Source organism: Podarcis pityusensis, assembly GCF_964106645.2.
Source record: "Podarcis pityusensis genome assembly, chromosome: 9".
NCBI classification, from domain to species: Eukaryota; Metazoa; Chordata; class Lepidosauria; order Squamata; family Lacertidae; genus Podarcis; species Podarcis pityusensis.
In genome coordinates this window covers 16,241,799-16,377,779 of record NC_138034.1, presented here as the reverse complement: position 1 = coordinate 16,377,779, position 135,981 = coordinate 16,241,799, and the positions used below count along the sequence as shown (strand labels likewise).

Genomic DNA, 135,981 nt, shown 5'->3' with positions numbered 1-135,981 from the left:
CAGTTCCTATTAGATATAAACTGGTTTGTTTTTCTAAAGGGTAAATAAGATCCATTGAAGGAGGTTTAGATAAATTAAGAAAAATGAAATGTGGATCTAATTAAGGAAGTCATTTTGTTTTGATTATAGGTATTAAAAAACTATTGATGTAAAGAAACAATAGTATGCTATATTATAGTAGATCCAATGTTATGTTAAATAGAAGATTATTAATATATTGCATTTTAAGGAACTGTAATATGAATCTTGAAACACTATTCAAATGGGGGGAGCCTAATTTATATTTATACTTTAATCAATATTACTTTTGGAATATAGCTTGGTATGGGGGGGGGGAATCCATTCCTGTGTGAGACAACTAAATTGACTGATTCGAACCCGTCATTTAGAAAGGCAGGCAACAGGGTCTCATATCTGTGAAATGAAGTGCAGAGGTTCCTCTGAGTTCATCTAGGATGAGAAAATGGAGCTGTCTTATACTTTTGAGTATAATTTATAATATGTATGCTTCTGGACTTGGACAGTATATAAAGACAAAGCAGCTGGTGATTTAGTATGTCTTTAGTCCTATAAACGTCTGGTCTTATTTTCATCTGAATTGGTAAATTACTCTAATAAAAGTCTCTGGTGTGAGAATTCGGCTACAATTCTTTAAAAGGTTTCTTCTTCCATTATCCCACCGTAGAAGCAGTAAAACATGGAATTGAGTGTAGGGCTTCCAGTTCTGGTGACAATAAATGCAATTTCTCCATGCTCTTAAGTTGGGAGCCCATTCTACCACAATCCTATGTCCAGCACAGCTCCCACCACTGATTCTACTATCTGAAAGTAAAAATAAGTGCCAGAGAAATGCTGTGTAATAAATAGTGGTTGGTTTTCTGAAAAGACAATGACAGGACTGAGGATTGCCTGGAGGTTGCACTCTCTGGTCGGCAAGTCATGTGCCCTAATCTGGGGATATGTTGACATGGATCATTTTCACACAAGCAATCACCCTTCCAACCTAGTGTCGTCACTTCCGGACACCTGCATTTTCTCTTGGGCATTCCACACACATATACTCATCACTCAGTTGTTGCAATATCAAATGATGATTACCACATTTTTTGCTCCATAAGACGCACCTGACCATAAGATGCACCTAGTTTTTAGAGGAGGTAAACAAGAAAAAAAATATTCTGAACGAAACAGTGGAGGTATGATTTTTGTGGTTCATGCTGTGGCCACAGACATGATATGTGATTTGACGGTGAGTTTGGGATGACCCAATGCAAAAATCCTGAGGATCCATGTGGATCCGTGCTTTGTAACCACGTTTTTGTGCCATTGTGGCCCCACAAAACAGTGGATGTGTGATTTTTTTGGTGCAGGTTGTAGCCATGGACATGCTATGTGATTTGATGGTGAATCTGGGGTGACCCAATGCAAAAATCCTGAGGATCCATGTGCTTTTACCTCCCCGCTCCCAGGCAGCCTCCTTTATCTCTAGAGTCCGTTATGTTCCTCCCGATCCCTGGCCGATCAGCTGCTCAGCGGCTTTGTTTCAACACTCCATTCCCTCTTGTTTGCCTTAGTGTCTTTTCCTTAGCTGGAGCACTATTTTGCTCCTCCTTTTCTTCTAATTTCTCTCCTCATTGCTTTAATCTTCCTGTCTCCTCTCCTTGCAAGTTCTCCGTCTTTACCTCCCCCCTCCCAGGCAGCCTCCTTTATCGCTAGAGTCCCTTATTTCCCCTCCTGATCGCTTGCTGATCAGCTGCTCAGCAGCTTTGTTTCAACACCCCCTTCCTAAAAAAAAAAAAAGCACGATCTGCTTTTTGCCCCAGGCAATTCGGCTCCAGGGACCACACATTCGTTCCATAAGACGCGTAGACATTTCCCTTTACTTTTTAGGAGTAAAAAAGTGTGTCTTATGGAGCGAAAAATATGGTACATCATGTGTTATAGCCATCACAGAGCAACCGCTTGGTATCATCTCAAAAACACAATTCTGTTTGACTGAAGTAGTTCACACGATCGGCTGTAAATTGCCTTTTAAACTTATAAGACATTGGCTTGATGCACATGTCTGGCTGAACGTTTTGATTTCTCTCCTGCCCAGGAAATCAAAAGAAAATGGTGCTCTACTCCAGTCCGCTCCCAAAGTCACGCCCACCCGGACTGGCAGGATTGGCCAGTTTCAAACTCATGATGGTGGAAAAAGCTGCCAATCCAATGGGATTTCTCAATGGCTAGCCATCTAGTCCAGCGTTGCTTCCCCAGATCCAGTGCCTGCCATGACAGGCTGCAACCGCCACCCTCCCCAGGACTGGGTAAGTGACCAGTTTCAGACAAATAGCAGAAATATTTTCTCCAGTCCCAGAGTTAAGTACCTTTTCACTGCAGCTTATCATGCCAGCCTAAGCAGGCACACTAAAGTTCAGGTCCTTCGATGACACTGCTTTGATCATTAAAATATACAGATTAAACCTGTGTGTCACCATGTATCCAAAGCACATTGCATCTGCCTTCCAGCCAAGGCAGCGAGGATAATTAACTTGAAAATATGTTTCAGGAGCAGTTAAACGAGAAGAAAATACAAATCAATATTGTTCCGGGGCAGTAGGACTGATCAATAAGCTAATCTTTGAGTCTGTAAAACCTTCTGTACCCCTGAAACGCTTGAGTGCAAAGCCTTGCACTCCCTCTCCCCTAGAATATTGTAAGCTGGTCTGCATTTTGGTATCTTACTGACAACTATTTTTGACAGGAGATGAGCTCCCGGGAGGCACACAAGACTGTGTAGGGGCTCCTAACAATCTCACTAATGAGACTTATTTTGAAATGCATATTTGCTGGTGTAATGTATACAGCAATAAAATCCAACAGACTGTTAGCTGTAGGGCACTGATGATTCTATTGCATTAATTATAGTACTTTTTATCGGGCTAAGACATTTTAATGCCCAAGGGGGCCCAAATGCCTTGGTGGATAGAGTCAGATTGCAGTCAAGCACGAGGAAGAATTATAGAATTGGAAGGGGTCTCGGCAGTCATCTAGACCAACCTCCTGCTCAGTGCAGGATCTGCAAAGCAGGATGCAAGCTTCTTTTCAGCAAAAAACCCCCACCCCACTGCTTCCCATAGCAGAAAGTTCCACTGCCGAACAGATTTTACTGTCCTACTTTAAAAAAAATTAAAATCTGATTCCCCACAATTGCCACCCGTTGCTTCCAGTTCTGCTTTCTGGAGCAAGAGAGAACAAGTCTGCTCCATCTTCTGCATGACAACCCCCTGAGATATCTGAAAATCAAACTTTCCCAGAGTGAAAGTAGGCAACAGATCTGGAAGCTGTATATAAGACACCCACACCAGACTGGCCCTCTGGTGTCACCCGGCTACTTCTTTGACTATCGCAGGTTCTTAAAAATATCCCTAAAAGCATTCATTTTTATTAGTAAGAGTGGGCCTGAACTGAACCGTTATATTAATGTGGGAACAATCCTAATTGGTAATGGAGGAAATCCTTCTCCATTAACTGAAGGCATAATACACCATTCTACAGATTGATCACCTGTAAAAAGCCGAGAAGGAAATGGATATTCCACAGGGCAGACAGAGGAGAACAAACACAAGCCCAAAGTTGACGAAAGCTTCAGTGGTTGCCAGTTAAATTTAAAGGCTCGATTCAAGATATAAACAGCCTACATAAGCAAAACTGAAAAGAAATTTTGTTCCATACGAACCCTTCTGTACTCTGAGATCTCCTGTGGAAGTCTTGTTCCAGAAGCGCTGTTTCACATACTTTCTGAATCTTAAGGTAAAGGGACCCCTGACCATTAGGTCCAGTCGTGACCGACTCTGGGGTTGCGGCGCTCATCTCGCTTTACTGGCTGAGGGAGCCGGCGTACAGCTTCCGGGTCATGTGGCCAGCATGACTAAGCCGCTTCTGGAGAACCAGAGCAGCACACAGAAACACCGTTTACCTTCCCGCCGGTGTGGTACCTATTTATCTACTTGCACTTTGACGTGCTTTCGAACTGCTAGGTTGGCAGGAGTAGGGACCAAGTAACGGGAGCTCACCCCATCGCGGGGATTCGAACCGCTGACCTTCTGATCGGCAAGTCCTAGGCTCTGTGGCTTAACCCACAGCGCCACCTACGTCCCTTTCTGAATCTTACCTACAAAGAAAATGACTATTTCACTGGTGTTATCCTCCATGTGGACATGGGTGTCCACAGGAGGGTGCAGCCTCCTCCAGCACCAAAATGAAGCATAATCTAGAGATCTGAAGCTTCCATTAAAATAAAAAAAGTTTCTAGAATTTCTATAATCCGAGATAGGAGGCAAAATGTGCTGGCCCTCATTTTTTGGGGTGATAAATTATCTTGAAGCCCCGTTGCAGTGTTTTACTTTGCCTGCCCCCCTGGAAAAATTCCTGAAGTTGCTAACACTCATGGAGCTCCTGTACTCTGAAGCAGGAGGGGGAAATGTCCTGTGTAATCTTTGGATCCAGACCACAAGGGTAGAGGCTCCCTCCCTGGACCCAAGTTGTTCAGGCCCTATATATGAAATTGTTTTATATATGTTTTTATTGTTGATGTCTTTTTTGTTAATTTACTTCCAATATATTTTATAGGAAACGATTCATAAACAAACAAACCTTAGGCTGGCTGAATCTGAACAGCTATGGCAATTCTCTACTTCTTCTTATGAAATGCTACTACAGTCGTACCTTGGATCCGAATGCCTTGCGAGTCGAACGTTTTGGCTCCCGAATGACGCAAACCCGGAAGTGAGTGTTCCGCTTTGCGAACGTTCTTTGGAATCCCAACATCCGACGGGGCTTCCGATTGGCTGCAGGAGCTTCCTGCAGCCAATCGGAAGTTGCGCCTTGGTTTCCGAACATTTTGGAAGTTGAATGGACTTCCAGAACGGATTCCGTTTGACTTCTGAGGTACCACTGTATTTCTTTTATCACTTTTGCATCCTGCCGCTTCTTCGGTCCTTACTGAGGTTACTTGGAAGTAAATCTCATTAAACTCAGTGAGGCTTGTTTCCTAGTGAACATACATAGGTATGGGCTGAAAGTCCATCCTCTGCCCTGCCTCACCCAAACATCCCACCCTGGCTTTGCAGGATATTCTCTGCAACAACATATTCCAGTTCAGGGAAGTCAGAGTGCAGAGGTTCCTGCAGTGACCTGTATTACAGTGTAATTAAATTTAGTAGGTATCAGTGATAAGGACGTAGAAATATGCTTTTGAAGTGGGAGTGATATTTGAGGTGGAAATATAAAATGCCAGACTCTGGGGAAGATTAGGAATGCGCTGCATGTTATATATAGTCGTAGCTGCATGCGGTGAAGCATTGCTTTTACAAGCAATGCAAAATTGGATGTGTCAGTCAGTAGGTTTTGCCACATTACTCTCTCCAGCCTCAACCCCTTACAGTGCCCTTAAGCCTCCATCCATAACAGGCTTGGCACAGATTCAGGTTTGCATATGGTCCCATCGACCATAATAACAATGATGTCGTGGGAAAAACCAGTTGCACAGCTATTTTCTTAATGTCAGACTAGAAAAGTTACGTTGCGCCTTGTCAGCTTGATGCTGGATATAATTATGAATGGAGGTCATAAATGCGTTACGTATTTAGACCTTCATTTGGCTTTTAAAGTCATAGATTGCCAAATGCCCTTCCGAATGTTTGATAACCACTGTCAGCATTTGTTTGAAGGAGGCAAAATAATTTATGGTGACCTTTCTTTGGGCAGCTTGAAATAAGCAGCCAAATTGGTGCAAGAAGACAGATTTGCACATGGGTTTTGGTAGGCCGCTGTGTCCAGATTATGCATTCCTTTATTTTATGTGGTAACTTATAGCCTGTCCTTCCCTGGATACTCCCAGGGCAGGTTACATAAAATATCACAGTATACCATTCATTAAGAAGATTAAACCTATCCATTCTTAAGGAAATCAGCCCTGAGTGCTCACTGGAAGGACAGATCCTGAAGCTGAGGCTCCAATACTTTGGCAACCTCATGAGAAGAGAAGACTCCCTGGAAAAGACCCTGATGTTGGGAAAGATGGAGGGCACAAGGAGAAGGGGACGACAGAGGACGAGATGGTTGGACAATGTTCTCGAAGCTACCAGCATGAGTTTGACCAAACTGTGGGAGGCAGTGGAAGACAGGAGTGCCTGGCGTGCTCTGGTCCATGGGGTCACAAAGAGTCGGACACGACTAAATGACTAAACAACAACAACAATACCATTCATTCAGGGGAAACCACAAAGCTAAACAAAGTCACAAGAGCAGCAAAATAGGATTGCACTAATGTAGCACAAGAGAAAACATCCACTCATCCAAAAGAGCTGTGTCTTGGTGCGGTGCTGAAAACTGTACAATGCTGGTACAAGATGCATCTCAGAGGGAAGACATTCCACAACCTGGGAGGGCCACCACAAAGAAGGCCGCCTCATGTGCAGTCAGTCACCCCTCTGAAAGAAGGCGTGGTAGTTTCTGCCAAACTCCTACAGGCAGGGCAGCGCCTGCCATCTTAAAGGCTCAGTCCTTAAGTGAAGGCCAACTGAACATCAGGGGCGTGGAATTCAAGGATCTCCATTAAAGGGTCTCCATGATCGAACTGGAGTATAAGAGATCAGATGGTCCCAAGTTGTTTAGGGCTTTGTGAATTAACACAAGAACCTTGAGCCTGGCCCGGTAGAGAATCAGCTCTACCAGCAATGGAGTAACACACGGCCAGTAATCTGCTCTGGTGCTCAGTACATTCTGTACTAGTTGCAACTCCCAGACCAGGTGCAAGGGCAGCCCCACACAAAGTGTGTTACAGTAATCAAGCCTTGAGATTAGCAATGCAGAGACCACAAAAACAACACTGGTTTCTTGATGGCACAACACCCAGGTGTTGGTAAGCCAACTGACACATGACATGTGCTAAAAATCCTTTGTCTTAGTTCGGTTCACAAGCAATAGTGTTGCAACTCTTCACAGAATTGTAGATTTGGAAGGGACCACAAGGGTCATCTAGTCCAACTCGCTGCAATGCAGGAATCTTTTTGCCCAACATGGGGCTCGAACCCATGTCCTTGAGATTAAGAATCTCATGCTCTACCGACTGAGCTATTCCTGATTGCAACTTCAAGATAGCTGGTTGTACAAAGGAAATAAACCCAGAGTAAAGGGCTGGATGTACCAGTGGTATAATTTCATGAGAAGTGGCCCCAATCCTGAGAATGTTAGGCTGTGTACACATTCAAAGCACAAAGAATCCTGGGAACTGCAGTTTGCTAAGGGTGCTGGGAATTGCGGCTCTGCGAGATGAAAACTACAGTTCCCAGCATTCTTTGCGGAAAGGTGCTTTAAATGTATGGTGTGTAGATAGCCATAGTTGCAGCTAACCTGCACCATTGATTTCTATGGGATTTCACTGGATTAAGGGCTTTGCCTAGTCTTCCTTGCTATCATAATTCTTCATTTCCCTTACCTCTTTAGCTATGCTCCCAATTTGTTAAAGTGGTTGGTTCTCTAGCAGGAAGCCAGGATTCAGTTCCTCTTCAGACTATGAATCTTTTTTGTGCTCCTTTCCCAATACTGGCTGAATGCGGTCCAGTTTAGATGCTATTGATAAGGTAAAGAACCAGCAATTTAGAACGAGAAATTATCATGTTGCTTTCAGCCAGCAGTGCTCTCAAAGGGTGTGGCAGGAGAGGATGGCAAACGGTGGGAAGATTCAAGAGCAATCAAAGAAACATTTAAACATTTCAGTGTAGTATGGATATACAACCAGAAACAGCACCCATGCTTCTCTTCAAGAGCATTGGCTATTCTTCTACAGTATATGCTCTACAAACATTGTTATGTACTAAGCTTGGATCCTAGAATAGGCAGGTAGGATCCTAGAATGTAACAACCTGATTGGCCTGCAGGAGCAGCCCAATAAGGCCCGAGGAGGAAGTTAATCAGCCTATTAGACAGGTAGGATCCTAGTATGCAAGAACTGATTGGCCTGCAGGAGCAGCCCAATCAGGCTCCAGGAGGGAAGCAGAATCAGCCAATCAGATGGGACCCATTGTGTAAATAATGTATATAAAGCCAGAGGGAAAATTCATTCACTGTTTTAAGAGCTGCAATAAAGAGCATGAAATCACAACGCAACTCTGAGTATATTTCAGACATGTTGTGAAGACGGATCTTCAACTCTGACAAATATGAAAGATCAGAAAAGAGAAAGGCTTCTTTGTATTGATGAGGAGATGAGTTTGATTGGCTCAGATTAGACCTAATATAAACGAGATTACCCAGCAAAAGCAAGCTCATACCTCTCATTGAGTTTATATACGTACATAAGCTACTCTTTTACAATTATATTTTGGGAATGATTCATGTTCTTATGTATCCACATTATAACTTCTGGATGTCCCATGATCATATTATAAAGTACAGTGGAACCTCAGGTTACGTTACCCTTGGGTAAGGTAAACTTTGGGTTGCGAAAGTGGCAAACCAAGAAGTATTTCACTGCTTGCGCATGTGCAGAAGCAGTCTCTCCAGTTGCGAAAACTTTGGGATACGTCCGGACCTCCAGAACGGATTCCGTTCGCAACCGGAGGTACCACTGTAGTTGCGTTGTATGTTATAAATCAAGCACTGCTAGGAGTTGTTTCTTTCTTCTTCTTTTTAAAGGAGTGGCGTGAGGAAAGTTTTATTCTGAAAGTGTGGCCCAGAGGGAAAATGTTTGTGACCCACTGCTTTAAGCATAGGTTCTTGGGGTTTCATTCATCAGTTCCTGATAATTGATTTGGTAGCTGTCTCATTGACAAATGCTCTCACTTTAAGTTTCTATACATGTCTAGTCATCCTGAAGGCAGAGGGATAATATAGATTCTGTTCTGCATCCTCACTTGGCAATATAAATCATCTGCCCTTTATTTTTAACAATAAAAAGGAATGTTTAGTGCATCCAGATACAAAAAACACGAGAACTGAAGAAAACATAGGAGCCAACTCCTAGAGGCCGTGGGGGCTTCGGCCCCCCACAATAAAATATTTGAGGGGACTGGGCCCCCACAAAGTTGATGGGCATTCCATTCACATAGTGTGTGTGTGTACTGCATCATGTGATTGATTATGTGGGATGGGGCTTACCTGGGCCCCCACAATATTTTATTCAAGTTGGCACCCCTGGAAGAAAACATAGAAGAGCCTAATATAATAGGAAATCACATTTAATTTTTCCTCCCAATTTTATTTGTGATCATATTTTTTTTCCTTTCGAAAAGAATTTCTGAAACATATTATAGGGGGAAAGTCCTCCAGAACTCAACAGCACTCCCACCTCCATTCTATTAGACAATGGATTCTCTGGTGGATCATAAGCAGGCAGGCAGTTTCAAAGTGTATGTGCGGATCTGGAGACCAGAGGGACAGTGTTTCCATTTTGAGTTTTTGCACGCAGGTCATTAAAGGGTTACAGTAAAATGCAAAACTAAACCTAACTTGCTCTTAAATGAGGGCATCTTTTTCCTCCAAAAAAACCCTCATTTGAGGCACCGAATGGATTTGGTAACGCCTGATAAATTGCAATCCTATTTTTGCGCAAGCACAAGCCATTAGTATTCAGATTCATTATCTCTACGGCAACTTTTCCTTACTTCCCATTCATTACTGCCCCTGAGAACATAATGGAGCTGTTTGGGCAGAGCTGGGTCCCAAATTCATTCTGTGCTGACACATTATTTGTGGGTACAGTTTCACCATAAATTACCAACAGCAGACAGAAATTGCCGAGCCAGGGCTTCAGACTCCCTAGTGCTAAATCCATCAGGATGAACAGATTGTAAACTGCCCATTGCAAATATGATATGCAGCAATTTAACATCCTGTTAATACTTCATAACGCCAATCCCTTCCATTTATATGGCTTTTCCCTCCAGAAGATTTGGAAATTGCTTCTCTCATTGCTATATGCCATGCCTAGCAGTTCAGATTTAATAAGAAGAGCGGCAAATACATATTTTAAAGAATGCTTAAGTCTGAAATGGACATGGTCATTAAAATAAATCTACACAGGCAAGTTTGAAATGGTTGCTTCTGCATTTTCATTTTTCTTACAAAAACACTGGGGGAAATCACTGATCACCCATATCCATATTTGGTTCTTCACATGTGGCTTCATGTGATTCTTTACCCACTTACCTGGAAGTAAGCACAACTGAACTCAATAGGATTTGCTTTCGAGTAGACATGCTTGGAAGGGGCTTCATCATAGCTGTCAACTTTCAGATATGAAAATAAGGGATCAGCAACCTCAAAAATAAGGGATCAGCAGCCTCACCTGTCCTGGGGACAGTCTACGGGATATCTAACAATCCGGGATAGCAGCGGGAAACGGCGCTGGAATAAGGGAATTTCCCGCAAAAAAAGGTAAGGTTGACAGCTATGGGCTGCATACATTTTGGTATAGGCCACATTTTTGGACATTATTTCATATGTACCATCTAAGGGCCTCAAGTACAGATGATTTTTGATGAGCGTTTATCTTAGAACAGCAGACTAGCAAGGCAGGAATGTGTCTGTGAACTCTGATCATGCTTCTCATTTGCCTGGATGAAGCACAAAGCAGGGTGTGTCTCTCTGCATAACTAGCATACTGCAGATTAAATAAATAAATAAATAAATAAATAAATAAATAATGTTTTATTTGTACGCTGCCCTCCCCGGCCGGAGCTGGGCTCAGCGCGGCTAACATAAAACTAACACAGTATACAAAGAACATAAAAACAGGCAATCAATTAATTAAAATACATCTTAAAATATAGATATAGATGCTATAGATATATCTGCAGTATGCTAGTTACACAGACAGACATTATATATATATATATATATATATACATTTGTTGTTCCGTCTACTTTTGCCTGCCCACCAGGTTGTAAAAGGTTCACTATCCTGTTTTTTTTAGTGTGTACAATAGAACTAGGTTCTGCTTAAGACTGTACAATGGTTATTAAACGGCATATTTTGATAGCTCAGAAGAGCTGTTTTCTTTCAAATTCTCAGCAGTAAAAAAAAAAAGCAACAACCCTTCCCTGTCCCTACCTCTGTGCTCCACTACCTGCTTATTTCATCTAAGTAAGATTAGATTGCTGCAGTTAGAGTCTAGCAACTTCAAAGCAGCCTGAATTTTTGACAGTGTCCTATTAAGACGTGCTGAGAGATTATTCTTTTTAGAAAGCTCTCGAGTCCTTTTCTAGCTTTGATATTCCTTTTGAGACCGATAGAGCAGACAGCAGCTCTTATCTGAATTAAATTGGAATGTTTGGTAGGTAATCCTTCTAGCAAGTCACGGTGTGTGAAAACAACAGCAGGAGTACCCACAGCAAACCCTAACACAAAAACGGTTTTTAAGCACCAAGAAAGGTCTTAGACAGGGTTAATCAAAGCGATGCCCTCCAGTTGCTGTTGGGATGCCATGGGGAGTGCCAACTGTTTGGGGCTTGAGAGGTAATTTAGAATTTTGAGAAAGCACCATGGGTGTCAGTCACAAGATGGCTGCCGTTGGTGACTGGCATAGAACAAAACAGCTGCCCCACCTAAGGAAGCAGAAAAAAGGGACAGGACCACAAAATGGTGAATTCATGGTATGTTATCAACAACAAAGGGCATCAACTTGAATAAAGCTGAAACTCTCTTCTCCCTCACCTTATCACACACATACCCCAAATCTGCTGCCCTGGCCTCCTTAATCTATTTTTTAACTATTGCATTTATAGACTCCCTTTCCTGCAAGGGAAATAGGAACACACACAAATGGTACAAAATATTATCTGATGGAACCTGGGCTGGTCTTTTTTGCCAACCTTTGGCGTGGATGGGTATGTGGCTGTCCCAACATTTCTCAGGTTGTTGGTGTTCCACCGAAGAGCTCATGGTTCTGTGCTCCTTAGCCTGGACTCCTTGACTTCTCTGATTTCACTTCCATTTCTCATTTCTAGTAATGGAGGCAGAGCTAGAAAGTGTGTGTGTGTGTGTGTGTGTGTGTGTGTGTGTAACCACAAACTCCTCTCAGCCTTCCCTTCCACTCTACAAATTCACAGCTCTATTGCTGCTGTCAACCCTTGCAGCAAGAACCTCTTGGCTGCTCCAAGCAGAGAGCAACAAGAGGTTCTTGGCTTGTGGGGTATCCATTAACTTGGGGGGAGGGCTCTGCTGGTTCAAATATTTTATTCTAGGGGCTGAAAGGTTCTCAGCCCCTGGAAGATGGCACCTATGGTCATCAACAGCCACTCCCATGCAGTGCTATTTTTCTAGAAAAAGAGGGGCTGGAACTCCCTTGTTCTCTTGTAATGGCAGTGGTGCCCACGTGAGAGGTGCCAGAACTGAGTTCCAGTGAGTTCTGGCTGAAAAAAAGCCCTGCTCCCACACATGGAAAGGAAAAACATCTACATCAGCCACTGCTACCCTCACTTCCAGAGAGAAATTCTTTACACTTTTCTTCTGTTCAGAGCTGATGGGAGAGTAGATATCCAGTCCTGGCATCCAATGAATATTTTGTGAATTACCTGAGATCATATTCTGTGAATCACCTAGAGATATTACAATTAAGGGCAGTATATGCATTTTATTATTATTATTATTATTAATGATGATGATGAAATGTGGCCATGTTCAGAGTAGGATAGGCTGAGCCAGTATAAACAGGGAAAGAACATGAGAAGGAAGTGGTGGAATTTTGAGGAGATATTTACCAAGAAATATACTCTGGCCCATAGCTGTCAACTTTCAGATTTGAAAATAAGGGATCAGCAGCTTCACCTGTCCCGGGGACAGTCTATGGGATATCTAACAATCTGGGATAGCAGTGGGAAACAGCGCTGGAATAAGGGAATTGCCCGCAAAAAAAGGGAAGGTTGACAGCTATGCTCTGGCCTCATCCAATGGCTCAAAGACTTGAGCTGTTGGGTTATTTTTGTATGGATAGAGTTGTATTTTTGCAATCTGTTGTAAAATACCTTGACGATATTTTGATCAAGTCAGAGTATGAATCTTCAAAACAGCTGGATGGATGAATAATCGTCAGCAATCAGGACATGAGCACAACAGCACTCTTGTGCTCATGAACCAAGCAACTGGTATTCAAGGCAGAGCTTTCTTCCCCAGCTGGAAATCGCTGGAACTCAGTTGCGGCACCTCTCAGGTGGGCACTATTGCCATTGTAAGAGAACAAGGGAGATGTTCATGGTGAGGTCCGGCACCTCTTTTTCTAGAAAAATAGCACTAATTCAGAACATACTGCCTCTGATACTGGATGAAACATAATCATCATTACTACTTGCCATTATCCTCTATGTATAGTCTGCCACATGTTTGTTTCTGTAGCCCCTGGGAGGCAGAAAAAGCTAATTTGAATTAAAGATGAAAAACCGCAGACAGGACAGTTGCCAATATCATTCATTACAATTGGAAAAGGAAATGTTAGGTTTCACAGTTGAGTTAAAAAACAGCTTGCCCGTTTCATTGGGTGACTCCAGTATACGTAATAAGAACTTCCTTTTCAACACTGTCCATAAATTGTGGGGGTTAGAGCGTGGTGCTGATAACGACAAGGTTGCAGGTTTGATCGCCATAAAGGACAGCTGCAAATTCCTGCATTGCAGGGGGCTGGACTAGATGATCCTCAGGGAACCCTTCCAACTCTATGATTCTATAGCGTGGCTGGCACAAAAGAGAGTTTTACTATACAAATCAAGAAAGAGAGGAAAGCTAAGGAACAGTGCAATCCCTCTACATATCTTCTCAGAAGTACGCTCCATTGGGTTCCTTACAAAATTTGTGCTACACATATGCTGAACCTAAGTATGGCTTATCAAATAGCTTTCTGAAACCATCAGTTTCCTAGGAGGAGTAACAAGAATCCGGATGCACTAGTCAATGCCCTCCTGAGTTTCTTTCACCCTGTGGCTTATTTTTCTGCATTTTGCCATGCACAGGTCTGTATGGATCTCTTTCACCCCCTGCCTCAGCTGGCATCTTCCACTTGCTCCATCCATGGCCTCTCCACATTTTTCGACAGAGATGGTGGGGGGGTTGTAGTCCAACAATATCTGAAGGGGTACCATGTTGGCTGCCTTTCTTCTAGCTTTAAGCTCTCAATTTTTCTACAGTCCCTGCCGGACAGTCTTTTCCACTTCAGGGATTCCATTTGCATGATCTCATTTTCATATACTAATATAGCTTTATTAAAATTTAAAATAATAAGCTACATTATCATCATTTCTATCATGCCAGTCTCTTCATGAAAATTGCCCCAGGAGCTGGTATTTGCTGTGGAACAAAACCACAGAGCCTAGGACTTGCCGATCAGAAGGTCGGCGGTGCGAATCCCCGCGACGGGGTGAGCTCCCGTTGCTTGGTCAAAGTGCAAGTAGATAAATCGGTACCGCTCTGGTGGGAAGGTAAGCGGCGTTTCGCTGTGCTGCTCTGGTTCGCCAGAAGCGGCTTAGTCATGCTGGCCACATGACCTGGAAGCTGTACGCCGGCTCCCTCGGCTAATAAAGCGAGATGAGCGCCGCAACCCCAGAGTCGGCCACAACTGGACCTAATGGTCAGGCGTCCCTTTACCTTTACCTTTAAGCTTCTATCCGTAGGCAGGACCTTGTCAGGAAGTATGCAATAATAGTCTGGATGCAAAGAACTCTTTCCTGGCAGCTAGGCAGGCTCCCCAGGTGAACACCTTCTGTGATTTGCTGCCTTAGACAACCACTTTAAGATCATCAGGTTTAATGACAGTCCCAGAATTCCTGCATATTTGCGAATGTTTTAAAATGTTTCCCCCGCTTGAAATTCAAGCCAAATGACATGTTAAATACAGCAAAAGGTTGAAACTATAAACCACTGGGACACTCTCCTGCAGAATCCCCTTTAAAATGAGTGGGAGATGAACACGACCCATACAGCTATCATTAATTTTCAACAGTGTTTCCATGAGATGTGGTCCCAATGGGCTGGAGTCCTAAACTAGTAACGAAAGCAATTCTGAATCTTCTAAACAGCAACAAGCAAAAATCTGATTTTAGTAGAAAACAAGGGTTAAGCTTGTTTAAGAAAGCAAGATATTCTACATGAAACATTTAGAGTGAAGTCACTTTACAACTGCACCAGAAATCAGCAGAAATTGTATTTCAGTACCACTTTAGTGGATTAGGCAACTTCAATACTGTATTAATTTAACAGATGCAACAAGCAGAAGAGAAAACTGGGTTCAGTAAGAGAGCAGGAGAAGAATTCTTAGAGAAAAAGTGAACTTTGAGTCCTAATTAAAATGAATTCTCAAACGGATTTTAGGAGAGTCCTTGTTTTAAGCCAGGTTGGCAAATGGTCACACAGACTGTTGGTTCTTTATATCTGGCTTCCATTAATGCGTCATTCGAAAAATAAAAGTCACAAGATGTGGAAGGAAGTATTCTGAAGTTGGCAAATCCTGTGTTATTTAATGATTAATTCATTTACAACACAATCCTATGCATGTCTACTCAGAAGTAAGTCCCATGAAGTCAAATGGGACTTAACTCTCAACCCAAGAGTGTATAGAATTTCAGCCTAAAACATTTAATACACCACTGCTGTTGTATCAGGAACTTTATTTTGTACACAACTATGCACTGAGAAAACTACATTTAAATGAACTAATTGATTTTAGGTGCATAAAGGCTGCCTAGCATAAGTAGCTGCACAAAGAGTAATCGGAGATGTATTTTAAAGAATCAGATGGGGACAGCTTGCCCTGTATTTCATTCAGTAGTGTATTACTCATTTTCCCGATGGAGAAAGCAGTAGCCCATTACATGCATAATTTAAGCCTTTTCGGAAAAACCTACAGGAAGCCCCATTTCAAATAAGCTATCTACCGTTTTAAACGATTCTCCTACCATCTCTTTAAAATGTCCCCCAAGGCTTACAACATATTCCTGCACAACCTTTAGTTAAAAGTTCACCTCTATTAAAGCAATCTATTTCTGTCGCTTCTCTTGGTTGTTCTCTCCCTGGATTAACTCAACTCAAAGAGTATTCCACGCCGAATGAGCTCATAGAAACCAAAGAGGATTCTTTCCCAGCATATCACGAACATGCCTAATATTGTAGCAAAACCCTACTTGTGCACTATCAGGGCCTTTTAAAGTGGAGGCACTAGCGGTAATTGCCCCAGATTCACACATGGAGCGGACACATTAATATTACTACTGCTGCACTGTTGTTGACTTTTTAGATGCAGCAGATAGCATAGAACTGACATCTCACCAGCTGGGTTCATCCCCTCCACACCCTAGGAGAGGCCGTCGCTTCCATCTGCCCTGTAAGAGTTGCAGAATCATCTGTGCTGGCCATGATGGTATCAACAGGGCCTCCATGACACTACATGCTGTGATGGGAATGGCCAGAAGCCAGCAAGTTCCAACAAGGCTCCTGAAGGCAAATGCTCCACCTTGCAAAGTCAACCACTTTTGGCTGCAATGGCCACTTCCAGGAAGGCTGGCTCCCCAGATACTACCAGGGCCTGTTTTTGAACTGCAAGCAGCCCATATCCACCCAAATTGCATCATTATTAGAACCTTGCAACATTAAGAATTTGGCACCTGAGTTAGCTTGCTTTCCTCTTCCCTCCTTGCACCTTATGTTGTTTGTGCCATGGCCTTTAAGACTGTAAGCAGGTGGGCAGATATTGTATTATTTTTGCTAATTTGAAAGCTGTACTGAGAGCAACTCTAACTGAGAAATGGGTTGTAAACAAACTTTCTCTCTCCTGACTCTTGAATCCCACTAAGGAGCTCTATAAATCTAGTGGGGGTGGGTGGAGATTATAAAACAGCTTCAGCGTAAGCGAGTGTGTCCTTTTACTCTATGAGCAAATCATAGAGTTGGAGGGACCCTTAGGGTCATCTAGTCCAACCCCCTTCAATGCAGGAATCTCAATTAAAGCATCCCTGACAGATGGTCATCCAAGCTCAGCTTAAAAACCTCCAAGGAAGCGGAGTCCACAACTTCTTGAATGATTGTTGCAGCTGCAGACAATGCTAATAACAGCAGTCTATCCAACCATAGTCAAGCCTACTCACAGATGGAAAACACCTCAAGCCAATATTAATCAATGGTAAAAAAATACTACTACTACTACACCAAGGATCATCTTGAAAAGCTGGTCACAAACCATATGGTCCTGCAGAAAAGATATCACACAAACGTTATATTCTATTATTACATAACATCATTGATTATTCCAAAGAGGATGTGGCGGTTAAGTTAGAAGCAAACTCTTTGGTTAAGACAACGCATATTTCAAATTTCTTTTATGGCAGCGCTCTGGCAAAAAATCCTTCACAGATTTGTCTGTGCTATGTCGGGGGGAAAATGCTTTCCCTTCCTTCATCACCTTTCAAGAAACTGAAGACGTAAAAGAAATGAGTATTGAAGCCACATATTCGGATGAAAGTTCAATAGCTTGGTGACACAAATTAGTTTCCCAGATGGAAAAAGTTACTAGAAGTTAATGACAAAGGCAAACTCAGTTTGGAAACATATGATAGTATATGGGCAGATAGAACTGGAGAAGTGCTTTTGTGCTTACACCGAAGTGGTGAATTTATTTGGATTCCTGGCAAGGCTGGCCCTTTCTTCCCCCCCAAAATCACTGTATAGCAGAAAAGTATGCAGAAGCTTTTGTGAGTCCTTCCATTTGTCTACTAAGCTAAACTAAATTATCTCACTTCTTAAATACTGCTGAGGAATGTGAAGGATCTGAAGCTGCTGGCTTGAAGATAATTTACAGTAAGGATCTGGAAGCTTTCTGCCTTTATCTAACTAGCCCTGCCCATTTCAAATTGTGAGGAAGAAAGAGGATTCTCCAAGTTGTCTTTAATTACAGTCAACAATGCTGTATCTGTTCTCTGTACAGAACGCTATCTTACAAGAGAAATGTCTTTTGATAATCTCTTATCAGAATTTGCCGGCAAGAAAAGTAGAGAAGAAAGCAGATACAACTTTTACAATATTCTGAATGTAGTTAGTTACTGGATGCAAACATTGTCTTTAGCTTTATTGATGTTTATATTAGCTGATAAAACATGAAAGGAGAATCCCATATGCAGGATGCAATAAGCGCTACACATCACAAGAGATTTTTTTTTTTTTAATTGTCTGTGAATTTTAGCAACATAAAATCTTAACATAATGCTTCTAATGTAAAATATCAATTTTTAGAAATGATTATATGCACATACTTTTTAGGGGAGAAAATGACATTTGTCAATAAGTTGGGTAGGTGAGGACTCAAGCAAACAATCTGCTCTTGGACCTTTTGTTTTTTAAAAAAGGTTGTGTTTAGCAAAATGATAGCTCATTATTCAATAGGATTAATGGAAGGCACCATACTTGCTAGTAAGTTTAGTTTTCTGAATAGCCTCGTCTAAACTAGAGACTGGACTTCTACCATAAATAATGCACTGGTTTGGCATATGATAGCAGCACTCCACTTTGAGGCAGCAAACACTATCGCTGTGTCTACAGTAGTGATAAATCACAATTTTCCACAAAGACCCTGAAGTCAATAGTAATGGCAGAGTAGCATGTGGAAATTGGTGGACTTCACTGCTTGGCAGCCACAAACACTTAGTGCCGTTGCGAATTGTCAGTGTGCTTATTTTGCACACATTCATGCCTTAATTGAATTTTCAGACGCATATTTTGCATTTCATTGTTTGAGACCACTGTCAACCTTTTCTGTCATCTAAACGCCATCACATATCTGATGAAGTAGTATATAGTCCATTAAAGCTTATGCTATAATAAATTTGTCAATCTTTACAGTGCCGCTGTCATTTCTGCAGCAACAAACTAGCACGGCTACCCTTCTAAAAAGCACTTACACATTGGAGATTGCCACTGGGGAGAAGCAGCAGTAGAAAGCTTGGACCAGACCAGGAAGTGCAGACAATCTCATGATGCATTCTGCACAATGGCTGTCATACAAGCATGAATGGATGCTATCATTGATTCATGCTGGCCTCTGAATGAATCAGCAATCTAAACGACGAGGTTGTGACTTTGCATCTATGAAAGAAGCACTGCCATTAGTTCATGATTCCGTTAAGGCAAGAAAACTTATGTTACATTTAAGCTACATGAAACTGTTGGTATGGGAAAAGCGCCGTTGAACTTCAATAAGGAGATGCTGCCTCACCTTCGTGCATGCAGAGAACTGCTACCCTACTATGTGCTGAATCCCCAGACTACTTAGTTTGGAGCGTAACAAACTGTGCCTCAGTTCTTTACACTGATTTTGGATCAGGAGACTTCATTCTGGCACCCTGGGCAAATAGGCCAGTGCAAATGTTTCAAAATGGGATGCAAGTTAGTACAGCAATATCCCAAAATGAAGTTCAACCAATAAAACAGAAATAAACACGTTTTACCTTAAATTAATACAAAGAATATGACAGTTTCCACCCCTATTATGAAACTGTATGTTTAAATAGGTTTACCTAAATACAAGAGTATTACTCATTCTGCATGTGCAAAATTGCATTTAGTGTCTTTTAAAGGCATCAGACATATTTTTGAACTGTAAACACAACCAAGAGATTATTAGGCTGATGGTTCTTTTAAATGCAAAGTGGTCATTGTAGTGTTTTTGAACAGTCATTCTGGAGATGAGAGATCTGGAGAACTGGAAGCAATAACTGGAAAGCATCTTGGATATAAGTGGTGCTGTTACAACCCTAAGGAGGAAAGAAAATGTATGTTAATATTGCAGTGTATTTCATATTTCAGTGCCTTTCAACCCCACTTATCTTGAAATCAGTGCAGCCTGCTTTCAGCTTGGGGGGGGGGAGATACATGCATTATGCACTGCCGCAGGAAGCACATAATATGATGATGCCATAAACATGTCCACATGGGAAATCTAAAAATCTAATCTGGATGACGCTCCAAAGCACATGCACACCGTTATTTGAACATGTGTACATGTGTATGTGACATTACGTATTTGCTTAAAGAACACTGGAATTTGCTGCAAAATAATTGGGTTGGTTTTCTTCTTCAGAAAACAGTGTGAGGGAAATGGTATGGATGAAGACTGTGGTTTGTGGCTCGGGAAATTCCAACCATTTCTCCGCAATGTCACAGTCCGAATCCAAATTCCTTTCCCAGAGCAAGTACCGTATTTTTCGCTCTATAACACGCACCCGACCATAACACGCTCATAGTTTTTAGAGGAGGAAAACAAGAAAAAAAATAGTCTAAACGAAACAGTGGATGTATGATTTTTGTGGTTCATGCTGTGGCCACAGACATGTGATCTGACGGTGAGTTTGGGGTAGCCCAATGCAAAAATCCTGAGGATCCATGTGGATCCGTGCTTTGTAACCACGTTTTAAGTGGGGAGGGAAGGAAAAGCACTCAAGGGACAAGGAACACGCGTGGGGTGGGTGGAGAAGGATGCTGTTAATAATGCAGAAGAGGGGTATAAGAGGAGAAGACTCCTCTCCTCTCCCGCTTTGCTCCTTTAAAGCAAGCAGGCTCTCTGTCCCTCTCCTCCCTCCCCCCCAGCGGCTCTTCTCCCGCTTTGCTGTTTCAAAGTGAGCCATGGAGGAGGGAAGGAAGGGGAACCATGGATCCTCTGCTCACAACTGCAGCAGATCCCCCCGCCATCTGTAGGCATTCACTCCATAACACGCACAGACATTTCTCCTTACTTTCTAGGAGGAAAATAGTGAGTGTTATGGTCCAAAAAATACGGTAATATCTGTGGAGGAGAACACTTGTGGGCACGACTCCTCACTCTCGTGCCCATTTTCCCGAAATGACAGAGGTCAATCTGGTTAATCCTTCCTCCCCCTGTGCCACAGCTCTGATACAAATCCCTACCCCACACCAGCAGGGGCATTTTGAAGAAGAAAAGTATGCTGAGAGTGCTGTTCAACTAACTGTTATTCAGACTTGATCAACTGAAATTAATGAACACGATAACCTAAGTTTCAATAATTTCAGTGTGGCTACTTATCGAGTAACACTTAGTTGAATAAAGGTAAAGGTAAAGGAACCCCTGACCATTAGGTCCAGTCATGGCCGACTCTGGGGTTGTGGCGTTCATCTTGCTTTATTGGCTGAGGGAGCTGGCGTACAGTTTCCGGGTCATGTGGCCAGCATGACTAAGCCACTTCTGGTGAACTAGAGCAGCGCATGGAAACGCCGTTTACCTTTCCACTGGAGCAGTACCTATTTATTTACTTGCACTTTGCTGTGCTTTTGAACTGCTAGGTTGGCAGGAGCAGGGACTGAGCAACAGGAGCTCACCCAATCGAACTGCCGACCTTCTGATTGGCAAGTCCTAGGCTCTGTGGTTTAACCCACAGCACCAACCGCGTCCCCACTTAGTTGAATACCACCCTTTAATTACTAGGAATGCTGCCCATCTGAATAATAAACTCCTGAGTCACAGACAGACAAAAAAACAAAGCCTTCAAAACAGAGCACAGAAAGTAGGTACGAAGGATTGTCTTGCTTTCTATATATATATATTTATAAAAGCTTTAAGAAAACTAGCCAATCCTACCCAAGAATTTGCAGATACATGTCCTACATTGTAGACACTCCTGCAGTTGACACAGGAGCCGGCTGATGGCCATTTCCTAGCAACAACCAATAGTGAATTACAGCCAGGGGAATACAATTTATATATATATATAATGGAAACTTTAGTTTGGCTCTGTTTGGATCTTCTGGCAATGGAAATGCCAGTTATCTGCTGTCTGAATTCTGAGAGTACCAACATTTGTAGGGACCATAGATTTCTAGAGGCAAAATAATGCAAAAGGCCCATACAATGCAATCATTGTTTCACATGGAATTTCAGATTCCTTTGCATACCACCCTGAAATTTATTTCTAGATGAATATTGATATATAAATTTTAACATGAATAAATAGGCACAGCCTACTGAGAACCTTGTCTATGCAAGCTCCATTGAACTGAATGGCACGTCCTCCAGCATTCATCTTAGTTCAGAGATTATATTTAGTGATTTATGAGCAGCAGAAACTTTATTAAGGTTCAGAGTCTATTCCTAGGCATTTTTTTTTTGGAATGGAAAGCAAAGCTACCTTACTGAACTAACTGTAAATTGTCCAGTAAGTTCTTTCCAATGCATTATGGTAAGAGGTAGGAAGAAGCGTTTCACCCGTGTCTTACAAATGTTCCTGGAAAACGCAGCACGGCTGTTATGGCTAAGCTCTCACAGATGAGTGATTAAAGCACAATGATACTGTTTATGAAATGGCACGGAATTACAGTGATAACCATTACTTTTTATGGTTCTTCATAGGGACATAAATGTATGCTAGCTTTATTTGAAAAAGACAGCAAAGTGGTTCCTTATGTAAAATAGCGGCACACTTACCTCTAATAGTACGCTGTTGACCATTGGGTTAAGGACTTCGGCTTTTTTGTCACTCTGCTCAGATGAAAACACAGGCAAGGTTTAATGCTAGGGACACATCGAGAAAGTGGTAATAAAACATTTCTTTGCTTTAGTAATACATTTGTTTTGAAGAGTGAGATTCTGAAGGTGCTGGCTTACTGTATAAACAAAATATGCACATGTTCAGTGTCAAATACAAAATACCATTTTCATTGATGCAAAACTACAGAAAGGGTGTTTTTTTTTAAAGATTAGACAAAAATATGCTAGAGGCTTTGTGAAGACAGTGGAACAAGTCCAAGGAATTCAGCCTTGCTTAAATCCTGGTGATATTCAGCAATCTCAACTGGTCTTCAACACAACCAACTTTCTTTGGATCCCAGAAAGCGAGCTGTGTTTATTTTTCCAATGGTGAGGTTGTGGATAGAAATTGCTTCATCAGTCTCTTCCCCACTCTTCCTCTTTGGCCCACTGCTGGTAGTCTCCCTCCTTTAAATCCAGCAGTGGGGCAATGGTGTTCACCTGACCTCCTGATAGCCGACTGGCTACTGCTTACCAGGAAGGAGAGAGGCAAAGCAGCAGGGAGGCTGATGAAAATGCACCAAAAGGAGCGTAGGATTAGCTCTGGTAGTACCGCTTCAATTTCCCTTCATCCGTACCCCATGCTACCCCAAACCACCACCCACCACTGTTTGAATCTCCACAATGGTTTCTTGTCCACTCCCAGATCCAGCACAAGTTCCTTGTCATTACTTTCAAAAGATGTGGCCTCATCCATTGCTACCTCTTGTGCTGGGCACTGCCTTCCAGAACCCCTACCTGGTGACATCTGCCTCCCTTCAAATTTACCTTGTCCATGATGGAACACCCTGTGGAATGCCATCCCATCAGATGTCAAGGAGATAAAGAACTACCCAACTCTTTGAAGACATCTTAAGGCAGTCCTGATTCAGGAAGTTTTTAATGTTTGATGTTATATTAAGTTTTTATATGTGTTGAAAGCCACCCAGAGTGGCTGGGGCAACCCAGCCAGATGGGCAGGGTATAAATAATAAAATTATTATTAAAATATTATTATAAAGTCTTATTTTTCATCCCGTACTGAAACTAAGGCTAAATATGTGTGAATGGAACACATATTCTTTTCATTTACATTCCCACTAGTTCTTTCCCCCTTTATTTATTGTTTTCCCTAGTCAAATTTTAAGCACCTCAGGGTTAAAATATATATTTTTACCATTATTCTATAAAGCACTATGCACAGCAAGTGTTAAGCAAATATTATTATTACTACTACTGCTGCTGTTGTGATGATTATTACTAAAAATAATGCCAGCCCCAAAGAGATTGTAAAAAGAGATGGGGGGGGGAGCCCTGAAATAATAAAAACAACAATACTGTTTCAAAGTCAGTAATTAAAAAACCCCAATATCCATCCCCTTGTTTATTTCAGCATATACAAGCCACTGAAACATAAAGAAATGATTGCCTGTTAAAACAATGTTGATTGATATAATCAATAGTTAGTGCAAACACTGTGAAGGAGATCTATAGCGATAAAGAATAAAAATATTTATTGTTTCTCAATAACTGCTTTCTTGAAGTGAGAAGGGCAGAGTTACAATGTGGTTATTAAATGACAGCATTGTTTAGCAGTTGTGTGGAGATGCTATTAATCTGGGGAGCCTCATCTGCTCTAAATCTACATAATGACTGGTTTATATGGTCCTCTTGCAGTTATTCCTTGGCCTTGCTATCTGACTTAAAATTAGTTCAGTAAGAGCAATCACATCTGTAAACAACCACCGCCGACAGTTTTGGCCTCAGTTGTATACAGGGCCTTCCCTACCACTGGGCAGTGTGAGGTGGCCACTTCAAGTAGCAAATGCTGGGGATCAGGGAGCGGTGGTGAGATGTTGAAGGACAGAGGAGTGTTTGCCACGTGAACTGCCCACCACTTTCTAAGCCAGCCTTCTGCTCTCAGATGCAGTAAATGCTGCTGCCCCATTGCCAGTGTTGAAGTACTATAGCTGCAACTCTGGTTGCTATATACAGGTGAAACTCAAAAAATTAGAATATCGTGGAAAAGTTCATTTATTTCAGTAACTCAACTTAAAAGGTGAAGCTAATATGAGATAGACTCATGACATGCAAAGCAAGATATGTCAAGCCTTTATTTGTTATCATTGTGATGGTCATGGTGTACAGCTGATGAAAACCCCAAATTAATCATCTCAGAAAATTAGAATATTAAATGAAATCAGCAAAACAAGGACTGCAAATAGAGCAATATTGGACCTCTGAGAAGTAGAAGCATGCATATGTACTCAGTACTTGGTTTGGGTCCCTTTTGCATCAATTACTGCCTCAATGCGGCGTGGCATGGATGCTATCAGCCTGTGGCACTGCTGAGGTGTTATGGAAGACTAGGAAGCTTCAATAGCAGCCTTCAGCTCTTCTGCATTGCTCGGTCTCATGTCTCTCATCTTTCTCTTGGCAATGCCCCATAGATTCTCTATGGGGTTCAGATCAGGTGAGTTTGCTGGCCAATCAAGCACAGTAATCCCAAAGTACCAGGTTTTGGTACTTTTGGCAGTGTGGGCAGGTGCCAAAGTCCTGCTGGAAAATGAAGTCAGCATCCCCATAAAGCTCATCTGCGGAAGGAAGCATGAAGTGCTCCAAAATCTCCTGGGAGACGGCTGCGTTGACCCTGGACTTAATGAAGCACAGTAGACCAACACCAGCTGATGACCTGGCTCCCCAAATCAACACAGACTATGGAAACTTCACACTGGACTTCAAGTATCTGGCATTGTGTGCCTCCCCATTCTTCCTCCAGACTCTGGGTTCTTGGTTTCCAAATGAGATGCAAAAGCTGCTCTCATCAGAAAAGAGATTTGGGGAACCATGTCATCAGCTGGTGTTGGTTCAGTGTGCTTGGACAATGAGGCAGCAGCATTTACTGCTTTTCCACGATATTCTAATTTTTCGAGTTTCACCTGTATGGAATAGGAGAGATGCCATCCTGTCCTTTGCAGTCCCAGCTGTATGTCTGGTTATGAATGTGGTAACGGCATTAATTTCAACGTGACCAAGGTGGATCTCTACTCACTTTACATTAAAATTCAAATACTGGTATCTCAGTACAAAATATATGTACACCTGTAAAATGTGCATCACTTGGTGTCTTTCAGAGGGCTAGTAAACATACGCTCTTACTAGAGAGGAAATTTCACATTAAAAGGCACATTCACATCAGAAAGAAGTTGCCCAACTTCCAGGGCTAAAGCTTTTGCTGCTCAGCACCAACTTCTGGTAGCATAGCTATATATGGACTTGTTTGCTATGAACACATAGCAAGTCAGAGCTGAATCTCTTTTAAATTATGTGATTAAATCAAGCAAAACTGTTGAAGTGCAGAGGAACCAAGGTCAAAACTAAAAGTCATGTAAGATGCCTAGTTCTGAAGTTGGATCAGATTAATATTTCACGCTGGATTTTTGGGTTTGATATAAATATTTATCAAGACTGCCTCGGAGAAATATGATAAAACACGGGGAGAAAATGCAGAAATAGACAAATTCCTGTAACTTGCCACCAGCATAAATTATTCAGAGTGAAAGCAATATGATTAAATTATGTTATTTTAAAAGAAACTCTGAAAAGATGCTTGCTGATGCAAGGGAGATGAAAATGGCTCACAGGAGTCTTGTTTAAAATTCCACCATCAAACAAAAATGAAGCATGTTGAAATTCTGCACTGGAATTACTATTTTTTAAATAAAAGTTTCCCTGCTTTGCTTTTCATCTTTTTGAAAGATGGTCCCTTTCAAAAACTACTATGTTCGAAATCGTGTTGATAGTCCAGACATGATCTATCTTTAGTTGCAGTCTTGGATGTTTGCATTTCTCAGGGTTCCCCCACCCCCCATTCCAGAAGAACCTGTTCTTTTTTTAATCCATTCCCTGGGCTCACCTTCTTGTCTTGTCCCATAATATCTATCACAATCTAGGGCTCATTCACACTTTGCTTGCCCAGCACCTAGAGACCACAGAAAATGAAGACCTAAAACTTGGGCAAACATAGTAGAGGACATAGTTAAAATAGATCCCCAAGTATTTTTATGCTTATGGCTCTGTGGTGAAATTCAATAATCAATGGAAATAGGATTTCTGTGTACCTACTTTCACTCAACTAAGGAATAAGACTTCAAGACATTAAAAAGTGACTTGTAAATGAATAAAAATGCATAATAACTTACCCCAACTGAAGTTAAGAAATCAGCAAAATTTTTCGACAGGGAAGAAACTTCATTACACATTGTACTTGTTAAACTGTTAAAGAAACAAAGGAAATATCACTAATATATTTATTTCACTACAGCACAGATGAATTAACTGCTACTGCTGTAATCAATATATGCACCATGTTACATCTTTATAAGAGTATTGTACTGTCAAGGGCATACCAACATAAACATGTTTATTGCTACAGAAACAATAGCAGTAATAGCAACATCATTTATGCAGTAGGAGAAATGTTATATTGAGTCTAAAAGGCTTAAAATTTCTGCAATGGTACACACGAGTTGCTTGCAGAAACTTCCAGATGCATTCCCTGCAATCTCCAGACAGGACTGGGAAACACCCCTGTCTGAAACTCTGGTGATCCATTGCCAGTCACTCTAGACCAGGGTTTTCCAAACTTGGGTCTCCAGCTGTTTTTGGACTACAACTCCCATCATCCTTAGCTAGCAAGGCCAGTGGTTATGGGTGATGGGAACTGTAGTCCAAAAACAGCTGGAGACCCAAGTTTGGAAAACACTGCTGTAGACAACACTTAGCTAAAAAAACACACACACACCAATGGTCTAACTTGGTACAAGGCCGTTTCCTTTGTTCTTAGATTTGAAATTAATGGCAGCTTACGTAAGAAGGCATTCTAGGGGCATTCTCATACTGCTAAGACAATGCAAGTACGTAGATAAATAGACACTACTGCGACGGGAAGGTAAACAGAGTTTTTGTGTGCTCTGGATTCCATCATCCCATAGTCACCTTTGACTGGACTTAACCATCTAGTACACTGAAAAGCGAAACTCTTTGAAGGAGGTTAGAAAAGCCTCTTAACAGAATTTTGAGCATCTAAGCAATTTCAGTTCCTAGGATTCTATTAGGTTTCCTGGTCAATCTAAAGATACTGTTTTGAGTATCTTCCTTGATGAGACTAATAAATCTATTACCAAACGGGTGGCAAAAACAGCTGACTGTTGCCACATCTCTGTCCTGATATGATTGTTAGTTTCTAGATTGTCAGTGTTAATAATTAACAATTGATTCATTTCATGATGTGATTTGGTATTTTATAGTTTTTGTATTTTCTATTAGTTATTACTTTCTAACAAACACTTGATTGACTAAATTCCTAGGACTGTTTGCATTTCCTGACATCTGGTAGATCCAAGGACTTGGGTACGTAATTCAGAGATGTGCTGCACCAGCAGAAATGTGTTTAAAATAGGATTTGCCACCTGCAGCACCTGCAAAACTCCTCCACCGATGAAGCAGTAGTGGAAGTATTCTTGCAGCAGAAAGACAAAACAATACTGAATGTCATCTTCTGCAAGGAGCAGCATTCAATAAGCACTGCACACACATTGAAAGAATGAGAATGTCAATATATTCACTTTGTTAGAACTTTTGCTTGATCCAAGGCAGGCTTCTCAACTTCTTGTCCGTGAAGGATTAATTCTGCTAATTTGTGGAGCTGTTCAATACAACGGGCTGTTACCTCGGCAAGGCTTTCAATAGACAACATGTAAATTTCCTGGAAGGAAAAACAAAAGGCTCAGTATGATGAACTGCATTGTTCAACGAAGAAGAGGAGGAGAAGGTAGTGGTGGGAAGTACCATAGGAAAAGGGAAGTCAGGTCCTACCTTGGTTTGCAGGATTTCCATGTGTATGCATTTTAGAAAGGTCCAACTACCACTGTTTGGTGCAGCCTTCCCTAACCTGGTGCCCTCCAGAAGTTTTGGACTACTACTTCATTGACCCCAGTCAGCACAGCTCGTTGGAGTTGTAGTCCAAAACATCTGGAAGGGACATTTCAAACGGATCTGCATGTGCCTTGCAATGTGAATGTGCACAGGACGCACACCTAACTCTTATCTGTATGTGCATTAAGTCTGCTGTGTCCATGAATCTTCCTTGCTGATTTGTGGAAAATGTATTTTAATCCCACTTACTTAAGTCCATAATAGGCACAGTATTTCAAGCTAAATGTGATGGATGTGACCCAGCTGATTTGAAATCATATTCAGATGGGACAGAGAAAGGTTTTCATTCCTGGAAATAGTCAAACTATATATCACACAGATACAACTTAATCAGCTCAAGTCAGTACTATGGTTAAATAAAAGGTAGAGGGACCCTTGACCATTAGGTCCAGTCGTGGCCGACTCTGGGGTTGTGGCACTCATCTCGCTTTATTGGCCGAGGGAGCCGGCGTACAGTTTCCAGGTCATGTGGCCAGCACTACTAAGCTGCTTCTGGCGAAGCAGAGCAGCACACGGAAACGCCGTTTACCTTCCCGCCGGAGCGGTACCTATTTATCTACTTGCACTTTGACGTGCTTTCGAACTGCTAGGTTGGCAGGAGCAGGGACCGAGGAATGGGAGCTCACCCCGTCGAGGGGATTCTAACCGCCAACCTTCTGATCGGCAAGTCCTAGGCTCTGTGGTTTAACCCACAGTGCCACCTGCGTCCCTTAGTACTATGGTTACTTACGTGTAATAACAAAATATGAAAGGCAGACAAACTGAAATCTGCTGATCTCTCACCTCTACAGTTTTGTTCTTTGTTTCTTCTGTGTCTCCAGATTCCCCTGTTTGAAGCTTTTCTTCACCTTCTTGGTTTGCTTCATCTACTTTCGTTTTCTCTTCTCTGTTCTCTTCCATTTTTTCTGTAGATTCGGGGAGTCTAGCTTCTTCCAGGTAATCATAAGCTTTCTTTCTAGCCTGCAAAAGAATCAGAACAAAAGAGAATCTAGCATGAAGCATGACTTGCTCTTTCAATATGCATTAGAATGACATATTTTGAATACTGTATGAAAGAGGCTGCCTGATTTTTTTCACTGGCCAAAACTGTCTCATGGAAGCATGAAACTACGGCATCCACTGTTTAAGCAGTGCATGAATATTTCTGTAAGTGTTTGTACAAGCATTCACAGAACAATGCTAGTGGCTATTTTCCTTCCTTCATTGTTTTGAACGTCTTTCACATCCCCAAACGTCTCACCATTCTTTCCCGATTTCACCCCTTGTTATGACCTGCATAATTTTGAATAAAGAATTTGGGTTTTCTTGACTTAGACTTTTGGGGCCTCAAACATTAGCAGCTTTATGTCACATTCTGAAGAAACAGTCTATAAGGATTCACAAACTTGAAATGTGCAATTAATATCTCTTTTTCCAAGAAATCCTATTTTCTGGATGTGAACAATATGTGGACATATTAATTACAGTGCAGGCAGATAACCTCTTTTTCCAATTATGTTCGGTTTAACTCATAATTCTTCATTACAACTCTCTGCTTACAGCCACCACTTTACCAAAGCTGCAATTGCACTACTGCTCTGCCTCCTGGTGTGCTACACTAGCTATTTAAAACTAGTATGCTCCCTGTGTTGGTGAAGAAGGGCAGAATCCTTTTTCCCCAAAGGCAAACAAAGTCACCCACCTTGTTAAGTTTGTCAGGAGTGGCAGCAACATGTAATTCAAAGAGCAATTCTGTAAGCATGGTCACAAACTCATCTCCCGCATCTGCTGCAAAAGTAAAAAGGAAACAAGAAAAAACGACCCTTGAAATATTTTGATAGTTATAGTCTGTTCCCAAAAAACATGAATCCTATTTTTTTATTAAGGCATTTCTTCTTGCTCTCTTCCTTAAATCTTAGCAAATAAGTACGTTTCCTCATCACATTATTCTACCTTCTAAGCCATTCTTCAATAGATGTAGTTTCCACTTTCCACTTGGAAGCAATTTCAGTTCTTGTCGTAAGTAATAGATTGGTTACCAGTTTTCTATTTTCCTGTCTTACAACATTTCTGATATAGCTTTATATAGAGAGAGTGGCACCAACCCAGCTATAAGCATGAGACATTGGCTTCTTAACTGTCAGGTGCTGCTCGCACTGGGGAATAAATGGCTGCCCCAAGGCCCCCAAGATGATGTGAAAGCCCTTGGGATGACTTCTCAGTAGCAAATGAGGGGAGCACTTGCCAGTTAAGAAGCACTGCTTCGCGCCTGACAAGGGGGATGGGCAACATCAGAATGTGCCTAGATCTAACCCATCAGTGAGTTGCTGCTGATCTGATCTATAATTCCTAGTTTTGCTATTCCTAACCCTAGAGACTGCTAACAGCGGGTACACTCTTCTACTAAGGTATGTATGCATGTGTAAGTCTCTTTGATTTTGTGCCGCATATATTCTTTATGATAATGTTTTACCCTTTTGGAGTGGCTTTTTTTAAACAATCAGGTGGTATATGATTTTATGAAACAAACAAATAAATATTGACTTGGACACCAGTATCTTCAGTGGGAAAGTTTTTCAGAAACATCACTTTGAGGATTGGGTCATTCATAACTGATTTAATTGTTTTTAATTAAACATGTAGAGTCCTCTATCACACATGTGCTGTGCTGACAATTCTGCAGCTACCTTTCTTTCCTTCGTTGTCTTCATTTTCTGACTCTTCTGGAAGGAAGACTGCTTTAATAGCAATTAAAGCATGTTTTGTTTTTTCCAATTCCTCTCCTTCAAGGGATGTTAAATATGATTGTATCTAAAAGAAGAATGAATGAATGAATGAATACACACACACACACACACACACACACACACACACACACGCCTGAGCATTTCAGTGTATCTGCAGCACATAATGTGCAAGAAAAATGGAGAAATACAGTTTCAGTGTCTACACAGCTTGCAATCACTGGGTGAAATCCAATGGTGTCTGTCTGTTAGTGGAACAGGCAGAGCTTGTGGATAGGATTCTGCTTCCTATATGCCCCTCAAAATCTGTTATGGATTGTTGGAGGGCCCTCTGGAACAGATCTGGAGCTCAGAGCTGTGTACAAATAGTTCACCAGCTGCCTCCTAACCACAAAACGTATAGGGCCATATTTCCTTAGTTTTAGCAGCAGTACTATGTTTCGTTCCTTCTGGTTGTTCCCTGAAACTGCATTGATGGAGAAGACACTTTAATCTACTGCACAGGTAAAGTGCTGTATCCTGTTGCACCTGTCAGCCCTATTCTGCGCTGAAAAACAATTTGTACCATACATCCAACTGCGTCTACATCACCCATACCATTGGCCAACCGAAACTGATGCACTAATACAACACTGTGGGACTGTCTTCAATGGCAACGTGATGACGACTGTAGCATTACATAGCATAGTGCTGGAGTAACGGAACATGAGAAGGAGTTAATTCCCTTCATGAGCGTAAATCAACCTATGGATGAGCTAATCACAGGTACAAGGTCCGCCAAGCCAGTTACTATGGTAACGGCTCAGTGCCCTGACTATATGTGTAATTAACAAATTTTAGCTCAGTAGTCTGCAGTTATTCTATCTGTCTGTTAGTCAGTGTTACTGGTCCAGTGTTGTGTCTTGAATTGCTGAACTTTTTAGAGCAATAGAGATGCTTTGTACTTGTATGTATCTATATCTGCAAAAGCCTACAAGCTGCATATATCTACATCCAGAAATGTTTTACTTATTTATTGGAAGCAATGAGCGCAGCTGTTAGAAATATAGGGAGAATGCAACGTTGGTGGCTGTGGGGCACAATGTACCAGAGATGGTGTAGAAATTTCAAATATTGTAAGGCACCCTGAGCCTTCAGGCTAGGACAGGGTATAAATTCAAATGACTACATAAATAAGTGCAAACTGTTGATCCTAAGGAGCTTGCTAGAGATAGGGTTTCAATCTTACTGGGAGATATTCTTGAGAAATATGTCCCAGAAAGCATCCCTGTTATCTTGATTTATAAAGTCAATATACCGTACCTTGGCTTCACTTTCATTAGACAGAATTTCTAGAGCTTCCAAATGAGACAGACCCTGAAACTCATCAAACAGCAGCCCATAATGCGCCGTCCTTTCAAATGTCACTTGCTGGGCCAGCCTCTGCTTCTCTTTCTCTTTGGCTTCTCGCAACAGCTGTGGAAATATAGATCATAGCTGCTGGTTAATTGGTTGCATGGCAGATTTGACAAATTTTATCACCTTCATTCCCAGCTCCTCTGGGCAATAAGAATAAAAATTGGAGTTAGATCTTACCAGCAGAGGTAAAATGCTTCACTGTATTACAACAGGTCCAATAAAACATTTTAAACAGTATTCTCTGTACGAGTTTTGCAATTAGTGGTGATTGTAGCTTGCTTCTTCTTGTTGCTTTTTTTTTTTTAAGGGGCTTGCACCTTTTTTTGTCTGCGATTTTGCTTTCTGGTAGTTAAACTGGAAATTATTCTAGCTGTCTCTCTAGTGAATTCTGGTTTTTGTTCTTTTTTTTGGACAGTTAACTTTGGAGAGCAAAAATTCCAACCCTTACCCCAACTTAACAGCTGCTTACTACACTGTTTCTCTTTGTAGCCCATTCTCAGTATAATTCACAACTGTATCATCAGAAGCTAGTTTGACACTTTGGAACTAAATTCTTTGATCGTATTTTGTAACATCGATTTGGAGCAGCAGCAGGTACCCTCCCAACTAAAAACTCTGTTTATTTCAGCAGTTAACTAGCTCTTGATTTTATGACAAAACATTGTTAAAATAGCTCAAAAACTATTTTGACATTGAATCAAAACACCATATTTGAAAATATTTATTTATTTATTTCATTTTTATTTATTAGATTCATTCAAAAGGTCTCAGGGCAGTTCACAAAATAAAAATATGAGATAAGAACACAAATAAACAGTTAAAAAACAGCAACAAATCTACCATGAATTACTAAATGAACCATGATTATAACATGCTGTATGGCCGTTCTTGAAAAAGATGCTTCACCGAAGAACACAACAAATTAATGCCACTGAGGAAGTAAGATATGAAACTGTGTATCACATGCAAACTCCTGAAAACATATAGTGGGTCTCCACGCCAGTTTTGGATATCACAGGAGACATCTATCACTTTGACTGGTGTGGAAAGTGCAAAGTGTGACTGATAGTAATATATATTACAAGTTTCATATTGCAACCCCTTGCTTCCACACAGTGAGCTATTGCTGGGGGAGAGGGGGTCAGATAAAAGCAAAGCTGGATGGCAGAATGATGAAGAAAACATGGCGTGTTCAACATGAGCACACTGTTCTGGGTGAATTTCTGCCTGGCATACTTTGGTAGGTATTATTTATTACATTTGTTAGTTGTCCCAAACCACTGCTTCTAGGCGAAGCATAAATATACAGGTGTAAACAGGGCAACAGAACCAGTGCAGATTCTCCCTCCCCTCAAATGGGAGGTTTCTTTTTTTCTTAAGAGTTTAAAGGTAGCTGCACTGATTTGTTACGTAATTTATGAACAATAGTTTAGCTGACCTCCATGGAATCATAGAACTGTAGAGCTGGAAGGGACCCTGAGGATCATCTAGTCCAATCCCCTAAGAAAACTTGTGTGAAAATTTGCCACATAGAAGATAGCCTATTAAGCAACCCTCACTCATTCATACTGATGGTGAATAAGTGGTTACCCTCTGGATGTTTTTAAGCAGAGGTTGGATGGCCATCTGTCATGGGTGCTTTAGTTGAGATTCCTGCATTGCAGGGGGTTGGACTAGATGACCGATAGGGTCCCTTCCAACGCTATAATTCTACGATTTTATGTGGCTCTTCGAAACTCCAAGAGCCTTCCTCTAAAAATCAAAATCACAGTCAATTATACAGTCGTCGTAATTGTCTACACCACTTTCTAACACTGCATTATTATCAAAATTGACTTATTTCACCTGGGATAAGGAAACAGTTCGTTCCATCAATGTTTTGGTTTTTTTAAATCCAGGATCACTTTCTGCAAGGACGTTCATAGTTTTCTTGCCAATGAACTCCAAAGCATCAAGGCCACCAGTTAAGACGCTCTTGCCCTGCATGAAACAGAGAAGAAATAATCTTATTTATGGACACCTTAAACACAATTATACGTAAGTAAGCAAATCCCATTAATTTTAACGGCTTTTGCTCCTAAATAAGTTTGCTTTGTGTTCCAAACACCTTTTAAGTATGTAGCTATAAAGCTATATAGGAACACTGAATCCGCAGCCCATAACTGCTCAGCCCTCTGCTTTTTCTCCCCTTGCAAATAGCAGGATTTATGACTTCATTAGTCATCTCTCATATTGAATATGGATTCCAGGTGAAAAAGTACCACAGTTAAACACATTAAATTAATTAAAAGAAAAGCATTCTGTGGAATAAAATAGAACAAGGGAGCACTAACACAGGCATGAAAAAATTATTAATATAATTTTTGTTTTAGGCAGCGGCTCGTTTTTTGTTCTTCGGTGAGAAGATCAGTAATGGAAAATAAACTTATTTGAAAGACAGCTTGCTTTCCATGACTGATCATCCCTTTCAATGCACAGGGGAGCTTTGGCCATTTTATTGGGTGACATCTCAGCTCACATGAGACAATAGAGAGACCCATCAGAGCTGACTAATGTTTCACTTGAACAGAGGGTACACCCTAGAACCTTTCCCCCTTCCTGAGAATCCTCTGCCATGATGTGGTGAGGCTGCATGGCAGAAAACATGATGTGGAAAGAAATTCCCTGAAGGCAAAATGTGTTAGGGAAAGCAGTGGGGAGTAAATATAGGCATTTAAATTTCCATCTTTAAATAACGTATTTTTCACCCTATAGGACGCACTTAGTTTTTTGTGGGGGAAATAAAGAAAAAAAAATCCCCCCCCCCAGCCGCGGCTTCAGCGCGCCAGGCAGCAGGCTGCTATCCGCAGCCTAGGGAGCCCTGCGGGAACTCCCACAGGCTCCCCAGGCTTGCAGATATCTGCCTGAAGCGCGGGGCGCTCTGCTTCAGCGCGCCCTGCGCTCCGGGCAGCAGGCCGCTATCCGAAGCCTAGGGAGCCCTGCGGGAACTCCCGCGGGCTCCCCAGGCTTGCTGATAGCTTCCTGAAGCCTGGAGAGCGAGAGGGGTCGGTGCGCACTGACCCCTCTCGCTCTGCAAGCTTCAGCGAAAGCCTGCATTCGCCCCATAGGATGCACACAGATTTCCCCTTCATTTTTGGAGAGGAAAAAGTGCGTCCTATAGGGCGAAAAATACGGTAATATTCACTGGATCACACAAGGTTCTGCAAGATATCTCCAAAGCAAGCAAGCAAACAAACAAATCCATAGCACTTGAGAGGGACGAGGCAATGGATGCCATCTTTGATTTTGACGGATTGGCAGCACTAAGCGTTTGGTCTGTTCACACAGAGCCAGCCTTTGTTTGGCCAATTCTGCAAGCAAGCAGACTTTGTATAATAAATTGCTTGCACTGCCCTAAGGCTGTCTTTGTTTGAGGCTGAAATGATCAATCCCATGCCTTGCATACATATAGCCTGACAAGGTGTTATAGAAACATCTGCATTATTCACAGATATGACAGCTTCTATTGCTATCAATATGGTTTGGGAGTTTATGAATCTCTGAAGCATTTATAACACATAGTCAGTCAAAACAAAGCTCTAGCATCTGCTACTTTGGATAAGAGACTCAGATCAGGCTGAGTCCAGCTGCTTTTGGCTTCGGATAAGAAACTCCAAAGTCGTCCGCAGGGTAGATTAGGGAGCTTGATGTGTCCCACAAGGGGGGGATAAAAAGAGAACTGCCTAACAGGATTTTTTTTTTTGCTTTGAAGTTGGCATATCCTGCCCATAAAGCCCATGGTGTTACATTTTTTAAAATAAAAAAACAAGCAGGAAGAGTCAATTTCTAGGCACGCAGATTCTCAAGGCTGTACACGCCACTTTTTGGTGAGCTGCCCATTCTATCCCTGAAGATATTAAGAGATACTTGGAATAGATTGGATTTTCATTAGGGTACGACAATCATTCATGCCATCATGGTATGCCAGGTTTCCAGGAACTTAAAATTTTCTGCCAAGTTCTCACTTATAAAATTATGCTACAGACCCTTATGAGAAAAGCTGTCTTACATTGAAATGGTATCAGCTTTTTAAGGATATAAATAAATTCTACTTCAAATCTTTCCTTCTCCATCACAGTATATTTTTGAAAGAGAGAGACTGGGTGGCATAATTGGAAGATGACAAGTAATAATAAGAAGATCATATTCTGAACTCTTGACACATAGAACATTGTTCAGCATCATCATTCCACAGTAGGGTACCAGTCTATGGTTGAATCAAAATATTTCCCTCCAAATACCTGAACTCTGGATGCAGAGCGGGAAAGATCTCAGTACTGAAACCAAACACAATGCAAATTACAGCAGCTTAATGTTTTGTTAGTGTTATACCATACGTACACATGTGAGGTGTAATTATGGAGCAGCTTGTAACAAATAAATAAATTATAGGTTGGATCCAGTTGAGATCTACTCAAGAGTAATTAATGGACCTAATCTAGCTATGGCTGTTCATTTCAGCAGATCTCCTCTGAGTAGGACTAGAATCGGCTACAATCCTATATTTGTCAAAGGCAATCCAATCCAATCCAAAAGAATTATCTCCAAAACATATACTGAAAAACATTAAATTGTGAGTTTTGCAGGTAACGCTTTTGGACAGAATTTTAAAATACTGGAACACTTAAAAAATATATATTGTATATATCATACTTTTTCCGTGGTGTGTTTTCTTGGGCTTCCGTAATTGTAGTTTTCAAAAAAAACACCCAAAAACCCCTTTCTATAACAAGTACACTCCTTTCCCCTCTTTTTGTAACTAGAATTGCTTACGGTGTTCTGTACGGCACTACTGATGGTTGAAAACATTCCACGTGATGCAGAAGGAGATGAAGGCAAAGGTGTGTTCTCTGAAGAGCTGTCCTGTGTGGTCTCGTCCATGTCTTTGAGAAGGAAGAAGAAGGGCCAAATGAAAATAATGCTGGTATGTGACCTCAAACTTCAAGTTTGTACTAGGTTAAAACAATAGTATTGTGTTCCTATTAAGAATATTTTGCCAAGGCAAGGTATGTTTATCACCTGGGATGGGGCTTTCTGCTGGGTCAGAAGGATGTACATCTTCTGGTGTTCCCGGGACATGAATTCTGAGAGTGGCTGCTTTTTCCTTAACTGCTGTTAGCCCATGGCCTGCAATGACACAATTATTTCATATACAACAGTTCTGTGAAATGAGCTAAATAACCCAGTTAAAAGGAGAATTTTAACTAAAGTAAATAAAAGGCTAAGATTTTAGGACAGATTGAATGTGGGACCATATAAAACCAGCCCTAAAGGATCTACAATGGCTTCCAGTACATTTCTGAGCACAATTCAAAGTGTTGGTGTTGACCTTTGAAGCCCTAACGGCCTTGGCCCTATATACCTGAAGAAGCATCTCCACCTCCATTGTTCAGCCTGGACACTGAGGTCCAGCCCCAATGGTCTTCTGATGGTTCCCTCACTGCGAGCTGTGAAACTACAGGGAACCAGGCAGAGGGGGTGCTCGGTGGTGGCACCCGCTCTGTGGAATACTCTCCTATCAGATGTCAAACAGATATACAACTAGTTGACTTTTAGAAGACAAGTGAAGGCAGCCCTGTTCAGAGAAGTTTTTAACGGTTGATGCTTTATTGTGTTTTTAATGTTTTGTTGGCAACTGTCCAGAGTGGTTGTGGCAACCCAGTCAGATGGGCAGCATGTAAATAATAAAACTAGTTGTTGTTGTCATGTTGTTATAGAATTATTCCTGTTTGGCCAGTCATACATATAGATAGAAGAACATAAATCAATGCCAGGATTTCTTGGGGGCACAATCCATCCAAATTTCAGCACTTTTCAAGCAACTTAAGAATACTTACTCACAAGTAAACTGAGTAAATACACATGGGATCATGTTGCCCACTGCATTATCTTTAACTGAAGAGCGTTAAGTTTGACTTCGCTAGTTCACTCCTTTTATTGCTATCAACAAGATGTGGTTAATTGAGTGGAGTTTATAAATCAAAATATAAGTAAGCATTTTATGAGGAACTGCCATGGTGGTAAAATAGATTGTTATTGGTTTGGAACAAACTATTTATAATTTTACGCTTCAGCGAAATCCAATTAGAACAAGATGCAATAAAGGGCTAGGAATATGGATGAGAAGAAAGGTTCCGGTAATGCTTCAAGGTTTTGCGATCACTAGCGAAAATACTCATGAGATGTACCAATGAATTCAATAATAACTATCCCCCAAACATCATTCCATTACATAAGATATTGCAACATTATAAAACAGAACTGCTGAGAAATTGCACCTAAGGGTAAAAACATATATTGGGGTGGGGTGGGATGACGACTCAAAGGAGCCAAACTGAGAAGTCAGTTTAGAAGCAGAATTTTACCTTGCTGACTGCTTGAAAGAAACATGTTTACCAATTTGCTTTACACTATGCTAGGCAGGGGTTTAGCTCAGATACTATGCTCACTTACAAGTTGGTCCCACCTCGAAACATAGTGCCACATTCTGCCAGCAAAATACTTTTTAAAACTCCCACTGGCATTAATGGAGAATCCCAAACGTCTGTGCAGGAGAAGCCAATCAGAGCACCTGGAGGAAGATAGAAGCCTCAGCAAGGATGCTTAACAAAGGTTTGCAAACTGCTGATGGTTGTGTTTTAACTGTGAAGACATCCGAACCGTTGTCAGAGGGAAGCTCTGAAAATTGTGGCTATCATGGGTTACTTGCTGTCCTCCTAAACTGGACCATGGGATGCTTCATGTGCTGGAGGAAGTATGGATTGTTGTTGTTGTTGTTGTTGTTTAGTCGTTTAGTTGTGTCCGACTCTTCGTGACTCCATGAACCAGAGCACGCCAGGCACTTCTGTCTTCCACTGCCTCCCGCAGTTTGGTCAAATTCATGCTGGTAGCTTCGAGAACACTATCCAACCACCTCGTCCTTTGTCGTCCCCTTCTCCTTGTGCCCTCCATCTTTCCCAGCATCAGGGTCTTTTCCAGGGAGTCTTCTCTTCTCATGAGGTGGCCAAAGTATTGGAGCCTCAGCTTCACGATCTGTCCTTCCAGTGAGCACTCAGGGCTGATTTCCTTCAGAATGGATAGGTTTGATCTTCTTGCAGTCCATGGGACTCTCAAGAGTCTCCTCCAGCACCATAATTCAAAAGCATCAATTCTTCAGCGATCAGCCTTCTTTATGGTCCAGCTTTCACTTCCATACATCACTAAGTATGGATTAGTTCCATCATAATCATAGCATCCTTGTAGCTAGGAAATGACAATGTCTTATTTGCATGGGTACTATGGGAGTATTGCCATCATTGCCATTGTGTTACACTGGCACCAGAAAGTCTAGCGGGGCCATGCAGTCGCTTGGCACTTTATAATCTACAATGGGGCTGGGTGTTATGCACTGAAACCATGATACCTGTGGCAGGCAAGCATTTTTGGTCTGCGCACAAGAATGTGACTGAATGTCTTGCTTCTCCCAGTCAAACAAAGCAATTACAAGATTTCTGAAAGTATTTATTTTGGTAGCTATGTTACTAGTTTATAAAGGAGAGTAAAACTTTTTTTTTTAATCTTACCATAGCACCTCCATGGTCCATCTTAAGCTACAACACACCTAGATGGCAGTTGCTATGCTGCTGGTTAGCAGACTATGCAATCCACCTTAGACCAGGTTGCAACCCTCCAATGGGTCATGATTCACCAATCGAAGACCAAATATTTAGATGGCAAGTACATTAGATCACCAACAGAGCAACCCACTGCTTCAGGTTTCTATGTTTAAAAGACGATGCTTGCCTCACACAGCAATCCTAAATGTCTGTGTTGCAGAATTTATGAGATCTGCAGTTTTCCTACGTGCTAGTATAATGTCATGCTTCATGACGACTAGTGGGACAGCTTTTGAGGGCTGATGAAGTGCCTAAGTAATTAAATTGTGGAGGCAGAGGCCCACAGTTCAAAACTGCTCTCTAAAAAGAACTCACAAGGTGGCCTTAGGCAAGCCACTGGATGCATTCGGACAATCATTTTTCACCTTAATAAGTCAAGATATAAACTCACATGCAACTGCTGCAGTCCTCCCTTTACACAAGTCAGGAAGTCTTAGTAAACTAGTTTCCTTTTGGGTCTGTACTGGAAAACAATGGGTAATGGTTTCTGAACAAATTAGGATATGAAGCCTTGACTTAAAATTGGCTTAATATCCTGGCATGTTTGGAAAACTATAGCAATTCTGGAAGGATTGTGGGTGCCCACCACCGCAACACAGATGTGCGACATCACATGCAAACTTGGCCTACAGCTGATTTTGGGCAATTCCCTCTTCCCACTGCACCCCATCGCTCCTCATCACATGCTCTTCAGAAGGGGCCACTGGCCCTCTAGAGACATTTCTGGAAGCAGGTGAATCCCATTCAGGTTTAGTTCTTCCACTCAATAACCAAGCAATATACTGCAATATACTGCTATTTCTGAGGAGTAGTCTTACTAATCCAAGTTATATTTGCTGTGTACATGAACCTAATTAAGAACCCACCCTCAAAAGATAAAACAGATTGGATTTCTTTTCTAATGTGCATCACTTCAGAGTCATTGACATTAAATTCTATTTTTAATTTAACTGTCTTGTCTCAGGTGTTATGAAAACCGTTTGGATTCCCTCAGAATCTATTTTAATCATCTAGAAATTGCTTTGAATCATCAACAAACATCACCACTTCAATATTCACTTCCTCTAGGTCTTTGGGTTGGCTTCCTGGGGATTTAATTACTTCAGATTAACTTCAGCAAATTCATAAACATTTGTATTGCTTGTACTGACCCGCTTTCTGAGCTTCATTTAATTCTGAACCCACCAACTAATTTCATATTCCTCACATTCCAATATTCTTAAGTATGCTTTGAAGAGATAATCTAATAGCAATTTCAATTACTCATTTCCTCAGGGATGCACCTTTTCAGATTCTGACAACATATTACAAGTAAATCAATATCTAATAGAAGCACAAATCCTTAATTGATTGCAACACTGGTTTGTGTGTGTGTGTGTGTGTGAGAGAGAGAGAGAGAGAGAGAGCGCGCAAATGTATGTGTATACAGTGGTGCCTCGCAAGACGAAATTAATCCGTTCCGCGAGTCTCTTCGTCTTGCGGTTTTTTCGTCTTGCGAAGCACGGCTATTAGCGGCTTAGCGGCTATTAATGGCTTAGCGGCTTTAAGAAAAAGGAAACAAACTCGCAAGAACTCGCAATATGTTTCGTCTTGCGAAGCAAGCCCATAGGGAAATTCGTCTTGCGGAATGACTCAAAAAACGGAAAACTCTTTCGTCTTGCGCGTTTTTCGTCTTGCGAGGCATTTGTCTTGCGAGGCACCACTGTATATGAACTCTCATATTACTGATATAAATCCTGGATTTCCTATATAATATACCATAGCCTGAAATGTGTTATTACGTTTCATGGCAGCAAGAGAAAACCATAAAATATGTTTTAAAACACAGCTTCTTTTTTCATGGCTATTCTTCTTCCACAAGACTTTCCAGAGAGAACAATGTCTCTTCCACGCAGCCCACTCCACCCATTACTTTCTGTTACTGCAGTTCTCTTGTTCCTTAGCTATTTTCTTTTAAAAATCCATGCATGCTCTCATTTTCAATAAAATCTATGTACCAATAACTTTACTAATCATTCATTTTTTCTGGCACCTCAGCATTTTTAAAAGCATGAAACAATATACTAGGATTTTTGCCTGCTTTTCTGCTGAGAAAGATTAATTTGTTGGGTTTATAATAAAGGTTGTTAACCAGAGGACAATAATTAGATGAATACAAATTCTTGCTTGAAAATACTGAAGATGAAATTGCTTCTCAGTTGAAAAAGAAAAGAAATTCTTAAAATAAAAAAATAACCTGATTGAAAGAGAAACGGGGCATTGCAATATCAATTTTGAACAAGCATTTCAGTTTTACCTTGAAGAAATTTAATCCTTTTAAGAATTACTTTAAATCGGATTGATCGCGCATAGCTGCAAATGCAGTTCTTCTAGGACATGGAGTTTTAACAAATAAAGCAAGATGCAGCAAATATTTGTCATGCTTGAGTGGGCAAGCAGCAATCTGGTGGTAAAATGATTACTAAGTAATAGGACAAGGAACAGAACTGAAACTCTATTGCCTGTTCTAGTGGATGTGCTTTGATTATTACTGCTGAATCATGGAGAGAATCTGTCACAAAACCATTTGGATTTAAATCCACATACTTTATACTTTAACTGGTTTATGGACCAAGCTGTGAGGGGGCGAGTTTAACTCTAGCATATGGCTATGGCACCACTTCTCTTATGTGGCAGAGTAAACCAGATTTTGCAGGCCACACAAGATGAATACTGCAACAGAATAATTGTAAGGTAACAGTGATATTTGATTCCCTGGGATGGGGAAGCCCGATCCACTTTCTGTCTCTCAGGGGGGAACTGAGGCCTCAAGAGAAGACTTGATGAGCCATCAAAGATCAAGAACTGCAGACAGAGTTTTCATATCCCATATAGCATGTACAAATACTATGTTTCTGTGCACTCTGGTTTCTGTCACGGTGTTCTGTTGCGCCAGAAGCAGTTTAGTCATGCTGGCCACATGACCCGGAAAGCTGTCTGTGGACAAACGCCGGCTCCCTCAGCCTGAAAGTGAGATAAGCACCGCAACCTCATTGTCGCCTTTGACTGGACTTAACCGTCCAGGGGTCCTTTACCTTACAAACACAATGCTTTTTAATACAGACAGGTCACACATTTCAGATGAGAAGCACCAAGCAATCAACCACCATATAATATGCCTTATTGGCCTATGTACATACACACAAGAATCAGCCTATATTTGATGGAACTATTCCTCTTGCCATCCTTTTAGGGCCAAACCAAGCATTAATTACAACATAGCTGAGTCTAGTTTTGGCCCAGTGACATATTTTTCCTCATAAAGGATCTTTGGGAAAAGGGTGACTTGCAATAGAGGGATGGCAATGGAAGGGAGTAATTAGCTCATTTCCTGGCAACATATTTCCTTTGAAAGCTTTTCCCATGAATTTTTCCTAGCCCTGTGTTTATTTGCAAACACGGGTCTGAATCTCTGCAGAAAGAAAAGTGGCTGGGAGAGCAGGGGTTTCAGGGGAAACATGCTAGCAAGAAGTCTTAAGGAGTTGCCAGACTGATGTTATATTTATCTCGGTTATCATTTTTACTTTGTCCCAAAAAGGAAGGGGGAGAAGTGTATTACAGTACCTGCTGATGTCAAGGGCTTATTTATACCTTTTAGATATCAAATCAATTACTTTAAAATATTTTCTATATTCATGGTTTGGATACTTAACAACTGTAGCAGAAGCTGTTGAAAGCAGAGATTTGCCCCATGACCCCCAGGTTGTCCATCCACTCCCTTTAGGAGATGAATCCGTGTCCTGCAGAAAGATATGTTAAGGATACTGTCAGCACAATTTGTATTTTTCCAATATAGATACTTCCATTTTTAGAAAAAGAATAATGGGGGTGGTATGTCCCCCACTCACCTTAATTAGGCTGGTTCACACATGATGCTAGGCTAGAGACAGAAATAAACCAGGGCTTACCATGAACAAACAGCATGCAGGTGCACACTGTTCAATTGTGTCTTTCTGGTGCCAAGAAAACAAACCCAAAGGCCAGGCTTAGTGTTATGTTCAAGCCAGCTCTCATAGTCTGTTCCTCCCAAACCATGAACATTGATTCTTCATTTTTGAATGGAACTATCACATGCTTAATGCAGCATGTCCTTCTGGAAAAGAACAGCTTTAGGATGTTGGCCTACAATGAGTGTCTTTTAACTGATTCAATAACCAAGGTTGCATTAGAACAGTGGTTTTCTAATTGGGTTCCAGAAAATTTTGGGGTTCCTTGGAAGTTTGTGGGTTTCCTAATGGCAGGATAAGCAGTGACAGACAACCTTCACTGAAGGACCACTTGCCTGCCATTAACATTTGCCTCCAGAATGTACAGCTGCAGAAGAGTGTGAGGTATGTAAAGGTAAAGGGACCCCTGACCATTAGGTCTAGCCGGGCTCAGAGCGACTAACTACAGTAAAATAATACAGCATTCTAAAAGCAATTCATTATAAAATCAGTTCAAATCAAATTAATGGCAACCATTGGGCTAGAGTTCTGTGAGGATTACCAAAGGAGGGGGTCAGACTGTGCCCTGGCCAAAGGCCTGGTGGAACAGCTCTGTCTTGCAGGCCCTGTGGAAAGATGTCAAGTCCCGCAGGGCCCTAGTCTCTTGTGACAGAGCGTTCCACCAGATAGGGGCCACAGTCGAAAAAGCCCTGGCTCTGGTTGAGGCCAGCCTAACCTCTCTGTGGCCCAGGACCTCCAAAATGTTTTTGTTTGAAGACTGTAAGGTCCTCCGTGGGACATACCAGGAGAGGCGGAGTAAGTTGGAGTTAAAGGTAAAGGTAAAGGGACCCCTGACCATTAGGTCCAGTCATGACCGACTCTGGGGTTGCGGCGCTCGTCTCGCTTTACTGGCCGAGGGAGCCGGCATACAGCTTCCGGGTCATGTGGCCAGCATGACTAAGCTGCTTCTGGCAAACCAGAGCAGCACATGGAAACGCCGTTTACCTTCCCGCCGGAGCGGTACCTATTTATCTACTTGCACTTTGACTTGCTTTTGAACTGCTAGGTTGGCAGGAGCAGGGACCGAGCAACGGGAGCTCACCCCGTTGCGGAGATTCGAACCGCCAACTTTCTGATCGGCAAGCCCTAGACTCTGTGGTTTAACCCACAGTGCCAGCTGCGTCCCTTGTGAGGTATGTAGTAAGGCATAAATTCTGTTGACATAGCATGGTGGTGAGGCTCAACAGGCCTGGCTCATGCTCTTCAGCAGCTACAAGCGATGCTGAACACATTCCTTAGTATCCCCTGCAGCGCACAGGGGTTCTAAGCAAATCAAAACAGAAAGGGTACTGTGAAGTTAGGAAGCGTAACTGCACCAGAGTATTACGGAAGCTAAAAATCCTAGAGTGCTTTTAGATCTTTTCCCACATTTTAAGTATGCCAGCCTTAACAGGGACCAGGTGCTTTGGCTGAAACAAAACTGGAATGCTGGGTGGCAGGTGGGAAGGGAAGTTATTTATATGTATGATTCTCACTGTCAGATGGAGTGAATGAATAATCTCCTCTTGCAGGCTTTGGTTTATATCCCTTTCACCTGAAATCAATCAAGCATCTTTTCAGCTTACACGAAGAATTAGCTGAATGCAATCTGATTGAAAATTGATTAAATTCTACTGACTGGAGAAAAAGCAGCTATTGCTGCTATAGTTTTATTATTTATTATAGGCACACAAGCAATAATGATGTTGCTGCCAGTTCTATGCTTCCATCTACAGACATACTCTTAACTTTTGTGAAACTTTAGCACCAAGGAAAGTTCAATCATACATGAAGTTTAGCTTTTCCCTTTCAGCTTTTGACCATTCTGGGCTCTCAGTGTAGTGTACTGTACATTGCTTATTCTTGGTTTGCCAGAGGCAAGCTAGCTATCTTAGGATGTTTTATCTTCCCTAAAAAAATCCGAATTACTGCCTCTCTGGAATCTCTTACTACAGGCAAGATAGTCCCTAAACATGCTGAAACATGGCAGGAAGGAAGCCAACATGGTTTTGTTCCAGGAGCACAACAGAACTCTGCCTTTGCTGCCCCACCAACTGCTGCTGACTTGGAACGCTGATAACCAAAGACAGAAACTATTGTGCATTCCCAAACATATCTTCACAGAAACCAAGGGCATACAGTAACCCACACATGGAAGAATGCAAGAATATTATGCAAACACACATTACAGGGACAAAAGCATAGTCTGTTGTTTCTGTTTGAACTGATTTTTATATAATGCCAACCACAGTAATCGATGGCAATGCACATTCCTTTAGCATGCTATATGGGAGTGCACAACTAACAACAGCAGCCGGAAGAAGGGCTGGCAAGGCACATTAAGAAGGATTGGTTACTAGGAGAACAAGGCAACCCCACTTGTGTTACCCTGTTCCTGAAAATGGCAGCCCTGAGTCACTGTCTCCCACCTGTCTCTATAACCAGCAACTGTGTGTATGGTCATCTAGGGACTATGCATCACTGTTCTAATTATGACACATCTTTGTATACTGCATAACAAAATAAATAAGAGATTTTTAAAAATCTTACTGGGCCATTATTTTTGTTCAGTTCTTCAGATCCAGGTTCTGGTTCAAGGCTCACAGATTCACTGCAATCGGTCGGAACATCTGTAGTTATGCCTCCGCTGGAATGTTCCACATTTGAAGGATGCCCTGAAGACATCTGGTCGCCTTCCTGTTTGTTGCTAGAGCTTTCAGAATGTTGCCTCTTATCATCTTGTATTTGTTCTGTCTTTTCATTCTGCATTGCTCTCTCAGAAGCTGAAACATTGCTGCCATGTTCCAATATTTTCTCTTGCGTAAACACTTCACTTCCGTCACCTGACATTTTTAAAAGAAAATTCTGCAGGAAAAGAAATCAACATGCTTGTAATACAATTTTGTGATTATATGAAAACTTTAAAAAAAAATTCTCCTATTTGAACATATTTGTGTCTCCTATCATCTAGACCAGGATGAAGGCATGGCTAAAAGGGACTCAGAAAGATTTGCCTCCAAATTGGCACCAGCTGCAATGCCCCCTTACAACGTGCTTCAGCAGATTTTGAAGCTTTGCATAAGGTAGAATTCTACTCCTGTGCATTATGTGTGGTGAGGTCAATCCTGCTTGGTCTGGGTACACAACATTGCTGTGAAGGAAAGTCTCTTGTGCGCCTGAACCTGCTCAATTTGGCTGAGCTTTGACGTCCCAAAGTTGGGACTTTAAAGCACCATGCAGATAGCAATGTGCTTCTAAAATGAAGGTTCCCTCCTTTATTTCAGCAATTGTTTCAATGGAACACCCTTCAAATTACCGTACTTTTCCGTCTATAAGACGCCCCCATGTATAGGACGTGCCCTATTTTGGGGGAGTCAAATTTAAGAAAATGGGGGGAGATGGCACAGAGTTGTTGAGGTTTTTTGGGGGGGATTACCCAGGGTTGAGCTTTGCCGAAAATCATTCACCAACACTCATTGCTAAATCTGCCTCCTGTCTGTCCCATTGCCAATCGCCTGCCCAATTGCCAGAATGTCAGCCAATCAACACCACCCATTGACGCAGCAACCAATAACACGCACAATAGCAGCTGACATCCACGGCAGCAACCAATCAAACGTCCACCCTATGCATTACCCATGTATAAGACGACCCCCACTTTTTAGCATGATTTTTAAAGAAAAAAGCATAGTCTTATACATGGAAAAGTACACTAATCTTTTTTTGTTTTAATTATAAAGCACTTACACGGTGGTGCAAAGGCTTCCACGGCTCTTCTTTTCAAGAACAATTTGCAGCTGCTTGGAGCAGCTAGAAGCATGGTGCTTGCTGCACTCATTGAAACATTTTGAATGGGGGCAGGAGACCTTGAAAGCAGCAGTACATATTGGGTTATTGGGTTGTTCTTGTTTTTATTTTGATTATGTATTTTGCATTTTATATTGTGATTTTATCCTGTGAACCGCCCTGAGACCTGCAAGTATAGGGTAGTGTACAAATTTGAAGAAGAAGAAGAAGAAGAAGAAGAAGAAGAAGAAGAAGAAGAAGAAGTGACTCCTTCCTGGATAATAGTATAGAAAAAAATATGGCTGTCCCAATTTACCTATAGGGCCAGCCATCTTTTATTCTATATACTGTCCCTGTAAGGCTGCTGTATTATCATAATAAGGAAAAAATCAAAGCCACTTGGCAGAATTTGGCTCATTCAAGTAAACTGACCTAAAATGTAGAACTCTTTGACATTGCAATGTCTGACTTTTGATTTATTACAGACTTTTTTTTTAGATTTCTTTTACCATCAATATGGTTTGACAGCCCCTAACAGCCACTCACAACATAATAAATTAAAGTTACATCAATAAGCTACATATCTTATCATGCACCTGCCCAAGTGGACTTGAGTCCATGAAAGTTTATGCCATAATAAATCTCTTGTCTTTAAAGTGCTACGATACTTTTTATTTTGTTTAGTTTTTGCAACCCTCTGAAATATCTTATGCCATAACGCAAACAGCAAAATAACAAACCAAACTATATTTACAGGTAATTAGTTCCAACCAGATGTGTGATGGGTAGTCACATTTGTTGGTTCACATGACTGCTCTATACAGTGTTTGCGTGTGTCCATGTACATGAAACACATTTTACAACAAAGATACATTTTACAACAGAAAGTGTATGCAGGTAATGCAAACTGAACCCTCCTTCCTGTCCAACTTAGCTTCCCACACTACAAATAACTGGTACCTATTCTAGAAGTGAGCTGTCTTTGGGGGGGAAGTGTCAGAAGCCATTCAGCTTCTGCTGTTAAAATGATAAATCCCTTCCCTGTGTTATACATGAATGGGATAGACACATGAATAAACAAGCATGGCTGTTCATGTTATGTCTAGTTTGCCGCCCAGTTTACCTTTATGCTATGAACAGGTATAAATTAAACAAGCCTATGCCTGGGATTAGACTGACATCTGCTGAGAGCGAACGCCTTAACGCAGTGTTCTTCAATACTTAATCCACACTTCAAAAGGAATGGCCGATTCACACATTACAAGAAAGAAGTGTGCATTTCACAGACATGCACACGTGGCAGGGAGCACAGGCCAGTCACCAGTGCCTTGTTGTGCATACACACACACAAACAAACACCTTTTACATCAGTGGATACAGACTCATCAAATTGTAGAGTTGGAAAGGACCCTAAGGGCCATCTAGTCCAACCCCTAGCAATGCAGGAAGCACACTTTTCTACCTCTCATGGGCACAGCCAGGATTTATTTTAGTGGAGGGATAGGAAGCCAGGATGGTGTGGGAGCAGGACACCCTGTCACCTGTCTAGCAGATCTGGAAGGAACTGCCTCCGCAACAGTTGTTTTAAATTACTTTATTTGGACCCCAAATGCTCAGGAAAAAATCTTCCTACAATTTCTACTTTTAGTTATGTATTTTTATTTATTTACTTGATGGGAAGGCGACAGCCCCACTGCCCTCTTGCCCGTTCCCCTTTTGTGTGCGCACAGCATCTATTTTCCCAGGGAGGCGCCACCGAAAGGCGTCCTCGGGATGGCACACAGGGTCTGCCTTCCTTAAAACAAACCGATTTGCAAGCGGTTCTCGCGAATCGCTTTAGGGGAAGCCTCCCACGCCTCCATCCATCCAACGGTTGCTGCCCTTTGGAGATCTCTCTCCTAAGTGGGCCCATATAAACCCGTGGCTGGAGACGACAGAGAGCCCCCCGTACCCACCCTTCCCCTTCCCCGGGACAAAGGCTTGAGTTATGGTTGCGGCGAGTTTCACTGCTCCCGCTTGCAAACTTCTCGGTGGCTGAAGATTACGCTGGGCTCTTCCTCGCCCATCAATACTGAACACCATCGCCAAGGGAAAGGAAGGAAACTTTTCGGCGCGAGGAGCGCTTCAAAAGTCCCCTAGTCGCCGAGGGGAGCATAAGACAAGGAGGAGAAGCCGCGTCGCCTCTTACCGCTGAGCCGCTGTCTGCTTGGCGCGCCCCGGGCGCCTTCCGCTCTCCGCCCGGCCACGTCGGCACAGGCCGGGAGAGGGAGAAGAGCCGAGGGGCGGGAGCGGAGGGCCGGGCCGGGGGGCAGAGCTTTCTCCGGCCTGGTCCTCCCACCGCCAGGCTTGCGGCTCGTCCGGAGGAGCAGGGCGGCGCGACACGAAGCGGGTACCGCCTGCCGGCGGGCTCGGATTTTACCCTGCTCGGAAGAGGGAGGGAAGCCCGGACTATGCCCTCTGGCGCGAGGAACGGAGCAGGCAGAGAAAGCTGCCCGCTGGCGTCTCAGTTTGGAGGCAATTCCCAAACTTTTCGCTTCTTTCCCTACTCTGCCTTCTTCCAAACGGCAACAAGGCTCGCTGTGAAGCTCTGGGCAGCTTTTGGCTATGTCCTCCAACATTTCTCAGATGAAAACAGGGACTTCCTATTCCATCATCATCATCATCGTTATTATTTATACCCCACCCATCTGACTGGGTTGCCCCAGCCACTCTGGGCGACTTCCAACAGATATAAAAACATAACAAAACATTTTACTTTTTTTTTAAACTTCCCTATACAGGGCTGCCATCAGATGCCTTCTAAAGTTTGCATAGTTTATTTATCTCCTTGGCTCTGCGGTCACATAATTCCATACCCTTCAACATTTCTCCGATGAAAATAGGGACGTCCTAAGGAAAAGTGGGACATTCCCGGATCAAATCAGAAACTGGGATGCAGAGGTTTTCTAGACAAATAGGTGCCAGCACTCATCAGTTGTTACAGTAAGTGCCACACTTTTTAACAACAACAACAACAATTTATTATTTATACCCCACCCATCTGGCTGAGTTTCCCCAGCCACTCTGGGCGGCTTCCAACAAAACAGTAAAATACAATAACCTATTAAACATTAAAAGCTTCCCTAAACAGGGCTGCCTTCAGATGTCTTTTAAAAGTTTGGTAGTTATTTTTCTCTTTGACATCTGGTGGGAGGGCGTTCCACAGGGCGGGTGGCACTACTGAGAAGGCCCTCTGCCTGGTTCCCTGTAAGAGGTGCTGGTACTGCGTACCCTTGACTACCCCCTGAAAAAAAAAAAAAAAAGAAAGGACTGCTGGGACAGCTTTTGTAAATTTGGAGCTGTCCCTGGAAAATAGGCACCTTTGGAGGGTCTGTTGGCGACAGTGCAGGGATGGCGGGGTGAGGGGGTATATTTTCAGCATCTCATATGGCACTGCCCTAAGAATGTTTCTTCAATAAGTGAATTCCTCATAAGTTTTGAGGGGCTTGGGCTTTAGTCCTATATATGCATACCTCATGGGACTTGCCACAGAGTGGACTGCTGGCCAGAGATATTTTGGCACCTGTAGCAGACCTCCAAATGGCATCTCCCTCTTCTCCAGGGAAGAAGGGGTGAGGGAAGATCTACATCAGGAATGAGGGGGGAATAAAGATCTGCATCGGGATCTGCTGTCCCTGTGGATCCTGTTGCTTGAGGTGGTGGCCTCACCTTGCCCCATGGGTGGACTGGTGCTAGCTGAGTATAAGGATTGCACAGTGACTCTCCACCTCCTACCCTGCTTGGTTCTGTATAACTGATAACTTTTGATTTCTTGAGACACTTAAATGTTTAGAAATGGGGTTTTAGAGATGGGACGTGCACATTTACTCCCTTGAAAAGTACATTGCATTCAAGGAGGAAAGTTGATGACCGAAGCTTTTTACTCCTTCCTCTTCTATGTGGCTTTGTACTTAATCTGACTTTTACCCAAATCACTTAGAAAAGTGAAAGATGAGTGGCGCTTCCCACCTCCGTATCTTGAGTGGGGGATGTCAGGGGACAGGAGAAAGAAGTGACCCAAAGGGATGATGTCCATGGAACTCAGAAATCCAAATGTATCATGGTTGTAAAATGCTTTGTGACTCCTGCCTCAGCTTAAATTCTCCATCTCCCTCCAAAATACTATAAGGTTAGCTATCAGGGTCTGAGCCAGGCCATTCCTCTTCCTCTTCCCTGCCCCCGCTTTCCTTTTTAACTGATGCTCAGCCGCCCTCATCTTCTGTGTCTCTTCCCCAGAACCATACTCATTTTGTTTGTTTGTTTTTTAATTCACAGTCTAATATTTTCTTTCTCCAAAGCTGGGGAATCACTCATGCAATAAGAAGCCCTTAATTGTCTGTGGTGGTGGCCCCATTTCACTGTCCTACTGATCACAGGACCACCCTATTTAGTTTTGGGAGAAGTGGGGGAATGCCCCCAAATGTTGCAGTGAACTGCTGGATAGCTACATGATGGTCCTGTTCAGGACTCCAGCCAGCATCAGGAACATTGCAGTACTACTGGTTCAGGTTTAACAGGGGGTGTAAGAAGACATTTTATTATTTATTTATTTATTATTCACTCCTGAAATCTTCCATGGACAATTTACAAGTGCTCCACAGTTAATATTGTTAATACTAATTTAATATAACTGTCTTCCACCTTGTCCTATAATTAACCAAATAGCACCACCTCTGGGTCTTAGGGAAGAATAAATCCAGTTTATGTTTGTTACCAAATGAAGCACTTTTCCTGATTATAAACAGTGTTAGGTCAGGACATCACAGGTCTTGGACTAGGGTCTCAGGCCAAAACACCCAGATGGCCTGCTGTTGGCACCACCAGGGCAGCTCATAGGCACAAGGAGCTCCCAGCTTGATCTCTCTTGCACTGCAGGAATGCTGCTGTAATGGTGAAATACTACTATGACTCTGTCAGCCCAGCAAAACCAAGTGACCTAAGAAACAAATAGGAACTTGGTTTATCCTACAGAACCTAACCCAGCTGGAAAACACTTGGAGTGTCACTCTTTCAACTTCTTCCTTTAGCTCTAATTAATTTTCAAGGGAGGAAAAGGTAACTATGCTCACCACCTTATGCTCAAGAGGGCACTATGGTGTGTGTGTGTGCTTAAAGGCTTTGTGGATACCAGGAGAAGACCTCAGTGCAGCCATTGTACCCATGGGTGTCATATTGGCGACTTGTATTTTTTATGTAAATAATCTCATAATCATGTTTACATACCCATTCTTTATCAAACATGTTAACACCCATGCTTTCCTTTCTTTTCCCTTGATTTTTTTACTTATAATTCCAAATTGCCATTTTTTCAATAGAGATGTAAAACATTTCTGCGCATTTTACTGTCTTCTGTTAATTGCAGACTAATTCCAACCTAGTAAGATGTGATATTGTTATATTTCTGTACATTTGAAGAAACTAGTGCCTTTCAAATACAGAAAAAGGGATTGGTTATATATTCATCATCGTTATCACCATCTATTAATTTATACATTTCCTTTTACATGTGCGTCTTAATGTGATTTACAAACATACCATCAAACAGCTAAAAATAGTTTGGAAAATAACTACTAAGGATAGGTTTAAAAACAATACAGAATGAACAGCTAAGGCAAATAACTTTTCGTACTCCTGAAAAAGCTTGTTGAAACAAAAATGTCTTCCATCATTTTCAGAAAGTAACGCTAGGGAGGGGCTGTCATATCTCAGATGGAATGCTGTTCTACAAAATGGGCAGCCATGCTGAAAACCCTGTTCTGAGTTGCTATTGAGAGGACCTCTCGTATTTTAGAAATTCTCCTGCAAATCAGTGACCTGCTGGGTCTATAAGGGATAAGGGCAGTATCTCAAGTAACTTAGTCCCAAACTCTATAGGGTCATGCATGTTAGTATTATGAGTTTGTGAGTGCCTTGACTCCCCTAAATTACTGGGTCTAGTGAGTGTCGGAGTTTAAGTAATGCTTAGAGTATTAAGATGGGCTGTAGAGGCTGAATTTAGCAGTGTCAAAATACAGACCAAACCAGTTTTTCCATGCCCATGAAGTTGCCTAGGAGAAGAGCCATCAAGAAGAACAAAATGAAGGTAATGAGCTATTAACAAAGCGAATACTATATACTGGACAGCTGAGAGATAGTTAGCAGAGAAAAAGCAGAATGGAGTTTTTAGGATTGCAGTTGCCTGGGTTGTGAGCTAGAGAGAAAAAGTGTCAGTCTGTTAAACACAGCAAGCTAAGCAGAGAGACAAAGAGCCACATTTTATTTCTTTTTGAATCCAAGACTGCAGCAATGGGAGGAACAAGACCCTCTTGGAGTGTAATGCTTTGAACCTGCCAATCATAGGGTCACGTTGTATAGATGTATAAATATCCCATGTATCATAAAGATACCCGTTGTGCCTCATTTTCAAAGGAAACACAAAACACCGGGATCCTGGGAATCTCACATTGGGGGGAGATTTGGGGATTTATAACAGTATCAAAACCTTAACCCAGCAGCAAATTGGCAGCCAATGCAAATCCCTCAAACAAGATGTTGCATGCTGGAGGTGGTTTACTCCCCCAAGCAACTTAGCCACCAGGTGCTGCTCTAGCTGCAGCCTCCAGACCAACCTCAAAGGCACATTGAGTGCATGCTGGTAATCCAGCCTTGAAGTTACCAGTGCTGTGAACAAGCTATTTGTTGTTGTTTTTGTTTAGTCGTTTAGTCGTGTCCGACTCTTCGTGACCCCATGGACCAGAGCACACCAGGCACTCTTGTCTTCCACTGCCTCCCGCAGTTTGGTCAAACTCATGCTGGTAGCTTCGAGAACACTATCCAACGATCTCGTCCTCTGTCGTCCCCTTCTCCTTGTGCCCTCCATCTTTCCCAACATCAGGGTCTTTTCCAGGGAGTCTTCTCTTCTCATGAGGTGGCCAAAGTATTGGAGCCTCAGCTTCACGATCTGTCCTTCCAGTGAGCACTCAGGGCTGATTTCCTTGAGAATGGATAGGTTTGATCTTCTTTCAGTCCATGGGACTCTCAAGAGTCTCCTCCAGCACCATAATTCAAAAGCATCAATTCTTCGGCGATCAGCCTTCTTTATGGTCCAGCTCTCACTTCCATACATCACTACTGGGAAAACCATAGCTTTTACTTTGTTGGCAAGGTGATGTCTCTACTTTTTAAGATGCTGTCTAGGTTTGTCATTGCTTTCCTCCCAAGAAGCAGGCGTCTTTTAATTTCGTGGCTGCTGTCACCATCTGCAGTGATCATGGAGCCCAAGAAAGTAAAATCTCTCACTGCCTCCATTTCTTCCCCTTCTATTTGCCAGGAGCTGATGGGACCAGTGGCCATGATCTTTGTTTTTTGATGTTGAGCTTCAGACCATATTTTGCGCTCATACCAATCCAGAAATGGCTGTAGCTTTTTTATCTGCCAAAACTGGTAAAAGGCACTCCTGGCACTCCACAGGAGATGCAGTCTAACATCTAGAGGGCATCAGGTTGGCAAAGGTTGCTGTTCAATCTCTCCCACTCTTATCCATGATCCAGTCTCCATCACTCTTATCACCACTGCCACCTGTGGGGATGGGGTTATCTCTCAAGCAAGCACCTCAAACAAGGGAGGAATAGACTATTCTTTGAGCCAGACTGATTCCTGCTCTTAAGGAGCGTCGGATGTTTCTCAAAAGCAAGAATGAACGCAGCCTTCTCAGTAAGTAGCATATTTCAAAATAAACAAAAGGGTGTTTAAAAAGAACTGCTATGAATTGAAACCGGGAATGCCATTTGAACAGGCAACACTGTCTTGTCCAAAGTCCGTTTCGGGGACCTAATGTGGCCCGCCGGTTGGTTTAACCCAGCCCCTGTGGCAGTTTATTTCCTGGGGTAAAATAACTTTGGGGTAAAATAATTTTAAAAAGCTCAACAACTTCAATCCTTTTTTTAGGTTAACAACTTTGGTTGGCCCTCACAGCCCTTCACTTAATCAAATCTGGCCCTCTTTGAAAAAAGTTTGGACACCACTGGATCAGAGCGGAGAAAAAAATAAATATGGGGAGGTGACGACAACAACCGAATCAGTAGCGAGCTAGTGACAGATAGTGCAAAAGCAATAGCAGTTGTATTTTAATAGGAAGCAGGAAAACAAACAAATACATATTTTATTACTTCTGGGCAAGTGTTCTTGTTGTTGAATCACAGAATTGTAGAGTTGGAAAGGATCCCCTAGGGTCAATTAGTCCTGCAATGCAGGAATCTTAGCTAAATCCTCTATGACAGATAGCCATCCAACCTCTTCTTCAAAACCTCCCAAGGCCCCCAGTCACTGAGCTTGCGCGCTGCTCCGCGCTTTCTTCCTCCTTTCTCTGACGGAAAGCGGGGGTGGAGAGGAGATGTGGGGAGGCAGTGGGGCCGGACAAGTACAGAGTGGGCGGGGCTCTTTTTCTAGCTCCCTCCCCAACAAATCTGAAGCAGGCAGACTTCACAGCAGCAGCAGCAGGCGAGCCGCGGTAGCTCACGCTACGCTCCCGTGCGCTTCGGCGGCCAGAAGTGAACTCCGTCTCGACTGTTTCCCACGGTGAACAAAGCAGGCAGTGAGAGCAGGAGACCACCGTGGTGCTGGTTTTCTTTGCATCACTCGCCTTCCCTTCTTGAGTGCCCTGCGATCCTGTGCAACGCCCCTCTACTCGGATGCAAGCCCCCTCGAACTCAATGGGACTTACTCCCAAGTAGGTGAGTCTGGATTTCTGCCTTAGTTTCACTTTCCTTTTCCCCACCACCCGGAAGAGAGGGGCTCCTTCAGCTTTTGTTTCTGTTGCTGGAACTGACGAAAACGTCAAGTTCCCTCAACATAACTTGTCAGATGTCAAAAACTTGAATCATAACTTGAACATGTCAAGTTCCTTGGACAGTGCAGCCCAGTACACGTGTACTCAAAAGTAAGTCTACTTGTTTTCAATACATACATAATTTTATTTGTACGTCACCTATCCACAGTTCAGACCATGATCAAGGCGGCTTACAACATTAAAAAATACATAACCACAACAGTAGTCGTAACAGTAGTGAACTCAAAAGTAGTCATAAACAATAAATGAAACATTAAAAAATACAAAACCAAACTGAACAATTTACACATGTATCACAACCAAATCTAAAATAAAGATACAAAAAAACAACAACAATGCTGTCCTTGAGGGACATCAAGGCTTCAAAGGAGTCACAGAATCATAGAACTGTTGAGTTGGAAGGGACCACAAGGGTCATCTAGTCCAACCCCCTGCAACGCAGGAATCTTGTGCCCACGACTATGAGATTAAGAGTCTCATGCTCCATCCGAGTCAAATTTTCCCATCTCCTCTTTCTCCTCCCCTAGGCACCCATATCAGGGTAGTGTGTATCCTGGTTGTCCAGGACTGTTAACCCAGTCCTATAGGCAATGCACATCCATTTAGTCGCACATTTGCAAACAACAAATTAATATAATTTCTGAGTTAACATGCAAAGGATTGAATTGTTAATGAATTGAAAAAAAAACAAACAGTAATAGTTTCCAATTCCTTTACAACAATATAACTTACTGGGCCAGTCAGTCTATTTTAGCCTGACCCAATGCACAAAGTTGTGAGGACAAGGGGAAGGAACCATGTGCAGTACTGTCCTGAGCCCCTAGCAGGAAGTGTGTGATAAATAAACTGGTGTAGCCTAGTGGTGAGAATGTCACATTAAGTCTGGAGGGGTCTGGGTTCAAATCCCTACTTAAGGGAGCAATCCGTCCTTCCACATGTCAAATGGTTGGGTGGAAGTGTCACTGTTTGCATCCCTGCTGGCAGTAGCCAGCAAAAAGGGGGTGGGACTGGGGTCCACTGGATCCCCTTGCTGCTGTCACACAAAAGCACTGGGCCCAATGTGGGCCTGATGGTTGGGCCAAGTTCTACTGCCCCACCTTCCAACCCAGGCACCATGCATGGCAGGTTGATTCTAGGCTCTGCATGAGCTGTGAACTCACTGGGAGAGCTCTGGGCCTCAATTTCCAAAGGTAAAATGGGCATGAACAGTGCTTTGTAAGGATGACTGAAATGCACCACAGAAGCAATAACTGACATAGCTCGAAGGAGTCAAAGCTGAAATCATTTAACTATTTGGCATGAGATACAGGCTGTAAGATGTAAACAAGACAGTTTCACTTGATTCCTGTGGGACAATCTCAGTATTCCAGAATAGAACTGAGGGATACACACCAAATTTTACGATTAAAGGTAAATACTAGTAATCCTCCCTGCTCCCCAAAACCAATGTTAATTCCCCTTTAATTGTTAGGACGGGCCCTCAAATAACAAGTCCCAGTTGGCATTGCCTAAGCTCTGGGTAACAAATCTTACGAATTCTGTATCATTTCCAATTCACATTCCTGTAGCTCAGAGCACGCAAAACAATTGTATTCCGATAGAATACAGTGACCGTTATTTCTGGAAAGGAAGAAATTCCCTCTCATGTTACAATAGTGGGAACTAATTAGGAAAGGATCAGCAAAATGAGAGCTAAATCAAGCTTCAGAATTGATGGCACAATTATTTCTCAAAAGGAAAGCTTTTATTAAGTAGAACTCAGTAATTGTGCTCGTAGCAACTGTAAAGAGCCTAACACTGCCCTCAACAGTCCAATTCAGTTCAAAGGGGGGAAAGCTGCTCTTAATATTATACATCGTCCATCTCAAGCTAGTTATAAAAATAAAATTGCATAATGTTGCAGGTGGTTCATATTTTTTCCTGAGGTCTCAAGTGCTGAACAATACACTCAATACCTTACTTAATCCTGTCCTAAATAACATGCAAGTTCTTAAGCGCGACACTGTTTGTTTGTATCCATAGGTGGCGCTAAAAATATGCAACAAAGAAAAATCCATTGTTTATTGCGGCAGATTTCATTGCAAGCATAGAATTCAACAAGTCGTTTTTTGAAATTCTCTCTGTATTTTGCCCAATGAATCAAAGGGAGCCTTTTCAAGGTAGACAGAGAGGTTCCAAAGGAAACAATACAAATGGTGAATCACATAACACCTCTGGAAACCAGAACGTAGTAAACACTGGTAAAACACTGAGTCAATCCCATAACTGCTTTGGGTTTTTTATTTTTTTTAAAAACCAAACCACCACCTAAGGAAGAGAGAAGAATTATAACATAAAATGCCACAAGATATTTTGTGTTCTTATATTGTGATTTTATGTTGTAACTGCCCTGAGACCTGTGGGTATAGGGTGGCATAACAAATATATAAAATAAAACAAAACAAGAATAAAGAGGACAACACAAAAGCAATTCATTTCAATCAGATTATTCCTAAACTCCTCTTCCAAGGACCCTTTGGCAGGAGCTGGTACACAAAGGGAGGCAGTAAAATTTTCTGGTGTACACTGGGACAGGTTTGCCAATTGCCTTGAAAGGAAAACCTATTATTATCTTTCACGTTTATTTGGAATGAGAGATCACTTAGGACAGGCATTGTACTGTTGTTGTTGTTGTTTAGTCGTGTCCGACTCTTCGTGACCCCATGGATCAGAGCACGCCAGGCACTGCCTCCCGCAGTTTGGTCAGACTCATGTTTGTACCTTCAAGAACACTGCCCAACCATCTCGTCCTCTGTCGTCCCCTTCTCCTTGTGCCCTCCATCTTTCCCAGCATCAGGGTCTTTTCCAGGGAGTCTTCTCTTCTCATGAGGTGGCCAAAGTATTGGAGCCTCAGCTTCAGGATCTGTCCTTCCAGTGAGCACTCAGGGCTGATTTCCTTCACAATGGATAGGTTTGATCTTCTTGCAGTCCATGGGACTCTCAAGAGTCTCCTCCAGCACCATAATTCAAAAGTTGTGTTACTAACAAGATATAAATCTAAGAGTTACAGCTTAAAGTTGCAGCTCATGTTATAAATATGCCATAGATTTTATTAATGATCATTTGTTTTCTTGCTAGCATGTCTGAAGAATGTTATGGGAATAGAAAGGACACCCCTTCACACCTATGTATCAAAACTTCATTGTAATCAGAATATTTTTCTTCAAAACATGTGTCTGCTTGTGTGTGCATGCACATACGTCTTCATGGTTCTCATCAACTAAAACAAATAGGAAATAAGAGTCCAAGGCATCCAGGAATTATAGCTGCTATAATTCATTTTGAACTATTTGATGTGATTTCATTAACATGCTGCTGCATTTCTTCTCCTACAGGCCTGTGGTCAATGTGGAGTGCTGAAAGTCACCAGTAAAAACATTTAAAGTATCTTCATGCACGATGGTAGATGAAAGAAGTTCAGTCACCAACCATTTCCTTAGTGCCTTCCTCCTTGCAATAATCTTCTGGAATAACATCCAATGTTCTGCAGGGAAAGGATTGATTATGGAATTTTCCAACAGATTTCTAGTTAAAGTACCTAAGAACCTTCCAGCACAAATGACAGTGTTGGATTTGTCATATAACAGTATCTCTGAACTTCAGATTTCAGATTTCAGTTCTTCTTCTAAGCTCCAGGTACTAATTCTTTCTCATAATCTCATTGGAAAGCTGAACTTCAGTGTCTTCCAGTACAATGAAGACTTAGAACATCTAGATCTATCCTATAACAACTTGCAAAGTCTTTCTTGTCATCCTGTTACAAGTCTCAGGCATCTAGATCTCTCTTACAATAACTATGTAGACATGCCCACATGCCCGGAATTTAGCAAAATGTTGAAGCTGGAATATCTTGGCCTCAGTGCTAGAAGAATTCAGAAATCAGATTTCAGTGTTCTTGCACATTTACAACTGGAAACTCTGTTCTTAGGCCTAGAAGACCTCTCTGAATATATCCATGGAAATCTTCCAGTGTTCAATACAAGGAGCCTTCAGATTATATTCCCACCAAACAATGATTATCAAGTATTGCCAGATCTAGAAATCAATGTAACAGAAAGTTTAGAGCTGTCAAATATCCAAGAAACACAAGTCAGTGACTTAAGAACTTTCCTGCTGAAACTTAACAAAAACTCAACATTACTAAACCTAACACTGAACAATATACAATGTGACTGGGAAGACTTCATTGAAATTCTTCAGACTGTATGGGAATCAACCACTGAATATTTTGTTATAGCCAATGCATCACAGTTGGAAGCTCCAAATTCAATAGAGTTTAATTATACAAAAACTTCACTCAGAGCTTTGACAATTAAGCAGACTACATTGACTACATTTCGTTCTGATGCAAAATATCTGTTGCAATTGTTTTCGGAGATGAACCTTACAGCCTTGACCATTTCTGATGCAGGTTTGATACACATGCTTTGCCCTTCAAACCCCAGTCATTTTACTTACTTATGTTTTTCAAATAACAGTTTTACAGACACCGTTTTTCAAAATTGCAAGGACTTAATGTTCCTTGAAAAGCTCGTTTTAAAAAGTAATCAGTTCAAAAAACTTGTCAGAGTAAGTTTAATGACCAGTCACATGGCATCTTTGAAATATTTGGATATGAGCCTGAATTTATTGCAATATGAAGACCATGAGAATAACTGTGACTGGGGTAAAAATCTGGTTGAATTAGATTTGTCATTTAATAAGTTGTCTGAATCAGTCTTTCGATGTCTGCCAGTCAATATTCAAATGATTGCTCTTCAAAACAACCAGATTTCAAGCATTTCCAAAGAGATTATAGAGCTGAATGCTTTAGAAGAAATAAATTTGGCATCCAATAAACTAGGTAGTCTGCCTGGATGTGGTCAGTTTAGAAATCTGAGGTTCCTGAATATAGAAATGAACTCTGTTGTCTCACCATCTTCTGAATTCTATCAGACGTGTCAAGGCATCAAACAGCTAAAAGCAGGACACAATCCATTCACATGTACCTGTGAATTAAGACAGTTCATCAGTCTTCAAAAGCAAGGATCTATGGAGTTGGTTGGTTGGCCTGATGCTTATGCGTGTGAGTACCCAGACTACTTAAGGGGGACCCTTTTAAAGGACTTTCACGTCTCTGAAGTTGTTTGCAACGTGAGTCTTCTGATTACGATAGTTATAATTATTACCGTGGTCTTAGTAGCCACTGTTTCCTTCCTCTGCATCCGCTTTGACGTTCCATGGTATTTGAAAATGATGTGGAAGTGGACTCAAGCAAAACAGAGGATTCGGAAGAGTAATCCTGAAGACATGCTCCCCAACATAGAGTTCCATGCTTTTATCTCCTATAGTGAACATGATTCTGAGTGGGTGAAAAACGTATTGATTCCAAACTTGGAGAAGGAGGATGGCTCCATACGGATCTGCCAGCACGAGAGGAACTTCGTTGCAGGCAAGAGCATTGTGGAGAATATCATAGACTGCATTGAGAAAAGTTACAAGTCGATCTTTGTGTTGTCTCCTTACTTTGTGCAGAGCGAATGGTGTCATTATGAGCTCTACTTTGCCCATCACAAGTTATTCAGTGAAAATGCTGACAGTTTAATCCTGATTGTGCTGGAACCAATCCCTGCATACATCATTCCTACCAGGTACCACAAACTGAAAGCTCTCATGGCCAAGAGAACGTACTTGGAGTGGCCAAAGGAGAAAAGCAAGCATGGACTTTTCTGGTCTAATCTTCGGGCAGCCATTTACGTTAAACTGTCCAGCAACGAAGAAGAGAGAGCATTTTCACGGACTTAAATTTATATTAAAATAATCATATGCAGATTTCATTATATCAGTAACGTTCATGTTGTATGGCATGGGTAGGCAAACTAAGGCCTGGGGGCCAGATGCGGCCCAATTGCCTTCTAAATCCAGCCCGCGGACGGTCCAGGAATCAGCGTGTTTTTCCATGAGCAGAATGTGCCCTTTTATTTAAAATGCATCTCTGGGTTATTTGTGGGGACTGCCTCGTGTTTTTACATGAATAGAATGTGTGCTTTTATTTAAAATACATCTCTGGGTTATTTGTGGGTGTTATGTACTGAGTTGAATAGGATCCAAACTGCAGCAGACTGATTGGTCCTAGAACAATAGGATCCAAAATGCAGCAGTCTGATTGGTCCTAGAACAATAGGATTCAGAATTCAGCAGTCTGATTGGTCCTAGAACAATGCAGCAGTATGATTGGTTAGCAGGAACCACCCAATCATGCTCCAGATAGAAGTGAATCCACAACCTGATTGGCTTACAGTAGAATTACGGAATTAGCCAATCATGTGCAGCCCATTGTGTAAATAATGTATATAAAGCAGATACTTTGAGGGGACATTCATTCATTCCTCCTCACCACTATGAGCTGAATAAAGAGCATGAAATCACTTTGCGACTCTGAGTATATTTCAGTGGGGCATAGGAATTCGTTCATTTCCCCCACCCCCTAATATAGTCTGGCCCCCCACAAGGTCTGAGGGACAGTGGACTGGCCCCCTGCTGAAAAAATTTGCTAACCCCTGTTGTATGGTTGAATAATCATGTTAAGCTTCCAAACAATGAAGAAGTCGTTTAGAGTTGTAGCATTAAAGTCAGTTTTCACTGAGCTGAATTTATATAAAAATAAACAGATCTGCTGGTATGAGAGGAACTTTTGTGCACCCATGTATTGTTGAAAATATCAGAGACTGCTTTTGTGAATAGTTAGTCTTTGTGCTGTCTTCCAATTTTGTGCCTTGTGAATGCCTATCAAAAAACTACCAGTATTTACTGAAAACACTCATTTTGTTAGAACGTATCCCTACATATATAATTCCTGCCAGGTATCCCATACTAAAAGCGGACATTGCAAAGGGAGCCCACTTAGACCAAAAAAGGGAGAATAGGAAGCATAGAGTTTTATTTGTCCATATTAAGACAGGAATTCATATTAAGCTTGCTGTATTTATGCTTTCATAGTTATTATACCTATAATAACCTTAATATAGCCTAGCTGTAGGAAACCAGCTATTTTTAAAAATATGAAGGTGTCATATAATGGTCAGACTATTCATCTATCTACCCCAGTATTGTCTGCTCTGACAGCCTTTGGCTCTCCAGGGTCCCAGGCAGATACTCTTTCCTATCATCCACTGCTTGATCCTTTTAGCTGCCAATGCCAGGGACTGATTCTGGGGCTTTCTGCAGGCAAAATATTTATTTATTTAATGCATTTCTATATTACTCTTCCATTAAAAATCTTCATACCATTTTACAATCACCAATAAAATCTAATAAATAAATAAATAAAAGGCGGCACTAAAAACAACCACAGCAGGCTAAAAGCCTGGTAAACCTTAAGTCTTTACCCTTGCACTTAAACTCGTTTGAGTTCACTTACGCATTCTCGAAGGAGAGATTCAGCCACCTTTTGGGAAATAGTTGCAAAGAGATGGCAAGACTCCCCCTCCGAAGTGGAATACTCCATCCCTGTTGGGACTCGGGAGTCATACTTCCAATCCCTATACACAATCAACATCTACAGGCTCAGTCCCTACCTCTTAAGTGATACCAGGGCTGAGAAGCCCTCGGTGTCAACTGAAGAAGCCCGCAGGCTTATTCAGTCTCTTAAACCTGGCAAACCTCCTGGCGCAGGCAATATCTCCCCTGAGCTCCTCAAGGCTGAATGGTGGGCCCCAGTGCTTGCTGCCGTTTATCAGCATAGATCAATCGGCTACCATCCCAGAGGACTGGGGACTAGCAATCATCTTCCCAATATACAAGAAAGGGAGCAGGTTTGATCCTGCTAATTATAGACCAATTATATTCTCCTAAGCATTATTAGTAAACTCTGTGCTGCCCACTTACATAATAAACTTGAGGATTGGATTGAGCGAGAATATGTCCTTCCAGAAGCACAAGCTGGTTTCAGGGCAAACCAACCAACCAACTTTAGATCAAGGCCTAGTACTCCAACATCTTGAGGAAAAATATACCTCAAGAAAAGGAGGATCCCTCTATGCAGCTTTCATCTGCCTTTGATATAATATCACGAGATAGGCTTTGGGAAAAACTAAGTGCCTCAAACATAGACAGACATCTACTGCGTCTCATCCACAGCTTATACGAAAACATTCGGGTCCAGGTTAACATTCAAGTCCAGGTGTGACCAACAGGGCCATTTATCTAAGGAAATACAAACCTACCATGGTGTTAAACAAGGCTGCGTCCTTGCTCCCATTTTATTCAACTTCTATATTAACTCCTTAGTAGGAAACACGGAGAAAGAAAATGCCCACCCCCCTAAATTGGCTGGTACGCCCCTCCCGGTTCTCTTGTACGCAGATGACACAGTTCTAATTTCCTTCTCCTGTGTGGGCCTAAGAAAACTTTTAAGATCTCTCACAGCCCATTGCAAAGCCGAACAATTAACAATCAGCTACACTAAATCCAAAGTCATGGTGTTCTCTAAAAAAAAAATGAGACACAAATGGAGAATTGATAATTGACCCATAGAACAGGTATCGTCTTTTAAATACCTGGGCATAACCTTTCAGGAAAAGGGGTCGTGGCATTACCAGGTTAAAAATACTATTGCAAATGCCCAAAGATCTACCAAAGCCCTCATAAGGTATTTATATGGAAAAGGGGGCCAATATATTCCGGCAGCCTCTCAGGTCTTTGTTACAAAAGTATTAACACAGCTGACACACGGCTCCCAGATTTGCAGCTTCCTAAATCTTGGTCCCTTAGAATCCTTCCAAACTAAGTTTTATCACTGTTAGGGATCCCTTCTTGCATGTCTAACATAGCTGTCCGCTTGGAGGTTGGGCAAATCTCTGTCAGCGCTCAGATATGGACCCTGAAGATCCATTATTGGTTAAAACTTATTTTTCCCCCTGTCAGGTTGGCACCTGTAACCCTATTGGATTCCTACCAATCCAAATGGAAAGCTACACTGCACGAAAAGCTAAGATGCTTGGGGTTTTCCCCACATGATAGCTGTAGGTTATGAGAAAGCTAGGGCAATAATCCACCAACTAATTTGAGATGTAGAACTACAATGCCATGTGAGTGAGATGAATAAACACCCAGCAATAAAAGAAAATGGGAGAGGGTTCACCTCAGCAATATATCTGTCCAAATTACAAATACCTAAATACAGACGGTCGTTTACCCTCGCCAGGTTCAACGTGCTGCCATCTGCCTTATTGCAGGACAGATTCAAGGGCAAACCATACGCGGAATGAGTCTGCCCCTGTGGCTTGATGGAGGTAGAAACTGTCTCTCATATCTTGTTACACTGCCGTTTCTCTGGGGATATACGCTCGGTATTTATCAACCGTTATACAAAAGTCTCCAAATGGGTCCAAACTTCAATGTCTAAAACTCCTGGTAGAGGACAAGGATCCAGAGGTCACACCAAGGGTGGCCAAATTCTGTGCGACCGCCATAAAACTTAGGGAACAAGCTGTACTACCAAAATGATTAAGGTTTTAAATAAAAAAAATTAGGTTATAGTTTAGTGATTAAGATTTAACTTATATATTTTTAACTGCTGCTATATCTGTATTGTCCCTGTTATACCCAATTGCAATTCAATGTATCCCTATCGTGCTTTATGATTTTCCTGATATTGTAAGTGAGCCAGAACTGGTCTGTGACCGTAATAATAAATTGATTGATTAATTGACTGATTGATGCATTCACTTACACATGTTCATTGCCTTGTTTTATATTCTGAGATGTTCCAGTGTATAGTTCTGGTTGCCACATGACCTGGGGAAGAAAAAGATTACTTGGAAAAAGCAGTCAGATGAGCATAGGTCTAGAAACTGTTCTATACATTGCTGACCTATGAAAATAATACACCCGAGCCTTATTTCCTACACCAAACATTTCTTGAATGAGAGCCAGTGCATATTAGTTTGTATAATTCCTATTTTGAATGTAAGAATGTCAGAAAGTAGGGGGCAAGAAGTATAATTTATACAGCAGGTTGGAAAACCAGACCAAAGAACCCAGGTCATAATCCTGTTTTCACAAGCCTGTGAGATATAGTTCCTTGCTCAAGACCAGGGGTGTGGAACTTGCGGCTCTTTGGACGTTGCTGGGCTCCAACTGCCTTTTGTTTCAGCCAGCACGACCAATGGTTAGGGACCGACAGGAGTTGTAGTCCAATAACATCCAGAGGATCACAAGTTGCCCATCTCTGTGGCATGGCTAAGTGGAGATTTTGACCCTTCTCTTCCTGACCCGAACCCAACACTTTACTATATTGGGTTACTGAAATTTGTTTTTTAATAAGTCAGATTGGCTAGTAGTGATGATCCACACTTTACCATCCTGTACTTTTGTGGCATGTAGCCAAACTTTTGCAATGTACTCTGTGCTTTCCACTGTGTGCTAAATGGCTCTGTTGGGGAGGGAGCTTGTCAGCTCCTTTCATCTATATGACTTTACATTTTGGACATCCCTTTCTGAAGTACACACTAGGAATCATATTATTGAAGTCAGTGGGTTTACTTCCAGGTAAATGGCTTATAAATGTTTGTAGGGCTGCCTGCCAGTAAAATAATGTTTAGCTGATTAGTCATAGGAGCAATAGAAGGAAGAGTGAAATAATAATACTATTTTATTAACACTTCAAAACACTTCACATGCTTAAGAACTGCTGCCTGAATTCCCCTTCTTTCTGCCAGTGGCTTCTCCTTTGTGTCTTATTGGGTTATGGTTAAAGAAGAGAGCTTAACCATGATCTCGGGTTTGGATCATTAACTTCTCATTGCTTTCAATTAGAAAAATGTAAAAAAGTATGTTCACTCGGATGTAAGCTCCTTACTGTCCTGGGAACTGTAGTTTGGTATGGGAATTGAAATTGTAGTTCTTTGAGGAGTAAACAACACTTCTCCCAGGGTTTTTTTTTTTGGGGGGGGGGATGTGCTTTAAATGTGTATGTACATATTTAGGCTTGCAGCCATGACTGTGATTAAATGTTCCTATATAGGGGTACAAGTTGGTGTGTACAGTATATAGTTTGTTTAGCCAAAGCGGAATTACAAATTCGTATTTATTGCTGTGAGGTCCACAAATAAGCAGCAGCACTCCACTCAGCAGCTTAGGATGGTTTTTTGCTCTCCATAAAATCACCAGGCAACCCTGTATCGGGAGATTTTTAATGTCTAATATTTTACCATTTTTTATGTGCTGGGGGAAACCCAGCCGAATGGGCGGGGTATAAATAAAAAAATATTATTACTATTATTATTAGACAAAATAAATTTGAGTGCAGCTGTTGCTGTTTTGGATTTTATTGCGGTAATTTTTTTTGGACTGGCATTTTTTGCCTTTCACACAATTATCACCAATTATCCAGACAACCAAGCCCCTACCTACTTATTTTCCAGGTTTCTTTGGGTTTGCTAGCTGGGCTCACCATGAAAACGAAGCGCATCTTGGGCAGGAACAAACATGCTCCCAACTGCCCAAAACCAAACCAGGGACTTAGGTGCTTTTGCTTCAAAGAGCACTTCCTCTAAAAGCCAAAAAACACACCCCATAACTTATTCCTTGTAACTGAAGTGGGGGAAACCCGTATTTCACATCCCCGTGACGATGACCCATTGGGGGGCAAGTGGGCAGAGTTCATTTGGTCCGCCCTCCCCTCAAGTCGACCGAGGGGAGGGCGCAAAAACGGGTTCTTTTCCTGTGGGGAAATCTGTTGCCACCGCCTGCGGCTTCGCTTGTCCTTCTTTAGCCCCGAGAGGCCCCTTACGCGACCAGCGACTTATCTTTGCCGCCAAGCAGGTAAACGGTTTAAAAAAGGCGGGAAAGGAGCCGGCGCTTCGGGTCGCGCGCACAGTTTCAAGCCGCCTTTTGGTTTTTTTCCCCCTTCGCCCCTGCCTCTTAAAAAAAATGGCGCCTAAAAAAAACCAAACCAACTTTCTCCGTCGTTTGGGACTTGGGCAACTCTCCAGGGGTGCGAGTTCTTCTCCGTCTCTCCGCTTGCTTTTCTTCGGGGATTGCAAGCTTGCCCTCTTAAGAAAGAAAGAAAGAAAGAAAGAAAGAAAGAAAGAAAGAAAGAAAGAAAAGTGCAAGGGCATTTTCGTCTCAAAAAAATGTCCGCTGCAACTGAATGCAACTGAAGGGACTTTGCAGGGCTGGATCCTGCAAAGCGCTTTCGTAGAGATCTGGGTTTCAGATCCTCTCAGGCAGCTTTGAAAAACAACATGAAGGGTTGAGGTTTGGCAGGTAGAGGAATAGAAAAAGGGGAAGGCAGGAATCTCTCTCACTTTTGATCTTTGTGCAGCAGAGGGCATTGTAACAGGTGCTGCTCATCCTGCAGGGGCAAATATATATATAGTGTGTGTGTGTGTTGCAACGTCCGCCATTGCCAGAAAAGCCAAGTCTTCCTCAGTAGCATGTGTGTGTGTTGATGTTTTTAAATCCCATTGTGTAATGATGGTGGGCTGGATCCTTGCACATGTCGTCTATCATTAAAAAAAAAATTCCTTCACCTTTCTATGTTGAAGAACGCAATGTAGCTTTAAAAAGGCAAAATATATTCATATGCGGGGGGGTGTGTGTTTAACATCCACATAGAAATCAAATCAAATGACAATCCAGATCATGTCATTTAAATCACGGCTGCAAACACTCTCCCCCCCCCCCCTTGGTACTTAGAGGGATATGTAGCCTTAACATCTCCAGGTTGTAACCGGGAATCTTTGTGTGGAGGCTGTCTGAGGAATTTTGATATCTCAAACATTAACGACAAAGCAAACAAATTGTTATTACATCTCTAAATCGTGCCCAGTTGCCAACGCCAACTTTAAAACAAATCAACATAGAATTATCAAAACAGAACTAAAACCAGCAGTTTTAAAACATGCACCATCAGGTTACATGTTGAAACTACCCATCTGGGTAAAGAGGAAGTCTTGACAGTGGCATAGATTTCCTGTAAATTACGCCAAGTTAATGTTTATATTTAGCTTGTGACCAAGTTAGACCTTAAGTTCCTCATTCCTTTTCTTTTAGTTGAGTTTGTGATCTCCTCTGAACATACGATAGTTTTCTCCCACTGTTAATTCATTTTGTTGTTGTTGTTGTCTACCTTTTACTGCAAAGGCTGACAAAATTGATTGTGTTAAAAGTGGGGCGGAGAATCTTCTGCCCCATCTTTAAGGCAACAGCATTCTTCCTCTTAAGACACTCTGTTTAGAAACACGCTCTTTCCTGCTGCTGAAAGGCATAAGGTAGGTGTTAATGATTTTAAAACATGTAACATGAATACTTTTGCCAAGAGAGTACTCGTCACTTAACTTTTATTGTGAATGGTGAATGGGTCCAAAGTTTTTTTAGGAGATCGCTTTCATGGGGGGTGGGGCAGAACCTCACTTAATGGAGTACTTTCAATGCTTTTCAGTAATTTTTGTGTATCTAGGGGGACCAGTTGCCCCCACCTGGCTACACCCATGAATGGGTCCAATATTGTGAAAACACGGCATCTTCTTTTCCGTCCTTTTGGCTGAACTTGGTATCTAGCCATAAGCATGGCTTTGGTAGCCCCTGACTGCTGAACAGTTATAAAGCCTTAGGGTGTGTGCTGGCTGAAGACATGGCTGCTTAAACTTTCTCTTACCTGCTGCCTTTCCCCTGCAAGACCCCTCTCATCCAGCTAAGATTCCTGGACGTGCATTTTGTGTATCCCATGAAAAGTGAGGAGGGGATTGCAGAGAAAGCATCCAAGATGGCTGTTCTTCAGAACCCATTCCCCACCCCTAAACTAACCCTCATTCTCCCTTTGCTGCTTTAACAGACATCGGTTTAACAGTGTTGGTTAAATATAGTCACTTATTCTATCTAATACCACCTCTTGGCACAGGGTTTTGGAAAGATTATCTTGTGAACCTCCCTGAGACTTGTGGGTATATGGTAGTATACAAATTTTAATCATCATCATCACCAGTGTGATTTATTGCCTTGATTAGGCATGGAGGGGGGGGGGATTTGGTTAAGTCCTCATTTAAAGTTGAATTTATCAAATTGAGAACCAAAAACACCCATCCTTCAAAATTTGCACATCTGAATTTTGCTGTGCATTTCTCCAACCAGTGCTGATAAAACATGTATATTATGTGCAAACATTAGTAAGTGAAAGTAATATACAAAAATGCATTGTACAGTGGTACCTCGGGTTACATACACTTCAGGTTATATACGCTTCAGGTTACAGATTCCGCTAACCCAGAAATAGTGCTTCAGGTTAAGAACTTTGCTTCAGGATAAGAACAGAGATCAGACTCCGGCAGCGTGGCAGCAGCAGGAGGCCCCATTAGCTAAAGTGGTGCTTCAGGTTAAGAACAGTTTCAGGTTAAGAATGGCTCTCCGGAACGAATTAAGTACTTAACCCGAGGTACCACTGTATTAGGAGAAATTGCATTCAGAAATGTGTACATTGGTCAAAACTGCATACAAAAATGTGTCTGTTAAGAGAAATTCACACACAACCGCTGAAGAGTTTCCATGAGGACTTTTTGAAAAATGCCCAATTTGGTGCAGAAATGTGGAGAACCAAATTTAAGATTGGAAAAATGAGAAACAGAGAGAACCGCAATTGACAGATCCTCCCATCCTTAGTCCTGCCCATTATGTATGAAAGGCTAGTTCTGAGGATCTAATCTCAGGTCTGCTACATACCCTGAGGTTCATTACCATTTGAAATGAAACATTTTTCTTCATCACCATTGCCTCACCACAATCAAGGGCTCATCCACACTTTTGTTTCTAGACACAGGTCCAAATGGTGTTTCTTTCATAGCGTCATTTTCCCTGGGAGAATCCTGATAGCTCAGAAGGAAGAGCATGAGACTCTTAATCTCAGGTTTGAGCCCCACGTTGGCCAAAAAATTCCAGGGGGTTGGACTAGATGAACCTTGTGGTCCCTTCCAACTCTATGATTCGCCACTGAATCAGAGAAAACACCAATCCTCAGAAAACTCAATTGACATTTATTCCAGCCCAGCAGCAAACACTGAGTTTTCCTAGAAAAAGCAATGGATTGGGGGGAGGAAAACTTTTCTGACCCAGGCCTAGGAATAACAGGACAAATGGATGAGTCTATACTAAATACTTTTAAAGGGCTATTTAGTTAAACCTAATATATATTTTTCTGCACCACTCCCTGAGCAGTATTACTTTTCCATGGCAGCTTTATCCTCAAGCTAAGTTTCTTTGTGAGGAAATGTTATTGAAACTAAGGCTCTGTACATACCATGCGTTTTAAACACTTCCCACCAAGCATGGGAACTGTAGATCACCCCTAACAGAGCTACAAATTCCAGCACCCTTAACAAACTACAGTTTCCAAGATCCCCCCCCCCAGGGGGGCGAGTGGCTGCATTAGGGAGCAGATAAACCCCCAAAGGAATGTGGGTAATCTTTAAAGTAGCATCAGTTCCCCCCAAAGCAAACAACACCTACAGGGAACCCCATGCCCCACACCCAACTGCAAAAAAAATCCCCTTTAGGCTTTTTTTTCATTTTCCAGCTGTGTTCCATTATTTTCAAAATAATTTCTCTCTCGCCTCCCCCGTCACACATAGACAGAGTTAAACTTTGTTCAGAGTGTGTCCAGCAGATACTTACTTTTATTTAAGCAAATTCTGAACTTCTGGGGCTGAACTGCATGTGATGTCATGAAATCCATGACTGGACCTGCTAGGTGGTCTCCAACTTAGTTTAACACAGTTAGGTCCAATTACTTAAATGGGTCTATTCTGAGCAAAACATAGCTGAATGTGACCTGGTAAAGAGGTAAAAGCTAGTGAAAGTGTGTGTGTGTGGTGACTGGTTAGCACTGTGAAAGGGCTTTAAAAAACAAATCCTTTCCTCGCACCGTTTCCCCAAATTTCATTTCCCTCCAAGCTTCTCTGTGCCCTGCTTTGGGGGGGGGGGTATATAAAAGATAAGGATTTTGTGGCCTTCCTTGTGTTAGATTCAAAAGTCCTATCAGTGCCAGCTAGATGGCCAGTGGTGTGGGAGGATGAGTTGTACTCCAACAACATCTGGGAGCTGTAGATACTGCAGGTATGTATGGTACAGGATGCTTTAGCTGAGATACTACATTGCAGGGGTTTGGACTAGATGACCCTTGGTGTCCCTTCCAAAGCTACAGTTCTGTGATTCTATAATTGTATATTGCCACAACATCTCATTTGGCCCCAGCTGAGAAAGAAATGGGGATAACAAGCAAATCACAAGAAATCAGTGGTGGTGGAGACCCAAAATATGCAAATATATATATATATCCACGCACCTGAATTCCTTTCAGATTCACAGTGGTTCATCCTTTTTCAAACTTCCAGAGAGATGTCTCACTAACTCCTGGATCTGTGTAAGGCTTTCTGTTTCTTAAACTGCAAAAAACGCATATGGCCATCATGAAATCTCTTCATAACTATGTTTTAAATTGTCATTTGATTCTGCTTTTCTGCTAAATTATGAAGTGTCTTCTATTGCCGTAATAAGAATGAATATTGGGAGAGCTAATGTTTCCATTAGAGTACTTAATATTTTAATGTGAACTCTTTTTGCAGGAGTTTGAGGCTAATACAGAGTACAAGAACTCCGCCAAGCACATTTTAAAGATCTTTAGATGCCATGGCAGAAATGAACGGTCCAGACAGGAATGGTTTCCTTTGTATTTGCATCTTTACAATAACTTTCTGGAACAATACCTATACCTCTGCAGAAAATGGATTTAAAGCAAACTACTCCAAGAGTGGCTTAGATGCTGTTCCTAAGAATCTTCCAGCACAAATGACAGACTTGGATTTGTCATACAACAGTATCTCTGAACTTCAGATTTCTGATTTTAGTTCTCTTTCCAAACTCAGGGTACTAAATCTTTCTCATAACCTGATTAGAGAGCTTGACTTCAGCATTTTCCAATACAATAAAGACTTAGAACTTCTGGATGTATCCCACAACAAACTGCAGACTCTTTCTTGCATTCCTGTTACAAGTCTCAGGCATCTAGATCTCTCTTACAATAACTTCATGGACATGCCCATCTGCCAGGCATTTGGCAAAATGGTGAAGCTGGAATATCTTGGCCTCAGCGCTAGAAGAATACAGAAATCAGATTTCAGAGTTCTTGCTAATTTACAACTGGATACTCTCTTCTTGGGCTTAGAACACCTCACTGAATCTGTCCCTGGAAGTCTTCCAGCATTTAACACAAAGAAGCTTCGGATTGCACTCCCTGAAAATTCAGAATTTGTGTCTCTAGAACTCAATGTTACTGAAAGCTTAGAACTTTCAAATATCCAAGGTAAGCAAGTCAGTGACTTGATAACATTTTTGTCACAACCCAGCAAAAATGGGAAATTGCTAAACTTAACATTGAATAATATACAACTATCCTGGCTAAGCCTCACAGCTATTCTTCAGAAGGTGTGGGAATCCTCCATTGAATATTTCAACATCAACTATGTGAACATTTTAATATTTGAAGACACAAGTCAATCTCTCAATTACGTTGATACCTCACTAAAAGCATTGACAATTAAACATGCTGTTGCAGTTTCAGAGATGTTTAACCAGGAGGATGTGTACAGAACATTTTCAGAAATGAATATTGCATCATTGACAATTTCTCATTCGGGGATACTAATCATGTTTTGTCCTTTAAAACCCAGTGATTTTACTTATTTAAGTTTTTCACATAATTCATTGACTGACAAAGTTTTTGAAAATTGCAAGAACTTAGCCCTCCTAGAAACACTCATTTTACAAAACAATCAACTTAAACAACTTGCCAAAATGAGTTTAATGACAAGTCGCATGAACTCACTGAAACACTTGGACTTGAGTCAGAATTTGTTGCAATACGAAGATAACATGAATGACTGCCACTGGGGTAAAAATATGATTAAATTGAATTTGGCGTCTAATCAATTGTCAGAGTCAGTATTTAGATGTTTACCAGCAAATATTCAAATTCTTCATCTTCAAAACAATCCCATTTCAAGCATTCCCAAAGAGATTACTGAGCTGACGGCTTTAGAAGAAATAAATTTGGCATCCAATAAACTAGCTAGTCTGCCTGGATGTGGTCAGTTTAGAAATCTGAGGTTCCTGAATATAGAAATGAACTCTGTTGTCTCACCATCTTCTGAATTCTACCAGACGTGTCAAGGCATCAAACAGCTAAAAGCAGGACACAATCCATTCACATGTACCTGTGAATTAAGACAGTTCATCAGTCTTCAAAAGCAAGGATCTATGGAGTTGGTTGGCTGGCCTGACGCTTATGTGTGCGAGTACCCAGACTACTTAAGGGGGACCTTTCTAAGGGACTTTCACGTCTCTGAAGTTGTTTGCAACGTGAGTCTTCTGATCACGATAGTTATAATTATTACCGTGGTCTTAGTAGCCACTGTTTCCTTCCTCTGCATCCGCTTTGACGTTCCATGGTATTTGAAGATGATGTGGAAGTGGACTCAAGCAAAACAGAGGATTCGGAAGAGTAATCCTGAAGACATGCTCCCCAACATAGAGTTCCATGCTTTTATCTCCTACAGTGAGCATGATTCTGAGTGGGTGAAAAACGTATTGATTCCAAACTTGGAGAAGGAGGATGGCTCCATACGGATCTGCCAGCACGAGAGGAACTTTGTTGCAGGCAAGAGCATTGTGGAGAATATCATAGACTGCATTGAGAAAAGTTACAAGTCCATCTTTGTGTTGTCTCCTTACTTTGTGCAGAGTGAATGGTGTCATTATGAGCTCTACTTTGCCCATCACAAGTTATTCAGTGAAAATGCCGACAGTTTAATCCTGATTGTGCTGGAATCAATCCCTGCATACATCATTCCTGCCAGGTACCATAAACTGAAAGCTCTCATGGCCAAGAGAACGTACTTGGAGTGGCCAAAGGAGAAAAGCAAGCATGGACTTTTCTGGTCTAATCTTCGTGCAGCCATTTACGTTAAACTGTCCAGCAATGAAGAAGAGAGAGCATTTTCACTGAGTTAAATTTATATTAAAATAATCATATGGTGATTTCATTATATCAGTAACGTTCATGTTGTATGGCTGAATATTGTATATGAGACTTTCAGTGTAAATGGCTCAGAATTACAATACGTATTTTTTGAATTCGGGGAAAGTTTGATGAAGCTGGAAGACTGGTAAGATAACTGGAAAACAAGCTATTTATGTTGCTGTAATGCTGTACTATAATATTTCTGGAGAAAGGACAAGTATAATTTTACTATATACAAGTGCAGGGAAAAAAATACATTAGGAAAAGAAACAGATTGACTGCATTGATCCTGTTCCAAGCCCTGAATTCCTGAACCAAAGGATTCAAAATTAAGTCACTAGATGAAGAATCAGTATCAACCTTGCAATGTAAGACTTCCTTCTTCTTGTAAGCCTCCTTGACATTCATTTGATTGAAAGGCAGCATGGTATAATTTTTTATAATAATGAATTAAATGCTGTATTCTGCTTAGGCAATCCACCTGAGGATATTATTATATTCTCAATACAATTTAATTAACCACGAGAATAATACATAGTGCACACCTAAGAGGGGTTGGGCACATCTGGGACATCTGTAGAGCATGAGACTCTTAATCTCAGGGTCATGGGTTTGAGCCCCACATTGGGCAAAAGATTCCTGCATTGCAGGGGGTTGGACTGGATGACACTCATGGTCCCTTCCAGCTCTTCAATTTTATGACTCTGCCCTCTTCATAATAATACATTGAGTCTTTTAATGGAAAGTTGGTTCCATCTAGTGGTGTGCAATATACATGTTAGTAAAATAGAGGGCCTAGAATAGATGCTAAGAAACGAGAAAAGCTACTTTAACTTAAAATTTAATAGGGGGCATATGTGCAAAACAATTGTGGGTTTAGAAAGGGATAAATATGGGAAGGCCCACTTATAAGGAAGGTATAGCGTGATACCAAATCCCCCATCAAAAGCATTGTTGGCTCTTGGCATAAGTAGATGATGAATACATGGAAAGTTACCGGGATAAGTGAATACGTCGGTTTTGGTTTCTCTCAGTTTATCCTACTTCCAGTCTTAAGATCAGATCTCTACCAAAACGTCCTCATGAAAACTCACCTACATTTTAGTGTGTTCTCATATATACATTTTCGTATGCAATTTCATCTTACATACATTTTTTTTTTTTACAAAGCAGTTTCACCTTACATACTTTTTTTTTTAAAACAAAGCAGTGTCCTAAAATAATGGCTTTTGTATGTTTTTTAAACTATTATGTGCATTTATACCCACACTTTCCCCTTGTACATGCTTTTTTTGCACATTGCTTGGCTGAAGAAATGTGAATCTTGAAGGGTGGCTGTGTTCTGGTTCACACTTTGTTTTGGAAACTAAATTAGGCACATTGACCTTTAAATGCAAACTGCATCAAATTTCTCCCTCATCCCTAGATGTTACACCTAACAAAACTGCCCATGGTGCTCAAAAATTACGACTTACAATCCTCCACTTATAATAGATCTCATTTCCCAACTAATCTAGTTTTTCTCTGGAGGGTAGGACTTGAACCAATGGCTTCAAGTTACAGTGGTACATCGGGTTACATACGCTTCAGGTTACAGACTCCGCTAACCTAGAAATAGTGCTTTAGGTTAAGAACTTTGCTTCAGGATAAGAACAGAAATTGGGCTCCGGCGGCGCAGCGGCAGCAGGAGGCCCCATTAGCTAAAGTGGTGCTTCAGGTTAAGAACAGTTTCAGGTTAAGTACGGACCTCCGGAACGAATTAAGTACTTAACCCGAGGTACCACTGTACAAGAAAAGAGATTCTGACTAAACATCAGAAAAAACTATCTGACAATAAGAGCTGTTGGACAACGCAACGGTCTTCCTTGAGACGTTGCGGACTCTCTTGGGAGCTTTTAAGCAGAGATTGGGTGGCCATCTGTCGTGGATGATTTAGCTGAGATTCCTGCATTGAAGAGGGTTGGACTAGATGACCCTTGAGATCCCTTCCAACTCTGTGATTCTGAATATACATGCACTCTAGTTTGAAAAGCAGTAGGTGGCAATAAAGGCTTGGTAGAATCTCAGGAAAGCTGACCAGGCACAACTGAAGCCATTCCAGGAGCTGGTTATGTAAACAGAATAAAAGGCATGAATATGTCTGACCGGGCTTTATTTCTCAGTCCACTCCCACAATTTCTGTTCGGAGTTGGTGTTTAAGAGTCCGTCACAAGCAGTTGCTGTGTCTTTATCGTTGCTTCTGTTGACAGAATCAGTACAGTTTGTTCTTCATTATTTAACTCGTAGGCTTCTGGTAGGAATTATTCATAGGACTAAATAGACATAGGACCAATTAATCAGATTTCTTGATTGAAAACCTGCTCTTAAACTAGGTCATCATCCACATGCAACCATATTTTGAAAGGAAAAAACCTTTGGATTTAATATTTACACACTCCCTTGTGGCCTTATATAACCTTGCTGGGCACACAGTCTAAACAACATTCTTCACTGTTAGAATTAAGGCGATTTTAGTGAGTAGCACAAATAATAGATTATTATTGGGTGAAGTTGCATAACTCTTATTAAAGGAGACCAGCTATGAATTTACAGGCTTGAGAGTTGACATTTAAAGTCAGGTTTCAATGGGCCATGTTCTAAGCCAGCTACTATCTGCTAATGTTATGAAAGTACAGAAGTGGCTTTGAAGATGCCTACAGGAAATAACCTTTGGGACACTAATCCCTATGTATCCATGTCTCATGTACGTCAGGAATTAGTGAGCATCACCACTGCTAACATCACATTTACGCCAGAGTTGTTTTACTCTTGTTATTCATATGACCAAACAATGATGTTGCGTTGTATGCAAGACAAAAGAAAAACCAGTCTTTCTATGCCACCTGGTGGACATTTATTGCACATGCTTTCAACAATGATATGCAAAAATTGCATCAGGGATATTTGGAAACTTGGTACATTGGAAGAGGCTCTGGAACTTTAATTGATCAATATATAATTTTGTATGATTTGGTGAGTTGTATCTTGTTTTTACTCTTCTGGTATGGCTTGGTGTGTTATTTTTTGTTGGATAAATAAACTTGAAATGTGTAATAAATTCCTTTATGTCTGTCTCCCAGTATGGGTTAAAATGGCTGTATAATACATTATAAGGGCAAGAAGGGGGATCCCACTCTCTTGGGAGTTCCACTTTGCCTTAGCCAGTAAAGATTTCTGGCACGAATTATTTCTGTAGTTGGAACTTTTGTAGAGAAAGCGTGAGCTGAAGGATTTTTCAGGGGAGGAATCTCTGCAAAACTGGTAGCCTGTTGTTTAATTACATTAAATCTTTTCTTTTTTTAAATGTTAGGAAATTTTAAAACAAGTACCTGATGCTCATCACTCCCTGCAGTACATTTGCATTCTTTGTTCAGAAGACTGGAACTGATTTGCTTCTTACTAAACAACTGGGTGGGACGCAGGTGGCACTGTGGGTAAAACCTCAGCGCCTAGGACTTGCCGATCGCATGGTCGGCGGTTCGAATCCCCGCGGCGGGGTGAGCTCCCATCGTTCGGTCCCAGCTCCTGCCCACCTAGCAGTTTGAAAGCACCCTTAAGTGCAAGTAGATAAATAGGTACCGCTTTATAGCGGGAAGGTAAACGGCGTTTCCGTGTGCTGCTCTGGTGCCGGTTTGCCGAGCAGCTTCGTCACGCTGGCCACGTGACCCGGAAGTGTCTGCAGACAGCGCTGGCTCCCGGCATCTAGAGTGAGATGAGCGCACAACCCTAGAGTCTGGCAAGACTGGCCCGTACGGGCAGGGGTACCTTTACCTTTACCTTTAAACAACTGGGTAGAGTCAGGGCTGGCCGAAGACATTTTGGTGCCTGAGGTGAACCACAAAATGCCCCCCCACTTCCCACCAGGGAAGAATGGGTGACTGAAAATCTACACCAGGAACAAAGGGGTGGGGAATAAAGATCCACATCAGGATTTGCTGCCCCTGTGGATCCTGCTACCCGAGGTAGTCCTCACCTTGTCTCTGGTGGGCGAGCGTACTGCCTACATATTTTTCTTAATATCTAAAAGGAGGGGATGCGGGTGGCGCTGTGGTCTAAATCACTGAGCCTCTTGGGCTTGCCAATCAGGAGGTTGGCAGTTCAAATCCCCACGACAGGGTGAGCTCCCATTGCTCAGTCCCAGCTCCTGCCAACCTAGCAGTTCGAAAGCACCCCAAAAAGTGCAAGTAGATAAATAGGTACCACTCCAGCGGGAAGGTAAACAGCATTTCTGTACGCTGCCCTGGTTTTGGTGTTCTGTTGCGCCAGAAGCGGCTTAGTCATGCTGGCCACGTGACCCGGAAAAACTGTCTGCGGACAAACACCGGCTCCCTTGGCCTGTAAAGAAAGATGAGCACTGCGATCCGAGTTGTCTGCAGCTGGACTTAACTGTCAGGGGTCCTTTACCTTTACCTTAAACAAATTAAGAGGATAGTGACACCCCAACCTCACTATTGTCCTGAAAATACAGCTTGCCCAAGTGCCGCGATGTCCAAGAACCAAAAAACAGGGTCAAACAGACCCTTCGATTCAATGAAAGGTTATTCAGGTAAAATCCTACAAGACCTTTCCTCTGCTGAGCACTTCATAATGACTATCCATCTATTAAATATTTACTTCATAGGTGTTTTTCACTTGGGTAGAAACCAAGCAGGAAGCTAGAAGGGGAAAGTTCCTTCTTTAACACCCATAAGAAATTCAGTACTTGGTTCCTCATCTGCCAGCTCCCAGCAGGATAGTATTTCATTATTATTTTTATTTTATTTTGCAGGCTAGTAACTCCTGGGGACTCACAAGCCCAATTTAATGGGGTAACTTGTGAATGAAAGCAGAAAATAAGAGGAAGAGATGCAAAGATGGGTATCTTTTGTTGTATACGGGAATTAACGCGAGGGCAATCAAGCAGAGAAACATTCACGTTTGGTAAAGTGCACTTTAAATAATCCAACTTCACTTGTGCATAAAATAATTTTGAAAAATAACAAGAGTTTGTACATGTGACTAGTTGCGCCAGAATAAAAATGCAAAGCCGAATGTGTATTTTATTGATAGTAATGCAGCACAGATTTCAGGTCCACGATTCCTGATTCGGCTAATGATGTATGTGCAATGGCCTTCTGCATGTGCCAGATGTGTTGAATATGACGATCTGCTGTGATATTTGCAGTCAACCAACTTTCTTAGGTGAGTCACCAAATAAGTAAGTAATAAATAAGCTCTCCTAAAGAATACGGGTGGACATGGGATGTGGGTGGCGCTGTGGGTTAAACCACAGAGCCTAGGGCTTGCTGATCAGAAGGTCGGCGGTTTGAATCCCGCGACGGGGTGAGCTCCCGTTGCTCGGTCCCTGCTCCTGCCAACTTAGCAGTTCGAAAGCACGTCAAAGTGCAAGTAGATAAATAGGTACCGCTCTAGCGGGAAGGTAAACGGCGTTTCCGTGCGCTGCTCTGGTTCGCCAGAAGCGGCTTAGTAATGCTGGCCACATGACCTGGAAGCTGTACGCCGGCTCCCTCGGCCAATAAAGCGAGATGAGCACCGCAACCCCAGAGTCGGACACGACTGGACCTAATGGTCAGGGGTCCCTTTACCTTAAAGAATACAGGGCTGTATCCAAGGACAACTGCCATTTGGCGAAATCAAGATTCGGTGGGGGGGGAGTCTTGTCAAGTTTTGAGGGATAGTTTTAACTACATATTGACATTTAATATTTGTCTTGTTTTATTAACAAGTATAATACATATAGTATACTATATATAACATATGAGGACTGTACAGTACAAATTATGTTCACAGTTTGACATGACAAAATGTCATTACTGAATTCCCATTGGACTACCAAAAATAGAAAGTGAAGTTACATTAAAACATTCACATATTTAGTGAGAAAGATTACCAAAATGCTTCAGTATCTGCAAATGACAGGAATGCATGCTAGAAACCTTTAATTACCCGATTATTATTAGCTTATAAAATATATTACATTTTATTTTTTAAAAAATTCTGCATATTTTTATACAAGTATTAAAGTAAATGTAATAGCCCTGCTACATTTGCAGGTAAAGTTTTAAGAGATGCTAAGCAGGAAGATTATTTTGACCGTATAACATTTAAAATACATAAATATCAAGAAAGTGCTAATATTTGTAAAATGTAATGGGAATTATTATAGCCCTTTTCAAATAATATGTATAAAATACTTTTGCAAATTCTGTTTAAAAGGAAAGGATTTGCATTCATCTACACCTTGCTAAGTTTGAACAGAACACAAAGAAGATCCTGCAATTAGAAGGTTTTGTGTTGTGTGTTAAAACTGGAACTACAGTGTGCAATTAAAACCACATTATAGAAATATCAGCTTTGCTCTGAACAATCCCTCTTGGAACAACCCATAATGCTATTTAACTGAAAACATGATCAACAGTATCCTAAAAGTTGCATTCTGTACAGTGGAATACTACTAGTGCACATGGTTTGTTTAGAAAAGTAACTTTTAATTATTTGGACTGCATACTGCTTCCCCAAACACAAGTGAATCTTCCTCATTTGCTAACCACTTGCTTTTCAAAATTACTTGAGCCTCTTCTCTTGCAATTGCACGTCCCCCACCCCCAGTAGGCAAAAGACGACCTCCACTTGCAATAGTGAAGGACAAGTAGTAGCAGGAAGTTCTATGGGGCTATTGCAGTGTCCCCAAAGCCGAGTGGGGGGCGTGGAATTGGAATTGACTCTCTGGCCAATGGTTGCCTGCATTTTCCTGGCACACTCAAGACACGTGTTACAATCTGGATTAGAGATGAGGAAGTTTGCATGGCTGAAATGGTCTACACCTACTAAAAACAGGCCTGCTTCCCTCCATAAGAACCACAGAATTAAAGTGGACAACACTGCTACCTCCAAGCCGGTGGGAGACTAGACTTTGACTGTCGTATCAGAGCATGGATTCTTATCTCCCGATTTCAACAGAACTACTCCAGTGTAAGGGCTTTTAGGACTGCATCTTATCTCCCTAGTAATATGCAAATATAGGGTTAGATCCAAAGTTCCCTTCCTCTGCTGGAGGAAGACTCCATCAGAAGAGAACCTTTGTATCCAAACGCAGAGCCTGAAGCCCTGATTGAAAATATGCAACCAGTTCCATTTGCTTTCTGACTCCTATTTCCTAAACATCAGTGTTTTCCAATTTCCCACTACACAGAAAAACATTTTTGAAGCGGAGGGGACCTATAAACAAAGAGTGTTTGAGCTGGAATAGTTATTCCTGATTTAGACTACAACTAGCAATAATCCAAGGTGCAGAAAAGATAAAAATCTCATCACACCTAAACAAGCCTTTGGCCATACTGTTTGCGCTCCCAGAATTATATACAGAAGCATGCAGATAAAATGTGGAATTTTGTAACTGTGTTTGCCTGAAGTTAACTAGCCACATAATTTTTTTATGTGGCATTAATAAACCATCTTAAAGGGGGCATTTCCATTTTGTATTGCAGGTCATTTTCTGCTCACCCTGCTGCAATTTTTTTTTAAGCCCATGTATTTGATACACAGTAGAGCATTCCAGAAACTTTTTCTTAAAAACAAGGGCAAGTTTCCTCCTGGCATTTTATATGATAAACTCAAATGTTGCTACACACTTGAAACAACTTCAGATGGATTGTGAGAATAATTAATATAGCAGAAAGTATTTTTTAAAAAAATAAAAGATAACATGTAGCAGCACCACAAATGAATGAGTCTTTGAAGACATATCTGAATGACAAATCTGATGAGCTCGGAAAGTGGTAGCTCTCTGAGTGTGGAATTGAAATTAAAGGCACTTTAAGCCAAGCACTGCTAAACACCCTAAATGGAAAAAAGCAATTTCAGCCATGCTTAGACACAGTTTACCAATTTTCATATGCTGGTAATTTGTATCTGTTACGTTTTAATGTAGAAGGGAAAAAATATATCTTATTTTTGGAGGGATCGGATCCAAAGGAATTAAATTTCGAATCCTAGTATGGCACTCTGTGCTCCGCAGTTCCCACTCCTGTTTTGCTGACACTTAGAAATCTCATCAAGTTTCCACATTCAGTGTTTTTCCATGTTAGCAACAGAGTAGTTTAAGTGTGTCAACACAACAGAAAATAATGTGTTTCCCAGATTTGCTTGGCAACACTAGAGAGGTTTTTTCTTGCTCCATTTACATTTTGATGGAATGGGTTGCAGATGCTTCAGTACAATTATTCCTGGTTTAAACTTGCTATTAGCAAAGCAAAAAATGTGCCACACTTTTAACTGGATTGGTTTTTGGATTTCCAGGCTGGTCTTAAACATTCCTAATTCTTGCAAGGTTTGATTGTGAAACAGCCACCATACACACGTGACTGATTACACTGAACAATGCAACAGTTCCCTTGCTCTGTCCGTTTAATTTCTAGAGAGAGATTAAATTTATCTGAAGCACCTATATATCCAACTAGGTGAAGTTTCAAATACTTCTGGGTTTGGCTTTAAAGAACTGTAGGAAGCATTTCTTTATCTCTTCCCTCCCAAATTTACCTTTATTCTTCTGTTTTCACAATAGCAACTCACAAGCTGAATTCTGCACCTGTGACTCTGCAGAACATTTTATTATTGCATTCAACACAGATACTGTTCTCAACAGCCTGCCTCACTTCCTTGCAATTAATTAAGTGGCAACTCTTCCGTATCAGCCTTCTGACATATTCTGTGAACGTTTTCCTTTCAGGAGTGGGGAAGTGCATGCTTTCTTGAAGGGAAGAAAATGTCACAGCACAATCCTATACTCAGAAAATTAAGTCCCTATTTGTACCTCTTTTTAAACTTATATAAATGAATAAATCAAAAATGTATTTCAAAATATATTAAGATCCTTAGTTAATGAAGTTACTGAATTGATGATCTACACATGATTTTTTGCCTATTAGTTATGGAAAACAGAAGAGATGAATTTCTTGCCATTATTCAATCCTGCACGAAATTTAGATGGAAGGAACCATGATGGGCAGAAGGGGGCGGGGGGACGGGACTGTTTATCACTGTTATTGCTCTTTTTCACTGTTTAAACCTTTATTGCTTTGAATTTATACTTTTTAATATAACATTTAATTTTAAAAAGAAAATTAAGTCCCATTGCTTGCCACTGTTGCTTTCTGCCATGAGTGTGTAAATGATTGCAGCCTTAATCAATTTGAAGTTACCTGGGATTTACAAACCAAATTGAATCTGAGAAAAAATGTACAAGGCCTCTCTAGGACAGGTGTGCAGATACAGAGTGCATGACACAAAAAATGATGGCCATGATCCAGCCACAGTTACTTGGTTACATCTGATTTCAATGGGAGAGAGTCACCAAGCTAAGTAAGCACCCAGCTGTACTTTATTTTTCTGTGGAAGAAAAGAGGAGACAGGACTACAAAAAGTGCTAGAAAATAGTTTATAGAAATGAACTATGGAAGCCCAACACAGTTTATGAAACAGTAGAAGCACACTACTACTTTGACAGTGTTGAATGAAACAGGTTGCCCCTGAAGGGGTGGTTAACTCAAAATGCATTTGATTACAACAGTTGATTTCGATAAAGTGTTTCCTAGCACATTATGAGTTCCTTTCCTCTGTTGTTCATTCCCCTTATTGCTGCTGGCCTCAATATATCTATCTATCTATCTCCATTTTTAAAAATATGAAAGCCAAATGACCCATAATTCTAAGAAGAGCTCGTAGGCACACTGGTGAAAAGAGTAATTTTTCTTTCCTTCAAATCTTTCCACGAAATCTCTAGAGGATATGGAATAGTATCAACCATGCTGGATTTTCAAATAACTATTTTTTGGTTGTGTATTTTACCACTCCTAGCATGACCGCATTACAAATCACTTGAGGGACTTCATGAAGCTCTTCTGTGGAACATGGCAACGAGAGATCAAAGTGTACCTTTTCCATTTGCGATACTCAAATTTTGAGATCTACAGAAGTGCTTAAATTCAGAGGTTGTCTTCCTCACTTATCTTATGAATATGGTGGTGCCTTCCAGCAGTTCAGGTTCATTTTGCTGAAAAGGTTGCTGCTTCTAAACTGTTCCAGGGAAAGGACCAGAGGCCTTGTGTAGACAACAGGAAATGCAGAGGAGTGATGAGAAAATAATATACCTACCACACCTCCTCAGTGAGGTAGATTATTGCATGTATCATCGAATGCCACATCATACGAGTACCATGTGTGTTCCATTCATACAGCTGGACACAAAACACAGATAACTACACTACAAGAAGGTCTTTGCTTAATGAATCTACTGAGGCACTATTATCCAGGCAAACACAAGCTAGCATTCTACACAACAGACAAAAGAGAGGCAATGTCGGTCAGGATGTACAACATGATGCATTGACAACATTTCTGCTGATAAACAGCCACTCATCAGTCAAAAATTGTTCCATTCACTCCCAGTTTGAGGATTCTTTTTTTTTTTTAAACACAACCAAAAAGTGTCTTGTGGAACATGCTTCTACAACCAACCACATTGGAAAGGATCCATTCGTTGCATTGCTGAGCATAAAAAGGAGACACGCATCCTTTACAGGGTACAGAGTCTCTGGCAAGGACTAGCAGGCTGGATTTCCAACACAAGTGACTATGATCAACATATGCTGGTTAATTAAATGGCAAAACTAGCCAGCTCGATTACAAGATCTCTTAAGTCTCACAGAAATTTAATCTGCATGCTGGCAAGCAAGGGTTTGCTTAGCAACCCCCAGGAGGAAAAAAAAAGTTCACATTCTGTAGGTCTGACCCGTGGCATGGGCAAAGAAGGGTCAAGCAAACATCTCTTACTGACCATAGGGAAGGTTTCAAGGCTATTAATCCAGAGATTCAGGCCCGCTGAATCTAACTTAAAATGCACAGGTTAAAAATGAAAAGAAATATGAAGAGAGACGAAGGAAGAGTGTTTCAGACTAGCATGTGGCGCTTCCTATGAAGGGCAAGATGGTCGGAGCGGGAAAAGCTACGGTCGCAGTCTGGGCACTGGAAAGGTTTGACTCCTGTATGCTTCCGGAAATGCCGTGTTAGTTCATCAGATCGAGCAAATTTCCATGTGCAACCTTCCCAAGTACATTTGTAAGGCTTTTCACCTGAGGCCAAAAAAAGAAAAAAAAGGGAGGGGGGAAGGCAATTAAAAAACCGAAGCAAAACAAAAACTCATGGAACATATTTTCATTTTACACAATGAACACATAAGAAAAGCAAACCTCCATTGTCAACAGCATTGTTACTTAAAAACTACAGGATATTTTTTACATTTATACCAGATGTTCTAGTAAAACAGGTTTCTCTGGATTAAAAATGGGCCTTAAAATGTCTTTATATTTGATCCATAACTGACTTGTCCACTAGCCCTAACTGTTGCTTTTAATCTTGAGTTACATTCAGTTTCATGTCTCTGAAAGCTCTTCAGTCCTATGGGCATTATTTGTCCATGGTGAGGTTATTTTTGTTGTTTTCTCTCTCCCCCCCCCCCAAAGCCAGCATGCTATACGGGGTTAGAGAGTGCCTGGGAGAAAAGGGGAATTTGTGAAAATTGCACTCTTCCTATTTGTGAAAGCCTTCACTGGAGTAAAGAGCCGTCCTTGAACAGAGCTCAGAAACAGAGAACAAGATCTGTAGAGAGAATGCTGTATCCAAGACAAATTTAGTGATGATGTAGAAGGGTGTGGTGGTACTAGCACCATTCAGTAGAAAAATAAGAAAAATAAACCAGCCACCACTCAGAGAAGCAAAAGTGTGTGCCAAATAAAATAAAAAACCAAGGCTAAAATCCTTTAACACCTGCTAGAGGATAGGCCCCAATGAGCACCGCAAGGCTTACTTCTGAGTAAATATTCATTGGATCGAAGTGTAAATAATTAAAAATACAGGCAAGTATTCCACATTTTACATATCTGAAGCTTCAGTCTCAAGACTGAGAAATTTTCTGGTATGTGACACGTTACAGAGTGGTAAGGTAAAGGGACCCCTGACCATTAGGTCCAGTCGCGGATGACTCTGGGGTTGTGGCGCTCATCTCACTTTATTGGCCGAGGGAGCTTCCGGGTCATGTGGCCAGCATGACTAAGCCGCTTCTGGCGAACCAGAGCAACGCACAGAAATGCCGTTTACCTTCCCGCCAGAGTGGTACCTATTTATCTACTTGCACTTTGACGTGCTTTTGAACTGCTAGGTTGGCAGGAGCAGGGACCGAGCAACGGCAGCTCACCCCGTCATGGGGATTCGAACCGCCGACCTTCTGATCGGCAAGTCCTAGGCTCTGTGGTTTAACCCACAGCGCCACAGTGGTAGGGTGGCCTTAATTTGAACCACTCCAGAAACTAAGGAAATACAAGAAGTGATAATGCCATCGGCTGTACAGCACATTGACTTCCTGGCACCAAAGGGACAAGTGACACTGCCATGGCATGAAAATACAATAACCTGAGCAAGACACATGACACACTGCCAATAAAACAAAATATGGAGCGCCACAGTGGTGGAACAGCGTTTATTGACAGCAAGCATGTTGCCAATAATTAATGGGTAGGCTGGGCCACGGTCAGTTTTGCTTTATGGCTTTGTTTACGGCCCCATGGCTAGAGCAAATCATTCCAGTCAAATTAAATTGTATATATTCCCCACTCACATTTTGCATTCCTACAGTTCAATTCAAGCTATAGCAGTTCTAGCAGCAACTTGGGCTGATGCAGCTGTCCTGCCACTCAAAGCATCCCTAACCTTTACATTACAATTAGAAGTGGCTCATGTGCATTTGTGTTGACCTTTGCAGTTCCTATGGACTATAAAAGCCAACAGCATACTACAAATGGAGGGACTGCACTCACATTGTTCAGCTGGGACACTGAAGTCCAGCTCTGAGAGCCTTCTGGTGGTTCTCTCACTGCAAGAAGTGAACCGGGCAGAGGGTCTTTTTGGTGGTGGCGCCCTCCCATCAGATGTCAAGGAGATACACAACTTTTTAGAAGACATCTGAAGGCAGCCCTGTATAGGGTAGGTTTTTTAAATGTTTTGTTATGTTTTTATATCTGTTGGAAACCTAGCAGGATAGGATATTATTATTATTATTATTATTATTATTATACCTGTATGTGTTCTTCTGTGAGCTTTCAGGTGGGAGCTTTTAGTGTAAACCTTGTTGCAGCCTTCGTAGTCACATCGGTGTATCCTGCGCTTCCTTTGCGTGTCTGGAGATTCCACAGGTAAAGGCCTCTTGCCAGGCTGAACGATAACTGAAGGGTGATTCCTGCATGAAGTTAAGCCACAGGTCAACAATGAAATCTGCTTAGCTACATCGCCCTTAATGTTACACCACAGAGCTCCTTTATTCACTACCCCCTCTGTCTTTTGGCAGCCTAAACAACATTACATGCATGTGGAAGAATTCAAGCAAGCTTAGCAAATTTCATGGTCTTTCGTGGTAATATTTTGGCTCTCTTCCCTGCTGGGGTTTTTATTCATTCTGTGGGATGAACAACAAAAATCTCCAGTGCATGCTAGGCTTTTTCGTTTATTTTAAAGATCAGGCTCTTGTTTCCCAGACAAGCATACTGTATTTAGATTTTACAAATTCTCAGTTAGTGCTTCCAGTGAACGTCTATTGCTTTTGTTGACATATTTTCCTTCTGCTTAGGAAAGAAATTTTAAAAATGAGCTGGCTCACAGCTTTTTTACATTATTAAACCCACCAGTTCTTTCTTAAAAGGCTTTATTCTCAATTCCCCTAGAGACCAATTAAGAATTTCCTGTTTAGGGCTGGCATAAGGGTGCGGTCTCTCCTCACCACTGATGTCAATCCCTAAAAGTAGAGTTTAGTCTGTATGTGCCACACCCACAGGATGTCAAAAATCGACTCTTAGGCTTCCATCAGTTGGAGGCGTGTGGCCTTTCCAGAGCACATTATGCACATTAAGAGCATTTGGCCTAGGAATAACCCTTAAAAGCAGGCAGTAACAGCTGTGCAGTTCTGTATCCGTACACGTTTATAGAAAAGACTGCTATCTATTCATTATTTCTAATTAGCAAGCAGAAAGCCCCATCTCTTATTTCCTGCATCTAGAACTTCTGTCTTTAAAAAAAGTGGGACTTCAGTAAGTGATTGTGCAATTTCTGCAAGATGGGTTTTTTTAAAAAAAGGAACTGTATGTGGTACAAGTGGTGATATGAGGAGGAATAATGTAGAAGAGCTATCAACATATCAGAGGTAACTACGTCATGAAGCCCAATCAATAAAGAGTGCTTTTGGTAACTTACCATGGTGCAGAGCTAACAGGAAAACTAGGGCACACAGACTTCAAAAAGAACCAAACCCTATCTAGACCAAAGTTCTGCCAGCCAGCCATCCAAACAAATAGCTCCAGATCTCAAGTAAGAGAGCCAAGCCAAATGGCCAAAATAAAAGGACTAGGGAGAGAGTCCACAGGCTCTATTACCTGGTTTGTTTTAAATTTGATTTTTTAAAAGTCTTTTTGACCGCATGGTGTCTTTATTTTTTTTATTAAAAATACCGTAACTAAACTGAGTGCAATCTACAACATCCAACATCTCTAACTGCAGCAGGTACAGATCCCACAAATGAAGTTTTGAGATGTTACATCTGCACATTTCTTTGATATTTTACTGCATCAGTGCAACTGTTACAATAATGCAAGATGTCTTGCAACTGATAGTGAAAGGTTGACCCCCCCTTATCTTTTCAGCCAAGGGGTGTGTGGAAGGCCTGAGGGAGGGGATAAAGAATTGTTCTGGGTACAAGACTAGCTGTGTCCATTAGCCTGACTTCAGTAATACAGGTCACCTTTTAAGGTTCCTAGCAATGTTTTAAAAGTCTCTGAAGAAGTTTCCCAGGGAAACTTATCCTGTCTCCTTTGAGAAAGGGAATGAGCTGTTATCTCTTTATAAACCCAACTAAATCATGCTACACTTTAGATCATCTATTGCTATTCAACTGATTTATGAAACATACCCTACAAAGCATTTTCACATTGCAAAAAAGCCATAAGCAAAACAACTGCATATATATAAAAATATGCGTGTATATATAGATAATTTAAACAATTTAAAATTAATTCAGATACCAACTGTGATAAAAGTCTCTTCTTAAAAAGGCTGGTTGAAAAAGTCTTTAATAGGCACAAAAAAGACAATTTACACGATTGGTTGGGTGTAAGAGACGACCCTGTATTTTAGGTATTCTGACCCCCAAACTGCGTAGGGCTGTGTACTCCAGAACTAGCACCTTGGACTTAGCTCAGAAGCTAATTGGCAGCTAGCACAATTCTTTCAACAGTGATGTAATAGGATGCAATATTCTGTCTTGTCAGCTGCATTTTGCACTAGCTGCTGCCTCCAGGGCAGCCCTGCATAGAATGCAACACGGTAATGCAATCTACGATGAGGACGCAATTAATTATTGTGCTTAAACGAGGTAGTATAAGACTCCAGTTAGGTACTTACTCTTGAAGCATTGCTTGAGGAGGCGACAATGAGGTCATCAGTGGAGGGGACATTTGTTCAGGATAGTAGTCATTCCTAGGAGATTCCATGCCTGGTTCCACCTTAATAGATTTCCTTAGGGCTTGCTTCTCGTAAGATTCTATAACAGACACTACAAGAAAAACAAACATAGCAAATAAACACATTTTCCCATCTTCTCCATGCCGCGTGTAACTAACATAAGATATTCCTGGGAAGATAGTCAACTGCTGAATATATTTTGTAGGTTGGCAAGTTCTGCATTCGAAACACTGTTACTTATTGCATTTTTTACTGCCCTTGCTTCCTCTAAGGAGGTCAGGACTAGGGCTGGATGATACATGGTTTTCAGCATCGTGATATATCACCAGCTAAACAGCACAATATACCGATATATCACGATGTCTGAAATAAGGATGGAGCTAGGCATTGGCTGGCTTCACGGTTTTCCCCGCATCCTGTTTTTTGCATAGCAGACACCCATCCATCATGATTCGCAATATATTGCCAGGTCAAACAGTATGAAACCAGTATCACGATATGGACTTCAGTTTTGGACGATATATTGATTTATCACCCAGCCCTAATCAGGACAGCATCCCTTGTTTCTGCCTTTCCGTCCCCCTTTATTGTCACAAAAACTGTGACGCAGATTATGCAGAGAGTTAAATGCCTGGTCCACGAAGTAGGAATCTACTTTGCCTGCTCTTAGTTGAAAACACTTATCTTCCGTATCCCATTGTAAAAGGATAAACAGAAGCAGTTTTGTCACGATAGATGTGGCATGACTTTAAGCAGAAGAACACCAGGTCCCTTTTTAATTTATCTTTTAAAAAATAAAAAATGGGATGGGGAAGTCCACCAAAACCAGAACCTTTACCTGGCATGCTACTTGGATTTTCCAACTCTTCTGAAAGGACCGTGGACACCATAATAGGATGCTGAAGGGGAGGAGCATACATAAAAGGGACAGGCTGCACTACGACGGGCTGTATAACTGGAAGCATCCCAGGGCTTCGAAGTCCATGGCGAGAAAGAGCTGCCATTACCGGAGGAATAGTTAATGGCATCGTGAAAGGCTGCAGTTTCTTCATTGGTGGGCTGGGTGAGGGCAGATTTAATCCAGGTGAGCCTCTCCTGGGTTGGAATTTCAGGGGCGAAGGAGAAGGAGAACTTCCTGATGAAGGAGGTGAGCTCCGCTTCACTGTGAGGTCGACAGGCTCAACTTGCACTCCGTTGCAAAACCCTTCCGAAATCTGGTAGATTTTACTGGGCATCATGTTTGGCGTCGAATAAATGACACTGTACTTGTTGTGGTTCATTTGGTCCATGTAACTGGAGCTGAACGACTGGGCAAAAGAGGGGAAGAAATAGGTGAAATGGAATCCAGGACACAAAATATGCTTTGTTAAATAAGGGATCATCTCTGTGATGCTTTAACCTGAATTCCACTGGACTCAAATATGAATTGAAATCCTACGCAGATATTCTTTGAAGTGAGAAGCTCAGACACACATAATTCTGCTTATGCAGAACCATACAGCCCCACGAAGCAGATGGCTTACAGGTTAGCCATCCTTGATGCCTCACATTAACTACCGGTACTTCTACCACATTACAGAATACAGTGGTACCTCGGGTTAAGTACTTAATTCGTTCCGGAGGTCTGTACTTAACCTGAAACTGTTCTTAACCTGAAGCACCACTTTAGCTAATGGGGCCTCCTGCTGCCGCCGGAGCACGATTTCTGTTCTCATCCTGAAGCAAAGTTCTTAACCTGAAGCACTATTTCTGGGTTAGCGGAGTCTGTAACCTGAAGCGTATGTAACCTGAAGCGTATGTAACCCGAGGTACCACTGTATATTTTAATTATGTATCAGAATCTTCTGTAATCAAAGTTGATCTGGTAGGATTAATTCTGTACCTTTTGGTGGATATGTCAAGTCAGGCCTGGCTACCAGGTTGTGGACTCAGGCAGCTCAGATTTTAATTCTAATGTGAAGACATCAACCACAAGACAAGGACAGTCCTGGGAAAGGTTTGCCACGTTTTCCTGGAACCACTGGGCCCATCAACACTTTGTTGTAGAGCAGAAGAGGAAGGCTACTGTGCTTGGGAGGAAAGCCAACTGGACATGGCCCCTATGCTGCTTATTTTTGTTCTATTCTACTGTTTGCGGGTGGCGCTGTGGGTTAAACCACAGAGTCTAGGACTTGCCGATCAGAAGGTCGGCGGTTCGAATCCCCGCGACGGGGTGAGCTCCCGTTGCTCGGTCCCTGCTCCTGCCAACCTAGCAGTTCGAAAGCACGTCAAAGTGCAAGTAGATAAATAGGGACCGCTTTGGCAGGAAGGTAAACAGTGTTTGCGTGCGCTGCTCTGGTTCGCCGGAAGCGGCTTAGTCATGCTGGCCACATGACCCGGAAGCTGTCTGTGGACAAACGCCGGCTCCCTCGGCCTATAAAGTGAGATATGCGCAACCCCAGAGTCGGTCACGACTGGACCTAATGGTCAGGGGTCCCTTTACCTTTACTGTTTGCAGTAACAGAATTTCTTCAACATAAATGTATTCCACTGCATAACTGCATGTAAATATGTTACATGAAACCACAACATCCCCGTGGAAGTAACTTAATTGAGACCTTTCAACATCTGCAGAGGACCACAACTCCCATCACCTATGACCACTGGCCATGCTGGCTGAGGCTGATGGGAGTTGGAGTCCAGCAACATCTGGAGAGGAGTGTTAGAAACTCAGGTATATATTCTAGGTGTCAAATGGGTCCTTAAACCAAGGTTGCAGTGTCACCAAAATGGACTGTCTAGTTTCCATCTGGGGACAAGACAACTCTAAAGTCTTATTTTTCAAATGATGGGTTGCTGCTTTTGGTTTTATTTTTTATGTTGTGGTCTTGTTGTGAACCACCCTTGATTAATTGATTCTCAGTTAAACATCTAGCTAGTTCAGATGATAAAGAAGAAAAGTCACTTTTCCCAGGGACAGTCCACATATATATTGGCCTATTCAGACCTCTTTTTCTTAATGGTGACTGCTCCTGCTCAGGCTGCACAGAAAAAGCCATTTGGTTCCAGAAATCCATTCCGATTGTGCAGATAAAAATATAACTGATAGAATTCTACAGCATGGGGGTGTTACTGTATGTAAACACTCCAATGATCCCCAGATGGTGCAGATGTCAGGCACTATCCTGGTGCCCAGGCATCCTCGCTTGGTTGCAAGTAGTCAAAAGCCAGGCACAAAAAGTACCTGGCTAATTTCAAACACTGCCGAGAGCCACTTGCACTATTTGCTCAATAATCTTTCCAGACTCAACACTTCAGTGCCTCTGCCCCATCAAGAATATTTCATTTGCAATCTTACGCCTGTCACAACCAAAAGAACACTGAAGCAAGGGAATTATGATAATTATTCAAGGATACTGACTAGGGAGACACTAATAATTAAAACAACACCAAGCATCTAGCTCCCAGGGTTGGCCCAAGCAAAGCAATCCAAGAGATCCACCCCAGCACTCCCTGCAATATTGCAAGGGATCCTGGGGCACACCTCTTGGATTGCACACCAGTTCTGTGCTGCTTCAAACCACTGCTTGGGTTGCTTGTGCAGTCGGGCTTGCACAAGATTAAATTGCCACAATAAGGCCAAATTAAACTCTTGGATTACCATTAGCAGAACAAAAACTGCAATGCTGTGGTGGTAACAGGTAGGCAAATGCATTGAGGTGGGTCTAATCATGCAGTCAAGTGCAGTTCAAGATACCTGGAATGCTTTTCACTCACATGAAACAGACATATTCCTGTTTGATGGCTGAAATATACTGTTCCCGACAAACTTTAAATTAGCAACTGTGAGGGTATCTGAGTGTTCTGAAATGATTTCAGAATGTTTAAATTGTTGTTGTTATTATTTTTTAAAAAAAGTTTGCTACTTAAGACTTCTTTGGAAGCAAGGACGGCACATAAATTTAATAATAATATTAATATTTCTGAAATCCAGCGTCTTGTGACCTGGTACTATAAACTACTGCAAAAGCAAACATTTGCAGTGCTATAACAAGTGTGGCAAACTAATCAAGCAGTCGAATGCCATTATTAGCAGAAACAAAAACAAAAAAATCACCATACATGATCATAAGTTGTTGTGAAGCTGAGAACTGAAAAGAGGCAGGGTGTGGTATCTGGGACAGAAACGGAGACAAGCGCAGCATCCAAAAGGCATTTAAAGCACCGCAGTAGCCAGCTGTGTAACTGCAACCCTATGTGCTTAAAATTGGGTTGCACATATTGGGAGCACACCTTGGCAGGCAACATGGCAAGATGAACTTGCCCCACCAGTGAGAAGACACACCTTTAGTTACATCAATGCAAGACACTCAGTGCACTGTTTCATGGCTATAGGATTGGAACATCAGGTAATGGATTTCAAATGTGCAACCGGAACAGAAGTTTTAAAAAAACACAGGATGGGAGACAATGTTGTTGCTCCATTCACTGATGGAGCTTTCATCCAGGCAAGCACAGCTGCATTCACAGAAGCTGTCCTTCTGTGATTGCAACTCTCCCCCCATTAACAGAGTGGCTCTGTTGGACCTCACCCGTAATAATTTATTTCACCAATTCTGAAGTTCAAAACCGTTCATGTCAAGGAATGCCTTTTAGAAAGATGGTAACCGGACTTTTAAGAGATCACATTTTCTCTCCCTAATTAAAACAGCCTTCCGTCCATTTTGATTGAGGTTGTTGATCCTAAGCGGACTTCCTTGAAACCAGTGCAACTTACTTCCTAGCACGTTTCCGAGCACAATTCAAAGTGTTGGTGCTGACCTTTAAAGCCCTAAATGGCCTCGGCCCAGTATACCTGAAGGAGCGTCTCCACCCCCATTGTTCTGCCCGGACGCTGAGGTCCAGCGCCGAAGGCCTTCTGGCAGTTCCCTCACTGCGAGAAGCGAGGCTACAGGGAACCAGGAAGAGGGCCTTCTCGGTAGTGGCACCCTCCCATCAGATGTCAAGGAAATAAACCACCATCTGACTTTTAGAAGACACTGAAGGCAGCCCTGTCTAGGGAAGTTTTTAATGTTTGATCTTTTATCGTGCTTTTAATATACTGTTGGGATATTCCCCAGAGTGCCTGGGGAAGCCTAGCCAGATGAGCGGGGTATACATAATATATTATTATTATTATTATTATTATTATTATTCCCATTAAACGTGATTGCAATAATCTGTACAACTGCAGAGAGTCATGTGGGCTTACCCCCCACCAAAAAGCATGTGGCTTGTAGGATAGAAACCCATTCATTTCAGTATCTTAGGCAGGCGTTTTTAGGATTGTCTGGGATGTACAAACCAAAGCACAGGACTATAGTTGAGCTATAATGTAGCACGTTTTCCCCCTCTAAAGGTTGCAGGTCATGTGTAACTTGCAAGCTAAATTTTTAAAGTCCTGTTTGCTTCAGATGTTAAGGCAACCATGGAATGCTTAAACAAACAAACTCCAGTGGGAAATACCTAACTGCTGAGGGAGAAAAAACACAAAATTATTAAATTATGCTAGGGATTCAACTTGCTCTCTGTTTCTCAGCTTGACAGAAAGAATTTTCATTGTGTTTAGCTACGCTAGCACAGAATTCACCCAAGTCAGCTGTTTTCGTGCCAGTCTGAAGAAGCCAATTTATTTTGACAGGGTTTCTTTTCCACATTTCTACTGAGCTGCACATTTCCAGTAGAAGATCATGAACATCATAGCAAATAAGGAAAGCTAGAGTGCAAAAACAGGAGAAGTGCGATAGGACACATCTGGTTAGTTATTACCTAAAACAAGAAAACCCCCACACAAATAATTTGTAACCCTTTAACGGGCATTAGGCAATAACCAAACAAAACCATGTCGCTATGGACAAACTTAAGTTAACAAGTGACATCTGTCTAACAACATAATATTCACACACGATCTGAAAGCTACTCTCAACAGCATCACTTTGTGACCATTTGAAGTCTAACATATTCATTGCAGCATAAACTCCTGCCAGGCATGTAGCAGGCAAAACAGAATACAAAGGGAAAATATATATATATATTTAAACATAGTGGGGCCAAAAAGTCATGAAATGCAAGGGGTAATGGTGCATCTGTAAACTTTCTATACATAGTTTAAGGTGTTTTTCCAATTTACCTTTACTAGTAGAGACATGAGTTTATAGGACAAGAGTGTGTGTGTGCGTGCATGTGTGCGATTGCACGTTCATGTCTGTATGTCGGGATGTTAATGATGCTTTGCCTATGGTATATTTACACACACACACACACACACACACACATTCAGTCCAGAGTTGTACCTAATATTTTCATGTTGTCTGAATGGCTGCATGGAAGATTCTAAAGTTGTTTGCGTTGTGACAGGAAAACAGTGAAGCTAAATTGGCTGATTGCATGTTTTCATATTAGAAGAAATGGTGGTGGGGGGTTTCTAATAATTTATTATCAATAAATTGAGTTTATTCTGCAACTTTATATTTATGAAATAAATAAAAGCAAGTGAGCCAAAAAAAAAAAAAAGTATGACCCAGTCACTGCATGAAGACTATATTTCTGGCTGTGCTATATTACTTGAAAGCTTTACATTTAATACAGCGTAGTTAGAAACAGCATGATCACAGCGTGGCATACTGGGTCTTAAGCCTACCAGGCAGAGTCCCGAGTTATCCTAATAGTATGTGGAAACAATGGCTGTATTCAGTTAATTAACTTCTGGCTTAATTAGCCAAGCTATATATAACCTCCACAAACTGATCCCCACGCAGCGCTCCTTTGCTCCCTTCATGTGAGCAGGAAAAGATGTCAGGAAGCTACTATCAAACCAGGTGTCCTGCTGCATGAATCTGAACCAGAAACTATGGTTAACAGTTTGGCTGATTTGGAAACCATTAACCATGTTTTCAGTTTGCTGTGGTTTACCATGGCTTGCCTCCTTACCAACACGGAGGCTGCATTGCAGCTACACAGAACTGCACAGCTGGTTAAGTCTGGATTTGATCATTCAAACCAAGCAAAATAAATAAATCAAGCAAATTAAATAAATAAACTGGATTAATTAATATTCAAAAACAACCTACAGGTATGAAGTAGTTAACAAACTACTGCTGAACACAAAAGCTATTTTTATCACAGATAAGATGCTTGTTTAGACCAGCTGCTGTGGCCTAGTATACTGTTTCCAATAAATGCCAGCTCCTGGATTTTGCTAAGCAAAAAATAAAAAATAAAAAATGGATGTGATGAACTTCAGAATTGGGTGCTCTGTTTTTCAGATAGATCACAAAGAGACAGAATACATGCTCAATTTCGGCATGCAAGCCATTGAGTGATGAAATAAGTGTAATACTGCTTAAGTTATATGGCCACATACACATTGCAAGGCAACACCATTAGATGTTGAGTAGCAATTCTCTAATTTGGAGACCCTGGGCTATAAGGAGCACGAAGTGCTCAGTTTGTAGCCATCTGCAACTTTTCAAGTAGCTTTTCTATAATAAGAGAAGAAGGGTACCTGGCTAAAAGGAGCAGCGCTTCAAGGGAAAGACTATTCAAATATGTCACTTAATGTTCTCTGGCACAGCAAACAATTATTCAGGGTGCTTTGTCTCTCTCTCTGATTCCTACTTCTATATGCAAGCTCCATGAGGATACAGAAATACCGGCAAGAATGTTCTTGATGAAGGCTGTCTAATATGTGTCATCCAATTTTTAGACATCAGTCATGTGTCAGGGATTTTTCCAGGTCTATCCTGACCAAGATTGCTTTTCAAATATGCATAAGTTGGAAAGCAATATAATCCAAATAACCAGGGAGTTGACGTATTTCTTCTCCACTCGTCCACACCTAGGACAAAGTCCAGCTAAACAAGTCACATTTTGTGATCTCCGCCCAGATATGAATGCTCTCGTAAAGAGGCAACTGAGCTGTTAATCTGACAGAACTTGCTACATAGCATACAGTGGGTGGTGATTAATAATCACCATCACTAAGAACTCACGTCAAATCTCCTCTCAAAAGGAAGATTTATGCATGTCTTCTTCAATGGACAGTAAGTCCTGTTCTTCTGTGGGAGATTTGTGTATTCGTCTTACTTAAAAAGCAAGTGTACCCTAACTTCCTTTAAACCAAATGTAGGCCTCAAAAGTGGACACTCTAATAGCAAAAGCATCTGCTGCTAATTTGTGTAGCAAAGTGCTTTTCTGGAAACTTCAGTGGCACTGTTTACTCCAAGGTAACAAGTACCACATTAACTATTTCACATCACATGTAGTCACAACAGGGTGGAGCTCAGGAGACTCTGTAATTACATATCTACTATATAGTTATCACTCATGTGTGTATGTAGTAACACCATTCCCAAACTGCCCGGTCCACCAGAGAGATGACAAAATGCTGTGGGTGTGTCCTGCCATTATGCGATTGTGGTAAACCTTTTAAAACCGCACCCTTACGGCGTTGCTAAAACTCAACTTCGTTTCTTTTTCCTGGTGCTAAAAACTGTGTTATATACACTGGTGGCGCTCCACTCTCACCAGCATGTCTTTGTGCAAAAACGTCAAGTTTTAAGCGGGAGAAAATGTTGGGCCGCGTGACAATTTTGCCAAATACTGCAGCAAACGCAATGCTCTCAATTAGAATCGTAAGATTTGCAAGAGGAAATGAGGGTAGTTTTACTCCACCTTCCAAAGGCAGAATATTGAACTTCTTTCCACACACCACACGCTTTGCCGCCTTAAATTCTCTTCCTCCCCCCACTTCCAAAGCTTAAGGGGACTGAAGGAGCTACACGGGTCTGGTTTCTCCCAACACACCAAGTCAAACTTTGCTGGCATGAGTGCATAGGCTTCTGGTTTTACACCCACTCTGTTCCTCCCTGATCCCTTTTGCTGCCGTGCCACACTAAGCCAAGGTTTGGTTTAAGAAGCCATCCAGAAATGAAATAAATAAATTTGTCACTCATAAAACCATAGATCACAGGAGCATAGAATTGTGGAGCTGGAAGGGTCCATGAGGGTCCAAACCGCATGCAATGCAGGAATCTTTAGCCCAATGTAGGGCTTGAACCCACAATCCTGAGATTCAGAGTCGCATGCTCTACTGACTGAGCTATCCTAGCAGTATGAATGCATTTACACTACTTCGACCATGAACACACACACACACACACACACACACACACACACACACTTCTCTCCTGTTTATATCTGAAGCCTGTCCTCAAAAAGTCATCACCTCTTCTTACTTCTTCTCACTCAAACACATTCTCTCTATACCACACACACACACACACACACACACACACACACCAAATCCTCACTGCTGCAATCCGCTTAACATCCAAGACCAATTTAGAGATACACCCTGGTACTGATGCTATCAGCTACAGATGGGAGTGTTACAATGAAGTCTTTGAAGAAGACCAACTTTCCCTGTTAATACCACTGCTCTCTTTGGTCTTCATCCATCATTATTTACAAACCAGTACACTAGTGATGCAAAGCAAGCTTATCCCTCTTTTTGTGACTTTTTTGGCCAGAAGTCACAAAGTGCAGTCAACATCACATGGACTCTGAGCTGCTCTAAACATCACCAAAATTTCAAACTCTGTATCAATTTGGCTGCAAATCCCTTTAAAAAAAAAAAGGGCAACTTAATTTAAGGATGCTACAAATGGGCTGACAAGACAAGGGTGCACTTGCTAAAATGCAATGTAATGCACACGTTATTACATTGTTGTAGCATTAAACCTCGTGTACATGTTATGCCAGAGGTAGCCTTTAATTATCTGCTGATGGATTCCTACTTATTTCTAGCAAATTACTTCCAGCCTCTCTGCAGAAATAAGCCTACAGCTACTTTGAGGAAAACATAGCAGTTATCTTTTGGAACAGCAACCAATAAGTACTTTGGTCTATAATCAACCACACTAATTACTTAGGAGGGCAATTGCATCCATTTCCCAAAGGGCAGTTCTTAAGTTTTCTTGACCAAAACAGCGATAACTAAAGGAGAAGTTTTAAAACTTCCTTTATGAAAGCATTTATTAAAATATATCCAGGTAAAGAAGCATTTATCGGAAATGTCCCCCACAAGCAGAGTGTTTCTTAAGATTAAAATTGAACCAAAAGCTGAACACTGTTACTGGATACTTTCTAACAAACATTACAAATATCCATGACAACTTTATTTCAAAGTGACCCTTACATCTTGTATAACCGCTGGCAGGAATATCAGCAGCCAAACACACAAAGATGATCTAATTGTATAAGCTTCTCATTACCAGCAAGCCTTCACATACAATCCTCTATTCAAATTTTCCCCTTTGCGACTATTTTCCAAGTACACAGAGGCAAACAAAGCAAACAGGCTTATGGCACCAGACTCACCCTAGAACATCCTAGACCGTAAGCTCATTTCCTTGAACACTGCCAAGGTGCTCCCTTCTCTCCTACAACCTCTGTGTAGCTCAGGCAGAAAATCTCAAACATCAACAGCAAGAGAAAACATGGGAAATGCAAGTAAGGCTAACAGGACCAAATGCAGAAAGAGAAAGACTTAAAAAGACTCAGGTCTTGTTAAATGTCGAGTCACCACTTTTCACTTGCAGAGACCCCCCCCCCCCGTGCCCTTAACAGCTGATGTTCAGCATCACTGCATCGCCAGGCAGGAAAACTGAACCTGCTGAATTCTTGCCTGTTAAATACACAGAACCTTGGTCAGGGAAAAGGAGGCTATCCTAATTAGTCAGTGGCTCTCATGGGTGGTGCGCAGTGATTTATTTTTGTGCTTAAAGGTAAAGGGACCCCTGACCATTAGGTCCAGTCGTGGCCGACTCTGGGGTTGCGGCGCTCATCTCACTATATTGGCCGAGGGAGCCAGTGTACAGCTTCCGGGTCATGTGGCCAGCATGACTAAGCCACTTCTGGCGAACCAGAGCAGCGCACGGAAACGCCGTTTACCTTCCTGCCGGAGCGGTACCTATTTATCTACTTGCACTTTGACGTGCTTTCAAACTGCTAGGTTTGCAGGAGCAGGGACCGAGCAACGGTAGCTCGCCCCATTGCGGGGATTCGAACCGCTGTCCTTCTGATCGGCAAGTCCTAGGCTCTGTGGTTTAACCCACAGCACTTACTTTACTTCAAAAGCAGCTCAGGGGTGTGTGTGGAAGTGTCATTTCTTCTCCTGTACAAATGATCCTTCTGGAGATTTCGCACTCTGCAACTTTCCTGGATGCCCGCATTTCCAAAAAGCTTCCCCATAGGTTCAGGTGTGCTTTCCTGTAAGAAGTAGGAAGCAGCCTACTATGCACCTGACACCTGTTCGTGTGTGTGTGTGTGTGTGTGTGTGTGTGTGGTCTTTTTCACTTTGAAAGAATCTGGTGCAGAAAGATTCTGTCAAGGTAAAAGGAAGGTCCTTCTTTCTTAAATAGAAAATCAGAAAGCACATGGATCACAGGCCCTCACAGCCTAACTCTGCGATTCAATTAAAGTTCAGGGGAGCATGCTGTGAGGCAACTACTGCCGCAGGAGGTGCCGACAGCTAGGAAAGATGCAGAGCACTGTTTAATGGAAAGAAACGCACATACAACTCCTGCCCACCTTGTGATGATTAAAGCTGAACTCTACGCCCACCAAAATTCTGAAGAAATTCAAAAGGCCCCTGGTTATGAAGGAGTAAAAAACCAAAACAAAATAGGAGCCTTGTTTGCAAGGAAAGAAACGACTTGTGAAATTGGGGGCAGGGGGTAGGTTTCAGCACAGCACGACTAGAATATAACCCATGACAACAGAAACGTTTAAAAAATGTTTAAATACTAACCACTGGAACGGGTTCCATTGCTTCTTGTTTGATGGGGACAGGGTCAAACATTAGCATCTTCTTAGTCAGCTTTAGTTATATTGTTGTGCAGGACTCTAGAAACACGAGGGGGGAAAGCAAGAGAGGTTTTGAGAAAAAAACAAAGCATGAGAAAGCTGTAGAATACCCAGCTCTTAAGTGAACATATTTTACATTACTGTGCATAGGAGTTAATTGCATGTACGGCATGCAAACAACTGGGCACAGCTTATTGCTATTGGAGAAAACAACCCAACATTGGGAGCAGGGGTAGAAGTGTGAGTCCCCTCTCAACAGTGCTTGGGCAAGGCCTGCATGCAAGTAACGCATGCAAAACACCGTATTATCTCCATAATCCTTAGAATAGCTCTATACCAGGCATAGGCAACCTTTGGCCCTCCAGATGTTTTGGACTACAATTCCCATCATCCCTGACCACTGGTCCTGTTAGCTAGGGATCATGGGAGTTGTAGGCCAAAACATCTGGAGGGCCAAAGGTTGCCTATGCCTGCTCTATACTTTTAAAATTGCATTCTCATCTCCATGTAGCCGTTGCGGGTGCCCGCAAAAAGCTAATAATGGCATGCCTAAGACCACCTAGTAAGTTTGTCACGAGGAACTTCGCAGCTTATCCTCAGAAACTCTTTAGGGCAACACAATGTATGAAGTTGTGCGATACTGTCTCAAAACTTCAGGAAATCCCTTTGCATTTATGCTATCAGGAGTACTACTTTTTGGCTTCAAAGCAAATATCTACCTCTTAAAAAAAAAACAACCACGTCTATGTTACAATAGGAAATATGTTGTCAAGCCCTACAAATACAAAAACTTGTTTTATTTTTTAAAAGCTGCTAGAAAAAATAAGAGTCCTATTATAAGGGGTCAGCAAACTTTTTCAGCAGGGGGCTGGTCCACTGTCCCTCAGAACTTGTGGGGGACCGGACTATATTTTGAAGGGGGGAAAAAGAACGAATTCCTGCGCCCCACAAATAACCCAGAGATGCATTTTAAATACAAGGACACATTCTACTCATGTAAAAACACACTGATTCCCAGACTGTCTGCAGGCCAGATTTAGAAGGCGATTGGGCCGGATCTGGCCCCCAGGCCTTAGTTTGCCTACCCATGGCTTATATGAACCCCACTGCCAGATGTTGAACTACTTTGATGTTTTTATCCAGATTTAATTCAGAATAATTAGCACAAGCAGCAGCTACAAATAACCAAACACTCTTGGTTCTCTTTCCTCCACAGAAGAGAATGCATTAATCACACAGATGTCCTGCTCCCATGTTCGGTGTCCGCAATGAGGTCTTAAAGTAACACACCTTGTTTATGGGGGAAATCCTGTACAGTTCCTTCACATGCTGTTTTGTCAGCTGGAAAGCCTTTGCATGTGTCGACATTTATCCTAAAGTCTGGAACTGATTTCTAATACCACCTAAGAGGCAGTTTAAACCAGGGGTTAGATGATAAGACCTCCTGTTGGAACTTCGATTCTAGGCTCTGCATGAGCTGTGAACTCACCGGGAGAGCTCTGGGCCTCAATTTCCAAAGGTAAAATGGGCATGAACAGTGCTTTGTAAGGATGACTGAAATGTACCACGGAAGCAATAACTGACATAGCTCGAAGGAGTCAAAGCTGAAATCATTTAACTATTTGGCATGAGATACAGGCTGTAAGATGTAAACAAGACAGTTTCACTTGATTCCTGTGGGACAATCTCAGTACTCCAGAAAAGGATCGAGGAATACACACCAAATTTTACGATAAAAGGTAAATACTAGTAATCCTCCCTGCTCCCCAAAACCAATGTTAATTCCCCTTTAATTGTTAGGACGGGCCCTCAACTAACAAGTCCCAGTTGGCATTGCCTAAGCTCTGGGTAACAAATCTTACGAATTCTGTATCATTTCCAATTCACATTCCTGTAGCTCAGAGCACGCAAAACAGTTGTATTCAGAGAGAATACAGCGACCGTAATTTCTGGAAAGGAAGAAATTCCCTCTCATGTTACAATAGTGGGAACTAATTAGGAAAGGATCAGCAAAATGAGAGCTAAATCAAGCTTCAGAATTGATGGCAAAATTATTTCTCAAAAGGAAAGCTTTTATTAAGTAGAACTCAGTAATTGTGCGCGTAGCAACTGTAAAGAGCCTAACACTGCCCTCAACAGGGGGAAACCTGCTCTTAATATTATACGTCGCCCATCTCAAGCTAATTATAAAAATAAAATTGCTTGTATTAAATATCATCAACAGTTGCCAAACTTTCCAAGAGTCAACAGGAAAAGCATTAAAACAACAGGAGTTAAAGAAATAAATGTTATGGATGGAGTAGAATTTTTTTATGTATTGGACCAATGAAATATTTAAAGAGGGCAGACAGTATGACCACTTATTTCAAAGACATGAGAAGTAGCAGACTTGCTATGCATTTTTATACTCAACATGTGACTTGTTAAATCAGTGGCGGACTTTGGTCTTTAAAATTTCAGTGGCGCCCTGTGCAAGGCCAAAATTGGATGCCTCCCCACCTTTCAGTTATAGTTGCAAAGTCCTGCAATGCCCTCTAGTGTCAGCACCCAGTGCAAACTGGCCAAAATCTGCCCCTGTGTTAAATAGATAGGGCCATTAAGACAGTTCAGTAAAGCATGAGAGGTGGCAGCTTAACAGCGACACAACTGCTGCCTAGAGAAGGAACTTCTTTTAAGTCTTTTCTTTGGTGATTGCTGTCCCATAGAAAAAAAAGGTCAGATAGCCAGGATTTTAGTGTATATGCAATTGGAGAGCAGTACATCCACCAAAAATAAAATACAGCAGCAAAGATAGGGCCTGAGTTTAGATCACAAACCAATTTACTTTCTATGGTTTGTAAACATTTTTTTAATTACCCTTCCAGTGCATTTTTTAAATTATCCTTCCAGTGCAAATAAGATATATCATTATTATTCCCAAATTGCAGTGGCGGAGATTGAGTTATGTCAGCCATGCATGGGATCTATAGCCCCCCCCATTCAGGATATTTTTTGTGCCCCATAAGCTTTTGTTAGCATCTAAATAAAGTTTGCCATCTTAAATTTTTATTTTTTAGAAAAAGCACATTGCCAGACTTAAGTCTTGCAGAATTGTGTGAATAAGCACTAAAGAAACAATTTTTTGAAATGTCAAAAGGTTATCTTTAAACTCATATGAACATTACATATAACCCCCCCATCTGCATAATGTTGCAGGTGGTTCATATTTTTTCCTGAGGCCTCAAGTGCTGAACAATACACTCAATACCTTACTTAATCCTGTCCTAAATAATATGCAAGTTCTTAAGCGCAACACTGTTTGTTTGCATCCATAGGTGGCGCTAAAAATATGCAACAAAGAACAATCCATTGTGTATTGCGGTAGATTTCACTGCAAGCATAAAATTCAACAAGTCGTTTTTTGAAATTCTCTCTGTATTTTGTCCAATGAATCAAAGGGAGCCTTTTCAAGGTAGACAGAGAGGTTCCAAAGGAAACGATACAAATGGTGAATCACACAACACCTCTGGAAACCAGAACATAGTGAACACTGGTAAAACACTGAGTCAATCCCATAACTGCTTTGGGTTTTAAAAAACCCCCAAACCACCACCTAAGGAAGAGAGAACAATTATAACATAAAATGCCACAAGATATTTTGTGTTCTTATACTGTGATTTTATGTTGTAACTGCCCTGAGATCTGTGGGTATAGGGTGGCATTACAAATATATAAAATAAAATAAAACAAGAATAAAGAGGATAACACAAAAGCAATTAATTTCAATCAGATTATTCCTAAACTCCTCTTCCAAGGACCCTTTGGCAGGAGCTGGTAGACAAAGGGAGGCGGTAAAATTTTCTGGTGTACACTGGGACAGGTTTGCCAATTGCCTTGAAGGGAAAACCTATTATTATCTTTCACGTTCATTTGGAATGAGAGATCACTGAGGACAGGCATTGTGCTATCCATGGCCAATTTCAGGTTAGGCGGACATGAATGCAGAAATTTCATTATCACCTTTAAGTTTTGCCTGATCAAGCAATTTAAGGTTGCAACTATGGAGCACATGACGTCTTATGAAAAATTACAGGCAAAACTGATTAAACGCAGTCCCATCTGCAGCATTGTAATTCACAATATTTTTTTTGCTGCAGCCCCAGCTTACTGAGCCAACCCTGTCCTAGACAATATGCAGAGCAATGGATTCAGCCTAAGGATCAAGACACAATTATTTATAGTACTGCAGATCCTGACTCAAGATCTCAAGCAGAGGATTTCCCCGGTGCTCTAACCCCAAACGCTTTCCCCTTAAGGTACCAGATGCTAGGACCTTAAAACATGCAACGCATGTGCTGTGTCACTAATTCTCCCCTCCCTGTGTAAGAAAAAAGTCATGCTCCATCAAGTCATATCCGCTCACCCACAATGATAGTGCTTTAAATATAACCCTTGCCTATAGCTTACGGTTTTGCTAGGTAGATGAAATTCTTTGATGAACAGACTTGTGAAGTTTCAGCCTCTAAGAGTGGCTTGAACTTTTGCACTTCCGTCCTCTGTCGAAAAGTTTAACCACCTGAGCTATACAAGGAGGAGGACTGTGACTTTTCTTCAGTTTCAGTTTCTGCTTTTAGTAATGCAGTGCATTCTACAGACTTAGGGCTGGCTGATACAAGAAAAGGGTCTTAGCAGTGATTATTTATACCCATGGAACGCCAATTCACACATTTCTCCAAGTTTTGGTAGGAATCATGCGGAGGCTATTGGCAAAACATGAGATTCTTACATGGGTTGTGTTTTTCACCAATGGTAAGCAGAAAATGTTTGGTTCAGGCCAGGCCAAGTAGATTCCTTGCATACGTCAGAAATATTAAGAGCTCTAACTCATTATGGCCGACGTGGAAAAACATTCCTAAACGCTTATTTGGTGGTTTCAAGCCAGCTATCAGTGCTCATAATTGTCTTTCCAAGACAGAGGTAAGGAGTAAATCTTACAACTCTTCCCTTTCCAATCCCATATTTACCAGAACCACCATCTGAGGTCTAGAATCTACTTCCTATTGAGGTACTAGATGGAACCTTCCATGAACTTAGAAAGCAAATACAGCAGCTATTGAGACAAAAAACTGTAGGAACATGGGAGACTGAAGAATGAGAGATGTATTGTTATTGACAATAGTACTGATAAAATGCCCCAATTCACAAAAAGTATTTTTTAAAAATGAGATCTAAGTAACTGAACAAGGGAACTATATAAATAACTGAATTGTAACAAGGAGGACAAAAATGTTGAATATTTTAGGGATAGTTATCTGGTAAAACAGTGGAGTTTTACCACTGTTCCACCAAAGAAGAGGAACCAAAGAGGAGGAACAAGTCGGAAAGAAGATAAATTAAGGAACTACATTAAGGATATTCTGAGTATAGCGTCCAGTTGTAATGTGTCAATTTGCAGAATTCATATATGGCATATTTTGCAAGCTACTATATATATTTTTTAATTGTTGGAAGACAAAGCGGCCACAACAACCACCTTTAACTATCTAGGCCACCACTTCAGAGGAGGTGCTTAATTTCTACAAATCAGACGAGCTAATTTTGCTTTAAATATTTTATATAGGTAGAAGTATGTAGGCTATATGTAATATGAAACTACATAACTAGCAATGATGCAGTAAGCAAACATTCGTGTGTGTGTGTGTGTGTGTGTGTTAACAAGCCACACAGTTTTATTTTCCAGCCTCCTCCCAGCTGCTCCACCCTCTGGACCTTTGCCAAGGCAACTCGACTTGTCCAAACAGGACACACTTTGATAAAATTTTCGCTCACACCCTGTCCTTCGGTGAGGCTAGTGAAGCAATTGATTTCTCCATGCAAATAAGGACAGGTGCACAGTTAAAAGTCCAAGCAAACTTCTAAGGCACTTCCTGGAACTGTAACCTACTAGAAAAGAGAGAGCACAAGCGTGTGCCAAGGAACCTGGATAAGGGAAATATAATTTATGCACTTGATTTAAAAAAGATTAATCTTCCGACGGAGTCAGGACACGACCCAGGCAAAGTTAAGTACTTTGGAGCATGCTCTGACTCTTGATCCTATTGATTTCAACAAGATGTGTTATGTCTCATTAATTTCAATGGAGAGTTGGACTCAAATGGAATTTACTCCTGAGGAGTCCTGTTTAGGATTGCACTGTTAAAATGCTCCAGACATATTTTCATGTTGTTGTTGCTATTTATATAACATCCTATACCCATAGTTCTCAGGGTGGTACACAACATAAAACGACAATATACAAAACACAAAATACACAACTGAGACAAAGACAACTCAATAATCCCCCCTATTTTGCCTCATCAAGACTCTATTTGTTTCTTCCTGCGTGTATCAGCTTGGCTCCAAGCTACCTGAAAGTCTTGCTTTCTCCCAAATGCATCTACCCATCCTTTAAGATCTGTAGAGGGGGGACTTTATGGGGGCTGCTGCCTTCTAGCAGCACAACACAAAACAGGGCCTTTTCCGTGGTAGCCCCCTGTATCTGCAACTCCCTGCCCTGAGAGGTTAGAGGGCTTTCTCCCTCCTTGTCTATACAATATCTGCAGATGTTGAAGAACCTTTTTGCAACAGCTTTTGGTTTTACGGCTTGTTAGAGTGGGGTGTGTCTCTTTGCAGAAAAAAAATACGCTCCCTTAGGTTTTATGCTGTCCTAATGCTGTGTTATTTTGCTGTAGTTTAGTTGACTACAACACAATTTGGCCGACACAGATGCCAGCCCTACACCAAGTCTACTCAGGCAACATTATTTATTACAGGACCTAATCATGTCGTCCACATCATCAGGAGTCCATTTGCCTGTGAATATTCCAGTGTGAAATATACAATCACCTGCTGAGAGCACCTTTTGCATTACACATTGGACAAGCAGACAAGTCTCTACGCAAAAGAACAGATGGACACAAATCCAGCATGAAAAATGGAAATATTGAGAAACCAGTGGGAGGTTATTTCAGCCTCCCAGGACACTGTGATCTTAAGTTGACCACATTGGAAACCAAGAAACTTCAAAACGCATCGTGAAATTGCTGGATTATGTTTTTGTGTTGGCATTGGTAGGCCACTTAATACTTGGGAGTGTAATTAAAAACATATATAGTGCCAGTTCAGTCCACATGTGATGGCATGTTCACAATACATCAAGAGGTTCAGTGCCATCACATGTGGACTGAACTGGCACTATATATGTTTTTAATTACACTCCCAAGTATTAAGTGGCCTACCAATGCCAACACAAAAACATAATTTTATTTCTATGCTGTCTTTCCACAGTTCCATGTTCAAGGCGGCTTACAGAATGGAGAGAAAAAACACATAACTGCAACATAACAAAAGCAGTCATTAGCAAGAAATAAACGTTAAAAAAATACACAACCCAACTCAACCATTTCTGCATAAATCATCACAAGATCTAAAATAAAGATACAAAACAGCCAACAGCAACGACCCCCTGCCAACAAAACCCTCCAGGCAAGACCCCCAACCCAACACGTCCGACTCATCAACAAATATGAATGACCAGCATTAATAACACAGTTATCCCTTTCTCTACTTGTCTACATTTCATTTCCTTCTGATCTGTCTGCTTGCAAGTCTCTCCCTCTTTAAATCTGGGTAACACTTCATAAATCTGATGAAGAGGACAATAGTCATGAAGACATATTCCATAGCAAAGTGGTTAGCCTTTAAGATGCCAGAAGACTCTTCCTTTTCTTCTTCAATTTGTTCTAGAAATTATACACTCATCAAAAATGCTGATGGTCTCTAAATGCACAAAAAATTTAAATGCTCTGATCAGGCTTATTTAGTAGCATTGTAAATGTTCTGCTACACACGGGAAGAAAATTCAGGACAACCACAAGGAGACACAATCTTGGTAAATATGTGGCAGAGGCTGCTTCTAGGAAAGAAGCCAGACATAGCAGAATAGAGTGCAGAGATCCAGCATCTACACATTTCAAGGCTGTTCACCATTCATGGCTTGGCCCATACTATGTGGAAGAGGAATGCTGAAAAACTCGCCTTAATCGGCATTTCCACATGTAAGCAGGGATAAAGAAAATATCTTCCAATGGTGCTGGGAGGTTCCACTTATGGTTTTTTGAGAGCCAGTGTGGTGTAGTGGTTAAGAGCGATAGACTCGTAATCTGGGGAACAGGGTTCGGGTCTCCGCTCCTCCACATGCAGCTGCTGGGTGACCTTAGGCTAGTCACACTTCTTTGAAGTCTCTCAGCCCCACTCACCTCACAGAGTGTTTGTTGTGGGAGAGGAAGGGAAAGGAGAATGTTAGCCGCTTTGAGACTCCTTAAAGCAGGGGTCTGCAACCCGCGGCTCCGGAGCCGCATGTGGCTCTTTTACACCTTTGCCGCAGCTCCGGGGCGGATACTAGCGAGGGGAGGAGGCGCATTGTGCACCCCGACACTCCCCACTGTGGCGGGCGCTGTACTGGCTGTGACGTCGCATGGGGGCGGTGCGTGTGTTAGTCACGCACCGTCCCGACGTCACCTTCCCGCCCGCTGTCAGATTGCGGCTCCGGAGATATATTTGTTTTAAATGTCGCAATGGTTTTGCGGCGCCCAGTTTTTTTTTCTTCGGAAACGGGTCCAAGTGGCTCTTTTTCGTCTTAAAGGTTGCAGACCCCTGCCTTAAAGGGAGTGAAAGGCGGGATATCAAATCCAAACATTTCTTCTTCTTCTTCTTTTAAAAACTTGTGCCCCAAGTGCTGATGGAAGAACTTAATTTGGGCTTCCTAAACTCTTCTGAAGTTTCAAAACTTCTAACATCTGCTTCCACTATCTCTGGTTTCTTATATCTCTAAGGCTACAAGAAAGAAGATTCCACCTAAACATTAGGAAGAACTTCCTGACAGTAAGAGCTGTTCCGACAGTGGAATTTGCTGCCAAGGAGTGTGGTGGAGTCTCCTTCTTTGGAGGTCTTTAAGCAGAGGCTTGACAACCATATGTCAGGAGTGCTCTGATGGTGTTTCCTGCTTGGCAGGGGGTTGGACTCGATGGCCCTTGTGGTCTCTTCCAACTCTATGATTCTATGACTCTATGGCTACAATTCCAAGAAGGTATGCCAGGAAGTAAGAGTGCTTCCAGAATGACGACTTCCAGAGCTACCTAGGCTCTGCAATTCTGGGTCACTGCACTTGTTGAAACCACCTCTTTCTGCAACGAATGAAGAATGGTGCTATGATCTACACTTGCAGAGATTGTGCTTCTTCTGTTCCACCCCTTACAGAAAGTAAACTTTAAAAAGTAAACTTTTTTGGGGGGGGGGAGGGATTCCAAAGAAACCGAAGACCATAGGATAACAGCAATTTTATAAATGAGTGGACACAGAACTGAAATAAACACCTTGTGTAGAAGCACCCTAAGTCCCAGTGAAATCAGTAGGATGTATTTATGAATAAATATTTTTAAAACTGCGCTGTATCTTCAGAGGTTAGACCACAATTATGTTTTTTCCTCCTCAGCTGAGAGAAGGCAGTGCCTGCACACTCCCCCCTGCCTATTTGGTGTCCAGAAATGGCCCCATAGAAATCAGACAAAGAGGAAAAACAGGTTAGGATTCCAACTAATCCTACCCAAGGATATTAGTGTCAAGTTAGTTGAGAAAGCACAATCTTACAACTAGAACTACTACTGTCTCTGGAGGATTAATATATAAACTTTAACGAGTCAGAACTCACACAAGAGAGGTGCTGTTGTTTTTAAAGGTCCTTTTAGCACCAGACCATTCTATTCCATTTCAATTCAATATTTTTCTTAAGAAAAAAACACATTCTATGACCTAAACCCAGCAGTTCACCATATATAGGATTTGGGTTAAAATTCTTCAGGGTATCTTGGAAAAGGGTACAGAGCGGGTAAAAGAAAACATTTGCCTTTTCTTTGTAACTTGGGTCTTCAGCACGTGCTACGACGCCACTGTTTTCACCCAAATCTTAACAGTTAACTATATTAAACTTCACATTTGTATCAAATAGTTATTGAATTAGTACAGGGTGGAAATGAAGAGAAAAATAACAGGGTCTATGATGAGGGAAATAGGGTTGTCAATCAACAACACTAACAAAAAGAAAATTGCCACTGAATGACTGGTTAATAGATGAAAGAAATTTAAACAACTCTTCATATTACCAAAACCACAGAATATATGCCTTTGCAAGCTACTTAACAAAGTCGTAACAACAAGCAAAAGCTACCACGTTAGATAGAAAAGCTATTAGAATTTCTTTTCCACACCAGTAGCAAAAGAAGACTCACAAAATATGAACATGTTCCTCAATGGATTGGCCCTACTGATTATGTTTGGCTCTGACTGATGAATCAACTAAAGCTTTAGTTGATGTGCCAGCATAAATTGCAGGCACAAAAAACAAAATCTGAGAAATTGGGAGAAAAAGCAGGAAATCACAGAGGACTTTAGTCTGCAACAGGAAAAGGTTTCACAAAGACCCCACAAGCCTGTATTCTATTTAATGCGGAACAACTTTTAGCCTTACGAATACAAATCTGCTAGCCATATACAGGAATGGTATGGTAAAAAATGTAATAAAGTTGTAATACAGTCAAACTCAGATGCCTAGCTATACTAGTTATTAATTCTACTATGATTTAGCAGCTTCCACTAAAACAAGCCATTGCCCCCATTTTTACATCTAACTAAACTTCACTGAGTGCCTCCTGCCATGGGACAATGTGCTCTCTTATCAGAGCAGACCCTTATCTGCCTTCCTGTCTCAGCGACTTCTTTCAGAGAAACAGAGACACAAAGTTGAGCAAGAAGAAAGAGCAGGCTTCTGAAAACAAGTGAGGTATATATAATGGCATGACAGTCTTTCCTTTCCAAGCAGAAGCGAAAGAGCAGCTTTTTTTAAGACTCAACTTTTCCCAATAATAATAATAAAATAAGGACAAAAACATAGGAGATGTGCACAATCTAGCTGCAGTGACTTCAAGGGAATAACACCCAGCCCATAACAGGAGTGCTTCTGTTCAAGGACTCAGACCACCTGGAAAGGGAGCCTTGCAATGAATGATATTCAGGTCTTGGGACAGGCCGGTGAGAAGGAAGAAAAGAAAAAGACCCCTTTCCCACAACATTCTTCAGAATACTTTCCCCAGCCCAGTGGAGTGGGGTGGAAGTTTCTGGAGTGTAAGAAAGTAGAGAGGAGGAGGTTTTAAACCCTGTGATATACAGTGGTACCTTGGGTTAAGTACTTAATTTGTTCTGGAGGTCCGTTCTTAAACTGAAACTGTTCTTAACCTGAAGCACCACTGCCGCCGCGCCGCCAGAGCATGACTTCTGTTCTCATCCTGAAGCAAAGTTCTTAACCTGAGGTACTATTTCTGGGTTAGCGGAGTCTGTAACCTGAAGCATATGTAACATGAAGTGTATGTAACCCGAGGTACCACTGTACATCCCATTGGCACTCTACTCACCTTGTGGAGACCAGGAGAAGTTAGCAGCCTAAGCAGGTCACTTAAGCATCATAGATTTGTAGAGCTGGAATGGACCACCTGCAATGCAGGGACCCTTTCTTTCCTTCCCTTCCCGTCCTCCTCCTTTTAATATACAAAACACTTGGGGAAAGAGTCCACCAAGTATGCAGAAATCCCTACGGTATTTTTTTATGCCCTATTTGGCTTCCAAATTGGGGATCTTTGATAGCAAGCCATATATCATATCATATAATAAAATTACAAATCCCACTAGGCAGGCCTATTAGGTAGCTCTTTGGTCCTCAAAATTCCTATCACAACTCCCAACCAGGATTTCTATCCCCTAAAAAAAACCCCACAATCAACCAGTCGCTCTTCTAGACAAGGGAAATATCTGCATTTTTACTCTGGGCACTAAGGCATACATATTAAGCCATGCTTAATAAATCATCGTAGGGCCTGGCCCTTAGGCATCATATGTGTCTTCCGCCTTCTCAGAAGCAAATTTTCCCCTCCCCTCTTAACTGAATTACAGTGGTACCTCGGGTTAAGTACTTAATTCGTTCCGGAGGTCCGTTCTTAACCTGAAGCACCACTTTAGCTAATGGGTCCTCCCGCTGCCGCCGCGCCACCAGAGCACAATTTCTGTTCTCATCCTGAAGCAAAGTTCTTAACCTGAAGCACTATTTCTGGGTTAGCGGAGTCTGTAACCTGAAGTGTATGTAACCTGAAGGGTATGTAACCCGAGGTACCACTGTATACATTAGCCAGGATTTGAAACCAGACTTAAAGGTGGTTTTGAACCCTGTTTAAGCAGTAACCCTGGTTTAGTTTAAGACAGTAAGGGTTTTTATCAATATAAGGGCAAAAGAAGCTGTCATCACCAACAGCCCCCAGTCCTCCACTTTCACTGCACAGTTTGATCCCACTCTCCCCCTCCCTCTCCCCCTGCCTGTTTTCCTGCTTTCTGCCTTTTTGTGGCCTGGCCCAACCCCGTAACTCTCCAGGAGGAGGAAAAACCAGCTCCCCACCCACCCACCCACTGCAAGCAAATTGCTATAGAAAAAAAAGTATTCAGGTTGGGTGACAAGACCCACCAGCCCTCAAAACAGCCTTCTTTCCTAGCCAAACACGACACAGTTACATGCACAGGTATTCGCTGCAATCTGCATAAACTGGTTTGTTTCACCCAACACTCACAACCAATCCACTGCAAGCAATTCAAAATATCCACACAACCCAGCCCCACCCCATGTTTACTCAGAATGGTGTCCCTGGCCCAATCAGAACTAATTCAAGGTGCTTTCAACCAATCACATTGCTGGTGCTGCAGTTAAAGAGCCAAAAGACTGCCTCAAAAGCAGCAGGAGGAATAGGCAAGTCAAAGGGAGGGGATAGAACCGAAAAGATCCAAAAGGCACGGATTTCCTTTCTCGTAGCTCAGAAAAGCTTGGCCCACTGCCCAGTGTTGCTATTTCTGCCCCATACCACCTCCTTGACACTTTGCCCTCCCCAGTGGCAGACTTTGGTAACATGGCGCCCCAACCAAGGACAAAATTTGGTACCCCCTCCTCGAAAATATTTCTTATTTTCACAAGAATTCCATTGGGTACAGTTGCTTTTTTTTAGTTCTTCCCAGTAGGTACCTGAATCAATACAGGCATATTATTATTATTATTATTATTATTATTAATATTATTATTATTGCACCCCTTCGTCTTGATGCCCAGTTTGGGGGAACCACCCGCACAACCCCTAAATCTAGTGCTGCTCACCCCTCCACTGCTAATCTAGTCTCACCATCTCTCTCATCACCCAGTCCCTAGTTTTTCTCTTCCACTCCACCACCACTTAAACACTGTTGTCTGTGTCAAGTGCATACAGTGGTACCTCTGGATGCGAACGGGATCCGTTCCGGAGCCCTGTTCGTATCCTGAGTAAACGCACCCCGCGACTGCGGGTCGCGATTTGCTGCTTCTGCGCATGATGTCATTTTGAGCGGCTGCGCATGCGAGAGTGGCGAAACCTGGAAATAACATGTTCCGTTACTTCCCGGTCGCCGCGGAGCGTAACCCGAAAACGCTCAACCTGAAGCATAATTAACCGGAGGTATGACTGTACTTGTGTGTGCCTCTGGAGTCAAGTATGCTCTGCCTAGGGTGACCTGTGGCTCCACCTGCTGCTAGCTGGTCTCTTGGTACACCGTGTCCCCCTTGCCCCACCAGCTCCAGTGTAAAGCTGTCGCGACCATTGCCAACATATCAATATAACCCTTGTGGTTAAGGAGACAGGAGGAGGAAAAACTGCTGTAAATGGGAAGGGCTGGAGTGAACAGTCCCACGACCACTCATATGATCTTAACAGAGGTTAAGTGTATGTCTATTGCAACAATATGTGAAATCATTCATGCGAGTTTGGACTTTTGGATCTGAGCAAGATGTGAAAATCAGAAGGGAACATTACACAGATATATGTGAATTGCGAAAAATCAAACTAGGGAAGAGGAGGAAGAAAGATGATGGGTATGGAAAAATGATTAAATAAGCTTTTTTGTGTGTGTGTCTCTTCAGAGAAGCAATTTGGTCATTCTCTGATGTGCCAAGGCTTTTAAACTACATGCTCACCGCATGTACCAGACAGTCACACACACATAATTTCCATTATGGCTAACCTTAGTATTTAAAATATGCAGCACTTCTAGCGTTCTGTTTGGCTTACATAACTGTTAGGATAGCTACCCTTGGAATACATCAACAACTGTTATTAAAAACCCTATAAGGAAGCCTTGGCACCAGATGGAGCCTTAAGACAGGCAAGAGTTAAATTTGTTCCTTAACCCTGCCAAATGTCAAATTATGAATTGGAAGCAATAAACCTTGAAATGAAAACACAAAACTTCAATGCCGGCTACAAAGAAGGGCTTCCTGCTGGTTAGAAGCATTGGCTATTACAATAACCTGTCTTTACAAAATATATGACTTAATTATAAAGTATATCTCAGAAATTATGTACAGTGGTGCCCCGCAAGACGAATGCCTCGCAAGACGGAAAACCCGCTAGACGAAAGGGTTTCCCGTTTTTGAGTTGCTTTGCAGGACGAATTTCCCTATGGGCTTGCTTCGCAAGACGAAAATGTCTTGCGAGTCTTGAGATTTTTTTTCCGCTTTCCCCCCCCTTTATCTAAGCCGCTAAGCCTTTAATAGCCTTTTAGCAGCTAATCCGCTAAGCCAATAAGCCTTTAATAGCCGCTAAACCGCTAATAGCGCTAATCCGTTAAGCCGCTAATAGGGTTGCTTCGCAAGACGAAAAAACCGCTAGACGAAGACACTCGCGGAACGGATTAATTTCGTCTTGCGAGGCACCACTGTATCTTTGACTTACAGTGAACAGCAAAATCACCTACACTTACAAACATTAGCTTCAAATACCTGATTTTAGTTCACTGCGAAGAAGTCCTAATAAATAAATATACAAAAGTCCAGTTATTTTTATTTTTAAAAAGAAAAGGCAATGGCAGTGTAGTATTAAAGGATGGACCAGGTTGATATGTGATCATTAAAACGATCAACTATGTTATGCCTGACTAAAGCATATACAAAACCAATATCATAGTTGATTAAGTGGATTAAAATAGTGAAGCAAGGCGATAGCCTTCAAATTTCTAAACTCTAAACTTTTTCACTGACCAGTATCCACACTATGGAAGGCACTAGTCAGGTGTAGCCAACGTAGTGCTGTCCAGATGTTGTGTATCTCAACTCCCATCATCCCTGACCAATGTCCATGTTAGCTGAAGGTGTAATCCAAAACAGCTGGGAAGCACCAGATTGGCTACCCCTGCGTAGAATTCAGGCGAGAGTCACAGGCTTCATTGCTTATCTGCCTCAAATTTATTTGCCTATAGAAAGCTTATCACATGGGGGACAAAGCATTTTAGCATACCCTTCTCCTTAATATGCTTATAGAAAACGAGCAGAAGGTTCTTTTTAAAAAGGGGAGAGGGCAGGAATGTGTATTTAAATAGGTAACCTCCATCTGCATGAATTGGTATGATCCTAGGAGACTAAAGTACATGTCTTTTCTGAATTTGCAGAGGGCTTACAGTCTAGTATTCCAATCCTTAACACAGAGGAAGTACAGTGGTACCTCGGGTTAAGTACTTAATTCGTTCCAGAGGTCCGTACTTAACCTGAAGCACCACTTTAGCTAATGGGGCCTCCTCCTGCTGCTGCACGATTTCTGTTCTCATCCTGAAGCAAAGTTCTTAACCCGAGGTAATATTTCTGGGTTAGCGGAGTCTGTAACCTGAAGCGTATGTAACCCGAGGTACCACTGTATAGAATATACAGTACTAAGCAGACATTCCCTTTTTAAACTTAATCTGCTCTGACAGCTTGTAAGGTACAGTATTTCAGCTGATGATTTTGTTGGTCTTTATTAACACGATGCACAATTTTAATATTAACCCAATCAGAAATCTAACGTCTTTGCAGGAAAGCAGGTTTTTTTTTCCTTTTTGCAAATAAAAACTTACCAAAAGATTAGCTTCTGTTATCTACACAAATAAGTTCGCGAAATCCGTACTTCTGAGAAGAAAAAAATGCATCCTTGCGAATGCATCCTTGCTTCCCAATCGGATACACTATTTCATTCAAAAGAAGAATGCGTAGTTTTTCGCATTGCAAAGAGAAATTGTAATTCCCTGCTTCACATGCAGATTAGGAACACTTCCGTGATGTGCACAGAGATCTGTTTTACTAGGGTTTTAAGTGAAAAGGCTGGACAGTCATTTTCCACGAGCAGTTTGGGAAGATGACACACTGCCTTATGGCAGAAGTTAAATTCTGGAGTTAAAATATAGAGTGCCTCCAAACACTATAAATTTCCAAATTCTATGAAACATTTTGCTTTGGGTAGGGGTTAGGCTTCCTCCATCATGCCTAAAAAGATGAATATGAAAGGCTTTGATCACTTGAATGTCTTTTGTATATTCTAAGTACCATTTTTATCACCACCACAGAGAGGTAAAGCTTAACCAGAACTATGATGTTTGCTAGAAAAAAACCTTCCAGAACAGATGTTGAATTTACATGCATTAGTGAGTGGTCTGCTTTAAAAAAGAAAAGAAAAACTTTTAACATTCATGCATTTCAGTGAAACTACTTCCAATTCACACCACCGCTTCCCTCCCCTTCTGAAGTCTCAAAAACCTGTACCTCCCCACGCCCAGCAAGTATCCTTAATTGCGCGCTGTAGCACAGAATGTGGGAGTTTAAATGCTAACACACAGGCTCCTTGTGACATAACACAGGCTGCTTAGGCAATCGCTGAGTGTGTAGAGACATGATAATTCGCTGGGTGGAGACTGGGAGTTGTAGGGCAGTGACAAGGGGTTGTGGCTGGGCTACTGATCTACCAGAAAACAGCCCGAAACAGGAAAGAGCACACATATGCTACTTGGAATGTATGACGCAAACCCCAGCCTTGAAACAAAGAACAGGAAACGGCTCTGCTGGCTGGGCTGGAAAGAAAGCACAGAGAAACATTTGGGTGGCCTTCCCTGACCCCTATATTCATGTGCAGCTGGGATTTAACAAACAAACAAACAAGCAAGCAAGCAAGCAAAGTGGGTGTAACGTGTAAAGTGCTTGGTCTCTGGGTGTGAAAAAAACAACCTGTCTCTATATCGCAGACCTGCCCTTGACAAACACCAGACTAATATCTATATGGGATAATATAACCACTGAGATATGAAAGCTGGGAGCTAAATGGCACCTTAAACCTAGGTTATGGGTGCCGCAACCGAATGTCTAGGTGCACCTTTCTTATAACAAGAATACAAGGATGAAAATGTATGAACTGCAGCTAAAATCTCATATTCCTTTTTCACATGGTCTAGTCCTCACCTGAAGGCTGCAAACAACAAAGCCATACTTCCCCTGCCCGCCCCCCTAATATTCTTATGAGGGTCCCTTCTCCAGTTCTCAAGAGAGTAGCTGGAAGTGGAGAGGCAGAAAAAGGTCCTCCTTTCGTTCCAGCAGTGGGAGTTTTAATCTGAAATCTTAGGCGCAGTACTGCTCCCAAAGCTCAGAAACGGCTCACATTAATGAAATTCCCTGTTGCAAAACGCGCCTAGAAAAATGGGAGTTTCAAACCCTGACCACAACATGCAATTTCCTTCGCACCCACCCTTTCCAGACAGCTCGGAATAATTAACTCTGGACTCCCCAAGCATTCTCCTTTTTTAAAAAAATTCTGGAATACAAACACAAACTTTGTTATCAAGGGTTGAGGTGGACTCTTGCTCCCAATAAAGTATCCCCCTCCCCCAAAACCAAAACAGCCATTATTTTATTGCACTTTCTAGCCTCCTTTCTCTACTTGTACAAGATCTCCTTAATATGAGAGGTCACTACAAACAATCTGGAGCTCCAATAATAGTGCCTAAAATTTATTGAAAGTAAAAGTTGATGCACCAGACAGTAGCCTGGTTTGCATGACATGCAAGCTCAAGTCACAGCTTACCATGGTTCTGCAGGCTGCAAGCAAGTAGAGTGAGGCCACTTTTGCTACCCTGGTCTTTCTGCTGCTGTGCTAACCCATGTCTTGGCTTAGTGTGTCAGCTGAAGCCAGACTCACAGTTTAGTTCTCTCCAGACTAACCAGGAGCTGTAATTAAGGTTTGTCCTATGGTTTATGGCTCATGGTTTGCCTATGAGAGCTTGGTCACGAGCCCATGTTTTAATGGGACGCTAAGGCAAACCATGGCTTAGCTCAGCAGCAAACAACCAGGGAGGATCAAAGTGGTGGTTGCACTAAGTGGCATTCATTTGCACTAGGTTTAGCATGTTGTATGAGCCAGATCATTGTAAGACAAAAACACCAGGACATACGGCGAGCTTATTTGGATATCTCAATAAACCATGGCTCAATAATGACAAGAATGAGTGTCAGAAAGTCCTGGATGCTTGTTCCATTTAAATGACAAGTTGAGACCGATCAAACAAATGGTGGTTTAAATTTAACCATGGTTTGTTTGAAACAAACCAACTTCAAACCATGGGTTATGAAACTGTCTTTGTTTGAAAGAAAATAAAGTAAAGTTTAATCACATTATAAGATCTGGATGTGATGCTAAAATGCAGTTAATCAAAAGCAAAAACTTCCAACTCCTCTTGGAGTTGGGGGGAGCAAAGGGGAGAGGGGAACCATAAGTGTCCAAGGCTTGCTCCCATCATAGCTATGGACCCACAGATGGGCCACAAAAACCTCCAGAAAAATACCAGTTGCCCATTTTATATCTGGTTGATTTCTACATATTATTCTACTTTATATGGCATTCATATTTCACATATTATGAACTAGATCAGTAGAACAGGTCATGCAGCCGTCTACTATGCCTGATGCAAGGGCAGAATAAGGATGTCCTATATTCTGTTGACAAGCATCATAACAGCCAAGTGCAGATTTGAGTCTCAATCACTAAACTTGCTGCTACAGATTCCTCTTAACACTAGTCTAGTCTCTGTTTGGACCCATGTTTGGATATGGTTGCTCCTAAAAGACATGCATTTTCTAATCAGAACATCAGCTTTCAAATTTTCTTCAGAAATAGGCACAAACTCTATTTACCGTGCAATTCTATAATGTTTACTCAGAAGTACCACTGACATCAATGGGGTTTTCTCCAAAGTGAGTGTGCACATAGAATTACAGCCTTAGGGTGGCACAAGTCTGCCCCCTCCGCCAAAGAAATAACATTCTGTGAATGTTACTAGTTTATAATAACTTTGGTGTTTGCAAAAACAGGAAGGCAGAATAGTAGGGCACACTTATAACCAGGTCTTCTATTATTAATAATAATAATAATAATATTTATCATACTACACAACTGTCATTTTCAGATATTATCTTGCTTTTTTGTTTATCAGTATAAAATTCAGTCAAAGCAAAAAGTCTGCTTTGCTTTGGTGAGGAAGGGAATTGGAGAAGAGTTTATCTGAAAGCATTCATATTACAAAACTGACCAACACATTTTAAAGCCTAGCGGCCAAAGTTAGGTTGATGTACATTATTCCTAGGTCAAATTGTTGATCTTAACCAAACCCAAGTCTGGATCATGCAAGCAACTCATTAGGCAAGCTATGGGAAAAGTTCTCAAAACTATGGGAAAAAAGTTACACCGCAATTTTTTGCCTTTTATAGAAAATAACACTTTTGTGGACTCAAAATGTTTCAAAGTACTGCATCTATGCAAGGTTCCGATTTCTCCAACAACCAGACAAAGGTGAGCCCTGTGAACTGTGGCACTTCCTGCCACACACACAACTATGCAAGAGATGCTGCACACACACTTCAGCTGAGAGACAACTCAGCATAAGAATAAAAATGGACAAAGTGAGAGTTTATGAATTGCTGCAGTGAGAAGAAAGCTAAATGTTAATCTAAATCGAAATGTGTTGTTTGGTGAATTTTAGCACCATTTCCTAAATAAAAACTGGGGATTCTTGCTAAAGTTATGTTCCATATGGAAATTAATACAAACATCCAAGATAAGCAGTAACGTTTTAAGCACAATGAAAGCAACTTTCAGGAAGGAAAGAAGCCAAGTGCTGGTGTCCCTTTCAATTATGCACAAGACTCTTTTTAAAAAATTGATCACCAGAACCTAGGTGACTTTGGAAAGTGTGTGAATGTGTTTTAAAAAAACAATAAAATGGGTATACACTGCTCTCTGTGAGCCACTGTAGATAAAACGTGGACAGGCTGCTCAATGCAGTTATTCAGCAAAGCAATTATTCTTATTGTAAATCAACTGAAAATACACATGACATCTCCATGTCAAGACAAGCATGAAATAGAAAAAAGCAACAGACTTCATGTTCAAACTTACGCTGTGCACATTAAGTTTTCTTTCCCAAACAGCAACTAAACTGGCGATTGAAATAGAATTATTTATCCCCTTCTTTTTTGGTGGGAGGGAGGGGAACGACCTCTAAACAGTAGAACCTTAAGAGAACATCTCACATTGCATATCAATGTTACTTGACTAAGTACAGAACCAAAAACGCTATACAAATGTGTCCTCTTCTCTAGTTTGGTATGTAGTGTCTAGAAACTGACATAATTCACACATCTTGATATATGCTTCTCATTTTTCCTTTCTTGCTCCTATGAAGAGATAACAAACGCAGCAACCCCCTGATCAACTGACAATTATTTAAATGGCAGTTCTCCAAGGATGTTATGATGCAGGGCTGCCGTTTTGTTTTGAGCATCCTATGCAGCGAAGCCCAAAATAATGTTAAGGAACGCAAAGAGACATGGAGCAACGTCCTTTCCCACTTGGGAGGGAGAAGAAAAGGATCCCGAGTCTAGTTAGCGGCAAACTCTTGTCGAAAGAAAGCAATCCAGTAGCTCCAGGTGTTTTCTTTTTTAAAAAGCCCCTCAGGAAAGCTGCGGCAGATGGGATCTTTGTTCGACGGCTTTCATCCCCAACAGCTCCAAATGACAGGAGGAACGGTTCGTGTTTCAGAAGACGGGGAACAGAAAAGCAAGAGGGAGACACACAAACACGCACCCACCGCAGATCGGGAAAACACACGTGAACGCCAAAGCTGCGGCGCTCCTTCAGCTCACGGGGCAGCGGCGACTCCAAATGGCAAGGCGTCTCTCCCCCCCCCTCACCCCCGGGGGGGTGGGTCATGGAGACAGATCCCAGGACCACCCCCCCCGCCGCCCCACAACTTTTGCAGCTGCACAAACACTCTGGCCGAAGCGCCCCCAAGTCCCTTGGCCGGGCCGGCGCGTGCGCCCCCGCTTCGCCAAGCAAGAGCGCGCGTCCAGGAGCCTCTCCATTTCCCCCCTCGCGGGAGGAGCACCTTCCCTCCGGCCTCCCCGCTTCCCCATCCCTTCTCCCAGACACCTCTCGGCCGCCGCCACCACCACCAGACACGTCGCTTTCCTCAGAGCCGCCGCCGCCACCTTTGCCTCCTCCCCTTCCCTTCGCGCGACTTACTTTTCTCCCCTCTCTTAACTTGTCCAAGAAACCGAGGCGACGACGCCACCGCAAGAAGTTTGCTGCTTGAGTCGGCGGTGCTGTTGTCGTTCTCGCTGGTAGCGGGAAAAACCCTCCTTCCCTCTCTTTTTCCGCCCTCGAGGGGGAAACCCGGGGGTTTCTCTCTGCCGCTTGGCCGCAGGGGCGTTTAGTCCGTCGGCGGCGCGTCCGTCTGTCAGCCCGTCGCGCCTCTGCCCTCGCCTTCTGCTCTGTCTCTCTCCTCTTCTGCTTCTTCTTCCCCCCACCAAGCTCCAAGGCAGGCTCCTGGCACTAGGCAGCGCTGTCACATGACGCCGGCGCCGCTCGCTCTGCCAGGCTCCCTTGGCCGGCGGGGTAGCTAAGAGGGCGGGCAGGAGGGAGGGTCAGGGAGGGGCGCGCGAATCACTCAGCCAGCCAGGCGGGCGAGGCGGGCGAGGCAGGCCGGGCGTGTCCCCTCTCCGCCGCGCTGGGGCGGAGGCCTCGGCGCACCGCAACCCGAGTCAGGGGTCGGGGCGAGGCGAGGCGCTCGCTGGCACTCCCCCTCCCTCCCTCCCTGGCGCACAAACAGGTCGGGCGCGCACCGACTCTTCCCTTCCCCCGGGAGGCAGATACGAGAAGGCGGCGCCTCGCACAAGTTGGCCCCTAATTACCCCCTCCCTCCCTCCGAGGACGAGAGAGAGAGAGAGCGGGAGCCGCCCTGCTGACAAACTCGCCCTTCCAGCTGCGGCGCGCTTCGCCCGCCCGCCCGCTCCCTTCCCTTCCCCGTCTCTTCCTCGTCCCTCGCCGGGGCCAAGAGGCGTGTGCGCCTCTGGCACCCGGCTCGGCAGGGAACGCACGCAACGCGCCCTAGCGCGCGCGCCCGCCCTCCCTGCGAGCGAACCTGCCGCGGCCAAAAGCAGCAGCAGCAGCGACCCCACCCCAAAAGAAAGGCCCGAAGGGAAGGAAGGGAGGTGCTCGCTCGCTGACAGAGGCGGAGGGAGGAGGAGGAGGAGGACGAGGCCTCAATTGTCTCGGGCACGAAGCCCAGAGTGGACGGCGCCGGCTTCGCGCGTGGCTTGGTTAGGGCCACGGGCCTGAATGAGGGGTTGTTGTCCTGGTTAGTCAGGGCTCGGCTGGGGCAGCTTGGGGCGTTTTAGGACAGGCGATCTACGTGGCACTTCCGCTTCTGACTTAAAACGCAGCAAGCCAGGGATCGCGTCCAAAGCCGAGGTCGCGTGTAGTCAAAATACACTGGGTGCAGTGGAGGATGGGATTGCCAAAGTGGCTTTTCCCAGATGCCGGACCCCTTGTTTGTTTTGTTTTTATGCCAAAGCTGAACACGCACAAGTTAAGTGCGCAGAAGTTGCGGGTTTGCTGGGTGATAAACGGGTGCTGCTTTTTAATGGTCCCATAAGCAGCTGCTGGTGGTGGGTCCAGGCCCCTTGCATAATTCTTCCCTGTGGGGATGTGTTGGCTGCTTCAAAAGTTTGCAGCATAGCCCCCAACCTGTGGCAAGGCAGTGCTCCCAACCATCGCGCTGTGGCAGAGTTGGGGATCCCATGGTCTTCCACTTATCAGCCCCAGCCAGAATGGCCAATAGTCTGGGATGCCTGAGGTTTCCCAGTGACATTTGGCAAGCCGGATTCACCACCTTTGCATTACTGACTGGCTACTACCCCAGCCAGTTGCCTCTATGAAGAAGTCACCAAATGTCACACCTGAGAACAACCAGTTCCTTCAAAGCTGCACGGCATGTAAGCTAGGGTCTTTTACTCCACATGCTAGGGGCAAGTTCTAGGTCAGGATGTCTGAAGATGAAGACACATGCCTTCTAAAGTGTGGTGGTTCAAGCATCTGTTCCAAGGCAGAGAATGTGTGTTCAAGTCACTCCATTAGACTTTAAAGTTCCGATTCCAGAAAATAACCATTGAGCTTTAGAGTGCACTCACAGTGTGCTCCAATAACAGCATTGACTCTCCTGGACTTCTCAGACCCATTGGAACCTGATAACCCATTGTATCCTCTTGGGCTGCCTTGCTCAGATGGGACTAAGGGGCACCATAGAGCGGTTCTGTGCTTTCTGCAGCTTCACCCCATGGCCGCTGGCTTGCAGGTTGCTGCAAGGTCCCATCTTGCCCCATGTGCTATTTAACATCAACGTTAAATCTCTGGAGCAGCTGAAAATCTGGGGTGTGGTGACATCCAACATGTTTGCAATATTCAGCTCTGTTTCTTCTGTCGTTACAGTCTTGGGATAGCAGTTGAGTTTCTGAACAAGTCTGGGCTATGGTTATTGGGGGATGATATTATTTGAGAGTAGGTGTGCAGTTTGTTCTGCATTGCCCTTTCTCACATCAGCCTGTTCTTTCATTCTGATAATTGTTAGAGGCTCTGTTTCATATGCCTATCCACCAGAGGTTTGGGCAAGTGGTTCCATGAGATAGGGTCTTATCAGAAGTTATTCCTGTGTTGCGAAATTTCCTCCCAGGGGAGATTCTCATAGCTTCACCCTAGCACTTCACTGGCAAAGCTGGGGGCGGGCACGGCAGGTGGGGGGGGAATGACAGCACATAACAACGTAGCTTACATTCCTTCGATTTATGGGAACATTGGCTTCTGCTGGACACAGAAGTTGGATGGGAGTGCCTCTTCCTTTTCTGCGTGCTCTAGAACTGTTTTAATTTGAGAAGGCAGGCCTTCAGAAGTTTACATGGGATAGGTGCTGCTGCCAGAGTGTACGAGACGGTCAATTTGGGGTGAAGAGGAAAGGGGTCAAGGAGAGGGAGAGATGGGCGTGAGGATGAATGAGCAAAAACAAACATCCTGGGAGCTCCCCTCCCCCCCCTTTTTTAACCTCCTGCCATCTCATTTCCCCCCAGCCATCCAACACATGAATGGACCACATTTATCCCTTTCTCTTTGTGGGTCTTGAGCTCCCATCTCCATCCCTTGCCAGTTGCTGTTTTCAGCATCTATGGATGCCTTTTTGAGTCCAGGCTGTGTCTGCTGGGCAAAATACTCCCTGGATGGGTCATGAACCCTTGTCCCTGGAAGCAGAGGCAGACTTTGGTCTTTCAAATGTCAGCAGCATCCTGTGCGAGGCCAAAATTCAGTGCTCCTCACCACCTCTAAACTTCTGTCCTGCTCAATTCATCATGTCATAGTTGTGGTGCCCAGCACCACCCCCTGGGCTCGACACCCAGTGTGGAGGAACCGGTCGCGCTGCCCTAAATCCGCTTCTGCAGGAAGGCTATGTGTGCTCTCTGCAGTCATTCGGCCCAGGGAGATGTGTATCGGATGCTCAGCTATGTATCTTCTCCTTCCTCGCCATTGGGTGTTGTGCTCATAAATCGCCACTCCTGGTGTAAAGGAACTTGAAGATTAGTTTATCGTTGTTCTGTGCTGTCATTTTGTTATTATGCCATGCTTGGTTATGTTGCGATGTAAACTGCCTTGTAGCTCATTCTGTGGACGGGCAGGGTATGTTTTAAATGAATAAAATGAATAATTCCGACAGAACATGTAGTCCACTCCTAATATTGGTTGATCAGTGGGAGAATTCGCCAACAGTGATGTCAGAAATGATGCCATTGCCCATTCCCTGTAACATGGAAGGTTATAAATTAGGAATATTTAGATTTTGTGACTTCCTAACCTTGATTTGCGTATAGTTAAAGCCATGGTTTTCCCAGTAGTGATGTATGGAAGTGAGAGCTGGACCATAAAGAAGGCTGATTGCCAAAGAATTGATGCTTTTGAATTATGGAGGAGACTCTTGAGAGTCCCATGGACTGCAAGAAGATCAAACCTATCCATTCTGAAGGAAATCAGCCCTGAGTGCTCACTGGAAGGACAGATTCTGAAGCTGAGGCTCCAATACTCTGGCCACCTTGTGAGAAGAGAAAACTCCCTGGAAAAGACCCTGATGTTGGGAAAGATGGAGGGCACAAGGAGAAGGGGACGACAGAGGACGAGATGGTTGGACAGTGTTCTCAAAGCTACCAGCATGAGTTTGACCAAACTGCAGGAGGCAGTGGAAGACAGGAGTGCCTGGCGTGCTCTGGTCCACGGGGTCACGAAGAGTCAGACACGACTAAACGACTAAACAACAACAACCTTGATTTGTACTGTATCTGCAGTTACCACTTCACTATTTCAAAAAGAAAGAACACAGAAAAATAATTTATTCTAGTCATAGGGTAGGTTTGCCTGATTTATTTTTTTACAGAGATTTTTTTTACTGCATTTTGCATTCACCTTATGATAGCTATCTAAATGCTTCCCAGCTATGTGCATGGTTCAACAACATGTGACTTCAGCTCAACTTGATTTTGAGGGCAAAGTTCAAAACATGTGCAGAGAAATGATTCTGATTTGGGAAATCTACTTGTAACCTTTAGTCAATGTCGTTTGTATTCTCTCCCTGGCAGAACCACTAGGCATAGTAATTTACCAGTGTAGTTTTCTGTGCCTACTTTTGTTTTATTCCCAATGTGTACAGGGTGATTAAAAAAGATAAATCCCATTTTTATCTTTGGGTAGCCAGTGTAGTGTTTAGTGTTTAGTGTGTTGAGTGTAGGACTGGGAGATCTGTGTTTTAATCCCCAGTAAGTATGAGTCTTTTAGCTCACAGGATTGCTGGGAGGTTAAAGTGGGGGAGACCATATATATATATATATATATATATATATATATATATATATTTGATAAGCTAAAAGGTTTGATAGAAGTGGAAAAAATAGATATAGTTTTGTCTATGAGATTGATTACTCCTAGATGCCCCCAGAGCAAAGAAGCCCAAATATTTACCCTTGGTATTCTGATGTATATAATCTTAATTCAATCAGTAGTGTAATTGGGTTTTTTATGTTGCAAGGATATTCCAAAACCCAAAGTGACATTACAGAACCATGCTCTGAACTACCATGCTTAAGTGGGGTTAATTTAGAAAATGAGGAGTACTCTTAAGAAGAGCAAGGCTCTTGGAATTTGTGGCCCAAGTGATGTGGCATTGCGATGATTTGTTTTGTGTGATGCTTGCTATTACACGGCACAGGAGGTGTGGTAGATAATCTGCAAATCCTGTTTCACTGCACGTGATTAATTAAATGCAGGAGCCGCAGTGCATGCAGCTGCTCAAAAAAACCCAACTTGATTGGTTTGCTTTGGTTAATTTCTGGACATATTGGTCTTATATTGATCCAAGCTTGGAGTCAGTTTTCCGCAAAGCCACAAGCAGGTTGGTCTCTTTTCCTCTGTTCCTCATATCAGAACATTAACGATGCATCATGCAAGGCTACCAAGAGCAACAAAACGAGCACTACAAAATATGTTGCACTCTGGAAAATGCAGGCAGAACTGTGTTCCTCTATTCAGGTCCTAGTAGGGAGCTTCCCTGTATGCAAAGGACATAGCTTCCTAGGAGGGGAACTAAGAGGAAATGCAGCCCACATAACTTCCTCGTTCCTTCTTCATCCTGCTCTGCTGTGTGGCAAGGCTCAGCTAGGGTGTAAGACAAGGTGCGGTTTGGGATGGACACAAGACTATACCCTGGAGAACATAGAGCTCTGAAGATGCTTCAGCAAGGAGGAAGTTATTACAGCCTTTTTATAGCACTAGCTGTGCTCCTATGGTGCTGGAGGAGACTCTTGAGAGTCCCATGGACTGCAAGAAGAACAAACCTCTCCATTCTTAAGGAAATCAGCCCTGAGTGCTCACTGGAAGGACAGATCGTGAAGCTGAGGCTCTAATACTTTGGTCACCTCATGAGAAGAGAAGACTCCCTGGAAAAGACCCTGATGTTGGGAAAGATGGAGGGCACAAGGAGAAGGGGACGACAGAGGACGAGATGGTTGGATTGTGTTCTCGAAGCTACCAGCATGAGTTTGACCAAATTGTGGGAGGCAGTGGAAGACAGGAGTGCCTGGCGTGCTCTGGTCCATGGGGTCACGAAGGGTCAGACCACGACTAAACAACAACAACAGCTGTGCTCCAAGTTGCTGCTCCAAGTGGCCTAGCCTTCTTTAGTAATCTGCAGCGGAGTGGGAGAAGCTCACTTATTTGATGGTCTTCTATAGAGGACTCCTCGGATGACAGTATTTCATCCTTAGGCCAGTGGTGGGGGAAGTCCTGGCCCCATTAGGTAGGCTGGTCCTGGTCCTGTGTGACCTTCAGGTTTGGAGCTCTCACCTCCGTCACCTGATGAAGAGGAATGCAACTCATGGTCCTTGAGCTTTTCTGCTTCCCTACCCCTCCAAACCTGTTGAGTTATTTCTGTCCTTGGAGCTCCAAGTTTCAGAGTTCTCAGGTCAATTCCTTTCCTCCCTGAAGAGGGGAGAATGTCAAAAGAAAATGTTATGTTTCCTGCAGTGAAATCCTATGTCAACGGTATTTCCTTTCGCCTGCTTGGAATCCGCTGCCTCTTGATTTCCTTGGGTCGCTGTTGAGTTGTAGTATTATGAGAGAAAGGAAAATACTTCTGCATCCATTCCACCACCGTTACTAATTCTGTATCATGCCCCCTGCCTTTAGTGGTCTTTCCCCCTAAACGAGAAAGCCACAAACGCGTCAGCATTTTCTCATACACAAGGTATTCCAACCGCAATCACAATGGAGATCCAGCTGCTCAGACTTTGCTCCTAGGTTGTACACATGATACAAATGTCCTAGCTAGAAGGCCAGTTGTTAATTTGCTTTATTCGCAGACCAATTCATGGGGCTTTATGTATTTATATATGTTCTATCTTAAACATAATTTTTTTATTTTAATAATTTTTATTTCATTTTCAGTTTTTGTAAACACAATATCAATACATACATCAATAAACTCTTAAAAGAGCATCAACCTCCTCCCACCCCTCTTCCTGACTTCCATATATATTTACTTTAATCTTAGCATTTCTATAACCACTTTTTAACCTTCTATCTTATTTTTATATTTCCCTTTATTAAATGTAAATCAGTTCCTTATATTGTCATTACGAAACATTTCAACTCAAAACTACAAACGTTTTCAATGCATATTTTATCTTGGTTCACCAAACCATTCTGCAGGCATCAGAGCCCTGCAAAATCTGACTCACAGTCTTGAAAAATATTGCACCTATGCACTGGCATCGTCGTAAAAAAATGATTGTAGCAAAGGATGTCTGCTGAGAGATTATATATCATACGATCAACTGGCATTATTGAAATATGTCGCTCTTAAAGCATGATTTTATGTCATGCAGCTATAAATACTTATTTATTATTATTTTTAATCAACCTTCTCATTCAGTGTCCAAAGAACACATCTCGTTAGGGTGTTGCATTGATAATGCTGTGCTGTTGCTACATAGCTATGCTCAGATATAAGGTGCAATAAAATTAATGCCACTAATTATAGCTATGGTTCTGTCTTCCTCTATGCAGGTCACCTCCCACTGGTTGCACAAAACAAGTGAAACTGAGGACAGGATTATCAAGTCATGCAAAGCTACCAAGAAATGTGTCAGATGCTCCTGCTGAATGCAACAGGAGTTTCTCCCTTGAAGCACTCGTTCCATATTTTGATGGTAATTTCATGCATATAACTGGAATTACAGAAGATTTGCACTAGTATAAACAAGTGTGGATTTGAGTCCTCCTTATAAAGAAATCTTTTGAAAAAACTGCCTCGTCTGATGAATACCAAAGTCATCACTGTTGTTACTGATGAGATGACACCTCCCAAGTTAGTTACCTGACGTGTGTGTTGAGTCCCAGGCACCACAGAGGTAGATTTATGAAGGCCAGTGGCTCATAACCTCAACTTATTTTGGCACAACAACTTTTCAAGTGCTCATATGGTAGTGTGCTAAAAATCAGTGATCATAGGGTTCTGCATGTGCCTGGCATTCAAAAGACTTGCCACCATGGATGACACCCCAGGCTTGGAACTCAATGTGTACCTTCCATTGCCTGGTCCTCAGAATTTTCATTTTGTTTCAGTTGCCTAGAATGCTAATGTGATTTTGGCTATGAACTTGACACAGATCAATGGAATAGACTTTGGACAAAAAATCCTCTTTAAGTCTATTCCAGCAAGCAATAGAGAATTTACCTTAAAACTCTCATATAGGTGGTACCGAATCTCTAGGAAACTGGCAACGATCCATCCTAGCACCTCATCATGTTTCCGGTAGATATCTCCACGCATGGTGGAAATGTACAAAAACCCAGCCTTTCTGGAATTCTGTATTCCAGTAAATTAATAAAAATACAACAACAACAATTAGCTATATCAAATATATTTCAATACAACAATCTGGATTTACATAATAAAGAATTAAGAAGCCATTTGTTACAAGCAGTGAAACATAACCAGACACTGGAAATACATTTCTGGCACAGCGATAGACAACTGGTACAAGACAGTTTGGGAAACAACCCTCCTTGAAAGTTTAACAAATAAACTATGGTTGATACATGGACAGACCAGGAAAGATGGCTTTATCCTGGTGTGGTTTAATTTCATAACATATGCCAATATTCCAGGAAAAAAAATCCTCTCCAACAGCATTTGGCTCAGTTCGGTCAATCTAAATTTAAATTGTTATCTTCACTTTGAACCAACCTCCCACGTGCATCAATATACCCAACACTTTATATTGTTTCATTGGTAACATAAGAGGAAAACGACTATTACTCATACTTAATCTGAGCACAATCACAAGGGCTCCTGGTGAGGCATTTAACTGCGGTGTTGAATGCTACCTGGGTTCTATCCTGTTTCCCCTTTGTTTTTGCTTTTGTTTAAACCAATGCACAAACCCAGAAGTTATACACTGGCCACTAATCATGAACCATGTGTTGTAGATATTACTGCAAATTGATTGTTCTATTTTAGTGGTATACAAATGACATGGCAAGTCTTGATCTATTTATTTGTATCATTTACAGTATTATTCCTATGGTCCTTGTTTAGAAAACCAAATAAAAAGTTATTTTTTAAAATTGCCTAGAATGCTACCTGAAAACAGCAGTGTGTGTGTCAGTGACTGGGTCAGGCTTCATGGCAAATTTTGGACATTCACTATGACATTTAGTTTGAGCAGTATTCGATATTTGCAATAGTGCAAGGATTAGCACAAAGGATTAGTGCTAGTGCAACAAGATCACTCCCTTTCCACCCCATGCTTACCCCCAAATCTTCTCTGGAGGGGTACGAGAAACTCTCCAGAAAAGATTTAAGGGGCACATGGTGGGAGGAGAGGGAGATAATGCTTTATTGGGAAAGGAGAGATCCTTGGGCTGATGGAATGTTATCCTCAGCGCAATGTTGAACACAGCTCATTAACTTCAAGCGGATTGCTGTGGTGCGATGCATTTTTCTTTCACCTTATTTCTTAATCCTTTTAGAAAATGCAATTCTACGTTTAATACTTGCGAATCACGTTTTTGAATTGTTTCTGTTTGCACTGAATTTAGCTGTCGTTCGCAAAGTATGAAGATAAATAGCGAAGAAAATCGAAATTCAGCTTGAATTGCCTGCTCCAAAGTCCAAGATGAGCAGGACATCTTGTTCTCTTCCATGGTGGGAAATGCTCTGTGTGTGCATTCTCTGTGCATCTATACAGGACTCCCACATGCATAGCAAAGAACCAGGAAGCTGCAGCATTACACCCAGCTTTGAAGTTTCTGGATCACAGCCCAACAGTAACTGTGTAAATAATTCCTTAGAATAATTTGAAGCTAATAAAAAGTTAACTATTGACTCATATAATCTGCCTTTTCCTTATGTGGAACCACGGTGTAATAAACCAGGGCAGACGACACAGGAAGTCACTTTTCTCTGTATTTATTTATTTATTACATGTGTGTTGATAGGGACGCGGGTGGCGCTGTGGTCTGAACCACTGAACTCCCTGGGTTTGCCGATCAGAAGGTTGGCGGTTCGAATCCCCACGATGGGGTGAGCTCCCGTTGCTCGGTCCCAGCTCCTGCCAACCTAGCAGTTCGAAAGCATGCCAAAAGTGCAAGTAGGTAAATAGGTACCACTCCGGCGGAAAGGTAAACGGCGTTTCCGTGTGCTGCTCTGGTTTTGGTGTTCTGTTGTGCCAGAAGTGGCTTAGTCATGCTGACCACACGACCTGGAAAAACTGTGGACAGTTTGTCTGCGGACAAACGCTGGCTCCCTCGTAAAGCAACCTCAGAGTCGTCTGCGACTGGACTTAACTGTCAGGGGTCCTTTAGCCCTTTTTATGTTGATAAAGGGACATGTGATGTAGCTTCATACCCAATCAGACCACTGGCTCGTGTAGCCCAACATTTTCTACTCAAATTGGCAGTAGAATTGGCAGGGTCTCGATCCTGCGACTCAGGATTTTTTAATTGGATGTGCCAGGCATAGAATTGAACCTGGACCTCACTTACCTTTTAAACCTAGGGTCCAGTCTTTCATATGTGGTGGGAGTGTAAGAAGGTAAAATGCTTCTGGGAAATGATTTATAATGAATTGAAGAAAATGTTGAAATATACATTTACTAAGAAACCAGAAGCGTTTTTACTAGGTATTACAGGGAATGAGATAAACAAGAAAGAGAAGAAGTTATTTTTATACGCAGTGACTACAGCAAGAATATTGATGGCCCAGAAATGGAAACAAGAGGAGCTGCCTACGATAGAAGATTGGAGAGCCAAAATGATGGGCTATGCGGAATTGGACAGAATGACAGGAAGGATTTGGAATCGACGAGATCAAAGATTTACAGAAGATTGGGAGAAGTTTATTCAATATTTGCAAAAACTAAGTGATAACCAGATTACGTTTGTAAGTTTTAAGGAAGCTCTGTGATGTGAAAATCTAATAATAAGTATAAACAATGAAATTGAAGCTACCAGAATAAATAACAGTTGTGTTAAAAGTTATAAAATGAAGGAAGTTCAGACAAA

At 42.1% G+C, this 135,981-nt stretch overlaps 3 protein-coding genes, 2 long non-coding RNA genes and 1 pseudogene across 17 annotated transcripts; 4 read left to right on the top strand and 2 right to left on the bottom strand.

Annotated features, from left to right (window-relative positions):
* Nucleotides 1-18,064: 18,064 nt before the first annotated feature.
* On the bottom strand, nt 18,065-68,555 carry FAM114A1 (family with sequence similarity 114 member A1). 7 transcript variants are annotated; one of them, XM_081020030.1, is made up of 16 exons: nt 68,434-68,555; nt 66,752-66,816; nt 48,096-48,214; nt 46,899-47,213; nt 44,037-44,123; nt 37,709-37,817; nt 37,463-37,572; nt 34,496-34,630; nt 32,555-32,707; nt 31,196-31,319; nt 30,211-30,296; nt 29,313-29,489; nt 28,160-28,299; nt 26,735-26,807; nt 22,452-22,505; nt 18,065-19,770 (listed from the first exon to the last, which is right to left on the bottom strand). In XM_081020030.1, exons 4-16 carry the CDS (start codon nt 47,196-47,198, stop codon nt 19,669-19,671), a joined length of 1,650 nt encoding a protein of 549 aa, XP_080876156.1. In that variant the 5' UTR covers nt 47,199-47,213; nt 48,096-48,214; nt 66,752-66,816; nt 68,434-68,555; the 3' UTR covers nt 18,065-19,668. The 7 variants fall into 7 exon arrangements, with proteins under 7 accessions (XP_080876156.1, XP_080876162.1, XP_080876158.1 ...); XM_081020036.1 differs by having other exon boundaries at nt 30,211-30,293; XM_081020032.1 differs by having other exon boundaries at nt 68,430-68,545.
* On the top strand, nt 56,346-63,700 carry LOC308484775 (toll-like receptor 6). Of its 3 annotated transcripts, none has more exons than XM_081019931.1 (3): nt 56,346-56,880; nt 60,375-63,106; nt 63,482-63,700. In XM_081019931.1, the coding sequence occupies exon 2, from the start codon at nt 60,439-60,441 to the stop codon at nt 62,821-62,823; it is 2,385 nt and encodes a 794-aa protein (XP_080876057.1). In that variant the 5' UTR covers nt 56,346-56,880; nt 60,375-60,438; the 3' UTR covers nt 62,824-63,106; nt 63,482-63,700. The 3 variants fall into 3 exon arrangements, with proteins under 3 accessions (XP_080876057.1, XP_080876056.1, XP_080876055.1); XM_081019930.1 differs by having other exon boundaries at nt 56,346-57,090; XM_081019929.1 differs by having other exon boundaries at nt 56,347-56,884.
* A 151-nt stretch (nt 68,556-68,706) lies between the features above and the next one.
* Nucleotides 68,707-83,707, top strand: LOC308484776 (toll-like receptor 6 pseudogene; annotated as a pseudogene). 2 transcript variants are annotated; one of them, XR_013991472.1, is made up of 3 exons: nt 68,707-68,844; nt 73,638-79,102; nt 80,898-83,707. The product of XR_013991472.1 is annotated as a toll-like receptor 6 pseudogene (transcript). The 2 variants fall into 2 exon arrangements; XR_013991473.1 differs by lacking the exons at nt 68,707-68,844; nt 80,898-83,707 and adding an exon at nt 69,790-70,295 and having other exon boundaries at nt 73,638-76,566.
* A 1,844-nt stretch (nt 83,708-85,551) lies between these two features.
* On the bottom strand, nt 85,552-125,339 carry KLF3 (KLF transcription factor 3). Of its 3 annotated transcripts, none has more exons than XM_081020147.1 (6): nt 125,074-125,339; nt 103,518-103,612; nt 92,526-92,994; nt 91,628-91,778; nt 89,257-89,417; nt 85,552-87,258 (listed from the first exon to the last, which is right to left on the bottom strand). In XM_081020147.1, the coding sequence occupies exons 2-6, from the start codon at nt 103,572-103,574 to the stop codon at nt 87,077-87,079; spliced, it is 1,020 nt and encodes a 339-aa protein (XP_080876273.1). In that variant the 5' UTR covers nt 103,575-103,612; nt 125,074-125,339; the 3' UTR covers nt 85,552-87,076. The 3 variants fall into 3 exon arrangements, with proteins under 3 accessions (XP_080876273.1, XP_080876274.1, XP_080876272.1); XM_081020148.1 differs by lacking the exon at nt 125,074-125,339 and adding an exon at nt 119,591-119,609; XM_081020146.1 differs by lacking the exons at nt 103,518-103,612; nt 125,074-125,339 and having other exon boundaries at nt 92,526-93,084.
* Nucleotides 93,234-95,569, top strand: LOC308484987. Its single transcript, XR_013990269.1, has 2 exons — nt 93,234-93,824; nt 94,185-95,569. It is a non-coding gene; the product is annotated as an uncharacterized lncRNA (long non-coding RNA).
* A 210-nt stretch (nt 125,340-125,549) lies between the features above and the next one.
* On the top strand, nt 125,550-134,756 carry LOC308484964. Its single transcript, XR_013990242.1, has 3 exons — nt 125,550-126,824; nt 132,481-132,623; nt 134,518-134,756. It is a non-coding gene; the product is annotated as an uncharacterized lncRNA (long non-coding RNA).
* Nucleotides 134,757-135,981: the final 1,225 nt, after the last annotated feature.

Bases quoted from the DNA above. Each gene is read 5' to 3' on its own strand.
- KLF3 (XM_081020146.1), bottom strand. From the start codon at position 93,069: ATGATCCCTTATTTAACAAAGCATATTTTGTGTCCTGGATTCCATTTC. The intron at 89,418-91,627 runs GTAAGTACCTAA...AACTTCATGCAG, and splicing joins CCTCAAGCAATGCTTCAAGA to GAATCACCCTTCAGTTATCG. The intron at 87,259-89,256 runs GTATAATAATAA...TTTTGGCCTCAG, and splicing joins TCACAGAAGAACACATACAG to GTGAAAAGCCTTACAAATGT.
- FAM114A1 (XM_081020030.1), bottom strand. From the start codon at position 47,198: ATGTCAGGTGACGGAAGTGAAGTGTTTACGCAAGAGAAAATATTGGAA. The intron at 28,300-29,312 runs GTGAGAGATCAG...TTTTCCTTCCAG, and splicing joins CAAAGAACAAAACTGTAGAG to GAAATTTACATGTTGTCTAT. The intron at 26,808-28,159 runs GTGAATATATTG...TTTCTTTAACAG, and splicing joins CAAGCAAAAGTTCTAACAAA to TTTAACAAGTACAATGTGTA.
- LOC308484775 (XM_081019931.1), top strand. From the start codon at position 60,439: ATGGTAGATGAAAGAAGTTCAGTCACCAACCATTTCCTTAGTGCCTTC.